Source organism: Eublepharis macularius, chromosome 4 (genome assembly GCF_028583425.1).
Source record: "Eublepharis macularius isolate TG4126 chromosome 4, MPM_Emac_v1.0, whole genome shotgun sequence".
Classification (NCBI taxonomy): domain Eukaryota; kingdom Metazoa; phylum Chordata; class Lepidosauria; order Squamata; family Eublepharidae; genus Eublepharis; species Eublepharis macularius.
Genome location: NC_072793.1, coordinates 80137865 through 80270546, shown reverse-complemented (window position 1 = coordinate 80270546; position 132682 = coordinate 80137865). Strand labels below are relative to the sequence as shown.

General features: G+C 42.2%; 4 protein-coding genes across 12 annotated transcripts; 2 read left to right on the top strand and 2 right to left on the bottom strand.

The window, feature by feature from the left end:
* Nucleotides 1-23608: 23608 nt before the first annotated feature.
* On the top strand, nucleotides 23609-24088 carry CBY3 (chibby family member 3). The gene has a single exon (XM_054976360.1). It carries the CDS (start codon nucleotides 23609-23611, stop codon nucleotides 24086-24088), a length of 480 nt encoding a protein of 159 aa, XP_054832335.1.
* A 2936-nt stretch (nucleotides 24089-27024) lies between these two features.
* HNRNPH1 (heterogeneous nuclear ribonucleoprotein H1) lies at nucleotides 27025-42828 on the top strand. Of its 6 annotated transcripts, none has more exons than XM_054978405.1 (14): nucleotides 27025-27114; nucleotides 27252-27384; nucleotides 35744-35872; nucleotides 36624-36779; nucleotides 36945-37088; nucleotides 38305-38443; nucleotides 39309-39487; nucleotides 39581-39652; nucleotides 39710-39843; nucleotides 39979-40114; nucleotides 40302-40385; nucleotides 40497-40547; nucleotides 41430-41522; nucleotides 42085-42828. In XM_054978405.1, the coding sequence occupies exons 2-14, from the start codon at nucleotides 27336-27338 to the stop codon at nucleotides 42201-42203; spliced, it is 1485 nt and encodes a 494-aa protein (XP_054834380.1). In that variant the 5' UTR covers nucleotides 27025-27114; nucleotides 27252-27335; the 3' UTR covers nucleotides 42204-42828. The 6 variants fall into 6 exon arrangements, with proteins under 6 accessions (XP_054834380.1, XP_054834381.1, XP_054834379.1 ...); XM_054978406.1 differs by having other exon boundaries at nucleotides 35738-35872; nucleotides 39731-39843; XM_054978404.1 differs by having other exon boundaries at nucleotides 35738-35872.
* LOC129329020 (deoxycytidine kinase 2-like) lies at nucleotides 28818-34304 on the bottom strand. The gene is made up of 7 exons (XM_054978410.1): nucleotides 34202-34304; nucleotides 33386-33501; nucleotides 32870-33063; nucleotides 32151-32298; nucleotides 31348-31463; nucleotides 29683-29782; nucleotides 28818-29164 (listed from the first exon to the last, which is right to left on the bottom strand). Exons 1-7 carry the CDS (start codon nucleotides 34299-34301, stop codon nucleotides 29141-29143), a joined length of 798 nt encoding a protein of 265 aa, XP_054834385.1. The 5' UTR covers nucleotides 34302-34304; the 3' UTR covers nucleotides 28818-29140.
* A 3063-nt stretch (nucleotides 42829-45891) lies between the features above and the next one.
* RUFY1 (RUN and FYVE domain containing 1) lies at nucleotides 45892-76576 on the bottom strand. Of its 4 annotated transcripts, none has more exons than XM_054976111.1 (18): nucleotides 76127-76576; nucleotides 66556-66729; nucleotides 65800-65917; nucleotides 63588-63689; nucleotides 63325-63448; nucleotides 62587-62648; nucleotides 61493-61558; nucleotides 58414-58483; nucleotides 57610-57711; nucleotides 56413-56529; nucleotides 54360-54527; nucleotides 53014-53111; nucleotides 52132-52251; nucleotides 50055-50184; nucleotides 48824-48918; nucleotides 48122-48170; nucleotides 47160-47237; nucleotides 45892-46651 (listed from the first exon to the last, which is right to left on the bottom strand). In XM_054976111.1, the coding sequence occupies exons 1-18, from the start codon at nucleotides 76395-76397 to the stop codon at nucleotides 46508-46510; spliced, it is 2088 nt and encodes a 695-aa protein (XP_054832086.1). In that variant the 5' UTR covers nucleotides 76398-76576; the 3' UTR covers nucleotides 45892-46507. The 4 variants fall into 4 exon arrangements, with proteins under 4 accessions (XP_054832086.1, XP_054832089.1, XP_054832087.1 ...); XM_054976114.1 differs by having other exon boundaries at nucleotides 76176-76301; XM_054976112.1 differs by lacking the exon at nucleotides 76127-76576 and adding an exon at nucleotides 68352-68526.
* Between the last annotated feature and the right edge of the window lie 56106 nt (nucleotides 76577-132682).

Below are 132682 nucleotides of genomic sequence, written 5' to 3'. Positions count from 1 at the left end.
TTTATTCCACGAATTTCATCATCTTGACGTATTTGTATCATCAGAATCTCCAATACTAAAATGAACAACAATGGAGATAACGGGCAACCTTGTCTTGTTCCTTTACTTATCGTCAATTTCTTGGTCAATTCATCATTCACCACAATTGCTGCAGTCTGGTCTCTATAAATTTCCTTAATTGCTCTGATGAATCTTTCTCCCAATTGTAGCTTTTCCATAGTGGCAAACATAAAGTCCCAGTTTAAATTGTCAAACGCTTTTTCAGCGTCAACAAAGAAGAAACCAACCTCTTTGTCACAACGCTTGTCATAATATTCAATAGCATTGATCACTGTCCTTAAGTTGTCTCTTATTTGTCTGTCTGGCAAAAAGCCTGCTTGTTCCTCCTCTATGACTTCCGAGAGCCACCCCTTCAATCTCTCCGCCAATATCTTCGCAAAAATTTTGTAGTCATTGTTGAGTAGCGATATAGGTCTATAATTTTTCACATTAGTCAGGTCTTGGCCCTCTTTTGGGATCAATGATATATTCGCTTCACTCCAAGTTTCTGGAATCCTTTGATCCCTTAAAACCCCATTCATCACCTCTTTTAGGAATGGTGCCAGTTCATTAGCCATTGTCTTATAGAATTTAGCCGTAAGTCCATCTGGCCCTGGCGCCTTTCCTAGATTTGCAGATTGTATTGCCTTACTTATTTCCTCGTCAGTTACTTCACTATTCAACTTATTTCTCCAAGCTTCCGAGATTTCTGGAAGTTTGGTTTTCTCCAAATATGACGCTATTGATTCTTTGTTTACTTCTTTTTTATTATACAGCTTAGCGTAAAATTTATAAAAGGCTCTACTAATGGTAGCCTGCTCCAAATACGTTTTGTTATCTTCGCAAATTTTATTTATTATCTTCTTTTCCCTTTTCTTCTTCAATTGCCATGCCAGGTACTTCCCAGGTTTATTAGCACCCTCAAACGCTTTTTGATTCAGTCTTTTGAGATTCCACTCCAATTCTTTATTGCTCATTGCTGTTAGCTGTTCTTGAAGTATTTTAATTTCCTGGTATACCTTCTTTTTCCCTGGTCTCTTTTTTAGCTGTGTTTCTTTGGCTTTTATTTTCTCCTCAATCTCTTGTCTTTTCTCCTCTTTCTTCTTTCTTGCTCTACCATTTAAGTCCATTAGTATGCCCCTTACAACCGCCTTGTAAGCATCCCAAACTTTATTGGTTGGTACTTCTTTATTCACGTTGTATTGTATAAAAAACTTTGTCTCTCTTCTCAGTATTTCCATATTCTCTCTTTCCTGTAACAAGTCCTCATTTATTCTCCATGCTTTCCTTTTTCTCTTTTTTCCAAATTTCCACATAATTGGGTTGTGATCTGAGCCTACCATAGGCATTATTTCTACCTCCTTAGTCCATAATGCTAAGTCTTTTGAGGCCCAGATCATATCAATTCTTGATAATGTAGAATGCCTTGCAGAATAAAAAGTAAACTGTCTGCTTTTAGGATATTCTCTCCTCCATACATCTTCAAGAGTCTCTTGTTGAATCAACTCAAAAAAAAGCTTTGGTAATAGTCCTCTTTTCTTTTGTGCCGTTGTAGTCTTTTTGTCTAGTTCCAAGTCTGTCACTCCATTGAAGTCTCCAGCAAGAATTATCTGGTCGTATGCAAGATCGTCTAAATGCTTCCTTAAATCCTCAAAGAAGCTTTCTTTTGCACCGTTAGGTGCATAAAGTCCGACTACCAACACTCTCTTTAAATTCCAAATACATTCCACTGCTACAAATCTAGCTTCCACATCTCTCATAACAAATTTTGGCTGTAGCTCCTCTTTTATGTACAACACCACTCCTCTTTTTTTCTTGTTGGAGGCCGCTACATATTCTTTGCCCAATTTTCCAGATTTTAAATATTTTACATCCTGCTTTCTGATATGGGTCTCTTGCAAACAAACAATGTCACATTTTTGTTTTAGTAGCCAGTGAAAAGTATTTTTCCTCTTATTCGGTGAGTTTAGTCCATTTACATTCCAAGATAATACTTTACACTCCATACTCATGATCTTGTTGGTAAGTCTTTTTCATTGTCCTTAATAAATCGCTCCATCTCTCGCTCAGATCTGATGCGTTTTTTGGCCCCTCCAAACTCAAAGGACACTCCTTCCGGTAACTCCCATCTGTACCTGATTTTCATGTCCTTCAAAATCTGAATTAGCACTTTATATTTTTTCCGGTCCAGTAACACTGATCTGGGCAGTTCCTTCATTATAATAATCGTCTTGCCATCAATCTCCAATGGATCTTGAAACTGTTTTGTCACAATCCTCTCTTTCATATTTCGTGTTGTAAACTGCACAATCACATCTCTTGGTAGTTTCCTCTGGGTTGCTATTCTCGAATTCACACGGTATGCCACATCTAGGATAGCCACAACTTCCTCCTCCTCCTTCCCCAGGTACTCAGCCAACACCTCAGTCATCTGTTCTTGCGCTGACTTTCCTTCCACTTCTGGCAAGCCACGAAAACGTAGCTGCTTCTCCATATGTTTAGTTTCTGCAACTGACATTCTCCCCTTCACCAATCTCATCTCTGTTTGTTGCGTGTCTGCTAAATTCTCCATCGCGTCTTCTACTGTTTTAACTCTCTGCTGCGTTCCTTGTAATTCACTTCGTATTGTTTCCATACCTTTTTTCACTTCTGACAGCTCCGATTTTACTGTCTGTGTAACCTCTTTAACCTCTTTTATCAGCTCCAATTTCGTGTCCTTAAGTTCTTTAATCATATCTAAAAGTTTTTTGTCCAGGTTTTTATCCAGGTTTTCTATTGCCGATTGCCACTCTTTTTTTGACATCGTGGGGCTTGCTTTAGCTCGCTCCCACGAATCCGCTCTCTTCCTTAACTCCGTGGCGTAAAATTTAACGTTTTTCTATTTTAAATGTCCCGGTCTTCTTATAGAAATTAAGTTTTAAAGAGTCCAAAATGTCGGGCGTCTTTTCTCTATGGTTTCTCTATGATTTTGTAATCCAAGATGGCCTACTTCCTCTTCCGCTGAAGCCGCGACCCTTCCCCTTTCAAAAATGGCGATTCCCTACTTCCTGCCCTCCAGCAAGGGCCGCTTCTCTCCAGCCACTCTATTGTTATTACGCACTTCCTGTCTCCCGTCTTCCCACAGCAGATCTCGCGATGGTGTCTTTTTCTCACAGCTCCAAAGCCACAGGTATTCAAAACAATAGTCCCATTTCTTTAATAACTTCTTTAAACTTAGTCTCTTTTTAAATTCGATTCCTGCCGAGTCTTCCCCTCCTTTTCACTAGTCTGTTGCAGTTTAAAAATCTACTTTTTTTCCTCTCTGTTTTTATCAATCTGTCCCGTCTCAGAAGATAATGATCTTTACCTTCTCTTCACTTTTCTCGGGTTGTAATCGCTGTTTCGATTTTAAGTTCTCCTCTCAGCTTCTTCCCCCAATCGATGCTTGGGTATGTAGGTCTTATGCCAGCCGAATTGGCCCCAAAACTGCCGCAGAGATTATAGCCGACCCGTCGCAAGGTGGGACCTCAAGGATCGGGGGGAGACTCGCTGTGTAGAGCCCCCCCTCGTCCGAGATCTAGCTCACCCTAGGGTCTTGAGCGTTCTTTGCCTGCTCCCCGCCTGAGAGCAGTCGGCCGCGGGCTATTTTCACCCCGCCGGCCGGTTAAAACGGCAGTCCGGTCAGCTCCGCAAGTGGAGCTGCGTTAGACCTCCATGGATCCCAAACAGGAAGTCAGAATTTTTAAGCAGTTCTTAGAGAAATATTTAGTCCGGAAAAAGAAGACAGCCTGAGCTTGAGTATGTTGTCTAAGAGAAATATAACCTGTGTGGTAGCCTGAACTGTGTGTTTGTGAAAGAACATTCAGTAAGGAAAAGCAGGCAAACTGTGTGTGTGCCTGAGAAAAGGTCTTACTTGTAACTGAAAATTAATATCAAAAGCAGGCAAACTGTATGTGAAGCCTGAGAGAAGATCTATGTGACTGGGTTTAAGTAAAGTAATTTTAAGAATTGAGAACTACTCTTTTGAAACCATCAAGTTTTAGAAATAATATGAAACTGATATGCTTCTTATAAAAATAAAAGTTTACTTTGGTTTTTTATATCCCAGAGTATCTGTCATTCCTATATCCCATTCCTTTCCTCAGGGCCACATAGTACCACGTAAAAGCCTGACCCTTGGGCACGTTACTGAAAGGAAGAAATGTAAATTATTCTGGAATTTAATTCCTGGTGGCAGCAATCTACCAAGAGGGGCAAGAGTAAAAGGCTTAAAGACCACATCTACTCAAGAGAAAGAAGGGGTTGTAACAGGGCCCTTAATGGGTTTTCCATTCTGTGTGTGGTTTTGGGTTGCCAGGTCCCTCTATCCTCTCAGCAGGAGGATAGAGGTCTGGAACTTACCCTTGTGTGTGTGTCAGCACGCACGCGCTCTGGTGGCAGCATGATGACGTCACTTCTGTAAGTGATGTTGTTGCGCCAGCTGCGTGAGTGCTCCCGTGCTCCAATTTGCCGGTTTGGGGCAAAATCAGAGTATGGGGATGCTCCCACTGCCAGCACAAGAGGCAGGAGCGTGCGCACGGTGCGTGCCAGTGGCAGGCACGCTCTGGGAATTTGCCCCCGATCGGCAGATAAGGGGGCAAATCCCCGGGAGTTTGCCTACCACTGGTGGGCACCTGGTATGGTTAGAAGGTTGCCAACTCCAAGATGGGAAATTACTGAAGATTTTGATGGAATAGAAGCCAACTCAGCATGCCTGGACACTGAGAGGCCCATTTTACCCTTACTTTAGAAGCAGACTATATGTTTGTGCGATGCCACTCTTTGTCTGATCTGAAAGCTTCTGATTCCTCTTTCTGTACCCTTTGTTCTCTCTCTCCTCCTGGTCTTGGAAGAAGTAAGACCCTTTCAGCAGAACTCTCTTGTGCAAGCATGTCAAGAAGCATGCCCATACTCCCACTGATGTGCAGCCAGATTAACTGGCCACTTGAAACAGGGAATAGTGTTATTTAGATTAGGTTTCTTATTTTTCTTCTTCTCTTACTACAAAAATGCAAGTGAATGTGAATCAGCTTCAGTAAAAGTAACTTTTATCTATTTTAACGTAACTTAGTATAACTAACTTAACCAGTTTCTCTCCTCTAGACTATTCTGTCGTAGGAACCTATGTTAGGTGGGGTTGCCAAGTCCCGTGGAACCCAACCCAGGGGATGGGGGGGCATGTGGGGGGGGGACTCACCTTACACGTGGGCACTCTGAAGCTCATGTCAAATCAGCCTCACATGGGGGCCTTCCCTTCCTTGTCACACCAGGGAATGGGCCCAGGAGCTCCAGAGTGTGCTCCGGAGCTCTTCCTTATTGTGCTGGGAATGACATCATTCCCTGTGCAACAAGGAAGAGAAGGACCTTACAGGGACCTCCCCAGCACAACAAGAAAGATGTCATTCCCAGTGCAAAAAGGAAGAGCTCCAGAACTCCTGGGCACATTCCCCGCACTCCCCGTCCCTGCTGGCCAGGTGAGTGGTGGTGGGGAGCAAAGTCTGGGAGCAGGGAATTTCCCACTCCCACCAGGGGACTTGTAATTAGGAGAGTGGTTGAACAGTCATATGGCAACAATGCCTTTGTGTTTGGATAGAGTAGGGTTAAGTCCTTAAGGTATTGTGTTTGTTGCTATGTGTGAATTGGTGCCCTCCCTGCATGGTATAACTTTTGGAAGTGATTGACTGTTGTTGTGGCATTCGCTTTTGTTTCTAAAGCTACAGTTTTGCTGTAGACCTTGCTCCTGTGAGTGTTTGTACTGTGGTGCAGACATTATGGGGATGTTAATCCTGGTGTGACAGCTTCCCAATGTAGTAGAACCCTAGGGCTGGTCTGCCAATTTAGTTTGCGTAAGTCACAACTCCTTTTTTTCTTTGTCTGATATAACTCCCATGGCTTCAGGATAATTCCTTCTGCTTACAAGTGGGAAGAAAATCATATTTCCTTCTTTCCTAGGGATAGCAGAAGCCAATTTGATAAACTGCTGTGAGGAAAATAATCTGCAGCATTTGAAAATCAGATTAACAGCAGTGAGAAAATATGCCTTATTAAATTATATGAAGAAAAGACCTGTTCCCAATGTTGCTCTCTTGTGGTAGGGCAGCGTTAGAGTATGAATACATTAAATATTTGACTATTCTAGATACTAATATCAGTAATCCTGCATTTCTGTTCATACCTTTTTAAAATGAAAGGTGAAATTATTGTGAGGAGAATATTGGGTGGCTATTCATCCTGCTTTATTCAGGACTGTCCTATTTTTAGTTTATTTTTCCTCTCTCCAGTACCAATACAGCACATATTCCATACATTCAGTCATATGGGGAGACAGCAAACATAGAAACAAAACTGCTGAACTGCTCAAGGCTGCAATCCTAGGCAAATAGTGGGATTTACTGCTTAGCAGACATGTGTAAAGTATGCAGGAAGACAGTGAGTTCAACCTTGAAGCTTTCAGCAGCAAGTGGGGCCATCCTTAGTGATGCCGAATACAGTCTTGATCTCGGACAGCTTCCTGTCAACATTGGTCCATGCCCATATGTCAGTACTCGAGACCCATAGACCTAATAGGAAGTGCAACTTGATATAGTCCACTGGAGAAGGCCTTCCTTTTTACCCTAATCTCTTCCAAAATTCAGAGTGATTAAAAATATATACATTGTACATGTTTAATTTTTAGAATAATTTCCTTTTATGTTTTTAAAGCCTCTCTTCTCTTTCCACTCATTATTAAAGATTATTTCCTCTTCTTCCCCCATTCTCCTTCTTACTTAACATTCCTATACAATATAATCCTGCCCTTCCAAGGTTATGGCCTCTAATGTGCCTTCCCTCACCAGTTTTCCCTCAGTTCTATTAGTAGCTACCCTAGAGAAACAGCAGTATGGATAAAGGAGCTCCCACATCTATAAGCATTTCTCGAAAAACGGAGAAAATTTCCGCTATCTGTATCCACCATTTTGTTTGTTCCCCACATTATAAAGGCATTTTAATTATCAGTAAACAATAATAGACCTGAGTTCAAGTAGAAATTTAGAATAAATCTGCTTCTGAAAAATTCTTCAGAATTCAAAAAGACAAAAAATGCTTTTGTTCAATAAACCTTAATAGAAGGATATTTATCTGTTTGAATTATACATTTTCCCAATGAGCTATTTTACTTTTCCATATAGTACCATTTTTATTCCTTTTCAGAGTTAATGCAAAATAGATGTCCAAAGATTTAAACAAATTTCCACGTTTTGGTTTCTTTTGGAGGAGGAAAGAAAAAAGCGTTACAAAAAATAAAAAAGTATATCTCAATATTAGTTTTGCAACTATATTGAATGGATTGTTCAGATAACGAGAGGTGAGATCTTTCCTTTTGCCACCTCCTGCACCTTTAACAATTGAATGACAGGCAAAAATTCAATTAAGAGATTCTTTCTTCATTGTTACTCCTCTTTGCAGCTAAGAAATACTTCACAGGCACAATTTCTGCTTGTTATACAGTTGTTAAAGGTGCAGGATTCATCCTGCCTGAAAAAAACAGTGGCAAAGAAAATATGAGGACACATGTAGGGTTTGTGCATATGCAGGTGCTAGATCACAGTTAAAGATTCCAGGCTCTTTCAAAGTTCCCAGTATGTGTGGAACGCATTCTACAAAATAGATTTCTTCCCTGACGGACTACTTTCCGAAATAATTGTTTGTAGCTTACATGTTTTCTCATTGGCCTGCCCTTTAATGAATTGCAAATCTTTAGTTTTTAGATTTCTTTTGGGTCAGGGTGGTCACCTTTTTTCTGGCTGGACTCCTGCTGCACTAACAACTGTACAAGCGGAATTTAAATAGGTGAAGATTATGTCAACAGAAGGGAGTGCTTCATTTGTTGAATATCTGCCAGATACTTAAAAGGCTGTCAATAAAAAGGAAGCAACCCTAAACAATCATAACAGGCATTCAGGAGAAAGCCTTATGGCGGGGGAGAGACCTCAAGAGCTTTCTAAACTGTTGTACTGTAGCTTGGAAATGCTGCTTTCTTTTTAAAAAATGACAAATGATACATTTGCATCACAAGGAGATTGATTTAATTCATTGACTTCCTCAGTCCTAGGAGTTCTTTTTTTTGAAAGACAGCAACCCTAAAAAATTCCTGAGAATAACCATGTAAGTCTGTTGCAACCAAAACAATACTTTGTGCAATCCTAAACAGTTACACCTTTCTAAATTAATTTAAGCCACTGTTCTCTGAGAAGGGTGTAACTCTGCTTAGGAATGCATTGTAATCCATTTCTTGTAGCATAAGCTTTTGTGAACCAAAGTCCTTGGCCACAGGACTCTTTGTTGAGGACTCATTGTTGACAGATGAACCCTGAATAAATAACTGTAGCTCTGTGCTAAAATTGAGAGTTATAATACCTCCTCTTCCACACAGATAGCTTGTTCTTGAAGACATGCCCATGAAAAATTCCTCTGCATGCATTATTCCCAAATACATGACTGATACAGCTTTTTCGGTTTTCCATTTGATATACGTACAGATCTACTAAAGTTGGTACAGCTGATTATTTGGAGGGAAGATTACGAAGAGTTTGGGGGCACCTTAAAAACTAATGACTTTATTGTGACATAAGCTTTTGTGAGCTGGGGCCATTTTGCCTGATGCATATCCAGTTAGCAAAGAAATCTACATCCAAAGCTATAACAACAGAAGGCGAAGTTATTACAAAGGGAAGTCAGAAGGCCCGTTTCCCCAGGACATAGAAGTATTATGTTACGTAGCAGGACACACATCGATGAAAATAAGATCAGTTCAAAAGAATAAATTATCCACTCAGAATAGGTGTGGACCACTGCCAGTTGCTGATAAATTAATAAATAATGGTGATTCCGAACAGGATACATAAACCTGAATGAAGGGCAATTCCTTTCAATAGTGAGTCCACCATGATAGCATTAAATTGGCATAAGAATTCCAACTCAGCCAATCCTCCCTAGAACTCTTTGAAACTCTTCAGCTGAAACACTACAATCATCAAGTTATTGAATGTTCTGATAGATTGAACTGCTACCATAGTGGTCTCTCTCTATGTTATAGTCTACCTTTCCCACTGAATCCGCTCAAGGTGGATTACACAGTGTAGGTCAGTATTATAAAACATTCAAAAGCAATGCAATAGGGGATATATTGCAGAAATTTTAATACAAGCAGAACTGAAAAACAATGCTGAAACAAAAAACAAGCAATTTAACATGACCTATGCAGAAAGGCCAAAAAGCATAAACATTTTAACATAACGTATTAAACAATGCAGAACTACTTAGTAGGTACACAGTAGAATAGTCTGATGTCTATTTTATTCTCCTATGTAAGGGACTGTTCAGTTTGCCTGATGCAAATCACAGATGAACATTGTTGGCACATGATAGCAGATGTCACATTACAGAATGTGTAAGTTATAAGAGGACAGATGTTCATTAGTGTGGACTCTGCAATCTCACTTGAGGGAACTATACATGTGTGTGCCAGCAATTACACAATACCCACGTGTGACTGCATATATGATCATTGATAAAAGGTAGATGCAATCTTGTTCTGTTGAATCCTCTGATAGCCTCACAAGTTGATATCGTCATAGAAGAGGGAGCAGGGTTTGTTGCAGGAGATAGTTCTTAGATTTGTATCTTGATCTGGTGGCCCATCATTGCCGGTAAGTACTTACTTAAAGTTGAGAGGTTTCTGTAAATTCGAACAAACCTTACCACCATCACCAAGCCTGTGAAAGAGAAGGAATGCTTTCCGAGAGATGTTATAGATCCCAGATGGTGTTCTGGAGATGTTTTAGCTGACAATCAGTTGTGTCTCTGGGCCTGTCTTGTAAAAGGTGACTTGTATGTACCTCTTTAGTTTTGTCCATATATTTACTTCTTCAGGTTTAGTTTTAGAAATGCTTGGTTAAATGAGAGCCAGTGTAGGGTAGTGGTTCAGATCTCACTGGATGACCTTGGGTCAGTCAATTGCTCTCAGCCTAACCTACCTCACATAGTTGTTGTGAAGATAAAATGGAGGCAAGGTAAATGATGTTGTAAACCACTTTGGGTTGGGTTTCTATTTGGAGAAATATAAGAAACAAATATCCAAATAAATAAATAAACCCTTCAGGTGTTTGTCCCTGTTCAAAGGACTGGTGCAGATGTGGTTGAGTCTCAGGTCTTGGCTATATACAATTTTTCATGTAGAGCGTTCTTGATAGTTGCTAGAAGCATGTAGATATGTGCAGCAACCAGCAGGTTTCTGGTATAAAATCATGCTTATATATGTCTGTTATGGAGTTGTATAGTAGTATCCAGATTCCAGAAGCAGTTCTACTGCATCGACTGTTCTAGGCTCAGATTTATGGTGGGGTAAGAAGAGTCTTTGTGGAATATCTTGAGGTTCTCCTTTGCATGGATTAGAGTTTTTTAAGTCACAAATTAATCTCAAATAGAAGAGAGACACGGGGGAAAAGTGCAGAGGCAGCATTGTTCTAAATTTGCTATAAATGTGTGGGGATAGTGTATGGCTACACATTCCTGTTAGTTTGTAGTTCATCTTTGTGTGGAATGTTGGTAGATAGGGATTCCACATCACCAGAATGGAGTCTTCAGAAAGATTACCAATGGACTGTAATTTTCTCAAAATGTCTGTGGTATCCAGCAAATAACTAGGAGTGCTGGTGGCATATGGTCTGACAATGAAGTCTTTATAGCCAGACACTCATATTGGAAGAATGCCCAATTCCCAATATAAAATGAATGGTGAATTGGGGCAGGGCGTGCGATGGTGAGCAGAATATGTTTCTGCTCCACATTTAAATTACTATGTTTCTTTCTTAATTTTAAGAATAACAGAGAAACAGGTAGGAATTCTTTTGGGGCTACCAGACTATCCCACTTTCTCACCAGATGGCAGTATTCACAAAGGCTGTTGTTGAACACTCTATGAAGCGTGAACAAAAAATCCTGATGAAAAGCCTTTTGTAATTAAGGTGTGCCCAAGACCTGTTTTTTTCCTGCTGAGATCTGCTGATAATCAGGTACAGTATGCACCACACCAGTGGTTCTTGTTTAGTGCTCCACAGCTTGCAGTAAAAACATACTGTGATTGGTCCAGCAAGAGGTCTCACACTGTTCCTCTTCTGCCATTGTACCCCACCTCCTCCAGTTATTCTCTCTCTCTCTCTCTCTCTCTCTCTCTCTGCATGTAGCTATGCACCCAGTCAAAATGTATGTATAAACATTTCAATTAAATTTGCAATGTATATTGTATAGAGAGTATACATTTTGCTGTCATTCTGCAATCAGGATTTCAAGCAAAGTCACATGTTCTCATCTACAGAATACCAGGTTATTTGGGGCCTTTTTGGGATGAGGTGGGTACTTCTGCCTGTCTCCAACTCCACACTGGAAAACTCTTGGAGATTTGGAGAACAGACAGTGCCTGAATGGGGTGGGGTTTAAGTAAGGCAAGAGCTTGGTGGGCATGTGATGTCATAGAGGTTGCCATCAAAAGCTATCATTTTCTTTGGGTAACTGATCTCTGTAGTCCGGACAGTCAGTTGTAATTCCAGTAGACTTCATACCCCATCCCACCCACCCTCAGGATGGTAAGCCACTGATGTATTTTCCTGCCAATGTAAATCTCTGACAGATGTCTTTCCTAATTAGGGTCAATAGTGTGAAGGAGAGGAACAAACAGAAGAGGAACCATTTCAACTAAATAAGTAAAACCAGGGCTTTTTTCCAGCTGGAGCGCAGTGGAACGGAGTTCTGGCACCTCTTGAAAATGGTCACATGGCTGGTGGCCCCGCCCCCTGATCTCCAGACAGAGGGGAGTTTAGATTGCCCTCCACACTGCTGGAGCGGCGTGGAGGGCAATCTAAATTCCCCTGTCTGGAGATCAGGGGGCGGGGCCACCAGCCATGTCATCATTTTCGCCAAGGGTGGTTTAAACTTTTTAAAACTCCCCCCTTGTTTCAGCTGACCCAAACTGACATCATTGGTCTTGGGAACATGCATACACACATGTGGTACCGGGGCACCACCTCCCGCCAAGAGTTGCCCCCTGTGCTGGCAACCCACTGAGTTCCACCACCTCTTTTTCCAGAAAAAAAGCCCTGAGTAAAACTCAAGAGGAGTGCATTTTAACAGTAAAAAGGATATGCTCCCCAGTTCTGACCTTATGGGGGGGAGTTAATATTATAACACCCCACCCTGCCCAACATTTCCCTCCACTTTTGCCTTCCTGAGTATGCATGTGTATAACATTTATACATGCTGGCCATCCAGCCGCATCCCCAGGGGCAACCCCATAGTGTCCCTCCTGCCACTCCTGCAGGCTGTGGATGGGAGGAAGCTGCAAGCTTCCCAAGCACCCTGTCAATGCATGCTTGGCCCTTGTGTGTGACAGCCAGCAGACCAAAGCAGACTGTGGCAGCTGCCACCAATGCAGCAATGCCAGCCATGCACTTCTGGCCTCAGGGCACAGCCTCCCTCCATTCAAGGAGCATATCCAGCTGCTCCCTCTCAATTTCTACCCACATGGCAGAGAAAGTAGGTGGGATGCAGTGTACAGAGCCTGGACCCCCAGCTCAGGCCACATGTCTCCCACGTCCCACTGCGGGCCAGAGCCTGTGGCACCCACTCCCAGGTCTGCCCACCCTGACAGCCACAATCCTCCTCCAGTGTTGCTCTGCCCTCCTTGGAGGATATAGTCCACCCATGGCACAGGGTCTCCTGTGATGCTCCATGATACCCCCTGCCCCCATCATCAGCCATGTCCACTCCTCCAGCACTGGAATCGTCTGGCATATCAGCTAGCTCCATCTTCTCCTGGCTCCCTCCTCGACCTGGGGGGGCTAAGCCTGGGGCCTGTGGTGGGGTGGACCCCCCCCCCCAGTCTCCTCCCCAGTGGCACCTGACGACTCTGGAGTGGCCTCCATGCTGAGTAGTTTACCTGCATGAGGAAAGTGAGAGTGCAAGCAGCTTGTGAGGGCGGCTGGGCCACATCATCAGGCTCCCTATCTGCCCTGGCATGCGCCACTCCCCTGATCATGAGCTCACCGGTCAGGACCTCGATGCTGAGGCTGACAGGAGGGATCACTGCATGAATGACCATCCCAGGCAGACCCTCCTTCACTGCCCACCTGTATAGGGTGCCTCTGGCCATGAAAATGCACACACGATTCCAAGCTTGCCCAAAGGAGTCATTCCAGTATTTCATGGCAGACAGTTCTAGCCACATGGTGTGCCTCTGGGCTAGCACTCGCTCTGCTGCCATGCACCAAAAAGCCTGACAGTGACTGGTGGATGAGGTGGCTCTGGCCATGGTGAGGGCAATGCTGGTGTGCTCTAGCACTAGGCCATACAGGAGCACCTTCTCAGCCTTGGTACAGTTCGGCTACCGCTGGCTGCTGCTCCCTCTGGGGCAGAAGGGCTGCTTGTCACAACACTAAAGCCCACATGGAGATAGTGGGCAGGGAAGTCACAAGCTGGTGGCTCATCTGGTTTGGGTGGCCTTCAGGCTATCTGGGCCAGTCTGATTGAGACTTTTAACCCTGGAAGTACTACTAGGGAGCTGGCACATGCCTGCAGCACTACATGCATGCTTCCACCTCCTTGGACCAGTATTTCCCATGGAAATACCAATCTGGGGGAGGGGCATGGCCCTCTCATCACCTTTCCCTGTTCTTTGGTACTCCATGGGTTAATACTCCTAGTCAGAATGGAGGAATAACAAGCATCCACCTGTCCAGCGCCCCCCCCCCCCACTTTCACTGGTAAAGAAAAGAACCCCTTGGGGGGTGAGGAGTTCCCCCCGCGGGCATATGCCCATGGTGTGTGGACTGGCCTGCACCCCCTCCTGCAAATCATCCCTGTCCCCCAAGCCACTGTGGCCATCTGTGTCACACCTCGTTTGCCTCCCCATCATGTGAGGGTGGGCCAGGGGCAGCATACAGTGGCAGCCCCCATGGGAACAATGCTCCCCTATTCTGTACAGGGGCTGAGCCACCCAATGGGGTGGAGGCATCCGATGGATCCTTGAGGCTGCTGCTTCCCTGGCAGCCAAGGGTTGAGGAGGACCATTCCTGGGGATGTGTTGTGGAGCTGCCCCAGGAGGACTTGGTAGTGGAGACAGGGCTGCTGCCAGACACGGACTAGCAAAGAGGATGTCCAGCCATGTGTTTCCAACTCCCCTTGGCTGGGACGGGAGCTATGCCTCTTTGCACAGTGGTTGGAGCCACGAGGATCATTTCTCATGCTGCCTTCTCAGGAATGGGGTCGAGTCGTGGGCTGCCTGGGGAACGGCTCCATGGGTAGCTCAGATGGCAACTGGAAAGGATCATTGGGGGCTGGAACAGGCATGCTCCCAGGCCTCCCTGATGTGTCATGACCAACCTGAAAGGGAAACAGACTCATATGTGGCAAAGGGCCAGACCTTGCGCAGGTCACAGACAGATCTGCCATGTCCTGGGAGGGTGTTTATGGCTGGGGGAAGTTCTGTTGTCACAGGTGCTCCTGGCAAACAGACGAGGGATGTCCCTCTGGCAAGAAAGTGCTTCTTGTCCACATCTAGCTGTTCTGCTCCTGTGGCTACTCCTGGGAGGGACACAATCATGGAGTCACACACCTGCCTTTGCAGGGGAGTTATAAGAGCAAGCACCTAGTAACCCCAGCTAAGTCTCCAAGGCAGTGGGTTCTCAGGCAGAACCTCCAGCCACCTCCTTACTTACCTGGGGTCATGGACATTCTGGACGGAGGTTATGTAGGGCTCCAGGGGAGCTGATTGCATGTGAGGGGGGCGGGATTGGCCGCTGCGGGGACACAAGCAGATTGGTCCCTGTGGTAGTCTGCATTCTATGCTCCATCAGGCTGCTTGGGAGGAGCTGGGCGTGGGAAGCAGCGATCTACTTTCCTGTACAATGGGTGCCTGTTATGCCATTGTTTTTACATTGTGTAATTTTCCACCACTGCTGGGGACGTTCCCATGCCCAAAATGGCTTAGGGAGCCAAGTAAATCATGCCTCACCCCCCAGGTAACCCCCTGGGCCGCCAGCACAAGGACTTATGTCCCGGTTACACCCACGCTCAACCAACACAGCTGGACATCATTGGAGACCCTGACGGAGCACCACTGGGCTGCTGCACTGGCGAAGGAGGTGTTATGCTGGAGTAAGTCTGGGATACCCCAGAGTAATTCCTAGTTGACTCCCAGGGTGTTTTTGCCCCACCCCTCAGAATTGTGCTGCAATTTATGAACAACCTACGCACAATGTAATTTTTAATTTTATACTTTTTGATATGCTAAACTATTTAAATATTTAGTGGCTTAGTAACTGAATTAAAATATCTAATTGTTTGATAGCCCTGTACATATAGACCTTGAATACAATTTCTTTTCAGCTAGAATTTTTGCATTGAACAAACGATACTGTATATTCAAAAGTTTTTTGTAAAATGATTTTATAAAAATCTGCAATCAGATTTGATTTACAAATCACAGATCTTTCCTTAATATGCTTAAGCGATCATAACATAACTTTCAATGTGCAGTTTTCATGAATGTAAGGTGTGTTTATTTCTAAAGCCTTGATATTTTACAAGCACAATGTACCTCATATCTGCCTGAATTAGCAAGCATCCTGTTTTGCAAACAGGAGCTAAAGGTCATTCTCTAATTAATGCTGGTAACACTAAAATCCCAATAAAATAGTCTGGATTCTAGAGTTGTAATTCGAGAAGAAAACATCTTAGCGTCCTTGGTGCAGTGGAACAGACGGAACATAAATTTCTTTCCCAGTGTGTGAATGAGTAGTCTGGCACAGACACGAAGGGGGTGGGGGGAGCCTGCAGTGAAAACCAAAGGCAGCAGTGGAGCTAAGTCTATGAAGCTTCTCTTTGTGATGTATATGTGTTACACAGGTTGCCATAGTAGCTGCATCCATAACAAAAGGGGGCCAGCTGCAGGGCACAAGTAGGTCAAAGGAGTCTAAATAATGCCCAGTTTGAAAAGTATCCAGATCAGAGAAGGAGGAAGAGAAGGGAAAATGGGATGGATAGAGATAAGAGTTAAAGATGTAAAACTATTGTATACAAAGGTTTGGAAAGTATCTTTTCCCCTCAAGCCAAGTTACATTCAGGGTGTCCTTTTAATGTTCCAATTGCGTTATTATTCATGATTGTCAGTTCAAACCACCCAAAATTGCTTTCTGGAATCACTTTTTTCCTGGGAAGGGCTTTCTGTGAGCCCAGTGTGTGTGTATGTGTGAGCACTTCTTTACTCATTTTCCTCATGACATTACTCCCACCTATTTTATATCTGTTTAGCAGCAACATACGTTCTAAAACATGGGTATGCTACTATCACATCAAGTTAAGACTCTTGTCATTTTAAAAAACCTGCCTGCAGTAACCTCCTCAGGGTTTCCCCTCATATGTTAGGTACTACTACATTTTCATGTGTTTGTTTCAAGTAGGTCACCAAGTTCTGCAGTAGAACAGTAGGATTTGAATCCAGTTATATTTCAGAGACCAACAATATTTTCAGGGTATAAGCTTTTGAAAACTAAAGCTTCCCTCTTCTGTACAGAGACTCCACTTTCCACTTCTCTCTGTATCCAAAGTAGAGATGGGCACGATCCAAAAATTTTTAACGATCCAGCGGATTGTGGATTGGCGCCAACGACGATCCCGAAATAACGATCCGCGCCAATCATCTCCCGTTCCCGAGCCGTTGATCGTGGATCGTGGACCGTGGGGGCCAAAGTGGGGCGCGCTGCTATTTGCACCATCCACATATATCCTACTGCTTTTCCCCACATCCATTGTGTTAACAAGTGGATAATCTACATGCTGGAGATCTGGTGGGGGGGCAGCAGGGTGAACACACAGAAAATCAGTTTAGTAACAATAGTAGTAACATAGTGACAATCACTGAGAAAGGTACACTCAGTATCTAGACCCACTTTGCTTAGTCACTGTTTTCAATCTTGCACAACATTCTCTGTTTCATGTCCAACAGTTGTACAGAAAACAAAAACTAAAACAAGTTTTAGACTTGCCATCATCTTCTTAATAGCTCCTCCCACAAAAAAGTATTAAAATAGCCATAAAACAAGAAATCTTCCTTTAGCAAAGTGTATTCTTGGTGCAGACAGAAGGGGCCTTTATGTAATCAGGAGGAGTACATGACCTTTGTGGCAGTGAAAATAAAGCCTACGTATGAAGACTATGTTGACATGCCAGCAAACTGCGGGAGGCTGTAGCTATGTCTCTTGCCTTCTCCCATGGTGTTTCAGTCCCAGTGGCACTGCCAGCACCTAGGGCAGATGGATAATTGGCTTTGTTTGCTGAATACAATGATCTGGTATGCTGCTGTTCAGTGAAAAAGGCAAACTCTAGGTCAAGTAAATAAAAAGGCATCCTAGAAGCTGCTTGGCATAGACTCTTGGCATTTAGGTGAAAGCAATCCTTGGTGGTACCTTTGGAACACAGTGTCATTGCAAAACAGCAATTAACTTATGATGATCAGGATTCAAAGAGACATTAGATGTGTCTACGGGCTTGGGCATGTTCCACGGAGTGTTACTTTTTCTTTGGAATGGCTAACCCTCATCCATATCACAAATTTGCTTTTGAAATACATTGCTTTTGAAACTTCCCAAAATTTGCTACCTAAGAGGGGGACAAGTCCAAAGCTCCATGGGGCATGCAGAATTAGTTGCAGTGAGAGGTAGGGGAGAAAGTAGCGGGACAGCGAGCACCCGTAGCATATCCCCATTGGTGGGGAATTGGGGTCAGGAGTGGTTGGCTGTCTCACAGCACAGTGGCAAGGACAGACACCCATGTGGGGAAACCCTTGGACAAGCCAGTCCTCTCCCAGGTTTGCGGCGGGGGGAGGGAGCTTTAAAGGGATGAACCATGTTGCCTGGCCAAGCCAGGGCATAGTCATATGATGGATGGCTTATACCCGGGGCAGAGGGTAGCTCACCCAGACAGGTCAAGGTGGAGGTCCAAGAACAACCCCAGGGCCTGACCATTGTTGTGGTTGCAAGTTATGTCGTTGTTATTTAATAAACAGCCCTTTATATCTCAACTCTGGTGTCTGCCTCTTCATTCCGACTGGGGGAGGGGGATTACTTTTTCTTTGGAATGGCTAACCCCCATCCATATCACAAATTTGCTTTTGAAACTTCCTAAAGTTTCCTATGTGAGAGGGGGATGAGTCCAAAGCTCCATGGGGCATGCAGAATTAGTTGCAGTTTCTTTGGCTGCAGGTCTATGTCCCAGTTTCCCCTCCTCCCCCACCCCCTACTGATACTTCTTTGGAATATCTGAATATCTAAAGGAACTGCAAAAGAGAAGTAAGGTACAATTCAAGAGAAGGGCTGATAGTTGGTTGGGTTTTTTTAAAATGAGTAATATTGAGTAATTTGGGACTTCATCTAATTTGGGACTTCATTTACTGTTTCTGCACAGTGCTTGAAATAAGTTAACAATGTGTCTTTTCACTTCCTTATTTCTTACTATCTTTGGCTAGCACCCCTTCCTTGTTTGTGTGTTTCTCATACCAGTACTGTTGCATAGGGGTAACAAAACAAAGCAAGCTGAAAGGATATCAAAGGCATTACTGAGCTCCAGCATGTCCACTATAGACAAGACGCAATGATCAGCCAAGATTCACTTAGGTTTTCATCTCACAAAACGGAATCTTTGCATTATTTGTACCTTACAAAGTCAGGCCTCTGCATTATTCCATGCATTTCCTAATAAGCACATTTTAGTTATAAAGGAAAGCATCTTGGGAGCAGTTCCATTAAAGACTCTATAAAGTCTCTATACATGATTTTGGCACAGTATAAGCATCAAAGATAGAACAAAAGTAAATAACAAAAGGGGGAAGAAATCTCTTCGCCATGCATGCATCTGTGCATGTGACAGGGAGTTCTTCTAATATCTGCAGAAAGTGACATTGTAAAACAGCATCTCATTTAGATACTTGCACATTGCTCCAACAATGCAGTTCTAGGCAGTAATTCAGCTCATGAAAACAGCAAAACAGAAGAGCAAAGGCTTAAACGCAGCCTTGCATTGTAGTTCCGGTCCCAATCTTTTCCCTGCCACATAACCCCACTGGGATCTCCAATAATGAACTCAAAGCATTCCATCTTGTTTGCCTCTTTATTGCATATATTTAGGCAAAAATCTCATGTATTGTAAAGCACAGGAAGGTTGAAATGCAGCTGTTACTCAACCAGGGGCAGACTGGTGCTTGAACCCTTTGGGAATATTCCTAATGGGCTGCTACTCTGGAGGGGCACTGACAAGCAAAGCCAAGCAGCCCCTGCAAGAGCCAGCAGTACTGCAAGGTTCACTCAGCCTTGGACCGAGGCAGTGGCAGTGAAAACAGTAGGTGTAGGCTCACCTATAGAGTAATTTGGAACTGCTTGCTCCAGAACTTTTCTAATGTTCCAATCTGCTCTTGACATCAACATGTCCTACACAGCCATCAATCAGAGCCTGGTAGGAATACATTTAAAATGGGCTACTCTGTTTTCCATACCAGAAACCTGATCATCATACTTTGGTACTGGTATCAAGATAAAGGCTGTAAAACACAGTAAGTGGCCTGCATGAATTCAGTCTTAGAGTTTTTTCTTCTAATGAAGATGGGCCAGCAATCTACATCAATTGTGATGTCACCTTAAATTATGTTAAAGTATTTTGAGTCATATTATTTATTTGTTACTTTGTTTATATTTCACCTTTCTCCCCAGTGTGAATCCAGATTACCCTCTGTCGTCCTCCTCCTCTCCATTTAATATCCCTGTGAGGTAGATTAGGCTGAGTGTGTGGAACTGGCCCAAGGTCACCCAGCATAATTCCATGGTAGAGTGGGGATTCGAATTTGGTTCTCCCAGATCCTAGTCCCACAGTCTAGCCCATATGCTATACTGCCACAGGTTGAATTGATTGTAGCCAGACGAGGGAAAAAATTACCTACATTATAATAAAGCAATGCTAATAAAGCAATGTACTTCTTCTGAAGTTAGTGAACACCGGATGGTCATTCATGAAAAGCTCATGTACTGTGTCATAGGACTTATCAAAGGCAGAAGCTTATTTAGCAGGGCAACTGTGTTACTATATTCAATAGTAAGGTGGCAGGTCCCCATGCCAAATCACAAAAGTGACAAAACCAGGCCACCTACAGGTAAGGTGTTGGAGCCAGCAATCTGTGTGCTCAAGGTCAGGACTGTGGAACTTTCCCTTTTCCCTCTCCTGCCAGCAGTCCATTCCAACCCCAGGAAAGTTGATTCCCAGGTTCACAGGACCCACATGGACTAACAGTGCAATTATGCCAGCCTAAACCCACTGAAATCAATGGATTTAGGCTGGAGTAACTTTGTCTAGAATAGTTTCAGATGGGTAGTCGTGTTGGTGTATAGTAGAAGAGCAAGATTCAGGTTCACTAGCAGGTCCAAATCTAGTTGGTGTTTAAGATACTGTTAGACCCAAACCTTGCTCTTCTGTCTAGGATTGCGCTGTAATAATAACCACTGTGGCAGTGGGTGAAATCAGTGTTTGGTCTGTGCAGCTTTGCTAAATCCCTGAACCGGTGAGAGTCTACAAGTAGGGAGCCATGGTACACCTGCTCAGTCATTTCATTTGATGGTATTCCCCTCTAGGCTTGGAACTCTTGATCAGGACATTTGCAGCCCAATCCTATGCAGAGTTATTCCAATCTAAGCCCATTAAATTTGATAGAGGTTTTAAAAATAAAGTTATTAAAGCATCCAGAAAAGAGTTTGAAGACATTAAAATAAGCATAATCCTGCCTAATTTAGGTTCTATATATTTCAAAATCCCATAATATAATCTACATAATACCTTTCATTAGGACAAAATTTCAAGTTATTCAGAAAACTTTTGCAGTTTTCCCAGTATGACTGACAACATCTTTTTATATATTTCAGACATTCTCCTCTACTTTGTATGCTGTGCTGAGATCTGCTGTGATGAGAGATCACTGCAACCTCTTGTTAACATTCTCTGTGCATCTGGTATTAGCTGAGGGTGGATACAATAATGTTCTCACTATAACTTGTCTATATCTATTTATGAATATTTACAATAATTTGAACATCTTCCAGTAACATTGTGGTCTCTATTTTTATTTAGGCAACATTTTGCAATTTCAGTCCTGACATTTCCATATTACTTCATTCCCAAAACGTTAAATAGATGGACAAGGAAATAAGTACATATGTGCAAGATATTGGGCAAGATACAAGCAAATTAATCACTTTTAAGAACCTTTAATTTCATTTTGAAATCTAGTCACGATTGAAAATTTTCTTTTAAAACAGTAGAATTTCAAAGAGGGAAATTTTGGCTGAACTGTACCATCAGTTTTTTCTATGTATTTAAAACAATGTGATCTAGTGGCTATCTAACTGGATTGTTTCAAATTCCAATTTACTGTTGATTCATTGGTTTGTTTTGACCAAATCATATCTGAATTTTCTAACTTGTAAAATGGCAAATGCGTAAATTAATCCACAGGCCGCTGTATGTATCAGAGATATTGAGGATATATACTTTACACACAATACAAATGGCCTGTGAATAGCAAATTAAGTTACCTCTAATCAAGATAAACACTGAACTGTCTGCTAACAATCATAATAATTTAAAAATAATATTTACTTTATTTATACCTTACTGTTCTCCTCAATGGTACCCCAAAGCGGCTTACAACATTCTCCTTTCCATCATTTTTTCTCACAGAAACCCTGTTAGGTAGGTTAAGATGAGAATTTATGACAATCCAGAGATCACCCAGCAAGCTTCCATGGATGGCAGAGCAGGGAACTGAATCTGGGTCGCCCAGTTCCTAGTCACTCTACCCATTACACCATGCTAGCTTTCATATATGCCCATTTAAATTTCATTGCACCCAAAAATTTGGTTGGCCAAGTCAGGGAAAGTAATTGTGAGTCATTGCAAATCACATGATAATGACATGTGACAACATGACGACAGGCATAATTTTAAGGGGTTGTGAACTCAGAAATGGCAAGTAGTTCAGCTCCTAAGCCAAACCGGTGGATATCTCTGGTTTTGGCTGAAGCAAGGGCATTGCCAGGTGGATACTACAAAGTGCTGTTTGGTGAGCAGAATATGTAGAGAACTGGAAGAAAATGTTTTATGGCTGGTGGGTCATCTGCCTGTATAAACTTTGCTAGAAAGCCCTCTTCACAAGTGTGGGAATGTGGCCAGAGGCCACAAATTAGATTGTAGATACCTGAACAGAAACAATGTATCCTTGTTCAACTGTGAGTTTATGCAGCTAAAATGTAATCCTCTTCATTGTAGTCAGACCAGAACCTCTCCCACTATTCGCTTAATCTTGGCTAGGACACATTTGTGCAACCCACAGCAACACTTGTGGCCCACATTGGGTAGGAGGGGTGCCTACTCTTCCACATCCACTAGAGAATGACATATTGGTCCCTAAACAAAAACCATGCAATGCCTTTAATTAAGACCAACCAAAATAACACAAATCGGTGTGCAAGCTTTCAAATTCTTCAGAGCTCTTCAGCAGACTAGGTGTTAAACAACAAAATAGGGAGTGGAGTACAAAAAGATGTTTCAGGCTATGAACTACACCCTGTGTTGACTGGTCAGTAGGTCAGACTAATTGCACTGGAGCTGGTATTAAGTTGCATCTTTGGCTGTCTGAGAAGGTGAGAATAATGGCAGTTTGCAATTACAAATATAAAAGCCAGTTGTTATTTAAATGTATTTCTAACACAAGACAGAAATAGAAAGAAATACCGCTCTGACAGCAGAGGGAAAATGTAGACATAATATCAGTACTGGAGATGAGTTTGAGTTAATACACTATATAACAAGTCCAATCTAATGAAGAGTTCCAGAGAAATTTTGTTTTTGGATTTTGCTTTGGACCAAGCAGCGCCTACAATTTCAGGACTTGAGGGAAATCGGTGATGCACAACATCAGGACAGTTAAGTATAAAATTAATTCAAGTTTATATACCTCATGAACATGGTAGGGACAGGCAGTAGTTTAGTAATCTAATGCTTTTTTGAGGGGAGGGGAGGCAGATCCCACAGCCTGATGTGGTTATTCAAGTAATGTGTTCAAAATTGAATAGGCATAGTTTCAAGGAATGTATTATCTCTTCATGCAGTTGCTGAAGAACTGGAGTTATCGGCTGCCCTTATTTCTAATTTAGAGCATAGTTTCCATAACAACATGACTTCTATTTATTCTAAAATAATTGCATATTTCCTACATGATGGCCAGCACCAAATCACTGTGACAAGGGAAAAGAACGATAGCTGCTTATGTTGTTCAATACAATTGTCTTGATTAAGTGACTGAATGATTCCTTTGTCACACCATGTATCATCATTCTTCTCTGTGATACTGCACATATCAGCTTTTTGTTCCATAACTTTCTCCTGCAGGTTTCTTATTGGCATCCTCCATCACTAGTTCCCCATGGAAACCATTACTCACATACTTCAAGAAGTGCGTGATTACTGGGCTGATCATTTCTCTCGCAGATTTTACCCCAGAAGGCCACCACTTCGCCAAGCAACCTCTTTATCTACTTTCTACCTCTTGGACTATAAGACAAGGCAAGCGGAATTGGGAATGGATTATAGCCTTCCATGTACTCAACTGAGCAAAGCAAAGTTTGTCTTCCATGATGGTGAGTGGCAGAGCGATAGTGTTCCCCAGCAAATGCCCTTACTGCACTTACTTCCTTCTAACAAGGAATCCTCTTACAAGGGACTGAAGAAAGAAAACAAAGCCCTGTTGGAAGAGAATAATTACTTGAAGCTACAGCTTGAGCTGCTGATGGACATGTTGACAGAGACCACAGCCCGACTGCATACAGTAGAGAAAAAGCTGGACACAACTCCATGGCACCCTAAGATAAAAAAGACAAATAAGGTGCTGATGCTTCGGTCTTAATAAATACTTGGGACATAAGATCTGAGAGTTCTGCGTTTCTGAAGTAATTTGTCTTCTTGTGTCCAAACTCACAATAAACCCTGAAGATTTACAGTGGTTTAGTGTTTGTTTGTTATCCACTCCATTTCATACAGGGTACGTTATCTTTACATTTTCATCTGGTGACCCCCTCCCCCAATTGAAAGTAAGAGGGTTAATCTAATAATTGCCTTGATTTATAGATTACTTGATTGAATAACTGCCCTAGTTAACAACCTTCTTGAGACAGACAAGAGTGTGACTCTCTTATTTTTCTGGGCCTCTCAGCAGCTTTTGATGCTATTAACCATGGTAGCACTGGGGATGGGGTCTGTGATTATGAATTGTGCAACAATGCCTTGTGGTTTCTGACTATGGTATGTTACAAGCAAACAGAGATAGCTAATGAACTGGCTTAGGAGAGTAGAGGGAGGCTGCAGGAGGAGCTCTCAGAAATATATAAACCCACCTAAGATTTAATTGAAAAACAGAAATCTACACCTCAACCTACAATTTACACAAAGCTCTCCCACCCAATTTTTTGTGACCGTTGCTTCTGCTTGCGCTTACTTTTTGAGATTATGCAACATTTTGTCGGAAATGTGCTAACTTAGAAGAAAATGCTTTGCTTCTTATCTTTGGCTAACACTGCCCTAAGTAGTGGCTTCTGTTTCTTCTCCACTTCAGATAAGCAATAGTTATTATTGGATCATCTGCATGTAATTAGGGATGGTCGTAGAAGTTTTCTCTATGTCTGTCTCTAACCTGTTCTTGCTACTAAAATATGTCTCAGTGCTCAGTAAATGTTCATGCTCATTCTTTCACACAAAGTGTGTGTTTAATTTGATTACAGTTAAAATAATTTGTATCTACTGTTCTTGACGTTAAGCTGATTAATGCTTAATTAAAACTTCCCACAAACAAAATGTTTGGATATAGAAAACTTAACTCTGAATCAACATCCAAAATCTCACAAAGAATTAAAACTCTCCCCTTCCCTTACATATAATTTATCCCAGATTTACTTTCCATTTGGGGATACAAAGAAGCAAAAGGTACAGATAATGAAGCATTCATTTTAGACCTGTTCTTTGAATCCATTATTTTTCTTGTTTTCTGCAACCGTTATGTTATTGCAAAGTAAAATTTTATTATAAGAATTATTGACCTGTAGTCCTATGGGAATCTACAGAGAAAGAATATTTTTGGGAAAACATCAAATGTTTTTTTTAAGAGCTGTGACGTTCCAAAATTAGAGACAGTCTTTTAAAATAAGGGGCATGTGAAGATGTTATAAAATATCAGTAAAGAAACAAGTATCTTCTCTAAGGCCTTTTTACACTGATGATTGTGAGTAGGTTAATCTGCAAACATTTAAAACTAAAGATACTACAAATATAGAAACCAAGGTCAACAACAGGAACATTAATTTATTATCAATAATTATTACTTTATTAATAATTTAAAATAAAATATTCCTTATTTATAAAGTATTGTCTCTGACCCAAAAATGTTTAGGTAGATATTCTGTCTGGAATTATTCTCATTAGGATAGCAAATTATATAGTGTAAAATGATTCCCCCCCCCCCTGGGTTTTTAGCATGCCACACTTTTCTCCTGAGAGATAATGGTGCTATATGAATTAGCCCACAATTCCATACACAATTGCACTACATGGCTATTGATGTATATTATGCACCAGAATATCTAAGCATCCTTTTAAAAAGACAACTGATAAATGCTAATTTAAACATAAATATTGTTTCTTTGTTCTCTAAACCGAGTCAACAAGGCTAAATTTAAGGACTTTAGCCAGAATTATCCTACTATGGGGGTCTCTAGGTTGCTAAAGTTTGTGATCTGCTGCATTCGCTGGTTCTTTTGCCAAGTTTCTACTTTCAGCAGAACCCAGCAGAAAGATTTTCCTGGATTGTACCATTTCTAGATGCAAGGTGAGAGTCAGATTTGAATGACTACCCCCATGTGAAAATTTCCTGGAAAGCAGGAAAACAACATGTCAGGGAGAAGGCTAGAATGAATCCTTCTACGTAAGCATGGATTTTTTAAAACGAGGGAGAATTCAAACATGCAATCCACAGGTAGCTTGAAATAAGTATAGAAACATCGATCAGGTAAATTATACAAATGATTGAGGGTATCTAATGAAGTGAGCGTGGCTCACAAAAGTTCATACCCTACCACAAATTTTGTTAAGTCTTATAGGTGCTACTGGACTCTTGCTCTTTTCTACTGCTACAGACAGACAAACACGGCTACCCATCTTGATCTATACAAATGACTAAAAGCAGAAAGTTAAAAAGAGAACGAAGCATTCTTCATGCGTACATCTAGGCCGAGGGAGGGAAGCCTTACCGGTGATTGCCATAAACACGGTATACTTGAATACTGCACTTCACCCCAAAGCATTCATTTTTTAAGGTTTACAAAATAGTATGGGGCCCAGGGGGCGAGAACTATCCACCAGTGATATCACATGCTAATAAGGGTAATAATGCAAACTTAGTGCTGTCTGCAGGGTAACCATCTGGATTCATCAGGCATTGTCAAGTTACTTCATTTTTTGCCTTTAATCTGGCAAGTCTTTCAAGCCTTTCTAGCATCTTATCCTCTTTGGGAGAGGAGGGTGTTCTGTCTTCTGATGAGAATTTAAGTTTCTGCAATGAGGCAACTCGAATAGGATTTACTTCCCAGGAGAAAGGTGGAGGATGGCAGCTGTACTGGTCATAAATACTGGGCCCTTTTCTCCCAGCTCCATTTTCCCGGATTCTATCTTCAAAATAGAACCATCCTGGTACTTTAAAGGGGAGGGGGAGCGGCGGGCGGGCGTACGCGGCGGGGCTGCGGCCTCCTCTGTGACTTTGTAACGAGGCGATTGGCTGATTCCACTGGCCGAGGACGGGGAGGGGTTACTTAATCTGATGTCACAAGCCTACAAGTGGGGAAGGAGTTATTTATAGAGGCGGAGAGCTCAAGCAAGGAACCTTTGGTAAGGGGGCAACGAAAGGTGCGGGGGAGGGGGCGCACTTTATTTCCGGGGGGGGGGGCGGCCACGGCGCCAACGCAAGCCTTGGATCCGGGCCGGGAGGCGCTGCGCTAATTGGCCCGCGCTCTTTTCTCGTTTAGCCTCCCGCTTGATTGACTGATTCGCCGCCGCGCGACGAAGGAGAGGAAGGGAGTCTTTAAAAGCCCGCTAGGAGAGCAGAGGCAATGGATCCCTGTCACACTGAGGAGACCGGCCCCGAGATCCCCGGCCTCGGTGAGTGGGCTTTGCCGATTGGCGGCGGAGAGGAGGAAGGAATCTGCGGCCTAGCGACCGTTGGGGCCGTTGCTGCGGCTTTCGGAGCGCTGGCGCAGGTCGGGGGAGGGGCCTTCGTTCCGCCGCCTCCACCCGTCGCTCGAGTCGGGCTACGTAAGTCTCCCCTTAGCCGGCTGTCTCTCTCTGGGGGAGGGAAAGATCTGAATTCGCCCCCTGCCCCGCTCGATCTCTCTCGCCGGCGGTGGGGAGCGTGATACCAGCGCCGCCCCTTCCCTCGGCCCTTTCTTTCACCACGTCTTGCGTCCGCCATTGTGGTGGGTGTTGCCCAATCCTGCGCGCTGGGCTTGTGGCGGCCATTCCGAGGCCTAGCGGGGAGCAGTGGCCCGGCCTAGGCCGCGGGGAAGGGAAATGCCCTCGTTAGCCCGCTCGTGGCTCGCCAGAGACGGCAAAGGAGCCTTTCGGAGAACGGGCCGCTCTTGAGCATGGGGCGGGGAAGAGACCTATTTATTTGGGCTTAGGCGAAAGTGGAAGTCTCTGAAATGGAGGGGAGCGGGACACGTGACCGATGGTGAGCCTAGCGGCTGGTTGGAGACCGGCGGAGCCCCCCCCCCCCAAATTTGCACAAAGCCTTTCGCGGTGCTGTCCCAAACATGGAAAGGGTAGCGTTGGTGCCAAATTCTTGTAATAAGCTTGCTGTACTTTCTCATTTTGTGATTCGAGCGATGACTGTGGCACGTCTCTTTACAAGGCCCGGCTTTTAGAAAGCGCGTCTAGTTTTCGTCGAGCGAAGCTGTCTTCAAACACAGTACTCAGTCTTAACACTTATCGGTTTCACACCCCTCAGCAAACTAGGCCCAGTAATTTGCGAGTGGTGGTGGGGAAAATCGCCTTTATTTAAAAAAACCAGAGGAATTTTTGGAGCGAGAAGTCATTGGTTCTTTTGACCTATGATTATTTCGTCCCTCTTAAAAACCTTAGACTTGAAATCCTATGTATGCTTGAATCCTTATCAACTTGGTGGAACTTGGTTCTACCTAAGTGTACCTGGAATCAGGCTGTAATTAAAGGATGCACTTTGAACAGTTTAATTTTGCTCTGTAATTCTAAAGCTTAAAAAAATCTTTAAGCTGTCCGTGTTCTTTTCCCATGAATCTGTTGGATGTGCATCCTCTAAATGTTATGCTATTAGATTCAGTGGTGTATAACATACTTTTAATCACTTCTAATGCTTTGGGGTTGGTCATGCTTTAAGTTTTCACTTTCAAGCACGTGGTTTACATTGGCATACTTAATACCTGAATCTGGCAATTGTAGTTTGGCAACAAAAACAGTGCTTATGAATGTAGTGACTTTAGTCTACTTGTGAAACCATTTCTTATATAAGTGATGTAGCTACAGGAGTAAATTTACAAAATGTTTATTATAGCTGAATATTTAAAGTATACCAAGTACACACAGCTGATCACAATTAACCTGTTAAGGTGATGCATTCCTATTTAGGTAATGTAATAAATTTATTTTCACAAGGTTTTCTCCTAAAAGTGAGTTACCACACTCACTTGAGAAGAACTCCAATCATAAAGAGTGCCTCTGGCACAGTCAGTGTCTCTTTGCTCTTGTATAAAAGCTCCTTAATTCTCAGACACATCATGGTCTTACAAATTCAGATAGAAGAAAAATAGCATTAAGAAAGATTTGCCATGCACGTATTATATTCCCATTCCAGATAGTTTATAAAATGGAAGCATCTTCGTTCCTAAGCAGTCAGAAAAGCCTTGACCTGTGAAAATAAGATGTGGACAAGGTATTAAGGAATGTCTATTCAGAATCCTAATAGTCATATTTCAGTTCCACAGAAAACAAAACTGAAAACTAACTTCAATCTGACAAGCAGACAGGCTCCGTAAGACCTCTTGAACTAAATCTGGAAAAGGCCTTCTGGGTTACATAGTCCAACTTTTAGTACATAGTATGATAGCATTATTCATGCTATGTTCATATATGATTGAGAATTGCCAGTGTATATGACAGCGTTCTTTTAGTCGTGGAAAGAGCTAATAAAAGAGCTAATAACTTTCCAAGTTAGAAGTGCACAGAATTCTTTGGCTGCTTTCAGTGCAATAGTAAACAGTTGCATTTTTCTAATCTATTTAACTGTGTTTAGGATTGCACTATTGGTGTGCTAATTTTCTAAATACATGAATTCAGTTCTGGTTATATGTAAGAGGCAAGCAAACTCAAGTTAGCTTTTCAGAAATCTCAATAAGGGAAGGATGGAAGAGACACTGTAATACTTACTTTATCCAATAAATTCTGCTGTTTTATTTCATCATTTTTGAAATCTTCATTAATATCCAAAACCAAAATGGGTATGTCTCTAAGATTGTCAAAATCCACCCTGCAAAGTAGTTTATACTGTAAATAAATGTTATAATCTGTACAGCCCTTCAGTACTCCAATATGGGTATTCATTTGCTTTGTGCCCAAAGCAAACAGCCACTCCTGGCCTTCTTTCAACTCAGTGGGGCAGTTAGTGCTTCAGAAGAATCCAGGAGGCATCTCTGTTGTGGTTGCTGAGAGTGCCAATTCATAAATTGCTGCCTCTGCTGTAGAAGGATGCTTGGCTTGCAACCTCTTGACATTGTGATTGGTTTATTATTCCATAGCAGCCATTTTGTGATCATGTCTAGTCCCCAGTCTCAATTCCAAAAGTGATCACAGGCAGTGATGTGGGGTTTTTTGGAATTTTTTCATCAGAAAACTTTTTGAACTGTTTTCATATTTAAATATTTTATGTTAGCAAAAGGGAAACACACCATGTACAATCCTGGGCCATGTACAAGTGCTGAGTTTTTAAAAATGTCCCATATCCCACATTTAGCCCCTGTAACATGATTGATTTGCAATTCTTAACTCCCTGACAACTACAGACAAGACTTGTGTTTCTGGAAAAGATAGCACCAAAAAATTTTGTTTTGGAAAACTTTTTGTTGAAAATGTTCTGCCTTACATCAGTGCCTACAGGCTCAGTGAGATTGGGGGACCCTGTTCTACCTTATTTTTACAGTAGCAATTTAGATATTTATATAGTGCTTTTCTCTCTGCTGGGGACCCAAAGCAATTTACAGCACAGTTCTCTCCATTATATCCTTACAACAACCCAGTGTGGTAGTTTAAACTGAAACCATGACTAGCCTGTGACCCACTAGTAAGCTTCCATGGTCAAGCTGGGATTTGAATCAGGGTCGTCCAACAGTTACCCACAGTGGTCCTGCTGTCACAAATGAACAGCTTATTAATGAAATATGCTGCCCTAAGCAGGGATTCAGTTGAACATCCTAATATATTGTATTTACTTGAAAGTTTACTTGCATTACGAATTTGCTTAAGTCACACCAACACAGAGACTTGAATTCAAATTCTCCCTTAAGTTTAGTTGGTAGCCTTAGGATAGTTGCACACACTGGCCTAACCTTCCTGACAGGGTGGTTTTGAATGTAAGATGGAGGGGAGAACAAGGTAGGCTACTTTGAGCTCTCTGGAAGTAGAACTAAACTTGTTTCCACTTGTGTTCTCTCCACCCTGTTTAAGTCAATAGGAAACCTGTTTTACGTCTACTCACATCTTAGAACTGTTGTTTATCACATTTTTCTACCTCTGCAGAGTAGGCTAACAGATGCAGAGTAGAATGGGTCTGTAGGCAGGTAGAAACATCTAAGATAGTAGTCACTGTGCTAGAAGACAACACTCTCTCACTATTCAGGTATAAATCTATAGATGCACCACTTTAGAAAATATGGCAGTAATGTGATCAAAACTAAACCCACAAAATGGTGATAATAGAGCATTTGTGAATTTTATATAAACCAGAGTAATCTCCTAGAAGCTCTGATTTCAGATTTTTCTAGCATAGCAAACAAAAGCGCCAGACGAGGAACCAGTTATTTCACTATAACTGCTTACTTCATTGTCCTTTCTTGAAGCCAGGATTCATGTTTGTAGTGAAGACTCTCCAGATACTGCAGTTTAATTCCTTGTTCTTCTTCTCTGCCTCTATACTGCAGCCGTTCCATGCATTTCTAGGTTTTTAAAATTTAGAAATACTCTAGCAGAAATAAAATTCTTCAACATCCATTCTCAAAATGCAAGATAATTTGCAAGAACGGAGGCCTTTACCCACATAAGTTATTTGCCCCAGGATCAATACACAGCAAAACTTTGGGGGAGGGGGTAGTTTCCCTGGTCCTGTTCACATGGCAGTCATTTTCCCTGCACCCATACACTTGAGAAATGTAGCTTTTACAGTTGATGTGGAAAAATAATTAAGATCAAACCTTGCACTGAAATGGCTTGTTTTTCATGATTCTTATTTAAAGTAAATATCCCCTACAAGTATGAGTCTGTTGAAGCACCCGAGTCTCCTTCCGCTGTATGTCTCTTAGCAACAGCGGGTACTGACTACAATGTGGAATCTCTAGAGGTAATCTGACATCAGAATGGTCTGGAGGTCTAGATTTAGATTCATTCCTGAGTCTACAGTTGGTCTAAGTAGGATAGAGACACATGTGGTGAACCTAAACTAGCTTTTAAAGTTAAGCCAAAGTACTGCAGTTGTGTGTGCCACCTCACAGTGAGTTCTTCATGCATTGGTAATCGTAACTGTTAAGACATCCTTAACCTTCAGAAGTACCTGGGCTGAGGAGGTGAGTCTAAAGTGTGGTCTGTACAAAGGGCTTGGTTAAATAAATTGGACTGAGAAAGCATACCTGGGGGCTTGTCCGGAGATAGATAATACCATCTAACTCTATGGCTGATTCAAACTGTTTCAGAAGCCATGTATGCCAGTCCTTATAAATTGCCCACTCTGTTTCATTGATGTCTCCCGATTCAAATAAGTTAGAGGCAAAAACATACCTATAAAAAAGACAATAGAACAGTTTTATTACATGAATTGAATTTGAGAGTGCTAATCGGCTAGGGTTGCAATACAAATCATACTTGGAAGCAAGATCCAGTTGAGTCTTAAGGTACATTTCTGCAACCCCCCCCCCCCGCATTAAATTAAAATCCTTTTCTGAACTCCACTTCTGTCTATCAAGTCAGAAATCCTACTGAAACTGTTGACTATTGGGTCATAATTGAAAACGAGAATTTGAAGCAGGGTACCCATATTAGAATATGAAGAAACAATTGTATCCAACATCTAAATATAATATTAATCCACTGAATTCACTTTTGAGAACTCCAGAAAATTTAATTTTGGTCCGTTTCAGCTCATTTATGGGTGCTTTCTCATTTAAGTTCCTTTTTTACATGCTGAATTCTTGAACATAACTAGAACATTCTAGAACATAAAATTCTAAAAATTTAAGATTATGACTATTTCTAATGCATTCTTGGTAGGTTTGTTCCATAGCATTTTAGAAAGATGCTTCTTAATCCACTCCATTATTAGTCTGTGTAGGAAAAAAATGAATGCTCTTACCTATCACTGTAGACTGATCTTTCAAAAAACTGCACAGGATGGTCTGCTTCATGTAGTTTGGCAGAGATGGGTTTTAATTGTGCTTTAACTCTACTCAAACAAGCATATGTTTGGAAGGTGGAAGCCCACCTTGTAGGCTTGCTGTACAACATCTGAAGCAGGTTTCCTCCATTCTTTTGAGATGTTGAAAGCTCCTGATAATAGAAATGGAATTGTAAAGTGACTTGATAGTTGTTTTGTCTATTGACATTCTCTTGTTTTAGGAAGTAAAATTGCTATTCAGTATGTGTTATTTATATAAAATATTCTGAATCAGAATACTTAGTTTTTAAAGTTTTATTAGTCTGTATGAAGTATGACATACTTGAGTCAGTTTAAGCCCAGTATACTTTTCTCTAGTTTATTTGGCTGCTGTTCTAACAGCAGGATATTTTAAGAGTATTCTTTTAAGCATCAAAAGAAGCACCAATCAGTTATGTCCACTTATCACCCCAGAACAGAAGCTAGTATACTTACTTCATACTGGTTCTCAGATGTCTGAATATTGCACCACTTAGCTATTGGTTCAGGAATTATTTCCCATTCATCATTATATTTCTCTAGCATATGGACAAATGTAGATTTCCCTGCAGCTATGGAAGAAATCAGTGGACATTGTAATAAAACATTAAGAAATATATAGTATAGAGTACTATGCTCTCTTGTACACTGCCATCTTGCAAAATAAATTGGGTTCTGCAAGTTACTAAAACGCTTCTGTGCATTTTAAAGTGCATCCTAGTTAACGTTAATACGTCTTTCTCAACTCCTGATTTGGAATAGTGTTTTGTCATCTCTGTGATGTGAGTTTTAATTTCCAGAGGATCCAATACTAAATAGCATAGGAATGAAAGAAAATGGAACTCTAGGCATTGAAGATCTAAACTAGTGAATGTTGACTGCTACAATATGAGAAGTTCCATCCCTTTGAAAGTGTAGTCCTGCGTACTTAATAATTTGGGGCATTCGTTGTAAGAAAACTAGAAAAAAATCCCCACAATTATCTTTACTGGAGTGCATGCGAGTAAGATTCTGGCCACACACAAATATCTCCCTGAAATTTGGCGCCAGTTTTTTATTTGCAGCGGGAGGCTGTGCTACTTCTTGGGGGAAACTAGAGGATAGCATTAATTCTTCAAGGCAAGGACACAAGCGTAGGTTTTATAGCTGTAGTCACCCTTAAACCAATTTTTTTTTTAGCTCCTATCCCTTGAAGAACCCTAAGAAAGTAGCTTGAAAAAGTACCAGAATATGAGCTAGTATACATAGGCGGAGGACCAGATGAGCACTTACCAATATTCCCTTCAATTGAAACTTTCATGAGGCGCTTCTGGAAGCTCCGGTCCAGGGAATTGGCTGGGCTGGGGCAGAGGCGCTTAGCTGGAGGATGCATGGCAAGCTCTTTCGCGCTTCTCAAAAAACCGAAGCAAGCTGCTCCCGCGCTTTTCGCTTCCACTCAAGACTCCCGCTTCCGGCAGGCCAATCCCCTCTCGCGGGGCCCCTCCTTCTTCAGAATCGGGCGCGGCTTGTCGGGGAACGCGGAGGGACCCGGGTTTGTTTCGGAAAGAGAGTTTTACGTTGCCGGAGCAGCAGTTTCCCCCGTCGGGTGAATGCCTGCGGACACTGCGCGGTTGGGTGTTGTCTTATGAAACTAGCGGGCTTAAATTTCTCTTTAACTGCGTAGGTGCGGGCTGCTAATTTGGAAGGGAGCTGTAGGGAAACCAGTTGCGGCTTAATCCTTGATGGGAGCAAGACGTTCTTAAGGGTTTAGTGCCATTGGCTTTCGGGGTTATGGAAATTTATGCTGACCCGTGCTATTTCTAGAGTCTTGAATCTATTCAGGAAACGATCCAAACGCGTTAGAAAGCACTGGATCTTAATTTTCGTGATAATCTAGCTGTCCAATACCAATCAAACTTGTCCGAAAATGCTGCTTTGCGTGTTAAAAGCATAACGTATAATATGAGCCAGTCCTAATTATACACTCAAAGTTGCAAATTGCCTTGAAAGCTGAGTGAGTACGAATAAAAAGCACTAACGGGGAACTAAAGCTTTGTTCTTGGACGCATGCGCACGACACGGGGGGGGCGTTCAAGTCGAAAGTAGCGAGGATTCCAGAACAAAGCGAGAGAGGAAGAAGAATCGTGCTGCACGATTTCATGGATTATGACTCGCTCTTCTTTTTAGTTCCATGCGAATTACTTCCATTGTAGGCGCATAAGAGTCCTAGGCTTAGATTCGCGTGAGGAGGAGGTTAGTAGAGAGCATGCGTTTCTAGCGCTTGATGGAGTGGGGGGAGGGGCGAGCGCGGTAAGACGCGTGCGCGGTGTGGGTTGGGTGTGCGCATGCCCCTTATGCGTTATTCTCGGCCACGCCGCGCCAGACTTTAGAAGCAGGTGAGGGGGGGGGCGCGGCGGTGGGTGTTCTCTCTCTGTTTAGCGGCCGTTGGACTCCGCTTGCTTTTCTGGAGCCTCCTCATCTGCCCCACTCCACTCTTTTTTAAGCTGCCAGCGGCGGCGGCGGCCTATTCTTTGTGAGGCGGAGGCGGCGCCAGAGCTCGGCCGAGCGGAAGCGCAAACAAGCGCTCGGCGCCATTTCCTAGCCTTCGCTGCCGATCGGCCGTCTAGGATAGAGGTGAAGAAACCCGTAAAACTGCCTGCGCTGCGCTGGACGAGGATTTCAGTTGCCGATGTGTACGTGGGAGAGAGATGATTTGTGTGTGCGTGGCAGAAAAGGGGGGAAGGGTCAAGCGAAAAGTTTGCGGGTGCAGGGTGTGGTGGGTTGCCGATCTGCCCGCTCAGTGTGGCGACTTCTTTGTCTGCCCCGTAGCAACAGAAGGCGAAACTGAGACCACGCTCACTTCCAGTATGATGCTGAACACCGAAGGCGGAGAGGGGTATGTCGTGAAAGTGCGCGGGTTGCCCTGGTCCTGCTCAGCGGATGAGGTGCAGAGATTTTTTTCGGGTAAGTACTGTGTCTCATGGCTCTTTTCGCCCCCCCCCCCCCCCTCGAAGGGCCACATTGCATTCTTGGTATACTTCCTCGGGACTTTAAAGTACACCTCCATCGTCCCCTCCATCGTGTTTCCTTTTTAGGTTACAGGATGGATTCACTTCAGTCTGTTGCCCTCTAATGGGGTGGTACTAAAGTGCAAACTTCCTTGCGGTAAGAAGGGAAGCTACTTAACTGTTGCAGTTTAAAGTATGAATTTTGTTTATTAAACACTTTATTTCCTGCCTTTCCCCATGGTTCCAGGTGGGTTACATCAACAATTTAAAAAAGACATAGTTTTTGGAGGTGCAAATTTAAGTGTCAAGATGACCGCATTAAAATAGCTAGTTTCAATAAATGTAATTTTTAAAATAGTAAATAAAATGTGAAGCACAGTAAACAATGGTGAGAAAGTTGGATTCTTAAACGATTATGTGTTTTGGATTTATTTTTTGTCTCCTTTTTCTCATCTTTCCTGTTGCATCCATCTTAAGATAATTTCATGGCAGGACCTGTTTAATTTGGTGTTGCTCTGTATTATTCATATATGCTTTTATCTCTGTTTTTCATATTCGAGCTAGGCTCTTCTTACTTCAGAGAAAGGTACTTTCTTCCAATAAGTTTTAAATATATCTAACTAAGATTGCAAACTTGGCCTTACTGAACTTGGGATTCACTTCCAACCGTGGTCTGTGGGTTAAAATTGTTGTCTGCTCTCTCTTAGAATGCAAAATACTAAATGGATCTTCAGGGGTCCGTTTTATCTACACAAGGGAAGGAAGACCAAGTGGAGAAGCATTTGTAGAACTGGAAACTGAGGAAGATGTGAAGCTGGCTCTGAAAAAAGACAGAGAAACCATGGGACACAGATATGTTGAAGGTTTGGATTGAATTGACATAGTAACCGACTAGCTTTTGATTTGGGTGGAGTTTAGATGCATGACTTTTTTGTGAATGTAATGTGAATCTGTTCTCCAAATGATTGTTGTGCTTTGACCTTTTATGCCAAATTCCAAAATTCATTAATTCTGAGTGCCTCTTCCAGTCTTCAAGTCAAACAACGTTGAAATGGATTGGGTTCTGAAGCATACTGGTCCTAACAGCCCTGATACTGCTAATGATGGTTTTGTACGTCTTAGAGGACTTCCATTTGGTTGTAGCAAGGAAGAAATTGTTCAGTTCTTCTCAGGTATGTGGGGTATAAGTAAAAGCTATAGCTGCATTGGTGAAGTTTAGAATTTTAGAGGTGCTGAACCAGTGCCTAGTTATGTTAATAATAAAACCAAGCCTCAACTGCAAATTTTATACCAGGCTCATGTATAGCTTAGTTAAACCAAAGCCTGACTTATTTTATGATTTGGGAACTGCTTTCAAAATTTTAGGTATCAACTAAGTTGGTTTTAATGTTGCAAACTTTGTGTTTGGATAATAAGTTAAATAAATACAGATAGATTGCAGGAAAGGCACTTTAAGAAATCCAGGCTGTTCACATAAGCATTTAGAATGTGTAACTTAAAAATTTTACGAGTGTCTAGAATATGGTTGAGTAATTGTGATAACACTGCTTAGCTTGGTGGAAAACTGTGGGATGAAATACTGTAAAATAAACAAGTGGCAGAGCCACTTGTGTTACAAACAACTTTTGCAGTCAAGATACAGAAGAGACCTTTTTGTGTTTGATCATATTGAATAGTTCTACAATTTGTCATGTGTTAAAGTTGCTTGTATAATAATAATTGACTTGGCATTGAAATGTTAGTCTTATGAGAAACGAGGATGAGCCTAAATGTAGATGTAAACCGTACACCAAAATCTCCAGAATGTGTTACAATAGGTCTAATAAACTTGGAATGTGTTTGTTAAATTGTGGTGATGAGATCAGCTTGCACAAGTTTAGATTTTTTTCATTGAAAACAAGTTTTTCTGCTTCACAGATACTACTTTATTGTGTGCATATATAATTGCTTGAAATAAATACGATGATGCAAATCATTAATTTTGTTATTCTGAATATTGCATGTAGTGTCTTAAGTACATTTAAATAGATGCTTGTTACGATTTTATAATTGATCTTATTGTATTAAAGGAATTTTAATTGATTGCAGAGAATTAATATTTATAGTAAAAGTATAGTTTATTTTAAATGTTTTCTTAACACAACCTGCATTAGAGAAAATATTGATTTAAGTTTGCAGAAATGTATTCTTTTCGCAAGCAGGATGAGTTAAGAATGTCAAATAGTATGTGATAAGTTTATGTTTTTTTGTTACTGTTAATAGAATGGTATTCTGATTCTGAAATTAAAGTATAACATCTGGTGTATTTTAAAGCTATAAGAAAATTATGATTGGGCTTGTGATGTTAATATTACCCCCCTACTGGGGTTATTTGTCCTTGGGTTGAAGGGTTGGAAATCGTGCCAAATGGGATAACATTGCCGGTGGACTTCCAGGGGAGGAGTACGGGGGAGGCCTTCGTGCAGTTTGCTTCACAGGAAATAGCTGAAAAGGCTCTAAAGAAACACAAGGAAAGAATAGGGCACAGGTGGGGATGGATGGTTGGTTGGATATGTCGCTCTTCTTATGGTAAACTGTAATTAAATCCATATTCTCTCTTTTCAAGTGCTCACTTCACAATATGTAATAAAACCTGCTAACACCTCCAATTTCAATTGTAAATGTTAATTTTTCTTTCACACACATGCAGACTAGCTGAGAAATTCTAGTTCTGCTATTTCCTTGTAGATAACTTCAAAGCTTATTAAATATGTTTAATTTTCAGAATTAAGTTGAGAGACTATGGCTTTAAATTTTTCTAATAGCACCAATTATGCCTATAGTTCTAAAGAACACGTAGCATCTTATTACCATAAGAAAATGTAATTTCTATACATGTTCAATACGTTGATGTAACATTTTCTTGTAATTTTTCACAAACAATTTCCAAAATGTCACAAAGGTTTTTATTTTGTGACGTAATTAAAGCATGCACTGTTTTTCTATGCTAACCTGCCATGCAAAAGCATAGAATGGGTTAGTGAGCACACAATGCTTTGGAGTGTGCATAAGGGTTAAAATTCTGGTGGAGGCCAGCTTTTTAACCCTTTCTCATCATATTGCCCTATGAGCAAAACATGGGTTCTGTTGAGTGGACATTTCCCTCCAGGGTGCATTCTGATTGTTCCAAAGACCAAACCAGTTTGCTCTCCCTAACCCTTAAGGCTGGGATATCTGAGCTTACAAACCTTCTATAACTGAATTATTAGCCTTGGATTTAAGATCTATGATTGTAAAAACAATTCTGGCTTAAAATTGCCATTTCCAAGGCTATGGTTTAAAATGTATTGCTTTGTATAAATTGGTGTACAAGACGAGGAAAACTTAGCTACTTTTGTATGTAAATTTTCTAGGTACATTGAAATCTTCAAGAGCAGCAGAGCAGAAGTCCGCACTCATTATGATCCTCCCCGCAAATTAATGGCCATGCAGAGGCCAGGTCCTTATGACCGGCCAGGTGTGGGAAGGGGCTATAACAGCCTTGGCCGAGGAAGTGGATTTGAAAGAATGAGACGTGGAGCTTATGGTGGAGGTACGTATGCCTGGCTTTTGAAATACAACTTCTCTGTAATGAATATACTATTGATGATCTGCTTGAATGTTTATTTTAAATTCTGGGTTGCAGGCTATGGTGGCTATGATGACTACAATGGGTATAATGATGGCTATGGCTTTGGATCTGATAGATTTGGAAGAGGTAAGGATTCGTGATTAGGGCAAATGAGGCGGCTTTTTCTACATACACAAGATTTAGAATGGACTCTTCTCTCCACAGGAATGTCAGATCACAGGTATGGCGATGGATCCTCCACTTTCCAAAGCACAACTGGTCACTGTGTACACATGAGAGGATTACCATACAGAGCTACGGAGAATGACATTTACAATGTGAGTAGGCTATTTTGCTAGATTGTACTTTTGAAGTATACATTATCCTTATGCTGTCCAGTTCTTTTTGGGTAACAGCATGTGAACATTTTCAAGTAGATTAATAATTGCTTCTATTCGACATTCTTTGTCTAGTTCTTCTCGCCTCTGAATCCTGTAAGAGTCCACATTGAGATTGGTCCTGATGGTCGAGTAACAGGGGAGGCAGATGTTGAGTTTGCTACTCATGAGGATGCTGTGGCTGCAATGTCCAAAGACAAAGCAAATATGCGTAAGTTAAGCTGTATTTTCTCTTCTGTATGGTGTGTTGCCTCTGTTTCTTTAGGGTAGGATTCCACTGAATATACTTGTAGGTGTTGTTTACCTCAGTAAATACTTTTCAGTGATGAGGAGACTTGTTTGTTCATTAAGGCATGTGGGTACTTATGAGTCAACTTGTTATCTGTTTGTTTCCTCAGAACATAGATATGTCGAACTCTTCTTGAATTCTACAGCTGGAGGAAGTGGTGGTGCATATGGTAGTCAGATGATGGGAGCAATGGGTATGTGTACAAGCAGTTCATTTCATGGTAATTGCCAAAAATTTTTAAAAACTGGATAATCTTATATAGCTGTTTATCAGAGTGACTATAACAAATATTTTTCAATCACAGTCAAGGAAACAGAAGGTGTCGTTCAAGACTGGAACACTAACACACTGGCAGGTATATAAACCTTTTTTAGATATTCCACCATTTAGGCTTTTAAAATATTTATTTGAATGCTGATATGAAACCACTTACAGCGATTACAGGAAGCTGAGAGAGGGTGGTTGATAGTTGCTGTCAATAGTCATGGTATTCTATAGCCTTGTTTTAGTCAAGGCTTTATTTTAGTTTGGGAAGGGTGGAATTTTATTGGTAATAGTTAGCACAGTGCTTTCTCTTTAATTTGATTGTTTGAGCAACTGCCCTAAAACTTGGTTAAACCTGAAGAATTCTCCTGAAGCCTGGCTTCCTGGTTTTCAAAATACTGCATTACGAAAAGTGGTGGCTTGTTTTATCTGTAGCTTGGGATGCGTACTTCCTTTATAGCACATATAGAATGAGAGATTAAGTTTAAAAAGCACAGCTGCAAAATTTGGTTTTGTTCTCAACACATTAGCTGTCTTAGAAATATGGAGAATTCTTCTGCATGAAATCTGTAGAATAGAATTACTAGGCATTGAAATGGAAGTTCTCTGGCCACAAGTTGGCATTCTGCTTAATACAGTTTAAGTAAGACGCAGACATATATGAAAGCTAAGAAAGCACCAATACATACTGCATCTGAAATGCATTCTTGCTGCAAGGAATAAAAATGGCATGAAGAGAGAAAACAAAGTTCCTCATTTATGCTTGGAACTGTTCATATATAACTTAGTTATTAGAAGAATAGTTGTCTGCAAATTCTTCTGTTAGCAATGAAAGGAATAAATAGGAAGAATCTTTCAAATTAGAGGCCAGGTAACAGTGAAAAACAAGAGCAGAATTTGGCTGTTTTTTAGGTAGCATGTTTTCTATAGATTCTTTATCAAGGTTTTAACATACCTGTCCTTAACTTGAAAGGAAGCCAATCCAGTTACGGTGGTCCAGCTAACCAACAGTTGAGTGGGGGTTATGGAGGAGGCTATGGTGGTCAAAGCAGCATGAGCGGATATGGTAAGACGATTTATTAGTCTTAGATGGCGTGTGTAAGAGTTGGCTAGTATATCTTATGTAAGGATTGATTTCTTTGGCAGACTAACATCAAATATACTGAAATTGTCTCAAGTATTTTCTTTTTAGCTGCTTTTTAAGAATTAGGAAATCAAAAATCCAGAGGAGCAAGGAAAGGGTTTCCTTGTAGCCACTGATAAAACAGATTTTTGTCTGAAATGAGATTGTTCAGTGGTGCAGTATGAGGACTTCTGGGTCAGTATCTATGAAACTAGCTCATCTGTCATCTCGTGGTGTTAGAAGTGCTATGTGTACCACTCTGCAATAGAGAGGGGAGGACATGAAGGTGTTTTAGGACCTCCTTTGCACAAGCTTAAAGTCTGGGAAGCTGCTTTGCAGTTGGCTTTTTAGAATTTAAAATTAAATGGAAGTTTGTCTTAATAGTACAGGAGTATGCAAAGTGACAGATGAATAATTTGGTAGGAGGAAGGGAGGAGAGTATGTTCCTCTGGCTGTTAATGAGCATTCTTGGATTAAATTGTCTAATCTATGTTATCTGTTGTAGGTAACCAGAGTGCAATGAACAGCAGCTACTACAGTAGTGGCAATCGGGCATCCATGGGAGTGAATGGCATGGCTGGAATGTCTAACATGTCGAACATGAGTGGTGGCTGGGGAATGTAAACAGTCATCCGACTTTTTGACAACTTTTTTTAAAAAACAAAAAACTAAGTTTAGCAGTTTTGCAATACAAGCTTGTGATTTATGCTTTACTTGTAAGTGAATCAGGATCATTTTAAAACATTCAGGTTCAGTATTTTTGAATCTACTGAAACATTCATCTAGAGAGTGTAACAGTCAAGTAAAGAATTTCCTGTTAAACAATTTTCAAATTTTTTTCCAGTTTTTGTTGTAGGAGTGTATTTGAGCAGTAAGCGTATTTAGGTTAAAGCTGTTTCAATTATGTTAAGTGTTGCTCTTATACCATATAACACCAGACTGTTTTCAGTGCATGTTCAGGAACATGCTTTTTGTACAAACAAGATATAGGAGCAGTGTTGGCAACTCAAAAGTGAACATTTGGCATGTTAGTTCTAGTTTTTCTTTTAATACCTTGTAAGGCACGTTTAAGCTTTTTAAGTTAATGGGGAAATGAGACGCAATACAACTACCTTTAGGATTTTGGTCTTGGTGTTCGTATGAAATCTGAGGCCTTGGTTTAATCTTTCATTGTTATTGTGATTTACTTTTAGGTGTATTGCGCTAAGTGAAACTTGTTAAAATAAAACATCCTTTTTAAAACTGGAAATTCTCTTGATTTCGAGTGGATATTTGTGATAAACTCTTAACCTGGAGGAAGGCGAATTCATTTGAACCTACACTTGCAGCCTTGGTTAAAGTTGTGCTTCATTTCTTGGCTGTATAAGTGGTAGGGAGCACACATTGCAGTGAAAGAAATGAAGCCAAGCTTGTTTCATTATATAAGGCCCAAAAGAAAAAGATCTGCCATGATGGCACTACTCTGCTCATACTCTGTAAATTTCCTTGCCCTGAAGAGCTTAATTATGTAAAATGTCATATGATGGAGAAAGGGTTAAGTGGGAAGAACATGCCATCATTTCAGTTAGACATGCTTAAGCGTGGAGAAGAGAGTTAGCCTGGGATAGACACAACTAGCTTTAGCTAAAAACAATTATATGGCAGTTGTAGGACTGGCCTTCGTATAAGGCAAGCTTACACTGGTGAAAACCCCATTTCAGGGTGGATGCTGATGTTCTCTTAAAGCTTTGTCAGTCTTCAATTTTAGTCCAGGCTCAAGTCTTTTTTTGATATTAGTGTTTACCACTAATAATCTGCCTACTCTGTATGTCTCAGTAGGAAGACAATTATGTAAAGTCTTTGTTGGGGAAAAAAAACAACGAAACAGGCCAGTGATTCCTGCTGTGGTGCTCCTGGATGGGTTTCCTGGTGCCTGGTTGCTTCTGTGCCTTCCCACCATCTACTGTGATAGGTGTGAAGTGTAGTGCAATGATTAGGCAGTGGAATGCACATTGCTGGGCCCCACTTTAGAGGCTGTGTCAGGCGAAGCTTTTCGGGGAGGGAGACAGGGGTGGTAGGAGACAGAAGGTAGTTTTCCTTGATACTCCATTTTGGGAACTTGGCACCATTTGATTGCTACCTGGTGTGTATCTCCCACCTACTCATGCTTTATCTTCCACTTTCTGCTGCCTACTCTTTGTCTGCCTTAAGACCACTTGCAGCTGCTTTCCCACTCACTCTGCTGCTGTGTCAAAGTGGGCTTTCTTTTCTCGTCCCCATCTCTAGGAAGGGAAGGTAACATTGCTTCATTAACACTTCAGTTTCCTTTGAGGTGAGATCTCACCACCCCAGGAAATTCAAATGACTTGTAGAATGCTGCTGACTTGCCAATTAATGCTCTCCTGCATCAGGCATGAATGAAACTGCAATGGGCCCCAGTTCTCGGAAATGTTCGGCCGTTAGGTGAAGGGAATGCTTGTTGCAGTGTTTTTTTGCCAGGGTTATGTATCTGGCTTCCATTTCATGACTTGCCGATTTCTCCCCTGGAAGGCATTTTGCGGTAGCACTGGCTATCCTTCAAGTGGGCCCATATAGAACAAGGTTGGATTCTTGAACTAGGTCTTTAAAAATGAGGGTCAGGGATGTTAATGTCTCACCCAGGGTCAAAAACACAGTTAAAGGGATGAGAGGGGCTCCTAGAAAGTAAAGCTACGAGAGGATAAAATAAAGATGAATTGACTTACCAGGTTGCAGATAGCATTGGTCAGAAGTGAAATGCAAAAGCCAAGCAATACTTTCTAAGAGGACCAACCCAAAAATATGCAAGACATCGCCTAGCAAGCACTCCCATCTGTGACACTACAGGTTTGTTGTCAGGTTTCACCCTTGATCTTGGGAAGAAGTCATGAAAAAGTAAAAGCAACCTATTGAAACATGAAACTCGGCAATGGATCTAATGTTTGTAATGGGGGGTGGGGGACACACATCTGAAATGCTGAGAGCAGAGGAAGAATGTGGTAGTCCGTACGATCAATGCTGGACATTTTATTTGGTGCACAAGGTAAAACAAGCCAAAGTGTGCAGTATAATCTTGTTTCTGCTAACAATAGCTGAATATTCTCAAAGTCTTGAGTTGCTGGTAGCTACTTTGGCCCAAAACACTAGCTGCGTGGTACTCTTTATGAAGGCCAACCAGAATGAGACATAATGCAAGGTTCTGATTTCTTTTTTAATTTGGGGGGGGGGGGAGGGATTTCAGAACCCACAATCGCCCCCCCCCCCCATTCATCCTAATGAAGAGGTCTGGAGAACTTGACAGTTTGTCCTTTTGTTGGTCCTAATGAAAGTATTTCATGGGGTTTATTTTCTGACTTTTAAGCATGTTTATCAAGTTTAATTTGACTCAATTTTAATGGAAGCTTACAATTACCTTTGAAAACAGATTCTCTGCCATCTTCATGTGAAACCAGCTGGCCAGTAGCAGATTTTGCTCAACACATGATGATTGACAATGTTTCTCTGCCCAAAAAATAGGGAATGATTTCCATTGTATTAAAGATTAGTGTCCAGATTGAGGCCTCTTAATGTGATCAGAACAAGGGTGATTGCTCCATGCCAGTTATTCCGTTGTTTATGAATTGCTGGGGCAGCATAAAAATCTTGGGAACTATTTCAGAAATGGTGCATGAAAAAGACTATTATTTATGCTGTCTCCCCCCCCCCCCTCTTTCAATTGAACCCTGGCATTTTGTGAAATTATTTACTGCCTCAAATACTGGTCAGCATGTAGGATCGTTTTATGCAGACAAGTTCACATTGTTGAACATTCAGCCCTTACTCATGATAAGCACCAAGTCTTTCTTTGCTAGAGTAAAGTAAAGTAGAAAGAAAGTCTTTCTTACTTTCTTTGCTAGACCTGCTGTCTAGTCTCTTCATTTACATACATCATTATCTTGACTGAGTTGGGGACTTGACTTGATCTTTCCCTTCCCCATGTCCCTATTTTCATCTAACCTTGTGTTACACGAATCTACAGAGCAGCAGCATGCTTCAGGTATATTAGTACTAGACAATACACTGGAGCAACAGTTGCCCACTGCTCCCTCCCACCCCCGCAAACAAGTTGGTTCACATCTCTATAAATATTGTATATGTTGCTTTAAAGAGAACACAACTTACATTGTTTGATTCCATGGCAGACTCCTTGCTGCCATACTTTAAAACAGTATTGGACTTGCTTTAGTGTTAGTGTTTAGGACAAGAGGTGCAGGGTTCACCAATGGGTTTTTCTTTTAGACAATTATTTTCAAGAAACAACTTAAGAAAGCGCAGATCAGCTTAACCATCTTTATTTTGTAATTACTATCTGTATTTTATAGGTGCTTTAGAAACCCAAGAATCTATACATTATTTTACTCTTAAGTATAGCGAAGGCACATTCATTTATACATAGCTTTAAAAATGTCATTCATAGGGACAAACATGAAGATGACATTTTCACCTTTAACTACATACAAATTTAAAGGAATATTCAAATGGAACTGTTACAACAGACCCATGAGAAGATTAAAGTTTTCAGAAAAGTAATTTGTTTTAGTGATCAAGTGTACAAATGTAAGTATAAAGTTAAATTGAAACAAAATAGTTCTTTCATACTGAACAAAGCTAGAAGTGTAACTGCACCTCAAACTTTCAGCACATTGAGCACATTTTATAACATTTTTTTCTGGCACTTGGTCTATCCAAAATAGTTAACTTTCATTAATTTCTGTAAGCTCAATTTTTATAAATTAAACGTTCCTTGTCCCATTCTACTGTAGCAAACACTAGTCCCATAAGAAATCTGTATGATGCATAAAGAATGGTGAAATTCAGATTCCCCCCAAAACCTATTAAACATTTGGCTCTTCCTCCAGAATTGTATGGTTTTCTTGAAACAAATGGATGTCTTAGGATGCATTTGATGAGCATCTCTGAAGCAATAAAGTGTGACAAGTGTCACAAACTCGTACAGGCTTTGGATACGATGGAAGTGCAAGTTCATTGCTGGAACAAGTATTACAAAAGATATCGCCACAGTTCCGACAATGGTGCTGTAAGGAAGTTACAAACAGGATTAGGTGGGTATAAATAGGCAGCAACTGACATAGACAATTCCACACTATAGGACTGATCTACACAGCAAGCCCAGCATAAATGTTATGCCCCATTTTGGTCAGTGATAACATGTAGAAAGAGTTTTGAAGGCCTCCACAGGGGGCCAAAATGCTGACTCTACTATGCTGTTGATAGCTGAGAGAAAAGGAAATACTGAAAAGAGAATTGGACTCAGTTTACAGGGCAACAGGTTTCAACCAATGTTACGCTTAGTTTAAAATGATTCAACAAAAGGAAGAAAATGCCTTAATAAACATTTCCTGCTTTCCATGCATTCGCTAAGATGATTGTAAAAATACTTAGATTTTGGACCGAAGTCAATTTTCATGCAGTTCATCAACCCTAGTACTCCTTTCTGAAATTTCATAATGGGAATGACAGCTTGCAGATTGCCCTATCATACTGTTTTACTTAATACAGGTGGCTCTGATCCATTAATATTACCTTTCTCCTTGAAATTGAGAACTCTTTCTCGCATTGTTTGCAGTGGGTTGCTTCATCATCTTTTAGCCAGGTGTGGCCCTATTTTTTAAACAGAATACAGGGTTTTTTCCCCTAGTATGCAACTTTAAATATACAGTATCACAGCAGTAAGAGGCTAAAAGGCAATCTCTCTCAACCCCCTTCCAGAGCTAACCCCAAAGCCAGCCACTGGCAGGATCATTTAGCTCTCTTAAGAAGGTGATGCCATCAAGTTGCAACCAATTCATGGCGACCCCATCCATGGGACATGTCAGGCAAGAGACAAGCGGAGAGGTTTGCCATTGCCTTCCTCATGGTAACCTCAGACTTCCTTGGCGGTCTCCCATCCAAATACTGACTGATCATGGCTTAGCTCACCAGCTCTGATGAACCTGAGCTCATCTGGGATCTTTGGGGGCTGACAGCTTTCTTAAGATACAGTGTCAAACTAGGGGAGGGAAAGGGGCGGTTCCTATTGGTAACAGAGCACAAAACTTGCAACAATGGCTTTAAACTACAGGAGGGACCAACTGGGTATTAGGAAAAACTTCACATTAAGAGTAATTCAAAAGTGGAATTGACTGCCTATGAATGTTGTGGGTTCCCCTTCATTGGCAGTCTTCAAGAAGCAACTGGACGAATACTTGTCAAGGATGCTTTAGGCTGTTCCTGCATTGGACAGGAGGTTTCGGCTAGACGGTCTGTAAGACCCCTCTCAACTCTATGATTCAAACATAGGTATCAACATTCTGTGGTCATTCAATGATAGTTAGAGCACACCACATTTGGAGGATAGAAGAATCAAGCCGTACCAAAGCCTGCTTCCAGGGCAAACTTGATAATATCATACCTCCAGTATCTCAAACCACCATGTGCTATAGGGGGAGATGTAAATAAAATAGCAACTGTCAGCTGAGCCTTTCAGCTGTTTAAATTTGGAATACCTTTAATGCTTTATTCACTTCTTTAATATCTTCCATCTTAAGCTTGGATCTGAAAAGTAAGACATTTGTATTACTATTAAGTGAGTGTTCAAAGCATTTCTGTTGGCAGCAGGAGTCCTCCTTCCAGACAAAGGAAGTCGTCTTCTGATGGAAGATTCTTCACTTAGCAGAAGGAGACTGTTTAACCAACACATTTATTTTGTAATAATTAAAAATCCTTCAAAGCAGGTCATACTAATATTATTTTCGTACTGCAGGTAAGAGACTGAAAAACTTGTTTAAGGCTATCCAGGCTTAAGGATACTAGAATATCTAGATATTTCTAGAATGAAACACATTCCAAACTTAAGGGGCCAAAAGGTACTTCAAAAACAACCCATGTTTTTGTTACAGCAGTAATTTCTGAAATCTCTTGTTCACCTTGCAGCACTGTCACTAACTAGAAAAAGTTCTACTGGATGTGGCAGTCCTCCATGTCATCCACAATGTGTTTAGGGCTGCACATTTTCTCATCACACTTTACCCATTTATTGCAAACACTGGAGTAACTGCAGTAGACACAATTGGCCCGGCCTAAATGGAATCCTTAAAGTTTACCAAAATTTATAGATTTCTTGGTCCATTTCTTTACTGTTATATAAATTAGTCAGTAATGCAACCTCTTTAGTAATGAGAGATTTTCCTATATTAGAACACAATTACTGGCTAAGGTGAAGTCCCATTTCTTGAAGGGCCTGTTCCTGTTCTTCGCAGATCTTTTCAAACTGCTCCTTCTCTTCTTGCAGTTTTCGCAACTCCTATAAAGATGACACACAAAAAGAAAGCTATATATATTTGCATTAGGCAGCTGTATTTCTCCTTCCTCTCCTGTTTTGAATGGACCTTATACAATATGAACTGATTGTGATAGAGGAAATAAATTATCTACGTTATATTAAAGCAATGCACTTGTGCTAAACCAGTGAATGATGGATGACCATACATTGAAAGCTCCTGTAGCATTTCAGCAGTGGATAATTTAACAGGGGAGCTGCATCACCATATGCAATAGTGAAGTGGCCAGTGCTGGTGCCTGTGCGAAAGAACAAAAGGCACAAAACCAGGCCACCTACAGACTAAAGGAGGCATCCAAAGTAATTTTTCTGCTAATGGAAGGCACTTTCACCACTGGAACAGAACTTTCCTGCCTCTTCCCTTCCCACTACAGCCCAGTGATCTTCCTGAAATGATAGTCATGGGGGACAGTGGACCCACAGGAATGGCATGAATAGCAAATTTGGAGTCTGCAGCAGGAAGGGGGAATTGGTAAAAATTACACCGTCTTTTCCATCAGTAAACAAATTTAGCCTGGATCCAAGCCAAAGGTTTGGAGTGAGCAATTTATGGGCTCAAGGTCCATGGATCTTTCTCTTTCTCCTCTGCCATCTAATCACAGGAAAGTTGATTCTTGAGGTTATGGTATTCACATAGACAAATAACCCCAGGGACTAGGGGTGAAATTGCCTTGTCTTGTCAGAACAACTTTGCTGTAGCGCACCCATGAAAATCCACAAGGCAGGGAACCCTGATACACCTGCTCAGTCACTTCATTTGCGGATATTCACTTCTAGGCTTGGCATTTAATATTTGAATTTGATAGAGCCTTTTAATTTTTTATAATAAAGTTATTTAAATGTCCAGAAAACAGTCTGAAGACCTTAAAATAAGCATGCTCATTAGATTATTTGTTGCTTCAAGTTAATAGCTTAATAGTGAAAGAAAATGTTATTAATGCTAGCAACTGAGTTTTCCTGAACCAGTAAGTTATTATAAACCCATTAGCCTAGAAAGACAGCCAACTGCTAGTGACCTGCTGAAAGGAACATGTAAGAACACACCCGAGTTATTCTCCACTGCTATTCACCAAATAAAATTTGGTTTCCAAGCCACATACCTTTTTCAGTCCTTTCACTTGCTGCAGTTCTGTTTTGAGCAAGGCAGTAGTGTCTTTCTCTTGATGCAACTCTTGTTGCAAAGTCTGTCTTTGCTCTTTCTCAGATTTTAACTCTCTTTCAAGAGTAGAACTGTTAAATAACAACAAAGGAGCTTATAATAATAGTTAGAAACAAAGTTTGTTTTCTATCAGTACTGATGCCTTATTAGAATTTTTTTTTAAGCCAGTGAACTACAAGGATATGAATAGTATACTTTTTCCTTGTGTCACCAAAAGAGCATTTTTCATGTATGTGTAAATAACAGCCGAGGACCAGAAATCTACTTGTGGCAAACCCCACCCTCCTTTCTCATCAGTGTCTGTCATGCACTGGACAGGCCGCTTTCAAAATGCATGGCAACCCATACAAGCTCCATGGAGGTCCCCATCTTTTAGCATCCTTAAATCAATACAGCAAGAATCGCATCAGTTATGCTTCAAAAGCACGTTTAAGTAAAATGCTTGTACCGTCTGTATGTGGCCTATAGAGTCAACTCTCAGGGAAACTGATTTTACAGAGCTACAACTAAGAAGGCCCTGGCCCAAGTTCTAGTCACTCTCACTCCACAATTGCAAGGGGCCTTTCACTGGAGACAGCAAGAAACTCTCTTATTGGTTAATAACTCCTAGCCAAGGATGGGAAAGGGGCTGGGAAAGAAGCTGGGAAAATTCCAATTTCACAAAACCAGCAAGAGACCAAAGTCTCAGGAAATCTGAATTTTCAGTATTCAACTGGTTATTATATTCTATGGACACAGACTGCTATCTGTTTTTATGGTGAAATAGAGAATAGAGTAAAAACTGGTTAAGTTTTAAACTAGATGTAACTTCAGTATATTCAGTAACTTCAGTACAGACAAGTTCAATAACTGTTAGGACTGTATCTCTTTGGTGCCACTCAGCCATTTAGAGCTTGTAAGGGCCAAACCACTAGATCTTGGCAATCAACTAATGCATTTTCTGCTTAGTGCTCTAAGATGATCTGAAAATTAGGTGACTATCATGGTGGCAGATCCTATTCCCTTTCCCTGAACCCCACCACCATGCCTAAAAAGCTGAGAGCACTTGGTTTTTGTGTTGGCTGAATGGGTGTGAGAGGACTGGCCCTCTGACATTATGAAGGACTTGTGAACCTTCACAGACCCCTGAGGTGTCCAGGCCCTAGCTTGAGAAACACTAGCTAATTCAATTATTAGGGAAGGGACTGAAAATATAGGAAGAAGTATAACAATACAATTGTACAAGTTCACCATACAGGTACATTTTATATACTTTACTATGTTCTTGTTCTGTCTGATTAAAAATTATACCATAGAACTAGATAAATGTTTGAGTGCCTCTAGTATTTTCTTACAGGAATGGTTAAGTGTTTAGTTTAAGGGGAAGCATGGTAGTAGTTTACAAAATGATAAGCTGTATGGAGAGTTTCTGTAGGGAGAGTTTCTGATCACTTTGCAATTCCTGGAACACCCTTCCTCCTGCTGTAGTCAGCGATGAAGTTACTAGCATGTTGATACACTCACTAATAACTGCTTCCATATTTGTGGTAAGAAAGTTCAACTACACTACAAGCCTCTATTCTTCAACCCCACTTTCTCCACAAACTGCATACTTTCTCCATACTACTAGTCAAAGTATGGCTAAATGGATTAATAATCAGAAATTATAGGATTGGTTCAAACCAGCTTTTCTGCTGGTGAAAAAAGGAAGGAAGAGTCCCCTTTAACAACTTAAAAAAGGCTATGCTGAGAACTATGGGAGCTGTGCTGACAAAAGCTATATGGGATGGGGATTGTAGTAATGGAGGAAAGTTGGGCAAGCTTGGATGAAAAAGCTGGCTGGATTCAACCCCTAAATTACAAATAATTACAGCACACACGCCAGCACTTGTTTGTTTGGTACACAGGCCATACAGCAAAGTGGGTTATAGTTTTTGTAACATTCAAGTTAAGTGGTATTGTTCCTGTTAATACTAAACACACACGTCAAGGTAGGATCAACATATCAATTCTTTCAATACTACAGAACATAAGAGTACCATTTGCTATCCAGATGGGTTAGTTGTTGTTTCAGGAACTCAATTTTGCCACCCATCTCTTGTTTTAACTTGACATTTTTCTCTTCTGCAACCTGCCTGGCTTTTTCTGCTTGCTGCAATCTAAAGCAAAAGAGAGATACATACAAGATCACTGCATAGGCATATCCTAGATTTTGATTGTCACCAAAAGTACTTCCTTCCTCTACAGTCACAGAGCATGACAAAGATATATTTTAAGATAAGTTGCTGCAGAGTTGGTCAACTGTCTCAATATTCTGCCCCAGAGATGCTTGTTTTGTTTGTTCCATAAGTTGTTTTTCAGCAGTAGAAAGGAGATGTCAATTCCTCCCTTTCACTGCAGACTCCCTCTTCCACTCAGTTCTTGAGGGTCCACTGTCCCATTGGAGCAACATTTGGGGAAGATGAGTGGGCTGCATCAAAAAGGTGAATGGGTGAAAATTTTCCCCTTCTCTTTTGTTGGTGAAAGTGACTTATGCTGGTAGATTTGGATCACCCACTGTCTGATCTAGTGAGGTGCACCAGTCACTAGTATAAGCAGACTCCAACTATACATAAGCCACTTTATTAATGACCCACTCAAATGTACAGTCTCTCTTGTCCTCGTTCAGAGCACCCCCAGCTTCACGATTCCCCTCACTTCTTCATTTCATCAATCTTCTCCTACACTTAGAGCCCAACTAGCTCTGATCCCACCTCTTCAGTGCCCATGTGACCAGGAAAGAAGAAAGCAGGCAGGCCAGCCTGATGGAAAGATGTAGACATAGACTAGTTCAAAGGCTGCCAACTGATCACCCTGAGCACTGCAGGGCATTTCTTTATTCTGAGTTTATCTTATAGAGTTGTAGACTGGAAGTGATATACCTGTCTTCCATTTGCTTCACAGAAGACATCATTTGATGTGTTTTGCCTTCAAATGAAGATATTGCTTCTTTTTTCTGTTGCAATGAACTTTCTGCATTCTGAAGGAAAAGCATTCAAGCAACTCACTTCAATTCATCATTTTTTTAGACTTCAAAACCAAACCATTTATGGAACAAATTTTATTAATGCATTTGCAAAACAGATCAGAGATTTGTTAATCTTACTGCACCAACAAATTCTTCAATGCCAGAGTGTAAGTGTAGAGTAGAGCAGAGCAGGTAAACTGGTGGTGAGAGTTAAGGAAATGGCTTGGGGCTTCTGAGTCCCAAAGAGGTGGATGAGAAGCTCAGAGAATTTACCAGAGAAAACACTGAATTACTAGATAAAGCCTAAGCGTTGGAGCCAAATTCTGTCAGGAAAACTTGATGGAACAGACTCCATCCCCCATTGCATCCCACAGAACTCCTTGAAATGTGGCTCTTGTGTGACAGGGACCCCTCAGGATGGGGGTAAGCAGTGGAAGGGGGAAATCAGAGAGAATTCTCCCTTTCCACTGACAAAAGTGCTTTCTGTCAGTACTCTAACATGCATTAAGGAGCATCAAAGGGAAACAAGTGGAACATTAATAATGAGGTTTCCTTACTGTCGCTCAGTACTATCTATCATCTCAACAAGAAGCAGAAAGGCAAGCATACATGTTATGTCAACTACTCCCCCCCCCCCAATTAAAAAAAAACATGCTAGGAAAGGTGACAGAAAGATGTCATACTTTCCATAGAAATGGCTTGCATCCCCTGTACAACTAAATAACTTTTAGTTGAGCATTCAACTGCCTTGGCCACACTATAGAATGCAGCCTTTAGAATCTTGGTAATAAGCAGAAAGTTTTATCTCTCCTTCCTCTAGTCACCAAGAGCAAGAGTGAATGTCCTCATACTCATAACGAATTGTTGTGTGTACAAGTACATGACAAGCACATAAGACCACTTTGTGCAGATATACTTCTGGGTGCACATAAAGAGGTAAGAAAGTCTACAAGGTGCCCAACAGGATGATAAATCACCTAAGTAAAAAACAAAAGGGTAGGGAACCTCTGAACAAGATGGAAAGATGAAACGGAAAGATTGCTGGACTTAGACTGCAGTGACTGGGTTTCAAATCCCTTTTCAGTCACAAAACCAGCAGGTAGCCTCCAGCAAGCTCTTCTCAGCTTCAGTTCTTTACCTAGGAAACAGGCATGGGGTAATCTTATTTCACAGAGCTACTGAGAAGATCAAAAGGAATAATATACTGCTCATGTTCAAAATGCTTTCAACATTATTAATGAATTTACTGCCTGCATTTACCTGAGATTTGTGAAACATCTGCAAATTGATAGCTTTAACTTCCTCCAGCTGTTGACGAAGGGCAACCAAAGTATCCTGTTTTTCATGAGTATCTTTTTCTAGAAGTTTCATGGCAATTTCCATTTCTATTTTCATTCCAATTTGAAGCTCCAGCTCTTTTTCCAGTTCCTAAAAAATTACAGAGCAAATCACAAAAATAAAACATTTCTGCTCTGCTAGACTTGAGCCATATTTTAGATCACACAAACAAGTTGTTTTATGCATTATATAACAAATTTTGTAAAGTAAAGTACAATGGAAAGGATCAGAAAAATCATGAGATTACTGCTTCACACACACTGCATTTTCCAGACTGCCCAGTTCCATTATAACCCTATAAAAGTAATTCTTGAGGGTCAGAAATCTACTGGTCCAAAAATGCAAAAAAGTAGCCAAGTCCTGGGCATGCAGGCACAGACACTCAGTGCTCTTTGGATCCTGGTCAAGAGACACAGGCTAGCAACATACATTCCCCCATCCTACTATGCGATCATTCTTATTACGTTTACAGGCCTGCTAAGGAAGCTAAGATAGACCTACATATTCAGTCCAAAGAGTTCCTGTTTCAGTCACTATCATATACTAATGATACAAGCTTGGATCCTACAACATTGCTGCACTTCTTTCTAGCTGCTGCAGAGGCTTTTCTCTTCTGTGGCATTTGCTTCCTCTGCTGCTAGCACTTCCATGTGTGCAAAATTCAAGCAGCCACTTTGCAAGCGGAAATGCTAGAGGGAGAGGAAGTGAGGGTGCAGCAGCTGGAAAAAACACAAGTGGAACAATGTCATAGGATTCAAGTCAGGTTGTCCATGCATAAACAGCAGCTATATATGCAAAGCTCCCCACCCCTCCCCTGTTCACCTCCCCTTCCTAGTAGATCTCTTTTACAAGCTGCAGGGGACTTAGAATACTCAGAGTGATACAGGTTGAGATACAGGGAAAGAAACGAAGCCACCTTCTTGGTGGTCACCTTTCACTGGCTGCAGGGCTGGATCTAGGGTTACTGGCGCCCAGGGCAACCCAAGACCAGGTCCTCGCGCACGTGCGCTCCCAGAGTTGGTATGCTGCGGAGTTGGTAGAGGCAGCACGGGTGGCTGGGAAGCCACCCGCGCCATTCGCCTGCCCCACAGGACAGGGGGCGGACGGCTGCTCCCTGTCCTGTGGGGCAGGCAAATGGCGTGGTTGGCTTCCCAGTCACCCGCACTGCCTTTCGCCTACCCTGCAGGACAGGGTGCGTGCGGCAAGCTGGCCACCCCGTCCTGTGGGGCAGACGAATGGCACAGGTGGCCTCCCAGCCCCCCCCCCCGCGCTGCCACCTGTGCGCTCCCAGCGGCTGGCAGCTGCGCTCGGCACCCCCTCTTTGGCAGTGCCGGGGGCAGACTACCCCTCCCTGCCCCCCCCCCCGGTCGATCCATTCCTGACTGGCTGGGCTGGGTTCAGAGTGCTCTGTCCAATGCTTAGTGTTCATTTGGGGTGGGAGAGAAAGGGAAAAGAGAAACACATATTTCCAGTTCTTAGAAAAGCTTTTGCTTGTACTGATGCTATTTGCAAGTGCAATTTAAAGTTTCTTATCACTCACTAAGTCATAAATTGAGTATCTAGCTACCAGCACTGTGTGCCCCTGGCTAAGTAAATGCTGTACATGTGGGAAGGTTGCATGCATGGCAAGGAGCTTTTGAATTTTATGTCCCTATGTGCAGAGTTGGCATTCTTAAGGGCTTGCTCTGTGAGGAAGGTTAGTTTGCAGCTGGGCTGAGAGAGGCTAGCCGAAAGGTACCAAGTGAACTCAACGGCTGTTCAGATCTTCATGGCTGATCCCTTGTATACTATACCATGCTGGCTAATGTTCAAACCTGTACTTGGTATTTTGTAATTAAGCTTTATGCCATATTGTCATATATCCCGTTTCCTTCTCCACCTCTGAACAAAGCAACTCTTGGCACACATTTCATAAGATTTCAGACCGAACAGATCAGCTACTGTTCACACCAGTCAAGAAAATATGGTATCTCACCATTCGAATTCTTTTCTCTTCTTTCAGTTGTTTCCAGACATCACTGTACATTTCATCCAGGCCCTGACGTGTCTGCTTGTATGTTTCCAGCTCAACTTTGGTGTCCTGCTTAGTTACCTAGAACAAAATGTGGTTTGAAATCTGCTAAGTCAGTCAACCAGGGTAAAGATGCTTCCACATTAAGGGGCTGGAATTCCATGCATTGTTTCTGTGGACAGATTTCTGGTCATTTTCTTACCTTCCTCCTCCTGCAGTGGCATAAAATGCCCCCCAACAAATAGCAGGGAACATCCACAGTCCTTGTGCGAGTGGATCAATGCATCCAACTCATGCTTTCTAAGAGAACACTCAGCTTTATGAATCATTAAGAATAGTTTGATACACAGAAAGCATTATTTGGGATAAGAAAATAACATGCTTCAAAATGCATGACAAAACAGGAATTCCAACCTCTGAAATTGTTGTAGTTAATTTCTTCTTTTAAGAAATTCAATAACCCTGATCTGTTCGTTTAGTAGAAAAAGCTCAGCTTGGTGCACGAGGAATTAACTTTTCCACTTAAGTGAGTGGAGAGATCCTCTCCTGCAGGAGCTCCACACGTGCAAATGGTATACTTATGGCAACATCTGCAACCATGGACAATACTGCCGTGTACTGTATACTGGAACCAACTGTCCTTTAAAAAAAGAAAGGTCTGATTATGGTGAAGAGGAAAAGCGCTCTAAAAATGTTTTAAGTGATGCACAAAGCACTGCACTAATGCCACCTCATACCAAGAAATACCACATTATTAGATTACTTTTCCAATGCTTTTTAAAAATAAATGTCTTGTAATATTTTAAATGGATATTCTGCTAGCAGCCTCAGGCCTCCTGTTTAAGGAAGAGCAAGTTAGCGGATTTTTTTTTAATAAAAAAAAGACAGCTGAGATTCCTAAATATAGACTTATTTCATTTATACTTTGCCTTTCTCCTCAATGGGGACCCAAAGTGGCTTACGTGGTTCCTCCTCACCTCCATTTTATTTTCACAACAACCCTGTGAGGTAGTTTAGGCTCAGAGTCTATGACTGTCCCAAAGTTATCAGCAAGCTTCTGGGCAAAGTGGGAATTTGAACCTGGGTGTCCCAGACTCTAGTCCAACACTCTGCCCACTACTCCACATTCCCCACGCATGTCAGCAACACACTATATCTGACCTCAACATGTTTTTCACTTCGTTCACGGATTACTTCATTTTCCTGCTTCAGCTCCTGCTGTTCTTCCTGAAGTGCCTTGATTCGGTCTGTTGCTGCGGCCAGCTGGTCAGAGAGGGAGCGGAAGATTGTAATGATGAAAGGAAACAGCATTGTACTGTCTGGATGAACTTAAAACCTACTATTTAATTGTGACAATTCCTGGCAATATCATACTTCACAATTTAAAACAGACATACTTGCTTATGCTGTTATTTCCAATATTGACACTTTCTACTGTGTTATGCTTTTACAGCAAACATACTGCCATGTATCCAACCATACATTTCTGAAGGCTTAATAACACGTAAGAATTCAGAAGACTGGTCAGCAAGTCCCACCAAATCTCCTCTTCCACTTCAGGTCCCCACTATGGCCCCAATACTGTTCCTCAGAGTCTGCTGATCCCCAGGAACAAAAGGGAGGGGGCTCAGTGGACTGCGGTATGAGAGGGAAGCAGGAAAGTTCCACTCCATGGATGGCCAAATACTATTTCAGTCAGAAAGAAAGCAGAAGAAACATAACCTCTCACTTTTTTTAACCTGGTGAAAACTCTATTCCCATATATAATGTGTAGGTTGTATGCTAGAGCAAGGAATTGTTTGGCTTTCCCCCACTTTACATTTTTAGAGCACAGTCATTCATAAGAATTTTGTTCTGCTCAGATTCTTGTCAGAACTATTTGATTAGACTAATGACTTCACCAATGAGATTGAAAATGAACAGAGGAAATAGCTGAGGAAGAAAGAAACTTAGATCACCACACACCTCCTCTTGGAGCTTTGAATTAGTTTTCTCTAAGCATTCTATCTTGGTCTGAAGGTCTCCAACAGTGCAACTGCAGCAAAAGATAATCAATCATTAACTCTAACCACTCAAACTGAAAATCTACACAGTCATCATGTCCCCCGCCCCCCAAGTGCCCACAATTTCTGAGCTGATACACAGCTGCACACACATCCCAGCCCTTGGGAATATTTATATACATCAGATTGCTGTGGGGAATATATCAAGATTATTCCTGGATAATTTACAATTTTTGTTTGCACATGTGCATTTTTGCAAGTGGTCTGCAGAAAACCAATTTATCTTCACAAACCTAGCCTCAAGCAATTTGCATTTTAAAGTCCAGAGTAACATAAGCAGATAATGCTTTTGTGGTTTTATACGTACGTTGCTTATAGACCTTGGAACATGGCTCTAAGGATTTTCCATGTATGGACCAAGGATTAAAAGGACCTTCTGTGACATCAGAACAGCTAAGCCAGTCTATCCACAATCAGTCATCAAGAGAAAATGGGAGAGGGGGACAAGATGAGTGCAGGGGACACCCACAGAAATAGGCCCGTAAGCTAGTGATTATATATATCTTGATTCTTCTCTTTTAGAAAAGACTCAATTCCATTATTTTATCTCAATATAGTTGGATTGCAAGGTGACAGTCTAGAAATCTTATTTTGGACATCACTTATAGCTTGGTCATATGAACCTGAATGGACCAGAGGTCACATGAGCAGATTTAAGGTTGCCAGAACCACTGCAATTCCCAGCTTTGTGCCAGAAAATGACACCTGACTCTACCATTTGCAGTTCAGTTCTCACAAGAGAGGGAAGTAACCAGTGGGATCTGCATTTTAACCGTTTTTTAAAAATTGATCATCCAGTATATCAATGCAGTAAAGCAGCAAGTTTGTAAATGGCACCAAATTATTGAACGTGATAGGTTGGATCTACTAGAAAAGCTTGCAGAATGAGTTCGCAAAGTGGATCTTCACCACTTTCCCTATGCAGACTGCTCTTTGTTCCGAAGTTCTTTCTAAGAGATGTGAGAGACACGTAAACAAGATGCACCACAGTATTTATTTATTTACATTATTTATAGTCTGCCTTTCTTACCAAGATTCAAAGCGGATTACATAGCCAATATACTCTACGGCTAGGACATCCAGTAAGCAGTGCACTAAGGTTTGGAAAGCATGACATTTGATACTGAGCTAAAATAAGGATGAACAAGAATAAGCAATTAAATATGGCATTAAACAATGCACAAATTGCCTAGAACGGGCATACTTACAGCAACAGACAATGCAGTAGTATAGTCAACAATTCATCTACTAAAGCATCTTTCTGAACCATTTCTTTAAACTACAGACCTCTTACCTGTGTGAAATAGCCCTCTTGAATAAATTCAGTTTTGCATAATTCACAGAATGTCAGGAGAGCAGGAGCCCTCCTGACCTCATCAGGCATGCCATTCCACAAAGTGGGGGCCACCACAAAGGATGCATGTGTATGGGTGGTACAGGACGCTGTGGTGATGAGGGAGAATAAAGATAACATTGCTTCCTTCTCCCTCTTCTGTTAACTCATTCCATTCGCTTTTCCACTGAATCCAACCAGGTGAACACCAAAGCAGATTGCGAGGAACTCTCAGAGGGTCTCATCAGACTAGGTAAATGGGCAACAATGTAGCAAATATAGTTCCAAGTTTAAAACAATGCACTTGGGGGCAAAAAGCCTAACTTGTCACTGTGAACTCAATGAAAATGTTGACTTTGTATGACAGAGGTGAAAAGGGCAAAATCTATGGTAGGTTGGTATCATAATGTCCCTGGACTAGATCCTGCAGAAGATTCCTGCTGGCGGACAAGCGGGGCAATTTTAACCGATCCTTCCTTGCTACAGACCTCCCACTCCTTTCTCATGTTGTTCCTGGAGGTTCTCAGTCCCCCCAGAACAGTATTTAGTGTAGCATTTTGAGCAGGCTACATGGGTGAGTGGCAAAGAAATCACACTTTGCTGTCAGGAATTCTACCAGTAACAGAAACCATGCCCCTATGGTAGGTTAACCATGCACCTATGGAGATGGGATAACACAGCCAGCGGTAGTTATCCCATCTAAAAATGATATGGTAGACCTAGAAAAGGTGAAGAAAAGGTTAGCCAGAATTATCAAGAGGGTGAAACACCTTCCTTATAAAGAAAGGTTTGGGACCTTTATAGTTTCAATAAAAGGTGACCAAGAGATTGAGATTTATAAATGACATATGTTGTAATTTACATAAAGTGGATAGACAGAACTTCTCCTTCTTCCAAAAATGAAAATTTGGATATAACAAATGAAGCTGATGGGCTGTAGATTCAGGACAGACAAAAATAAAGCACTTCTTCATGCAGTGCATAATTAACTTGTGGAATTCAAATGCTTCACAATGTAGCTGCTAGGAAAGCTATCAAACACATTCATGGAAGGAAGGTCTGTCAATAGTTATTAGCCATGATGGATGTTGAGCTTTCATGTTAGGAGGAAGAACTCCTTCGAATGCTAGCTTATGGGCTGGCAGGAGGGAGTGCTTTGGCTTATATGTCTCTTCTAGGATATCAGGTAAGGCACTGTGGATTCTTGACAAAATAGACCCTTGGTCTGGTCCACCAGGGCTTTTCTTATGTGCTTTTTCTGGTCTCTGCTTGATATAAAGCAGATTAGATTTTTTGCCTGTCACAAAAATTGCATCTGTTACAAAGTCATGCTTATGGTATTTTGCATGAAATTAACTTTAAATATATTAAAAAGTTATCAGAATAAAGTTTGTACGTTTTCACAAGTGAAATAAAAAAGTTTAAACTACATTTCTGAACAATGTGACCGGATGCAAAGAAACACTACATTAGAAGCAGAAGAACAGTCACAGGGTTGAGAGAAAGGTCCCAGAAGGCAAGGCTTAGACTGCAGAAGGAAAACTGGCAGTTCCCTCACAGCATTCTTTATACTGATCGAGCTGCTAAAGCTGAATTGTGGTCCTTAGACAGTATATAAATAATATAACCTTTACTGAACAAATCCTACCTTAGATGACGGTTAAGTTCTTCCACATAATGTTTCTGATCAAGTACAGCAGTAATCCCTCCATCTCTGATTTAAAAAATAAACATGATTTTTTTTCATAAGTACTGATCCTTTGAAGTTCTGCATTTATATTATCAAAGGTTTTCAACAAATAAACTACATAGACATCATGAGGATGCAAATGCCATTCCCTTATATGGAAAAAGTGTGGTCCCAACAAGATGGGAACCAGATACATAAAACAAGGAATGATTCACTGCAAGCCAACAAAACTAATTCAACACCATGAAAAGTTAAACGTTATTTTGCTAGTGCATTTCAAATAACTACCTTTGAAAGAATAATTATATTGATAAAAGAATTAGAGACTGACATTGGCATGAAAAGAAGCAAAACACCTGTATGTCATGAGACAGTTTCCTTGGGGCCTTAAGTGGGCTTTTTTAAAAAAAGAAAGGAGGACAACAAAGTCATATAAAACACAAATTAATGTTGCTATAAGGAATGGAATCACAGTTATAAGAACTTATTTAACCCATTACACTGGTGGAAGTGAGGAAAATAAATGAGGAAAAAGTTTTCTTGGATTAAACTAAAGGCAAACTGTATGTTAAGAGGCATGGAGTTCCCAACAGTTTAAAACGGCATGGGTGATATTTGCAGGGGAGTGTCAGTAGGTGGTGGTGAAAGTATCTCTTATATAAGTAGCCTAATGACACACACAAACTGAAACTGAACAGTTCCAAATGAATTAATACCAATGGTCTACAAATCTAAAATGTACAATTTTTCTATATGCCTAGATTGGGTTCCTCTCAGGAGTACCTGCTGCTTAATGAAGGAAATGCAGGAGTGACTGAGGAAGCCTGATTCATGAAGAGCTAAGGACATGGTGGAAATCTGGCATTCCTAATTGGCACACACAATTGCTTGACATTTGTCTTCATATCTCTTTACCAAGATCCATTTTCAATTTCATTTTTCTCCCTTGCCAAAGGAGACAGAGAAGGCTCTAAAACTACCAGTGCTCGTTCCTACAATTCAAAGGTTTTCTACTGAGCAGTAATTAAAAACGCAAGATCAACTATACATACTGTTTGCCATCATCAATGTTTTGTGTATCCTTAAGGTACAGAGAGAAATCAATCACTGCAACCTGAAAAGGTAAAATGAAATTTACTACCACTTCCTTAATCCAATGAAGCTAATAATATTGTAGGCAGAACCCTGACTTGATTAGCTGTGGGTTACTTTCTTACATCTTTTCCACATTAAGAAAAGGTTTGTAGAGCGTGCATGGAATAACACAATTAAAAACCCAACAGTACGTATCAGATTAGATTGCCAAACAGAATTCTTTAGTTTGAGAGTCTAGATGGATCACACCCAAAGCTATTCACGGATTTGCACAATCCATAGCAACTGTTAATGAAGATAGTTAAGCCAATGAGGTAGGACAGACAGAACAAAGAAAGCAATTCTTCACATACTCAGTGACTACCTAAAGGATAGTCAGGAAACCCAGTGACTGAATTTAACCAAAGGCCATAAAAATCAACTGCTCATAGAAAGGAACTGGACAACAGCATCTGCCTGGAAAGTTGGGCTGGTGTGACAACCTGCCCATATATCTGGGCAGATATTACTCCAGTTTTTTCAACACAGAAAGCCTGTCATATGATAGCAGCCTTAAACAAATACCATCATGGAGCTTTCTCTGTGAGACAAATTGTTCCACCAATTGCCATCAGTCCTTGTAGCAGCAGGAGCTTCCTTGTTCTGGACTGAAATGTGCATTAGCAGCATCATTTAATATAAGGAATAGTTTTCACCTGGGAATCCAGATCTTCTCCTTTTAAGCAGAGGTTCGCATCAATGACATTTAGCCCCACCAGGAGACCTACAATCACTGCTCCTTCTTCTTCCATCATCAAGGCGTCAGACTCATAGAATTCGCTAAGAAAAACCAAAACAAAACAAGAATAAGAAGTAATTCTTGTGTGCTTTGACACCCACCACAGCAGAAAACTCATGCAAGGATGACTGATTAAAGGCTACCCACTATGCCATTCTGAAGTAAAAACATTAAAAATACCTCAACAGATTCTTGTGATCCAAGAGAACTTTCAGGTAGTCTGCTAGTTTCTTTTGCATGACAGCAAGATAAAGCCAAGCTCTGCCTCTTCCTAGTGGGGTCCTACAGGAACACCAGCCAACGTCAATCACACATGTCATGCAGCATATTACATTTCTGGCAGTTTAGCGTTCAGTGCACTTTCTCAAAGCAGGAATTAATCAGAAGAACAAGAAAAAACAGTTATGTATTTAGGCCCACATTTTACAAAAAAACATGCCTTTGTATTTAACTGAAACATTGTTTAATTACCAATTAATATAGTATTGTAGTTTTGCCTTGCCAGGTTGCCCACTGCCCTGATGGCAATCCCCTGCTCTGCCCGCTCTTGCAGCAGGAGAAAAAAGGGGAGGAGGTGATGTGGACACAGCTATGTCATTTCCAGTTACCGTGTCTGTAACACTCTAAGAATTCCCCCAATTTCTATGGCCTTTGCCATGGAAATTGGGAGAATTCCTAGAACGCCAAGCTTGAGCCTGGCAACCCTAATTGTAGTATAGTATTACAAATGAGAGGTATTTTGTAAAGGATATGTTAGTTTCTTGCAGGGAAAGCATATGTTCAAGAGGGAGAGAGTTCATTTCTAAACAGGTGGAAAATTGCTGCCTGACCCCAAGGTGGCGACTGGCATTATCCTGGGCCTTATTCAGCCTCATTTTAGCTCTGTATCAAATGTTACGCTTTCCAAACCTTAGTGCACAGGCCAGTTTGGCTAGGGATACTGGAGGTGTTTTGCCATCTTCTAGGCATAGAGCAGAGGGTCACTGGGGCAGTTGTGGGGGGATAGTTGTGGATTTTCTGCATTGCGCAGGAGGTTGGACTAGATGACCCTAGAGATCCCTTTCAACCCTATGATTCTATGTAAACAATGTAAGTCCTTCTGAGTTCAGTGGGACTTTCATCCTAGTTACCCAGCTTCAGAAACACAGTCTGAAAGAGCAGAATTGCTTGCTATCTTTTATATCATTTCAGATGAAAATTTTACATTTCTAGCCCCACCCTTCTGTATGTTTCCTAGCAGTGCAATCCTATGCAGTTACTCCAGTCTAAATCCACTGAAGCCAGTGAACTTACTTGGGCCTAATTCAGAAACAGCTGCTCCATCATAGAATGCTTGGGCTCAGAACTTCCAAATATTTTATACTTAGCTCTTTTGTAATTGTTCTTTCCTCCCATAGCAGCCATTTTGTGGTGGCATAAGTATTCCTCAAAATTCTAAAAGTACCCATAGACTCATCATAGTTGAGGACCACTGCCTGTTATGTACTTCCAGAGTTTTTCTGAAATTGTACTTCCAGAAAATGTCTCTGAAACTGACTGTACTGACTCACATTGAGTAATTGGCCTTGAGGTCTCAGTGAGAATGGTGGACTATAAATAACAATTAAAATCAACAACAAAAATTGTTCACATTGTAGAGAGTATGCCACAATTTATACACAACTTATGGCAATGCCACAATGAACTCATTTTTGGAAACAAGCTGTGGATTTTATTAGGGTTATTTTATTAAAACAATGAATTCACATGTAAGGAAGTAGTTTTAAGAGAGTTTTCAGCATGGGTTCTAAGATGAGCCAGCAGAAAACCGCTGTGTAAGCTTCACTGATTTGCAAAGATAGTGGTACAACAGGTAGGGCAGGATATTAGATTGTGTGGGGCTTATTCAGCTTGTTGCAGAGCTGATAATAAGAGAATAAACATAATTACACTGAAATATGGTGCGCGCCTGTGTTATGACCTATAAAAAATAAGGATTTTGCACTTGAATACTGAGATTGTAGTGCAACTTAGAAACCTTATAATTGGAGTTTTATGAAATTGTGTCTACTATATAAGAGTTCAAATATTCTTATTTTTTAAACCCCAAAAGTCTGAAGTCTTATTCTGTTTCATGTTACAGACATTGTTTGGAAGTCACTTAGTGCTAAATAAGTGGAGAATGTTTTTTTTAAAATTAGATATGACATTGAGGAATAGAACCTTCACGTATCACTCGTTACCAGATCTTAGGTAAACAGGGCATATCAAGCTTAAATACTTTTCTCTGTTATTTGACTGTTCCGTTAATTAAATTATTTTGTTAATCCAACCAGTAATATTATGCAGGTATGGACATAGTGTAAGGTCTTACAGCCCAGTTCCTTTCAACAATCTATTGCCTCCAACTTACTTTAACTCTGGCAGATTTCTGACACTTGTTGTTAAATCTGATGCTTCTGGACAAAGTTTCTCCACCAGTTCTAAAGGTCCAAAAAATGATTTGTGTTGCCCGATAAAACTTTTCTTAGCTAAGTTTAAAAGGAGGTGGGGAGGTGGGATGGAAAATATAAAAGAGAATAATATTGCTAAGTTTTAGTTCACTGAACAAAATAAAATAACTCCATTTATTTAGTTTGAGCACAAAGCATTTTCACAACTCTTACACAAAAAAATCCTGCAATATTACTGTAAAACATGGAATGATCATACAGTTTAGAAACATGTTGCTTTTAATATCTGTTCAGTATTACCTACATTTAGCAGTGTTACATGTAGCAAAAGCGGCATCACATATAATATCACCATGATGCTATTAAACTTTGCTCTATCTCCTTTCTGCAGCATTTCAGAACTAGCTCCACACAAATAGATGCTCCAGTGAACAAAGATAATTAACAAGCTTTTGTTTCTTTGGTAAGAAGAAGGAAAATATGTCAAACTATTTAATACATAATCCATCTCTTTAGCTTTGCTGTCTCTTACGAATGCTCTCATGGAAAAGTTACAGAAATGAAATACTGACTTGTGAATAGACATACTTAAGTATTCCCCTCATACTCCCTTCAGTGGGAGACAAAAACTACTGTGAACCATTTAATAGCTGAAGTTACACTCAGGAAAAACCAATATTTGTTTTACAAGTAGGAGAAGAAACTCAAGGACTCACCTTTAAGTCCATGCTTGAGGCAGTGCTCCATCACCACAAAAAACTGTTGCAGAGGAGGGAAGTCAGAATCCAAAGTCCTACCCAAACTTAGAGCTGACTGGATTAAGACTTTAATGCTCAGCTTCATCATGTTCATGAGATTTGACCGTTCTTCCATTGTGTGGTATTTGGTTGCTAAACAGATATAAAGACACACACCAGAAAGAAAAAAGAAAAGTAGATACGTAACTTTTATCCTTAGGTTAACGATAGGTAATTCCCCCCTCCCAACCTATCAAACTCCATAGCTAACACACACTTAAAAAAAAGCATTTGAACAATGTCTGTTCATCACAGAAAAACCAAAACAACTCAAAATTTGCTTAAAGTCTTGTATTAATGCTACTATTCATATATTGCTATCTTGTTCATACAGCAAGTGCACACAAAACAGATACAGTAAAGAACATGTGTGTCTGTATGTGAGAGATTTGTTGTGATTTGGTGCACTGAATGTGTTTATAAACAGCACATCCACGGAACTAAGCAACTTGCTATTGGAGCTTCAGTTTCTAAAATGCCCTTCAAAAATGCACAGTAAATTCCATCCAAATGACAAAAGAGACAAAACCCTTTCAATACAACACTTTAACCCCATTTCAGTTCCTAACTCTTCACACATATATATGCAGAACAGTTTAGGAGGATGAGAAAAAAAATCTCCCATTCAGACTTCAAGGGAAACATTCAAGACCTCACAAGGGGAAGAGGGAGCATGATCCACAGTTTGCAAAGGAAAGGCACGGGAGCCAGGTTGAGATCCAAGGAAAGAATCCTAGAGGGGAGAGGCACCCTAGGAAAGGGGAGATCGATTAAAAACTCTTGATTGGAAGAGGTAATCAAAGTAATTGGCTTCCTTGGGGGTATGTTTTTCCTGCTGGCAGCCTTCTGTTCTGTATGGTACTACACACTGTCTCTCCTACAAACACACACATATACTTTACTTGCTCAACACTTCCCCATGAGGGGTCCCCAGGGAGGATCATCTTTCCTTCCCGCCCTATACTAAAGCGACCCGAGTCCTGTACATCCCCCTCCTCCTTTATTCCCCATTGGTTTCTCACCTTCACCTGAGTTACCAGAGCAACACTTCCCTCCCCCCCTGCTTCCAAAGAGAGCCCTCTCATTGGACAGAGGCACTCCGCTTGCTGACGTGCCGCGCACAACCCAATCAAATTGCCAGCTGCCCAGGCTCCAAGCCCTTCGGATTGGTCACACTCACGAATCTGTCCTCTCGTTCTTTGATGCAAAAGAAAAGCCTTAAAGTTCCACCCCTAGCTCGATTCTAATTAGCTTGAGAGAGAAAGAGGCCGCGCAAAAAGCTGTAAACAGGGGTGGTGTAAACAGGGATGGTGGCGCCATTTTCCTTGGCTGCTGCTTGTCGTGGGCGGGATTTTCTCATCTGTCTTTTCTCGTGGAAATAAGGACCTCGCTTCCCCCCCTCCCTTTTTCACAGCAGCAGTCCCGAGTATTGTTATCAGGGTATTACTTCTGCGTAAACTATTAAGGATTGTATTGTATATCGGCAACGGTATTTTGCTGCTTTATATCACGGACTTTGAGATGCACTCTCCCCCGAATTGCCTTCACTGCCTGTCCCGTTGCTCAACCGCGAACACATTTTCGAGTTCGCTCATTGTGCGCCAAAACAGAATAATAATCGCCGACGCAAGGTCCGTTTACGTGGTTTGCTGGTCGGCTAACCCCTCCCGAACGATGCGTCTGAGCCATTTCCTCTCGTTCTCAAAGAGACCCACCTCACATGGTTGTTGGGAGGATTACAGGATACTCTGGAATTATGAACCCGTATGTTAAGCGCAAAGGCTCTACCCATTTGTTCTGCTACTGCTACAAAACGAAGCATGGGGGGTGGGGGTGCCTTATTGGATCATTCAACCCCACCCGCTCTCGTTCGCGTGCCTTTAATTGCTGTATCAGACGCTGTACCGGCAGCGACTTCCTCTTACGTTCTCGGGGCGTAGGGGGTGGGTGGGTGGACCAATAACTACGTCAGACAGAGGCACGTGAGGCCTGCCAGAAAAAAAGAGGGGCGGCGGCAAATGCATCCGGGTTGGGGGGGGGCACACCTAATTTTGACTCGCAATCTCAAGTATATCCGCCCTACTTCCCCCAAAATGGTCACTCTCTGACAGAGCTGAAGGTGCATTTTTACCATTTTCTAAAGTGTATTATGGCAAGAGAAACTGACCTGTATTCTCATGATCACACAATTTTCGCTTTTTCTTATCTTTCTATCCTACCATACAAGTTACCATCCTATCCTACCATTCAAGCTTTAAGAGATAACTCATTTCTTCTTAGTTTCCTGATTGCCAGTAGTATCCTGTCCTGATAAAGTCAGTATAGTATGCCAGGTTGACAAATTATGGTTGCTCACAGACTATATAGCCATTTTATTAATAAAATTACTTGAAAAACAGAATATAAAATTTCTTAGTGGAAACTGAAGTGAGATTGCTGCATTTTATATTGAGTGAAAAAGAGCATGGAGCTACTTTGCAAGTGGGTCCCAAAAAGTTACTGTAGTTTGTAGTAGTTCCCACTTATTTTTGCCAGCTGCCTGGAGAAAAAAAATCCCCTTTAATACAGATCTAACTGAATGTTGTTTACCTCTGTGCCACTGAAAATCTTCAGATGCGTATTTCCATACATTAAGTCTTCTGTTAAAGGGACAGAACATTTTTCTCCAGGGCTGTTGGCAATCCTAGTTCCACTTCAAAAAGTCTAAGAATCATTGGTTTAGCCACATTCTTGTTTCTATATAAACATTATATTGACTCCTCATTTTGCTGCAGTAATTGGCTCTGTCAAGTAGGGGTTGCCAGATCTGGCTAGGGAAATTCCAGAAGATTTGGGGGAGAAGCTGGGAAAGGCAGAGTTTGGGGAGGGGAGGGAGCTCAACAGGGATGCAATTCCATGTTTTCCACATAAATTCTCTCTTTCAAGTGCAATGCTTTTGGGAAGCACGTTTCTTCCTTGCTTCCTCACAGCATTGCGGTGCTACTGGGGTTTTCCTGGCTTTTCTCTGATCCTTCTCACACTAACTTTGCTCTAAAGTCTTGGGAAAGATTAAAGTCTGGATTGTTGCTGTGTGGGTGGATAAATTCAGATTTTTTGGCTCATCATTATACTGTTGTAATAATAGGTGTAGCAGGTTCTCTGAATTCTCAGCTTTCACTTATTTTTTAAAGTGTCTAGACCCTTGCCTTGCAGAGAGACAAGGAAAAAGGTGTATCTTCGTAAGGGAAAGGCCTAGATACTTACTTTTTGTTAAAATGAAAGCTGGGAATTCAGGAACATGCTACACTATTGTTACAATGGTGTATAACAATATTTTTGTGCTGATTTTTTTTAATTGCAAAAGCCCTGGAGGCCCAGGGGAGGGAAGGTGGCCACTTCCAGGGGATTGGGGCAGGGAAATCTGCCCTGTGGAAGCCCCATTGCTACTTTATCTGCAGCCTCACCAGCAATGGGGAAACCACAAAATTCCACCCCTGTGTGGAAGTAGGGTTGCCAGGTCCAGGTTGGGAAATTCTGAAGATTTGGGGGGTGGAGCCTGAAGAGTGTGGGTTTTGGGGAGAGGAGAGGCACCAGTGGGGTATAATGCCATAGAGTCCACCCTTCAGAGCAGCCATTTCCTCCGGGGGAACAAGTCTCTGTTGCCTGGAGATCAGTTGTAATTCCAGGAGATCTCCAGCTACCTGGAAGCTAGCAACCCTATGAAGCCACCAGAGCCTACCCTCCAACGCTGCCATTTCCTCCATCCAGTGTATCCCTGATCCAAATATATCATATAATCCTTAACTAGCAAGTTACTTCATGTGAAATTGGAAGAACTCTCACTGAATTTGTTGCATGCAAGGTTACGCACAACACACGCTGGTCCCAAAGCATACAGGAATTTTGCCACTAATATATACTGGGTAACAAACAAAAATAAAGATTGCAGACACCACTCAGTTTTATGATGTTTTTGTAGCAAGACCTTTGAAAAATATCGTTTTTGCACGTTTGAACAGCTAGACTCCATAGTGGCCATGTACTAATCTTTTTTGAGGTGGGGGAAGTTTAGATAAGAAGAAAAGCAGAAGTAAAATGGAGGAAAATATTGAGGCTTGGTTTGCAGACAGTGCAGTAAAATTAGTAAATGTGATACTTGACAGGTTGGCAGTCATATTTCAGATGCATAACCATGTTAGTCTGTACCAGCAAAATAAAAGAGGCATCAGCTGGCACTTTAGATACCAATAATGTATTCCAGCATAAGCTTCTTAAAGGGAGACACATGCATTTGATGAAGTGGGGTCCAGCTCACAAATAAATGGAATAAATTGTTAGTCTTTACAGTACCTGTGGACTCCTGTTTTAGATATGCAGTGCAAGCCTATGCATGTCTACTCAGAAGTAAGTCTCACTAAGTTCAAGTTTACTCCCATGAAATGGCTAAAAATGAACAAATTGAAATTGAACCCAGACAAGATGGAAGTGATGCTTGTTCGGAAGGCAGAGATCTTTAAGGATATTGTACTGCCCACTTTCGATAGAGTTTGTCTGACCTTTGCAGACACAGTTAAGAGCCTAGGGGTTATATTGGATCCGGTGCTATTACTAGAAAAACAAGTTAAGGCAGCTGCAAAAAACACCTTTTACGACCTCACTCTACCCTAGAAAATGGCTTCTTACCTCGACATGGCTGATCTGGCCACCTGTATCCATGCTATGGTAACATCAGGATTTGACTATTGTAATGTAATAGGTCTCCCAACCAAATTAACCAGGATACTCCAATTGGTGCAAAACACTGCAGCATGACTGCTATCAGGAGACAGCAGGAGCATGAACATCACCCCCATTCTGCAGTCACTCCACTGGCTACCTATCAGCTACTATGCTCAGTTCAAGATACTGGTTATACCTACAGGATTGACTCCCTCCCTATGTTATTCCACGGCAGCTTCACTCATCTGAGCAGCGTCTCCTGCTAGTACCACCCTACACATGAGCGAAATCAAGAGCAGCCTGTACACTGTGGTGGCCCCTACCCTGTGGAATGGCCTGCCTGAGGAGGTCAGGAGAGCCCCCACTCTCCTAGCTTTCCACAAAAGATGAAAAACCGAATTATTCAAAAAGGCTTTTGTATTATAGGGAGGGGCTCTCAGATGCTTCACTAATGAGTTAAGGACCATAGACTTCACCACTATGTTGCCTTACCTACTACCTGTTGTCTTAAATATGTGCTCCTATGAGTTACTTGTGCTTTATGTTGTCTAATGTCAGCCCTAGAATTGCTTATGTTCTGTTTCAGTATTTCTTCAACTCTGTATTGGATACTTACTAATGCTATGTCTTTGTAAAATTGTATTTATTTACACTATGGCATTGTTTATGAAATCGTTCTTGATACTGACTGTACTAATCTCACACTGTGTAATCCGCCTTGAATCTCAGTGAGAAAGGTGGACTATAAATAAATAAATAAATAAATAAATAAATAAATAAATAAATGTGAGTGTGCACAGGATTGCATCTTAAGGCTATACCCAAGCACAGTCCTTGGAAATAAGTGCCCTACAATTAATGCATTTCCAAATAAATAGTTTCTCCAAACATCCTGACCCTAGCAGATCAACTGGATTGTTCTAGAAAATTAGTAATTTCAGTTTTATCTAGGCTTGCCATGTACCTGCTGGAGGCAGGAGATCGCCTGCTCCCAGTGGGCCTTGCCTGCCAGCATTACAGTGTTTGACAGGAAAAAGAAAAATATCACCATCATAGACAGTGTGACATCAGTTCCTGTTTGTCAGAAGAGACATCATGCTGTCGATGACAACAACCGCCCCCCCCAACCTTGCCCCCCCCATCCTGGTCCTCCACTGGCTATAGGTTTGCTAGGTCCCCAGGGGCCAAACTGAGGGGCAGGTGGCCAGTGGAAACCTACCTCCCATGCATGCACAAACCATGTGCTTCTGCACTCACTCATCACACTGGAAAATGATGTCATTTTTCCACACAATGTGGAAGCTACAGGTCATTCTGGAGAGCAAGTCACTAAAAATCACCCCCAAACTTAGTGTTTGGTGGCAATTTGTGTCTGTGCGCACGTGTGTGTGTGTGTGGGTAGCCTGCTTGGCAACACTAGTGTTATCACAAATCAGAACCTACTTTATTTGTGACTACACATAATTAGGTTACATCTACAATGGGCAATTCTTAAGTTTAAAAAACTTGTAACATTGAAAAAGTCAAACCAATGTGTATTTATTCAGACATAAAATACTGAAGTCAGTGGAGTCTGCTCTGAAGTATGTGAGAGTAGGACTAGAGCAAGCACAGAGGTTTCTGGAGCTGATTTCTGAGTGTGCACAGGAGACCAGCACAAAAGTAACAGTAAAATATTTTAAGCTTTAGTTTATATCCTGTTTGATTCTGGAGAAAATGCTTCAAATTACAGTTGAGTTCATCCTCACCCAACAGCCTCAACACAAACCACATTCCATATGGGACTTGTTTCTAGATACCAGAAACACAAGATGCTAATATCAAAGTATGAATATATTTTAGAACATATGAAAAATATGCTTCTTCAATTGGTATGTTTAATGGTATGAGCCAACTCTTTCCTTGACATGTTCAATCCCCCTCTGATTCTCACAAGTTTCAGATTCTGTGGTATGTTTGGCTCTTTGGTACATAAACATTCATCTTAAAGCGTTTTATTACTATACTAAAGATCTATGCTCAGCCCCATACAGAATCACTGAAATCACATGGCCCCTGCCCAGAAGAGATGGGCAAGTTGGCTTTAGGGAAGCATTCCACTAGGAGAAAAGAAAGGGGGCAAAACAGGTAAGCTCATCAGAATACCCCATATTTTGAGGCACTGTACAGATACCCGATTCTGCTCCCAGGGTCTGTTCAATTTCATGTCTACAAATGTCATAAATGCTACCACTCACCAACTGCCAGGACTGTACAAGGCTGAACCCGTTGGCTCAGACAGGATGACTTTTAAGATTAACACATTGTTTAAAAATAATTTATTCTACATACACAGCTTACCTTCAGTCACACTGTGAAGATCCATGTGCTGTGGTGGCAGCTGCTGCCAAAGCAATTTTTAAAAATATTGTACAGCCAATCAGATCTCCAATGGCCAATCAGAAGCCCTGCTGGCAAAGTCCCAGTGGCCTCACTCACTTTCTAAACACATTTGGCAGGCTCCAGGAAGATGTCAGCAGGTTCCAGGGTGCCCACATGCACCATGTCTGCGATCCCTATGCTAAAGAAATGGCACACTAACCTATTTACTTTTTGTCAATGAAATCTACAATAATTACAGAAACAGGATTTGATATGATTATATTCAGTTTTGCCAATTTCTCTGTGTCATTAATGCTTTCTGTTTTGCCAGTTTATTAATTATATCACTTTTTACCATGCTAATTCTGTATTAAAGAGTGCCGTGGCACAGAGTGGTAAGCTGCAAGTACTGCAGTCCAATCTCTGCTCATGACCTGAGTTTGATCCTGGCGGAAGCCTAGTTCAAATAGCCAGCTCAAGGTTCACTCAGCCTTCCATCCTTCCGAAGTCGCTAACATGAGTATCCAGTTTCCTGGCGGTAAAGTGTAGATGATTGGGGAAGGCAATGGCAAACCACCCCGTAAAAAGTCTGCCAAGAAAATGTCATGATGCGACATCCCCCATGGGTCAGTAATGACTCGGTGCTTGCACAGGGGACTACCTTTACCTAATTCTGTATTGAAACATTTTTTTTCCAAATCTCTAGCTGTAGCATCATTCTTTACCAGTCTTTTGCAAGGAGAGAGAAAATGCTAAACATTTATAACCTCTCATCTGACGAAGAGACCTGTGGTTCTTAAAAGCTTATGCTACAACAGAGTTGGTTAGTCTTAAAGGTGCTACTGGACTCTTTATTATTTATAATATAGTTTTGTTATGTTCATGAAGCAAGTCTCAGTTTCATTGGCACTTACTCCCAACTAAATCTACAGTTTTATGCACACTTACTTAGGAGCAAGTCCTATTGGACTCAATGGGATTTACTTCAGAATAAACATGCATATGATTATCATACCAACATACTGCCCTATCTGTACCAGTGACACATTTTTAGGAGCTTGACTACCATATTCTCCAATCTGCAGGTGTAGATACTTCGGTGGTAAAACAGAAATGTGTGAAGTAGTACACACAAAAATATAGTTTTGCATACGATTTCTCCATAGGGAGTGTGCTGGCCACATTAATTCCAGAATACTCCTGATCTGGTGTTTCTCTTGCAAAACTGCTTGCTGAAAGTAGGACAGACCAAGTCCTGACCATGTACTGACATGTCCAAGACATGCTTTTCAACAGACATACATGAACAGAACTTAATTAGGCTGTGCTTGCAGATGGAATTCTACACCAGATTGATTTTGGTCTTAACAAAGAGAAATACTTGACTCATGACATTCCTAGGTCTGGAAAAAGAAGCAGCTTTCAAGCAATATTAAGCTAAATGCACCTCCCCCTTTTATCGAAAAGGCATGGAGAAGTATTGCATTCCACCTGTCTCCATCTGTCTCTCATATAGCTTATAACAAGTTCATTTGTTTAAATATGAGAAAACACCAAGTTTTGTTTGCCTTCTTGTTCCTGCTAGAAAATTATAATACTGGTTATAGTAACACAATACCAAGTAAACTACTGACAACCACCAGCCTTATTCAGAATTTCAAAATGTTTTCTTAAAAGATATTTGGGGAGAAATCATAGGCAGGTCTCCCCACACTTGGATAGCCAGGGTGAGCCTGATCTCATCAGATCTCATGAAGCAGAGTTGGCCTTAGTTAGTAATTGAATGGGAGCCCTCCAACAAAGACCAAGGTTGCAGAAGCAGGCAATGGCAAACCACCTCCATTAGTCTCTTGCCATGAAAACCCCGCCAGGGGTTGCCATAAATCAACTATGACTTGAGGGCATTCTTGCCCACCACCTAGGTGGATCTACTCAGAAGTAAGCCTAATTTTATTTAATAGGACTTAATACAAGGGAATTGCTCTTGAGATTGCAGTCTTGGTTGCCCAGATTCAGATTTTTCAACATTATGCCAAATATCTACAAAGTATTTTCATATGTTAATGTCACTGATGTGAACTTGGGTTCACCACACTTTAACTCCTGAATATATTTTCAAGGCCAACACTCAGGTCTAGAACATGTGAAGAACATGTGCAGAAAGCCTTTTTGATACCACTGCATACCCTTACCCCCCCCCCCCCCCCAGTGTGGAATTTACTAGCTGGGCTTCCAAGTCAAGCAACCCCATCCAGGTAAGGTTGAGCCCACGAGACTCACGAAATTAAGCATATGATATGAAGAATATCCATTTAAGAACCTTCTTTTCAGCACTGCCAAGTAACCAATGTCTCTTTGGCTACAAGAAAAGCCACTTGCTCGTTATAGCCCAAATCATAATTACACAGTACAAGCAAAAACATAACCATACTTAGTTTTGCTGTGCTGTCATTGCTGACTGGTTTGGGTATGAGTCCTACCAAGGCTGCAGACTTCAGAGCATTTCCATAGCTCACTGCCAAGTTTTCCGATGCCTTCTTGGCAAATGAGAAGATAGGAGCAGACCAGGGGGAGTCTTCGGCCGCTCTCTCCTTGCCATCGCTTTTCAATTCAGACGTGTTAGGGATCTGGGTCCTATCGATGATCTCAAAGTCCTCCTTGTGCTCCGCGGCAGATACTTTGCAACTCTCTCCTTCAGCCATCTTTAACGTGTCATATGACACCAGTCATGAGCAATCGCGTTAAGACACCAACTTCCTCTTCTACTGTCCTGTTCCGAAACTTATAGCTCCAGAGAGTTGCCTTTAAATAGATTTCGTTTTTAAATCGTGTCTTTCCTTTTTAAAAAACACTTACAACGTGTTTACAGTATTCTTATAGAGTGTTCCTTGATTTAACTTGCAGCAAACCTCATTGAAATGTATCGACTTTATTTTCGGATCAAGTAAGTGAATCTACGTCCAGTGACGCATTGAAAACCAACAATTGTGTCTTGAAGGGCGGGGCGGGGGATAGAAGACTTAACAGTGAAGTCTCAAACTAGTTGGACTAAACATTCAGGCAGAAGCTTAAAGGAAGGCTGACCCAGAAACACGGGCTTTTCCTGCCATCTAGTGGGATGATTCGGAACATAACACTGTTCGTGCAAATACAGTGTTTACGAAAACGAGAATAAAAAAGGGTGGATTTTGCAATAAAATATTGAAAAGACTTTCTATAGCAGGAGTCCCCAGTGTTTTCTAGATTGCAGACTCCTTTCAAATTTTGACACGAGGTGGTGGGCACAAACACAAAATTGCTGCTGCAGGAGGTGGAGCCAACCACAAAATGACAAGGAATGAAATTATGCAGAACTTTCACAGTAACTCTTCAACAGAGCAGATGCTCTTTTTAACAGGATGCCTTTAAAATGAACATGCTGTTTTAAAATACTTTCTTGCATTCACAGTGCCTGTCAGAAATCCTGCTGGACAAAAGCCCGCCCACTTTTTAAAGTGGGCACCAAGAAAGGTGTCATTATCATAGTTGCCACCTAGGGTTGCTAGGGCCCTAGGGGGGGGGGAACCGGGGGATGGGGGGCATGGGGAGGTACTTACATCTTTCTCTCATGCTCCAGAATGACCAGTGAGCCCCAGGAATGATGTAATTCTTGGCGCAACACAGAAATAATGGGTCACGCTGGGGGCCGATTGAGTGAAAATCTGCCCCAAATGCTAAACCTTTTACTCAATCAGCCCTCAGCGTGACTCATTACTTCCACATTGCGCCAGGAATGACATCATTCCAGGTGCAGTGTGTGCGTGTGTGAGGGCACTTTCCCCCAGCACAGCATTCTCGTACTTTTCTTCCCCCTGCAGGCCAGGTAAGAGGCAGTGGAGGGAAGAGGCTGGGGATGGAGGATCCCCTGCCCCACTGGGGGAATGGCAAGCCACCATATTGGAGGTCCCTGCTATGGGATAAGATTTGAATCCAGAAGCACCTTAAAGACCAGCAAGATTTCTAGAGCACAAGCTTTCACAATCAGAACTCTGATGCATACAATATCTGATGAAGGAGCTTTGACTCTTGAAAACTTATACCTTGGAAACCTTGTACTTGAATGTTGCCCTTTTACTGCAGATAAACACAGCTACTTACCTGAAACCATCTCTGTATGGGGAGGCTATTGGCATGCATGATGCCAATCTAGAACCAACCAGTACAGCTGTGAACTATGAGAGTCAATGTCCTTCAACTGTAGTGTCTTCTATGGAAACCAAAACAAAGGACAGTAGTTTCAGTGTAACACACTATCAGTGGGTGTCCAAAGATAAGCATTTTATTTTATTTATTTACATCATTTATGCATGCCGCTGCACTGATCTCATTAAACTGGATGGGGAATCTTTCCACATACCAGTCTTCAGAAATGCAATGCATTTCCATTTGGATTCTTTATTGATATCATTTGCTTGTGAACCTTTCTCCTGACTAACTCAGGACCCAAGGCTGAGTGATAAATAACAGTATAAAACATAAAACATTCCAACTGAGTGAAGTGGGGGGTGGCATTGCCGCATGCTTTGCCCCAGATCCTACCAGTATAGAAGCAACAATATTACCCGCGTAGTATTAATGCCTTCAGATTTATTTTACTATATTTAACACATAAAATCACCTTAAGTATATAATTAATTATTGAACCACATGTAAACAATAATACCCCTGTTGTTTGGTCAAAAAACATATCTATACCGGTGTCTTAAGGCTCCTCTTCACAGTTAATAAAGTGCTGTGTGCTCAAAGTGCTTCCATAATTATTATTGCACCTGATAATAAAGTGCAAATGCCAAATTGAGGATAGATTTTTTCTACAGGTAAGGAGCGTCGCCATGGGCTGCTCTGCGGCTCCGAGCATCGTGAACCTATTTATGGGCAGATTAGAACGTGACTACTTTTGTAACCCTGATAACAATCCTTATTGGAATGGCATCCTCATCTTTGTTTGTTTTATTGACGATTTATTTTTGGTGGTGAATGAAACTATAAATATTGCTGAACTGGGGGACTGGATGAATGGTATTCATCCAAATATAAAATTCACCTGGCGATCAAGTGGACAAATGGTGAACTACTTAGATGTAACAGTTTACCGAGCAGATGATAGCACGTTAGGAGTGCGTCCCTACAAGAAAAAAACTGACAAAAATTCTGTTTTGCACTATAGATCATTCCATCCCGGACATTTAAGAACTAATTTACCGTTTGGTCAATTTCTTCGGGTTAAAAGAAACTCAGCCAATGTAGCTGATTTTGACACTGAGAGCAATAGAATGCTGGAGGACTTTAAGGAACGGGGTTATCCAGGTAGAGTTTATGTCTGTAAGGCTAACTGAAAGAGGTCACTGCAATATGTGTGATCTTTCAGTTAGCCTTACAGACATAATCAATCCCTCTCCGGGCAAGAATCTTTACAGCAGAGGTTTTTCAACATGTGCCACTTCACATGTTGTATATGTTATACGTTGTTCATGTGGTTTACTTTATGTTGGGAGTACCACCAGACAGCTAAAGTTACACATTCAAGAACATATATCCAGGATCAGAACCAAATCTTTGGAAGCACCCCTGAGCCAGCATTTTGATCAATACCATACCCATACCCATGAACGTGAATTTGTTTTTTCTGTGCTCCAGACAGTGGACCCTAAACAATCCGTTGACTCACACAGGATGTTGTTACGTTTAGAAGCTCAGTGGATTGTACGCTTAAACAGCCTTGCACCTCATGGGCTTAATCTTGAGGTAGATTTTTCTTCATTTCTGGGCTGATATCATTGTTAATTGGCATCATGCAGCTGTTCTTTTGGCAACACTACATTGTAGCCTTGCCCCTTTAAGTTTAAGGAACTGGGTTGTTATCTTAATTAGTAACAACAATTTTAAATAGTGGATGTAGTCAGTGTTTTTCCACCCCAGGAAATGAACTATTCGGGATTAAAAGTTTCAAAGAGAAAAGTAGTGATAGTAGATCACAATTGGTGAGTCTTTTCTCCTTCTAAGAATTTCTTTTCATCTTTGTAAAAGTTTTGCTCTTTGTAAAGGTTTCTTGCAATGGTTGCATTTACTGGTGAAGACAGCCTAAATGTAACACGTAAATGATGTGATGGATGTTTTTGTTTTAGTAATACTGTACTTTGTAACTATGTAGGCTGCTTAAAGGAAACTTGTAAATGATGTTATGGGAATTTTTTGTTTTGGTGGGACAACATTTTGCAATTATATATTACTGTTTGGCACATCGGCTATTTCAAATGATGCATTTATATTTATTCTAGATTTACACGTGGCTTGTGAGAAAGCACATTGTGAGAAACGGGATTTAATTTTCATGCTGGCAAACCCATTGCCACCTCCTGCCGGGAGTTTGGAAATTCTTACAACTCTCTGGTTGATCTTGTTTTACTGTCGTGCCTTATATTTGAGTTTTGAAGAAGAGAACATTAAAACCTTATTTATCACTGCATTGCTTCAGGTGGTCCTATTCATCGCCTTGTCTCATTCTGCTTGGGACCACCCCCTCTTGGAAGAGTTTTGAGTAGGGCAAAACAACGTGCAAATGATACGAATAGATTGGATCTGTTAACATCTAGGGAATGTGCAAAAACGGAATGTTTGGTAGGAGTTTTTGATTATAGCAATAGGGCTAATTCCATCAGACGAGCTATTCTAAAATATTGGCCAATTGTTAATGATATTCCTGGCTGCCGGGCACCTCCGTTAATAGCTTTTAGAAGAACCCGCAATATTAGGGATGTTATCATTCACTCAGATTTACACCACAATAATAAGAATGATGATACAGGTCTCCCCACAGGCTTACATAGATGTGGAAGATGCAAACAGTGTTCCCTAATCATGACAAAGAATGAAGTGGAACAGCTTGACGTTTGGACCACACGTGATTTTGTTAATTGCAGTACGGAAGGTGTAGTATATCTCTTAAGGTGTCCGTGTGGGTTATTATATGTGGGCAGTACCATTTATTCAATTAGGACTAGGTTAAATGAACATCAGTCTCATATAAAAAACTGTGTACTAGAAGCTCCGCTAGTACATTATTTAGAAAAGAAGCACGGAGAAATGGACATGCGATTTACTGTATTAATTAGGGCGAATACAAGGGCCCCGGCAATTGCCATGAGGGAACTCTGTAAGAAGGAGACCTTTTGGATTTACAAATTGAACAGTCTGATACCCAAAGGCTTAAATATGACCAATGATTTCTCGTGCTTCTTGGGGTAATTTAGCAATTTTCCAGCGATCACTTTAAATGGAGACTCTCCACAGCAGGAAGTCGTGGTTGGGTGTTTTCGTATATAACAGTTAAGTGAAAAGGATAATTATAGTAATGACATAGGAAATGGATGTATTATTGGGTACTCAAGAGATATGGTTGAATGTGCTTCAAGTAAGTGTCCTTATGTTTGTTACTATTGCATTATTGTATACATTGTACACAGAGTAATTTATTAAGACCACATGTGAGGTATTATTACTGATTTGCTGTATTTCTCCCCAGTGACTGTATTCTTTGAAAAAAAAATTTCTTGAAATGGGCTTGATAAGGATCTAGACCACCCGTTAGAGGAATTGTTATCACAGAAAAAGTGGTTTGTATTACAAGAAATATAAAAGGACTATTCATGTTCTGTGATCTCTACGGTCAACTGGAATGATTTTCTGAAACTGCATTGACCCCGTGGTCAGAATACAAGGCGTTTTGGACCTTGGATATCGTCACAAGGACTGGTGTTCGTATGGTGCTAATTTGGCATTTGCACTTTATTATCAGGTGCAATAATAATTATGGATGGTTGTTGTGGGTTTTCCGGGCTGTATTGCCGTGGTCTTGGCATTGTAGTTCCTGACGTTTCGCCAGCAGCTGTGGCTGGCATCTTCAGAGGTGTAGCACCAAAAGACAGAGATCTCTCAGTGTCACAGTGTGGAAAAGATGTAGGTCATTGTATCTACTCAGGAGGGGTGGGGTTGAGCTGAGTCATCCTGTAAGAGTTTCCCAGGGTGTGGAATGCTAATGGCGGGAGGCTTCACTGTATCCTGAGGAGGTTCTTTTGCATATGGATTGGTACTTGATGTGCTAATCTTCTCTGCAGGGCTATTGTCAAGGATAGAATGTTTTGTTAGCCTGGTGTTTTTCAGAACTGGCAACCATGCTCGGTTCATTCTTAAGGTTTCTTCTTTCCTGTTGAAGTTTTGCTTATGCTTGTGAATTTCAATGGCTTCCCTGTGCAGTCTGACAAAGTAGTTGGAAGTGTTGTCCAGTATTTTGGTGTCCTGGAATAAGATACTGTGCCCTGTTTGAGTTAGGCTATGTTCAGCCACTGCTGATTTTTCAGGTTGTCCAAGTCTGCAGTGTCTTTCGTGTTCTTTTATTCTTGTCTGGATGCTACGCTTTGTGGTCCCGATGTAAACTTGTCCACAGCTGCAGGGTATACGGTATACTCCTGCAGAGGTTAGGGGGTCTCTACTGTCTTTTGCTGATCGTAGCATCTGTTGTATTTTTCGGGTGGGTCTGAATACTGCTTGAAGGTTATGCTTTTTCATAAGCTTTCCCATCTGATCAGTAATTCCTTTGATATATGGCAAAAACACTTTTCCTGTGGGAGACTGTTTTTCTTTGGTTGTTTGCTTCATCCTGGGTTTGATTGCTCTTCGGATTTCATTTCTGGAGTAGCCATTTGCCTGAAGTGCGTGGTTTAGATGATTAATTTCCTCATTTAGCAAGTGCGGCTCACATATCCGTCTTGCACGATCCACTAATGTTTTCATTATGCCTCTTTTCTGTCGGGGATGGTGATTGGAGTTTTTGTGTAGGTACCGATCAGTGTGAGTTGGTTTCCTGTAGACCTTGTGACCTAACTGAAAGTTTGCTTTGCGGATGACCCAGGTATCCAGGAATGGGAGTTTTCCCTCGATTTCTTTCTCCATGGTGAATTGTATGTTCAGGTGGATGTTGTTGAGATGATTCAAAAACCCCATCAATTCTTCCTCCCCATGGCTCCAAATGATAAATGTATCATCCACAAACCGGAACCATACACTAGGTTTGTGGGGTGCTGATTCTAGAGCTGTTTTTTCAAAATGTTCCATGTAGAAGTTTGCTATAACTGGGCTGAGTGGGCTCCCCATGGCCACCCCATCCATCTGTTCATAGAATTCGTTGTCCCATTGGAAGTAACTGGTTGTCAGGCAATGGTGGAATAAGGCTGTTACATCCTCTGGGAAAATCTGATTAATAAGTGCAATAGTGTCTTTTACTGGAACCTTGGTAAACAGGGATACAACATCAAAACTGACAAGTATGTCTTGTGGATTGAGTTTCAGAGAACTGATTTTGTTGATGAAATCTGCTGAATCTTTGATGTAAGACGAGGTTTTCCCGATGTGGTCCTGCAGGAGATCTGCCAGATGTCTAGCTAATTCATATGTCGGTGAACCAATGGCACTCACAATGGGTCGGAGTGGGACTGAATCCTTATGTATTTTGGGGAGTCCATATAGTCTAGGTGGCTGTGCTTCAGTCTTGCATAGTTTTCTGTGCGTGTCGGGATGTAGTGAGGAATTCTTGATCAGCGCATTTGTTAGCCTGGTGATTTTGCAAGTGGGATCTCGTTTTAGTTTTTTGTAGGTGGAGGGGTCCAGGAGTTCCTTAATCTTCTTTTTGTATTCCTCTGTTTTCATGATCACTGTAGCATTGCCTTTATCAGCTGGTAGAATGATGATGTCTGGATCTGCATTGAGGGTCTTGATGGCATTTTTCTCTTTGCGTGTTATATTGCTGGTGGGAAGCTTTGCCTTTCGTAGAATCCTGGCTGTCTCTCCTCTTATTTCCTCAGCTTCCTCTTCAGGTAGATGACGAATGGCAGCTTCTACATTTGCAATGATGTCTTCCACAGGAATTCTGGTGGGGGTGACTGCAAAGTTTCCTCCCTTTGCCAAGATGGAGGTTTCTTCTGGTGAGAGTTGACGGTCTGTCAGATTGATGACAATGCGTGCATTGTCGAGCATGGGGCTTGTCTGTCTTTTTTCCTGTAGTTTGTTAAACTTCTGCTTCTGTCTGGATGTGTGGTTGGTAAAAACTTGTTCCATCTTCCTGTAGGTGAGATTATCAACCTTGTCCCAATCCTGACTTCTCATTTTATGGCTGGTGTTGATATGCAAGCAAAATAGCTCCTTGTCTGTGGCAGCAAGTTCTCTGCGGGTAGTGTGGATTCTCTCACGTAAGAGAGAGAATCCACACTCTTTTCCACACTGTGACACTGAGAGATCTCTGTCTTTTGGTGCTACACCTCTGAAGATGCCAGCCACAGCTGCTGGCGAAACGTCAGGAACTACAATGCCAAGACCACGGCAATACAGCCCGGAAAACCCACAACAACCATCGTTCTCCGGCCGTGAAAGCCTTCGACAATACAATAATTATGGAAGCACTTTGAGCACACAGCACTTTATTAACTGTGAAAAGGAGCCTTAAGACGCCTGTATAGATGTGTTTTTTGACCAGACAACAGGGGTATTATTGTTTACATGTGGTTCAATAATTAATTATATACTTGAGGTGATTTTACGTGTTAAGTATAGTAAAATAAATTTGAAGGCATTAATACTATGCGGGTAATATTGTTGCTTCTATACTGATACTTGTTTACCGCGTTGCTCTCTGTTGTAGTTAACTTTTGTTCCAGATCCTGGCTGGGTGAAGGAGGTGGGCATTGTCACCTCCTCGCCTGATCCCAGCTGGGTGAATGGGAGTGGGCATTGCCACTTGCTCCACTCCTAATCCCTGCCGGGTGAAGTTGGGGGGTGGGTTACCTCCTGCTCTGTGCCTGATCCAGACTGGGTGAAGGGGGATGGGCATTGCCTCATGCTCCACTCCTGATCCCAGCCAGGTGAAGGGGTGGGTGGGCATTACCACCTTCTCCGCTTCTGATCCTGGCTGGGTGAAGGGGGAGTGGGCATTTCCTCCTGCTCCGCGGTTGATTTCAGCTGGGTAAGGTGGGGACGGGCATTGCCACCTGCTCTGTGCCTGATCCCAGCTGGGTGAAGATGGGGGCGGGCATTGCCACTTGCTCCATGACTGATCCCAACTGGGTGAAGGTGGGGGTGGGCATTACCACCTGCTCTGCTCCTGATCCCACCTGGGTGATGGTGGGGTGTGAGCATTGCCACCTGCTCTGCTTCTGATCTCGGCTGGATGTAGGGAGGAGCAGGCATTGCTATCTGCTTTGCTCCTAATCTGAGCTGGGTGAAGGGATGGGCATTTCCACCTTTTCTGCTTCTGATCCTAGCTGGGTGATGGCAGGGGGCAGGCATTGCCACCTACTCCAGTCCTGATCCCGGGTGAAGGCGGAGGGTGGGTATTGCCCCCTGTGCCGCACCTGATCCCAGCTGGGTAAAGGGTGGACAGGTATCGCCACCTGCTCTGCTCCTGATCCCAGTTGGGTGAAGGGGGGCTGGGCATTGCCACCTGCTCTGCTCCTGATCCTAGCTGGGTGAAGTCTGGGGGCGGGCATTGCCGCCTTCTCTGCGCCTGATCCTGGCCTGGACTTCTTGCCATGGTGCGCTCTCTGGAGGTCTGGCTGCCTCTTCTGGGCTTCTCTCCACAGCAGTGCCCTCTGGTGGCACACCAGGGTAGGAAGTGAGTTGTCTTGAATATGCTTAGCCTTTTATACAGTAGGATTTTAAATTTATTATTGGACTTATAGTCTGCTCTCCCTGCCAAGCAGGCTCAGAGTGGGTGAGTATAGGGCAAGAGGCAGTCCTGCAGGTATGCTGGTCCCAGTCTGTTAAGGGCTTTAAAGGTCAAAACCAAAACCTTGAACCTGATCCAGAATTCCACTGAGAGTCAATGCAGCTGGAGCAGAACAGGTGTCACGTGAGTAGAACAGAGCCCCAGTCAAAATACGCATCACTGCATTCTGGACCAGTTGTAACTTCCAGAGCAGGCCCAAGGGCAGCCCAGCGTAAAGCAAATTACAGTAGTCTGACCTGGAGGTGACCATTGCCTGGATCATTGTCACCGGGTCATGGGATGAAAGATAGGGGGCAAGCTGCCTAATCTGACAAAGATAGTAAAACACCAATCTGGCAACTGCCACTATCTGGGCCTCCACCGATAAGGAGGCATCCAAGACCACACACAGACTTGTTACCATTGAAGCAGGTGCAAGTGGCGGCCCATCGAGGGACAGGAGCTAGATCCCCAAACCTGACAGTTCATGATCTAGATACAGGACCAGCGTTTTCATTGGATTCAACTTCACTCTGCTCTGCTTCAGCCGTCCAGTCATGACTAGAGATGGGCATGATCAGCATTATGATAGAAAAATACCCACGATAATGGCGTTCGTGCAATTGGGACCCAGCGGATTGGTGCCGTCCATGGTGACCGATCCAGCGTTCGGGGGGAGGGCTTCATCGGGGCTTGATTTGGGCCATCGGGATCTGATTGGGGATGCAGACAATCAGGTGCCAGTAATCTATTCCCGGGGCAACGGAGCCAGGGGAATGCCTGAGCTGTGTTTGCCCTCCTTCTGTCGCCCTGGAAACCCGAATGGAAGCCCAGCTTTCCTTGTTCAGCAGGGCTTCCTTCCAACCACGGAGCAGCAACACACTCACCACCAGTTGGGAGAAGAGACCCAGGGGAGGGAGGGGGAAGGGGGTGTTCTGTAGCAGCTGCATCATAAGGAGGTGGCATCAGTATGCAGAGAGTTCCCAGCAGTCTTCGACGGGGCCCTTGGCAATTACACAAGGCCGCCTGTCTCGTTTGACCTAAACCCAGCCATGGCCCCCATCTGCCTGAAGCCTCGCAGGGTTCCATTTGTGCTCAAGCCAAAGATAGATGAGGAACTGGATTGACTGATCGAACAGGGAATCCTGGGACCAGTTTCTCACACCAAATGGGAAACTCCCATAGTAACCCCACTGAAGCCCAATGGAGCGGTCCGAATTTGTGCAGACTATACATGCACAATTAACAAAGCACTGCAGCAACATGCTTACCCAGTACCGGTCGTGAGCCATCTCCTGGCATCGCTCCAAGGGGGAAAGATTTTTGCCAAGCTTGATCTGGCACAGGCTTACCAACAGCTACCCGTAGACAAGGCGATGGCCGAAGCCCAAACGATCGTGACACACCGGGAGGCTTTCAATGTTAAAAGACTACAATTCGGCATCAACGTTGCCCCAGGAATTTTCCAAGGCATCATGGAAGGACTTCTACACGGGATTCCAGGCGTCATTCCGTACTTTGATGATGTCCTAATCGCGGGAGAGTCAGAAGGCGCACTTGCAGAGAGGCTTCGCTGTGTCCTTTGCAAACTACAGGATGCCGGCTTAAAAGTAAAGAGAGAGAAATGCCAGTTCGTTGTCGAAAGTGTGGAGTTCCTGGGATGCCTCATTGACGCAGCTGGTATACATCCCACACCAGCAAAGTTACGGGCCATTAAGGGTGCGCCTCCCCCAGGATTGAAGAAGGAACTGCAGTCCTTCCTGGGCCTATTAAACTTCTACCACTCCTTCTTGCCACATAAGGCCTCAGTCGCAGAGCCCCTGCGCCGCCTCCTGGATTCCTCTGCCCCCTGGGGATGGGGCAGAAGAGAAGCCGTGGCGTTTGAAGCGGTGAAAAAACTACTGTCATCCGAGAGCGTGCTGACACACTTTGATGAGGAAAAACCGATCGTACTTGCCTGCGACGCATCCCCATATGGTATCAGAGCTGTCCTAAGCCACAGATTGCCCACCGGGCACGAGGCGCCCATCGCCTACTTTTCGAGAACATTGTTGACTGCGGAAAGGAACTATGCCCAAATAGACAAAGAGGCTCTGGCAATTGTAGCTGGAGTAAAAAAGTTTCATGATTACCTCTATGGCCGGAAGTTCCTCATCGCAACCGACCACAAACCACTCCTGGGATTACTCGCTCCAGACAAGCAAACGCCTGAAATCCCCTGGCCAACTAGGGGACCGACCCATCTCCGGCTCATCACATCATGCTGCTGGAAGACTGCCGAGTCCACCACTCAGAGCCTCCGATGTAGCGACACATGCTGCTAAAGACTGCACCCTCAGCCGTGTACTCAACTGGGTGTGGAGGGGGTGGCCATCGGGCCAGCTGGCCGAGCAGTTTCGGCCGTTTGTCATTAGACAGCATGAACTCTCAGTACACAAGGGCTGTCTGCTATGGGGAAATCGAGTTGTAATTCCCAGCAAACTGAGACAACAAGTGCTGGAGGCACTACACAGTGGACACCCGGGTATAGTGCGCATGAAGGCAATGGCATGCAGCTATGTCTGGTGGCCAGGCATGGATAGGGCTATTGAGGAATGGGTCCACACCTGTCAGCCATGCCAAGAAACACGCCCAGCTCCAGCACAAGCTCCAGTACACCCATGGGAGTCAGCAAGAGCACCCTGGTCCAGACTACACATTGATTTCGCCGGGCCATTTCAGGGACAAACCTTTCTAATAGTCGTGGACTCTTACTCAAAGTGGCTAGAGGTTGTCCCTGTCTCTACAATGACTACTGCTGTGGTCATTCAGGCCCTACGTCAGCTGTTTGCAATGCACGGTTTGGCCGACACGGTAGTATCGGATAACGGAACACAATTCACATCAGCTGAGTTCCGGCAGTTCCTGGCCAACAACGGCATCAGGCAAGTCACATCTGCTCCGTTCCACCCTTCCACCAATGGGCAGGCAGAACGGATGGTGCGGACAACAAAGGACAGCCTTCAGCAAATCAGCCAAGGAGATTGGCAGTTGCGATTGGCTGCGTTCCTGTTACAGCAACACGTCACGCCGCATTCCATGACAGGCCGTAGCCCTGCTGAACTACTGATGAACAGGAAGCTCACCATGACTCTCGACAGATTGCACCCCGACCTATTGCCCGAGGAAAGGCCCATGCCAGAAGGAGAGGTGAGGACCTTCCAGACAGGAGACCTTGTATACGCCCGCGACTACAGCAGATGTCTACCGTGGATGCCTGTGTCCGTAGACGCCGCAACGGGGCCAGTATCATACGCTGTTGTCGCGGCGGATGGCAGGAGACTACGACGACACGTGGACCAGCTGCGACGCAGATGGCCGGCAAGGACAATGGGGCCGGAGAGCGTACCAATGCCGAGTGTGCAGGAAGACACCATTGCTCAAGGAACGGACAGTGAATCCATACCATGGCATGCACCGACAGTCAGCCCACAGGCTGCAGAGACAAGTACTACCCCGGGGAACCAAGCGGACTTAAGTAATGGGCTAACATCCGCACCAACTCCGGCTCCATTGACAGACTCAAATTGTCCTTTGCCTCAAATGACCATACGGTGGTCCCAGCGGACTAGGACTCCTCCCAGTCACCTGAAGGACTATATTTGTTAGAAGGTCAGTTTTGACTTAGGGGGGAGGAGTGTAATGTATTGGTCGAACTCTAGCTTGCAAGAGATCTCAAGGCTATGTTATCATTGGTTACAAATTATGGATAGCAGCCAATCAGGGTGATAAGATAAAGACCAATCACGGAGCTGTAAATAAATTACATTGTATATGGGGTATGCAAACGATGGTATTGTAAAGTATGTGTTTTCATTGGCTATCAGTTATTCTAAGGGCGGAGCTGCTGTATATATATATTGAGGGGTTCTGTTCAGTTGTTGTTGTGAGTGTTCCTGCTAAATAAAGAGCTGTTGATTTACCTCAAGTCTGAACCCACTATTTAATAGTAGCCATGGGCTACAGAACGTTTTTTGCTTTTTTAAAAAACGGGGCTTTATAGGAGTAATGGCTGTTTTTCTGTCTGTCACTCTCTGTTTTTAACCTGCTTTTAAAACACTGTATTTTGTGGGAAAACCTCATTCACGGCTCTGTGTGTGTTTAAAATATGCTTTTGGAAGACTGGCTGCTTGCTTTTAAAATTGGGTGGGGAGGAATAGAGGATTCTGTCCCTGCTTTTTTTAAAAAAGCTGGCTGAAACATGTTGACGGGGTGTCTCTATCTATTTGGAGAGGCAGGGACGGGTTAACCCCCCCTGCTCTAAGTGTGTGTGTGTGTGTGTGTGTGTGTGTGTGTGTGTGTGTGAACGTTCCCTCCCTGAGGGGAGGCGGCTCATCGCCGGGTTAAAAACTCCCCCCCTGCTCTAAGTGTGTGTGTGTGTGTGTGTGTGTGAACGTCCCCTCCTTGTGCCCGCCAGGCCCGGCGGTCGCTGCCACCACCCACCTTCCCACTCCCTGATCCGATCCACAGATCGGAAACGGGAGACGATTGGTGTGGATCGGTGATTTGGGGTCGTCGCCGGTGTGGATCCACGATCACCTTGATCGGTAATTTTTTTTTAATTGTGCCCACCTCTAGTCATGACCTCCAAGGCCCTGGCTAGATCATCCAGAGCAGTATCCAGCTGGCCATCCATCAACAAATAAAGTTGGATGTCATCAGCATATTGATGACAACCCAAGCCAAAACTCCACACCAGCTGGGCAAGGGGACACATCTAGATGTTAAATAACATTGGGGAGTGTATTGCCCTTTGAGGGATACCACACACCAATGCGTGGCATGACAACAACTGCTCTCCCAGCACCACTCTCTGTCCCTGAACATGGAGAAAAGAGACTAGCCACTGTAAGGCGGTCCCATAAACCCCCACATCGGTGAGGCGGTGAGTCAAGAGTTTGTGATCAACCATGTCAAACACTGTGATCAGATTAAAAAAAAAACTAGCAGTGCTGACCACCTCAATCCAGATGTCTGCGGAGATCATCAGAGATCTAATAATAATTAGTGATCTAATATTATACCTTCAGTAGCTGGTCCAGTCCATTTTTTCTTACCATAATTATGGTTTCCTAAAGATCTGCTTTTCACTTTTCATTTTTATAATTCTTTCCAGATATTAAGATTCATACATGGTAGGCATTTAATCATCTAAATACATCCTGGCAGTATACGGCAGAGAGAGAAATAGAGGCATTTCCTATGGACTCGTCCTTTCATCATGAAAATCAGACATATGTGATTCTGAGTTTCAGATTAGAAGAGGAAAGATTATGTATATATAACAATCTTCTCCCAGCTTCAAAAGGAAAAGAGTTACTGCACAAAGATATCTACAATTCATAAAGAACATTTTTTGAAGTGCATTTTTGTTCTTTTTCCAGGATAGTTATCTCTGTTCTAAGAAAGAGCCACTAAGGTACTGTGTGGATGTGATAAGATATTTCTTGGGCTCACACTGACTTGTTTCAGAGCTTAACAGAAATTGCACAGACCATAGTCATGCAGAAATGTAACAGTTGGGGCATAGCTTACTTTCAAAGCCTGCAAAAGGTGCTTATGAAAAGTTTCAGTTTAACATGAAAAAAAATGAGGTTCTGATCCATTTTTTAAAGGAACATGAGGTCATAAGGCAAATTATGGGGTTCCAGTGACAGGAGAGAGTTTGCCAGCCCAAATTACATGTTGTACAGGAGACCTGTGATCAGTTTATCATTTTTATTTTTAAGGGTGTGTGGAGAAAAGCTGTCAATATACTAAGTACCAGCAGGGGGAGGTGGTGTTTATTTTTTTCTCTATGTGGCTTTCTTATATCTGAATTGCCTCTTCCCCAGCTACTGTAAGCCCTGTAAAGGGGGAAAACACAATTTAAAAAATGTGTGGGTCTGCAATCATCTACTGAAATAAGTTCCTATCCAGCTTCCAGTGAGAAGAAAAGTTCAAGAAAACCTATTTATAGGAACTGACTGAGGAAAAAAACACTCTACAGGCAGATGTGGATGGTCAAGCCACACAGGGATGGCCAAGCCACATTAGTGGAAGTTTTTACAAGTTACCATCACAGTACAGGGGCCTGTTTTGTTTGCTGATGATGCTAAGTTAAACTGTAAATTACCACTGCTTGATTCCTCTGAGAGCTGAAAGCAGAAGAAAACATTGCTTGTTAAAATTTGGCATTGGAAATTTTAGTTAATATTAGCTTAGTTTCAGCAGAATTTTTTCCTTTAAGCATCTAGAATATGTGTGTGTGGGGAGTACCCTCAAGTCAGAGTTGACTTTTGACCTGTGTTGACCTGTTGGTGGGATTTTCATGGCAAGAGACTAACAGAGGTGGTTTGCCATTGGCTGCCTCTGCAATGCTGGTCTTCGTTGGAGGTCTCCCATCCAATTACTAAGGCTGACCCTGCTTAGTTTCTGAGATCTGATGAGATCAGGCTTACCTGGGCTATCCAGGTCCGAGCAAGCATTTAGAATAAAAGTTGCTAATTCAATATATCTTTTGGGGGCCAATTTCTCATTGATGCTTTTTAGAGCAATATTGATTAGTCCAGAAAAAGTTATAGAGAACTAGGAAGTAATCTGTTAATTATAGCTACCGAAGTGTGAAATTTTACAGCAAACCAAGGAGCAAACAGATAAGAGAGTTCTCTATTAATGTTATCAAATCCCTCGCCAGTTTTCTTATAACTCTTCTGAATGTGTAATTACATCAGCTATTGAAATAACTTAGGTCTTCCCAGTAGATGTCACTGTAGCATGTCTTTATTCAGATTGGAAATCTGTGTTTATTAACACTTCAGGCCCTGAGCAAATTCACTGTATAACTGATTAAGAAAAACCATACAGTTTTCAAGGACATTTTGCCCTTCAAACTCTGTATCTATAAAAAGGGATTAAAAACTTTAATTATAGTATTTTCTTTCTTCACAATAAAAATACAGGGGGGAAAAGTACCCCATCAACCCGTCTCAGCAATATATAGACTACGCATTCTAATCTCCCTCCCAACCCACTATGGTAAACTCATAATGTTAATCAAGCTGAACAATAAAAGAGAAGAGGAGAAACAGTATCAAGAGAGATTTGGAATGCTAATTAAATCTTCATCCTCAAATGACGTTCTCCTATATGTCCAGATTTTCTCACCCCCAAAATTTCATGGGCTCTGGCAACCTACGTATTTGGTATGTGTTATCCTTTCATGTAGGACTAATATAGAACATTTACTTAATGTCTTAGAACATTTACTTAGCTGATACGAAACAAGTGGCCATTCTTTTTTTAATTTTTTTAAAAATTATTCATTTCAACAATAACAGTACAACAATATTAAAGATAATTATAAAACAGAGATTATAAATTACAGTAAGGACTATAAAATTTGTTTAAACAATTACATTATCGGGCATATGCTAAACAATCACATAACAAGATTTACAAAAAGCTAAGTAAACAGAGGGAATTACATTATCATTATATCTTATTAAATTAAAGTGAGAAATTGCAGATGTTTAGGAGGGTGTAGTTCAGTAACAATAAGATATTCAAAAAACGGAAACCATTTTGTTAAAAAATCACTTTCTTTCATATGATTTTGTGCTTGGTATAAATCATCATGGATTTTCTCTTGGATATAGTGGTCCCATATTTTGCTAATCCAACCTTCCACCGTTGGAATTTTGGTAGATTTCCAGTTATATGCTATTAGAGGTTTAGCTGCCATCAACAGGCTTCGTATTAATTCCTTTCTAATGTGAAGAATTATAACAGTATCCCATTGATCTAAAAAAACCAGTTTAGGGTCTAATGGAACAAAGTAGCCTGTAATCTCATGTATTTGTCTTAAAATTTCTTCCCAGGGCCATTCTTCTTTTGATACCTATTCAGTATTTTTTTAAAAAAATTAATAAATTTTATTGGATGGGTCAATATATAGTCAGATTAAAACACAAATACAATCCATTTCAATTCCCACAAGTATATTTCCCCCTCCCCTCCCCTCCCCTCCCCCTTTTCGATGTTGACTTCCAACAGCACTCGAACCCCCTGCTATTAATATCACATTATTTCTATATTATAGTTGTTCTTATCTTATTATTAGTAAAGATCTTAATTATATCTTATCTTACTTAGTATCATTAAAACCCTTCAAAGGACCATAATTGTCCCTTAACATCCCATTTCTTTTCCATATATTTTTTCAGCTTTTTCCAATCTTCCCAAAAAAATTTTGGTTCTTGATCCTTCAAGTTTCTTGTTAGTTTGTCCATTTCAGCCATGTACAACAATTTGTCCATTCTTCAATTTCAGGTATTTCTTCTTTCTTCCAGTATTGAGCATATAATATTCTTGCTGCTGTTATCATATAATATAGCAATGTCTTGTCATTTCTATTAACATCTTCCAAGTGCAAAGATAATAACAGCATTTCTGGATTTTTAACAACATTATACTGGAGTATCAAAGACATCTCAGCACATATTTTAGCCCAAAAGTCTCTAGCTTTACGGCAAGTCCACCACATATGAAATAGAGAACCTTCATGCTCCTTACATTTCCAACACTTATTAGATAGCTGCTTATTAGCTATGGCTAATTTTTTCGGTGTTAAATACCATCTATATAACATTTTATAGCCATTCTCTCTAATACTGGTACTGATACCTATTCAGTATTGTGCCATTCTGAGGAGCCCAAGGGAAGCCCACAGCAGAGAGATTTGATTCTGCGGTTTTTTGTAGTATTCCAGTACTATCAGCAGCATATTAGGAAACTAACACATGCTCTCTTTATCTGGGGGAGCTCTTTTGGGGCTGAATATACAGAGGGTTTTTTGTTTTTTGCAGAAACTAAATTTTACAAGTTTCTAGTGATTGTGTCTTTACATTAAGGTCTCAAACTTGATCACAGGATAAATGCAGTGATATTAGGATTTTTACTGATTTACTATGAAGAGTTCAGTCAAACATCTGCATTAAAGGACCAATTTTCATCTGGACATGAGAGGTTGTATCTAATGAACACAAAGTGGAATAACACAGTCCTACCTTCCTCTCCCACTACATCCCATCACAGTTGCCCAAAATGATTTTTGGAATAATGTTGGATTCAAGGAATCCCTAGAAACAGCAGCTGGCACAGCATGGAAGGTTTGCAGTGGGAGGGAGAAGTGGCAAAAAAATTGCCTCCTCTTGGTGAGAAACAAACATTGGATACAACCTACCATATGCATTTCTTGAAGTTTGCTACCCTCTATTGTGAAAGTGTTAGAAACTAGAAGTTTTAGTTTCTTTTTGTATTCTCACTAAAAATTCTTATATTTTATGGGAGTATTTTACTTTATGTTAAAAGAAACACTAGTCTGCTTACCTAAAGGAGCCTTTAAAGTCACGATTTGTAGAGAAATCAGCCATATTAAGAGAATCCATTTTAAGAGAATGACTCAGCAAGTTTGTATGACTTTTATAGAATTGCCAGATACATGAATATTGATTATAGGCTACCTACTGCTGCCCCCTTATATAACATTTACCACTAATCAGTGTTACAACACTTATACAAGGTGTTAGCAGAGATGCCAACTAAGCAGAGAAATGTGGGGTGTGGGAGCCTGCATTGCAGAGTCCGAGGGGGAAAGAGAAACAAACTTACATACAGAGCCTTGATAAAGTTTTTGAGTTCCTTTATTGTTAGAACTACATTCAGGATAGGAAAGATGAGAGCTAGAACTCTATCTAGTTATTTAGTCTAAAGACATCAGTGGATGGTAAGATGGCATCTCCTGCATCCACTGTGCCAAGATGGAGAAGAGAGTGGAGAGCATGATCAACAGAGGAAGATAAGGGCCATTTCCACATGTTGTAAAGGGATGGCCCACTCACAGAACTCTGGCAACGTCTCTGTTTGCAAAACATTTGTGGACCGTTTGGCTTCTGCTTTTTCAGTGCCTTTTTTGTGACCGCTGAAAGTGCATTCTCAGAAAAGGCTCCGAAAAAATGGAAGCCAAATGGCCTACAACCATTTTGCAAGCGGAGACATCTGGATTCCTGGAGAAAAGCCACCAGCATTCAGTGAGTGGGCTGTCCCTTTAAGGGCATGTGGAAATGGCTGAGGTGTCACGAAGAGGAAGTCCCTGAGAATAGCAGTCTACACATCAAAGGATAGCACTGGGCCCAGAACCAAGCCTTGTGGCACTTTACTGGACACCTCCCTCCAATCAAATGTGATGCCATTTTCCCTGTCTATCTAACCATCTCAGAGTCCACAGTCCTCCAGTTTACCCATCAGAATAACATGAAGGAACCTGGTCAAAAACTTTACTGAAATCCAGATAAACTACATTGACAGGATTCCTACAATCCAGAAAGCCTGTCACTTGGTCACAGAAGGAGATGAGGTTGGTCTAACAGGACCTGTTGGGAACAAATCTGTGCTGACTTCCCTATATCACCGTGTTGTCTGTCATATGCTTGCAGATTGACTCCTTTAATATGTACTCCAGTATCTTCCTTGGGAATGGGAGTGAAATTTTCCCTCCTTTTCCCTTCTTCCAGCATGCTACTGGTAAAACACAAAGGAGGCAGCAATTTCATGCCATTTCCTCCACTTCACTGCTGCTATCAGAATAGCTACCTTCAATTTCCATATAAAGCCTTGGGAAATATAGACATTCTTTTTCTCAATGTAAGACGTTGCATGAATCTTGGGTGCTGCCACCATGTGTGATAGGATGTTCCCAGATCTTTTAAATCAATTTGTACATGCCATGGGAAGCAACAGTTTGTTGTTGAAGACATAGGAGAAAAAAGTGTTGGTAACCTGTTTCTTAGGAGCTATATCTTTATCTGAGGATGCATGACAGTGTAACATCCGATCAAGCATGATTCTGTCTTAGAAGATTACATCTGGAATCATTTATGGATTCTTGCCATATGCACATTTCCTCTGTAAAGCAGAACCTTCTGACTGCACTTTCACGCATCTTCAAACATGAATGTCGTTCAAGGACTGCAAACACATTTTCAACAGATGCTTCCTGGCGGTTCTGTTGTACTGTTTTGTTAGACTCTCAATTGCTCATTGATTTGGCAACTATACGTTCTGATGTTCCTGGCTTAATCAATTCTTTCATAATAACTGATGCTCTGGATAAAATCAGTTAATTTTATTCTATGTTACCAGAGCATAAACTGGAACAGTAACAACTGAACAATAAGGAGGTTTTATATTTCTCATCAGAAAAACAAACCAAGCCAAAGGTTTTTATGTTTTCTGGAAAAACAAATCAAATTGCCTTTGATGTCCTGTATTAGTTTCATGGTCTTGCACTCTTTCTTTCACACTTCAGTGATACAAACCATCTTCCAATACAGTTTTGAGGCTGAAATGTGTATTATTCATATGCACTGCAAGAAAATTTTGTTACAGTGGCTATGCTTACATTTCCAGAAAGTAGCAAATGGAATGTGTAAAATGTTCTGGAATTAATAGGCTGTAGAAGAAAATGCAAAGATGACAAAACATTGAATCTTAACAGCTGGATACCAATTACTATTCTTTCTGTCAAGCAAACAGAGCAACCTGGTGGATGTGTTCTTGTTGGCCCACTTCACGCAGGCAATTTAATTAGTGATCTTCTGTCGCTTTCAAATAATTCAAACAAATTTCACCTACCTTCTCTGTCTTGGTCTCACACAGGGCATTAATTCTTTTCAGAATTTTCCTCATTGTAAAATTACACCTTTCTCACCTTTTGATAAATTCAAGAGCTTTTATCTTTTTATATGCCCTTAAGGGGAACCTCAAGCAGATCTATAAAACATAAAAAGGATAATCTTGATTTATGGAAATGACCTTAAACAACCTAGATTTGGAATGAGATGAAAATAGACATTTTTCCAACCATTTGTTCTTTGTTACTGGAAATTTGAGTTGCCTGGTTGCAATCTAGAGTCTGTGGGTTGGATCCAAGAACACGGAGTGGAATGCTACTTGCAGAATGGAGCATTCCTGTCTTTTGCAGCTGATTGCATCTCCTCAAAAAAGCATTTGCTGGGGATTCAGAGCATATGGAAAGAATAAATATTCTTTTAGAATAACACAGGCTTATCTGTTGGAAGTATGGTTGCCAACCTCCAGGTGCAGCCTGGCGTTCTCCTAGAATTACAACTGATCTTTCATCCATTTCATCCAAGTTGAGCTCTCTCCTCTCCCCAAACTCTGCCCTACCCAGGCACAACCCCCAAATTTCCAGGAATTTTCCAAGCCAGAGTTGGCAACCAAAGCTGAAATGGAGAAAACAATATCCTCAAGCTACATGGTGGCATTTTATGGTGATGGATGAGATGGGAAAATAGCAGAATCACCAGGCCAAATTTCACCATTTGGGCCAGGCTGTCAGTTTCCCTGAAAGATTGTTACCGGCCCTCTCGCCTCTTTATGTCCAGCTTTGAGTTATACGCATGATGCTTTTTGATGTTTTGCAAAACTCCTTGGAGGGAAAATTTGGCGCTGTATCTCAAATTCTGATCAGTCCAGGAAGGGAATTCTTTCAAAGGCAAAGTCCATAAATGGGGTAGGTGAGAGTAGAGCTCTGTGTCAAGATTGAGGCTGACAGCTACAACTCTGTGTCAAGAGACAGACCAGAGGCGTCGGATGTCTTGTCTCTAACAACCCCCATCTTGGACTCCCTTCAAAGGAGAGGGATGTGTACACTTCTGAAAGATTAGCCAGCAACTACTTTTATGTTCTTTAATTAGCATTGTACTTTAATTCTAACTGCTTATAAAATGTTCCCAAGTAGTTGTTCTTTTTTGCTTTTTAAAATCTCTGGGATTTTGGACTGGGACCTTAGGAAATTTCAGTCACACTTCTAGACTGCTTTTGGAATACATTTACCAGCTAATCAGTGCTGAAAGGACAGTTCTTCTAACAGAGAAAGAATGGGAGGGTAAAGCAGGACTAAGAGCCAAGCTACAAGTGACGCCTGACACAGGTTGGACAATTGTCAGCTTCCCTCAAGTTTTGATGGGAAATGTAGGCGTCCTGGTCTTGCAGCTGTAACGGAGAGCCAAGCTGTAAAACCAGGACGCCTACATTTCCCATCAAAACTTGAGGGAAGCCGACTAGTGTCCAACCTGTGTCAGGCGTCACTTGTAGCTTGGCTCTTAATCCTTTTTTGTCCCCCCCCCACCATGTGCCCATCTGGAGTTGGCTAGAGGCAGACAGAAGCGGGAAAAGGCACATCAGTCTAGGTCCTGATCCCAGGGTTCCCTCCTTTGGTGGTGGCGGAGGCATGCAACCTGACAGTATCTGTAGGAAAAGATATTGGCCAGTTTGGATTGCTGGTACAGTGCTGGGGATGGGGGTGGGAGGTTGGCAGCTGAGGGAAGTCAAGAGCAGGAGGGTCTGTGACAGAGGGAACAAGCTTCAGTGCTGGGGATTTGTGGGAAATTCACAAATATCAGAGGTTTATCCTTGTGCAAGCAGCGAGAAGGAAGCAAAAAGACACTCCTACAGGGCATCCTATCTGCTATCCTACATCAGACATGACAGACAGACAGACAGACAGACAGACAGACAGACGATAGATAGATGATAGATAGATAGATAGATAGATAGATAGATAGATAGATGATAGATAGATAGATAGATAGATAGATAGAGACTTCAGTGTCAAGATGCTTCAGCCATCTTAGAAGAGAAGCCTGTACAGAGACAGCAGGTGTGAGGCTGCTGGCTCTGCCTTTGCACAATTGCCAAGTTCTCTGCGTGGTGTGAACATGCAGAGGAAGTGTTTCCACAATCCTCCCTCCTTGTGACCAGCAGGCCTGCTTTCCAGATGTTGCTGACCACAGGGAAGGAGAGCATGTATGGATACTCGCTCCATGCATTTGCCCCTTACAGGTGACTCTGCAGTTATGTGCCAATACGCTCATGCCCACTCTCACCCTCTTTGTGGTCAATCATTGTGCAGATTGGTCACCTGTCTGATTCAAAATCAAAATGTCTGTTTCTTCATTCTCTCACACACACCTCCACTGGGGTGGGGTTCATTTCCTCCAAGATCTGATAGTTGCTTGAACAAAGCAATTGGGGGCCACAATGGTAAAACATTAGTGGACTGTTCTGAGTTGTAGTCTACAAAGGAAGGGACAGCCAACAGCTACAGAAGTATTTATTTCATTAACAGATCTGCAGCTGGATGCAGCTACACCTTCACCTTAACAAACTCCTCCACCAGTCCAGTCACCTTTCTCTTATCTACAATAAACAGGAGGACTCTTGTTCTATCCCGTCCCAAGCATGAGACAAGATGGATAGTACAATTTGTAAAGAATAAAAATCTGCACCTTTTATGCCACACTCATATTTGCCTATTTTCAATATTTGAGCATGTATTTATTAGTTTATTAGGTAGTTTGTATCATTTATTCGTTTCTGCCTTTAAAAGATGGAAAGAAGTCTTCCAAGAGATGCCATGACTTCTAGTCCTCAAAGCACCTAAAGGTAGCCTTGCCTCGAGATCCCATTTCTATCCCTCTGTTCAGCTCTGTGCTTCAGGTACAGAGAAAGCCTTTCAACAAGTTCCAACTTGTGAGACATAGCACTACCATGAGTAGGAGCAACCATTTTCTTCTTGCCCAAAAGGCATGGGAAGTGCTCAGAAGGGCTCTTGAAGAACGGCTGCTTTGGTGACCATTGACCATTACAGTTGCTGGAAGCCTTTTCCCCTAAATGATGCCCCCTTAAGAATCAAAGTATGAATCGAGCTAAGCAGATTCAAGTTTAAATTTTGAGTTATCGTGATATTCATTGTTCCTTTACTTAGTTCTTGATTTAGCTCCTTACGTAAAAGGTTTAGCTCAAAAGCAACTCAACCAGCTGGGAAACTCTACAAAAGCATGTAAGAGGCAACGCCAGAGGGAGGAAAAAATAAATGAAAAGAGCATGGGGTGAGAATACTGAAGGGCTTAGATAACATTGTAGAAGTCCAACTTTTAATATTTTCTTTGGAATAACACAACCATTAGAGGGAAGAAGGAGTTCAGAACAAAGAACTTGGTTTCAATGGTTTGGTTTATATGAATCCTCTGATTTTAGGCTGTTAATTTGCTGTAAAGAATCTTTATCAAAGAATTAATGCAGAGAGAGTGATTGTTAAAAGGCTGTGTGTCCACTGGCCAGAAAGTTAAACGCTGATCTTTTGAATTTCTAAGAATTTATGTTTAAAGAAGTGTAACAGATTTGTCAATTGTACTTTAGTTCTGAAGAGATTGTGTCATTTTATACTCTGACAGAGACAATTTCTGTGCTGCTGTTTAGGAGGAAGGCTGTCTTTTTCTGGCAGATCTCTTGTGTCCTTAATGATGGTACAGCAGGTAGACATTCTTGTGCAGTTTCCCTCACTTCTGTGATTCTCTGATAGAAAAAGAAATCTGCACCAATTATATTTTTGTCTGATCATGCAGCTGTTAAAGGTACAACAGCCCTTCCAGGAGAAAGGTTAGCAAGTCTACTATTTAATCATTTGACATGAATAATATACTGAAAAGCATATTATATGCATCATGTACCATATCAGAGTTTCTATATTTGTAATTCATGACAGTTACTGGGACAGTAAGGCTGAAATCACCTGTGCATTTTCAACCCTGTCAGTCTGTCCCCACTTCAACAGATGCATATTACTGCAATTCACATTTTACTTTTCTGATTTAATTGTCAAGATACCCATTCTAGCTACTGTGCTTACCTCAAATGCAATTCCACTATGACATGGTTGTTGATAGTCAGCTATTGTATAAATCTCCTTTCTGCATTACTGGCCTCACCACACCATTGCTATTCAGTTTACCATATATGTTGCTGGCTTGGTGAGTGCCAAGGGTGACTTCTTGGTTCCTCTTGGAGCTGGGAGTTATAAAAACAACAACATTCAATTTATATACTGCCCTTCAGTATGACTTAACACCCACTCAGAGCGGTTTACAAAGTATGTCATTATTATCCCCACAACAAAACACCCTGTGAAGTGAGTGGGGCTGAGAGAGCTCCGGAGAGCTGTGACTGACCCAAGGTCACCCAGCTGGCTTCAAGTGTAAGAGTGAGGGATCAAACCTGGTTCTCCAGATTAGAGTCCTGCCGCTCTTAACCACTACACCAAACTGGCTCTCGGGTTGCTTGGGTCTCTAACTCAAACCTTGCTAGTTTTTCACCATAGATAAGGAATGGGGTAATAGAAGTGAAGGAAATGCAGCTTTCAGATATAGCATATGGACACAGTTTAACTTTATTGAAATGTAGGAAAGTATTACCAAAAGATAACACCCAGTTAAAACACAGAAATTTTATCAATTTATCTATTGATTTGGGAAAATAGCTATCACATTGTTGTACATATTTACCATGACTTTGACCTTTAATATTGGTGTGACTCACTTAAAAGTGATTTCAAGTGGGTAGCTGTGTTGGTTTGTAATCGAAGAGCCAGGTCCAATATCAATTTAAAGACCAACTAGATTTCTAAAGTATGAGCTTTCAAGAGTCAAAGCTCCCTTGACCCAGATACGGCTCTTAACAGTGGTTATAACTTTCAGGTTATGTGCTTATCCAGGGCTCATTTCGAGGGGGTATGCACAGGAACGCAGTTCCGGCAGTTCCCCAAAGAGGTCACATGTCAGGTGGCCCCACCACCTGACTCTTGGCCATTTTGGGCCCATTTTGGCTGGGATTGGGGCTGAAATGGCCTGGATCGGGCCTCTGGTGGATCACTCTCCCGCTCATTAGTGGCCTGATCCTGACCATTTTGGACCCCTTTTCAGCCATTTTCAGCCCCCTGAATGGCCAGGATTGGGTCCAAAACAGCCTAAATAGGTGATATCAGGGGGTGTGGCATATGCAAATCAGTTATACTGACGACACACTTCTGCTGATGGCAAGAGGTGTGGCATATGCTAATAAGTTATGCTAATGAGTTATGCTAATGAGTTCCTCCAGCTCTTTTTCTACGAAATGACCCCTGCGCTTATCAATCAACAGTTGATTGAAGGATGAAGCCTCATTAAAGTTATCCCCTCCCCCCACAAACAGGTCTATAGCAAATTCTAGTTGTGCATCTAGATCTTTAACAAATAGCTGGCTTTGTGCGCACAGAGAGATGCATGTAATTCCCCATGTACCCCCCCCCCCCAATACTTTATTGCTTAAACAAAAAAACAAAGTTTTCATCTGATCTGTTTCTCTCTTTTTTGTGTTTATGTGTATGAGAAACTGTATTCACCATTTGGGAATTTACAATGCACATCTTTGTGACATGGTCCTCGCAATTTGTGATATGTGTTTTTTGGCAGGATTATTTATAATTAGCTCTTTCAGTTCTGAATCTTATGGCTGCTTTACCTCAGAAGAAATTTCTAAAGCAAAATGACTTCTAGGAGATGTATAGGAGATGTAAGAATCCAGTGTACAGTTCATAATGTGCAACAAAGACATACATGACTCACACTTGTTTTAGCATGTCTGTTTTGTATATATGGCCAGATGACACAAGAGTAGCATTTTTCATGGCTTGTACAGATGGTGAAATACCTGTATGTGTGTGAGTGAAAGAGAAAGACAAAGAGATGTAGGTTTGTTTTAGGTGGTTTATTTTTGTTCTTGTTTTCAAGCAAGCTCTGTGAAACCTGGTTTATAGGGAAGAAAGAAACACCATTTTGCCCTTTTGACTGCATTGGGACTAGGATACTGTGAATTTTGCCCCTGTAGTAAAATTCACTTATTCAATTTTTTTCTTTTTGAGTTAAAACATTTTGGGTTAGGCTTTTGAGACTTTTTTCTTTTTGGGAGTTGGTCGGCACTGTCTATTCTGGCTAGATAAGAGGCCTTGAGCCACAGGTGGAAATCTGAAACAGTTCTCAAGGACAAAGGTTGTTGAAGGCTGGTACTGCCTCTTGGCTTGTTAGCATAGAACCTTATGGGGGTGGGGTGATGACGAGTTCCCATCTTACCTGTTAGGACAGGCTACAGTTGAGCCTGTCATCAGAAGTTTGATGGCTTAGATGGCTGATTGGCTTAGAGTTTAGGCCAGCTGCAGGTGGCTGGTCTTGAATGCTATGCAATGGTCAGGGAAGAGGACTTGTTCCTGCTTTTGCGCATGTTCTTGAATGCTATGCAACTGGAGGATTCCTGTGCTAGCAACCTTTGTGCTTTTGTCTTTGGGACCTCTGAACTTAAGAGCTAAAACTCCTTTTTGGACTCTCAAACTTGCTGAAGGTAACATCTGGAACAAGTTCAGGGATTTCTAGTGAATCTAGCTTAGCTTAAATAGTCTGTTGTTGTTTTGTGCTTCTTCACATACTTCTATATTCATTTTGTTTGCTCATGGAGTTTTCTTTAATAAATCCCTGTTCTTAATTTGGTGTGGAGTTATTAAGAGTTGCGGCTTCAGTACTAAGCCAAGTCTTTGGCCATTTTGCCACATGCTACTTTGTTAGTTTCTGGACTCAACTTGCTGAGTGCTTCCCTTGCAGGGCTGATTTCCTGATTAAAACCTGGTAAGGCTGGGAACTTGCCTCTCAGTTCCACAGCTGAAGTTTTAGTTAAGAGAGGCTGGTGGCAGCTTTCTACCCTGGCAGTGAGGTTTCTCTTGCCAGTCCTTTTGGAATTTTGCTTTTTGACATTAACAGATGACCAGGAGCCCCCCCTGGGGAGCCAGGCAGCTTCCCAGAAACTATTACAGCCGCAAATGTGTTTGACAGCTGAACTTACCATGTTCAAAACTGTTGATCAGATATAAATTGATCACTTGATCTGTTTGATTTGTGCCAAACAGCTGACAACCATGACTGGGCTGTGTAAGAATGCAAATTTGTGAAAACCCATTTGTGCTGAACTGCATGGTAAGGAAGGAATACAGTGAAACAACCTGTCAAAACTCTGATAAACAGATTGATGAACTATTTATCTGACTGTTGAAAAATTAGGTCCACATTTACAACCTATGAACAGGATATTAGCTGAACCAATAGATGTTCATGCATCCTTAATTTGAAAATCAGGGAAAATTAGAGAAATTGAAGGCTTTCCGCTTCAAGAAGCCTGCAGTCCACATCCATTTACAACCACCTGGAAAAAATATGCTGTCCCTATAATAGAGGCTTAATGTATGGAAATTGACAGGTGAAACTTTTCATGCCATGGAGTTCAATAACACCACTTGGTTAAACAACCTCTTATTAAGGGGGCAGGGCATTTTTTCTTCAGGTTGTTAGCAACCCTATGTACAATGTGAGGTAGGAGGGAGAATGTGACCACAGCAGAAAGCTGTATTTGTGCCTATCCCAGTCAAACCTCCATTTGTCATGATATCTGTGTAAGAAAATCTCAAGCCATAAAAATCATGAAAAAAATTGTTTTTGAGCCTTACCTGTGACTCTCCAGAACAGAATTGCTGGTCCAGGGTGCTTGGTTGTCAAGGAAACTCCTGTCTGGACAGTCTGTGTTATTTTTTGATTTTGTGTGCCTTTGACTCTGCTATTTCATCACAGCAACATGCAGGCACTTCTTGGTTATTGCAGGGGAGGGGTGGGGAGTCTTAATTTTTTTCTCCAGGCAACCAACCACATTTATTCCTTCCAATGTGATAATAGAGCACAGAGCTGTCCCAGCCAATCAACAAAGCCTCAAGGAGGGCACATGGAAGACAACTTGTTTTTATACGATGTTTTTTCTGGGCAACCAGCTGCATTTATTCCTTCTAGTCTGACAAATCAGCACAGAAGCTGTGCCAGCCAATCACCACAGCCTTGGGTGGGCATGGAAGACAATGCACACTCCCCCCCCCACACGATTTTCCAGGCCACTGACCATATTTCTCCCTTCCAATGAATCTGATAAGCACAGAGCTGTGCCAGCCAATCCCCACAACTCTGGGGAAGCAACATGGAGGGCAGGCAGGTACCTTGTTTTTCTGTTCTGAACTGCAATGACTCGAGAGGAAGTCTTTGTAATGGTTGCTCTTGCTTGCAAACTTGTAACCTGACACTGAGGGAGGGGGCAGAAAAGGGGATTTCACACAACTGAATGCATGGAGCGCATAGCATAATTCTCCCCCCACCCCAGGCATGTATTTCCTAAAACAATAGCACACACATAGTTCAAGGGAAGCAGCAGTGCATTTCTGTGAGATGCAGGGAAAACGGGGGGTAGGAGTGGGGTAGTCGTATGCACCTACACTGTCTTGACTTGCCTGCAAGTGGATGGGGGGTAGGGGTGGGTCAGGCTGGTAAAGGCTATGAAAATAAAACTATTTTTAAAGAAAGAAAATGTCTAGGGCTGACAGGGAAACCTGGGGTTTATGCCTCTGTGACCTGGTCCATACAACATGCCCTTCAGGTAAACTTAATTGGAACCACCCCAACTGATGAGGTGTTATCTGGAGATGACTGCTGCAGTGAAGCAGCTCCTTGACTGCAGCTGTTCTCTGTTTGAGACCAATATCACACTGAAACAGGCTGGTGTTCCACGTGGAGTATTGATCATGGTCTCGTACAGCATGGTCAATTCAGTGTGTACCTTTTCAGTGGTTCAACACAGGATTAACATTTTTAATGAAGGAGGCCAGATTTCACTGACCTCCCAACAACTCTTGGTAAAAAATCACTCAGAAAAAAGGTCTTCTCTCTCCTCCTCCTCCTTCTCACTGCCTCCCTCCATTTTTTAATCAAACATGTACAGTGCCTGACAATTTCCCAACAACAAGACATTGCTCTTAGGCTGGTGGATTCAGCCAATTATCCTCCCCAACTGCAGGTGCAAACAGACTGCACTGCATCGTAGGACAAAAGACAAGTCAATGCAGAGTGAGGGACCCTATCCCCAAACCAGTGCATTCTGTCAGTCTTTTAGATAGAAGTCAGAGGCACTCCACATGGTGGAACAGGTGGATATTATTGGACATGAACAACTTGACTTGGATCTGTTCCCTAAATTGTATTGTAGGACAGTTTCTTCATGCTACATGTGGCTTTGCAGCATGATTAACACATAGAGGAGGGAGCATTGTTTCTCTGCTGCTTTGCATTGTGGGGAGGAACACCAAGCAAAGACTGGTATGAACCTAGCCCAAGAGAGTACAAAGAAAGTAAACTCATAAGGGAATTAATGATTCCATCCCTACTGTCTTTGCAAGACAATGGGCAGGAAACCTGTCAACCATAACAGTAGGAGGAGTGCTTCTCTGAAGAGGCTGGTGCACAGGAAAAAATCAGGCAAGGAAGAGAGTGAAAAGAAGGATGAGAAAAGTGTGGGGAAAAGGGAGAGAAATTAAGAAGAGAACAAAGGTTGTGTTATTTTGCTACAACACATCAAGGCTAACCCTTCACAAGATCTGGTTAAGCTAGGGTTGCCGGGTCTCCCAGGGCTGAAAGCGAGGGAGGTGAGGTCATTGAGGGGGCATACCAATGGGGGCTTATTCATTCCAGAAGACTTCCATGTCATACTGGGAATGATGTCATTCCTGGAGTGATGCAGAAGTGAGTTATGATGGGGGTAGGGTTCCCAGATGCCCACCAGTGGTGAGAAAACTCCCAGGGGTTTGCTCCCTTGTCTGCCAATATTCCAGTGATTGGCGGAAGGTGGCAAGCTTCTGGAGGTTGCCCAGCACTGTCAGGTACCTGAGGAACATGTGTGGCATGCGCATTCCCAGGGGGCACAATGATATCACTCCCAGGAGTGTCATCATTGTGCCAGCCATGGGAGAGTTCCTGTGCTTCATTTGGGACTGGTTTTGGCCCCGAATGGGCCAAATCAGTCTGGCACGAAGCACGGGAGGACTTCAGTGGCTGGTGCAATAATGTCACTTCTGGGAGTGATGTCATCATGCAGGCACCGGAGCATGCCTGCAAAAAAAAACAAACACTGCCGGCACAAGTTAAATGCCAGGGTCCTCCCCCAACTTCTGCTAGGAGGGTATAGGGACCTGACAACCGTAGATAGGGGCCAATTCAATAAAAATCAGCCCCAAATTTCATATTTGTGCTTTTGTGCTATGCCAGGAATGACATAATTCCCAGCATGATGTGGGAGCATTCCAGCCTTGCCTCCACCAGGGGGCTGGTAACCCGGGGCTGAGCAGACAAAACCAAGGAGTTGGGTGGAAGGAAACAAAGAGGGAAACAGACTACTGGAAACAGACTCCTTTGTTTGGAGGCTGTATCCTGGCAATTACTGTAAAAGCCATCAGCTATGCTTGATGGTCTTGCCTTGCTCCCTCCAAACTGGACACTTAGGCTGGCCCCTCCCCCTCCCCTGTCAGTTGCCCACCCGGTTGCCCAGCCTTCTGCAGCAGTGTGCCGCCACCCAGGAGCAGCCAGCCAACCCGGGCATGCATGAAGCCTCCTGAGGCAGTGCGGTGCCACTCAGGAGTGGTGCCTAGAAGTGAGGGAGGATTTGCGTGATGGCGTCACTTCATACCTGGGGCATTCATGCGCATAGCTTATGCATGAAATATAAGTCCCCCCATCTCTCTCTGAGGTCTGGTATTCTGCCAGACCCCATCTGGCAACCCTGAGCATAGACTCTCCAGCTGAACTGGGCAACCTGAATTTTGTAAAACCCACCCCCCATTCCGTCCTGTCAGTGGCCCTGACAGTGTAATCCTAAAATCTGTATGTTGTTCTCTCTGGTAACAGGAGTCTTATTGCTCCTTCTGCCCTCTTTTAAAAACATGTTTACCCAATACTGACTTGGATCCAACCAGCTTTTGCCCCCTTAGTTCGGAATGAAGAGGCAGACATAAGTGTTGGGAATTAAAGGGCCACTTTATTAAAATTATAACAACATATCTGTCAACACGGCAAGGGCCTAACTAGTGGTACAGGTCAGGCCCTGGGGTCACTCCAGGACCTCCGCCCTGACCTGTTTGGGTGATCCACCATCTGCCCCGGGGGCAAGCCATTCATCATATGGCTGTGACCCAGTCCAGCATGGCAAGGTGGTTTACCCCCTTAAAGCTCCCCCAACTGGCCATAAAGCTGCAGGGGGAGACCGTCTCTTCCTTCTTCCTCTTCCCGTGGCAGTGGTGTCTACCTGTCATATCCCTCCCCCTCCTTTCTCCCAAGGAGGTTGTCAGGCTTCTCCTATCCTGCTTGCCTGTTTGTGGTCTCAGTTTCAAAAGGGTGAGCATGGAAGGAATGAGGCTGGTCTTGATGTTGTTCCAGGTTATTCTCACTTGCCTCAGGGCTCAGGAAGCCATATATGATGGCTAGAGCTCCCTTCCCCAAACCCCATATTCATATTCCTCTGCAGCTAGTTCCCAGCATCCACCTCTTATTCCCATCACAAGGTAATGGGCAGCCCAATACTGAGGGCCGGAGCGGTGGCCAGCTGCCAGTATAATAGTGGTGGTGATGGTCTGATCCCTACGGACATTCCCACACGCAACCATCCCTGCTCTCCCACATCCCCTGAAAAAAGGAGACAAATGCCAGGCTCAAACCCACATCCCTCACACCCAAGACCAGCATCCTAACCACTGGGCCAGGAAGGCAGGTTCAAAGGAGGCATGCCATCAGGCACTAGGCACTCCAATGACGCCCAGATGTCACCACCAGTCATATGAGGCTGGGCAAAGAAAATTGCCAAGAGAGGCATGGCTTAGGGGAAAGGCACTGGCATAGTATGGCTGCCTCCCCTGCATACCCACACACATGGCTAGCCTTGGCTCTAGGACTCTGCATGGTCAAGGTGGCACCCAGAGTGTGTACAAGGGGAAATGGGGGCAGATGTCTGGGCCAAGCCTGCTTGATCCCCACCTCTGCTCACCTGTCAGTGCATGGTTGCTCTTTCAGTGTGAATCTTCAGAGATGGAGTACCTGTAGTGGCTCTGAAATGAGACATGTCATGTATTTATTTAAAACATTTATCAGCCTCCTTTCCTCCTTTCTTTTCCTCTAAAGGTGTAAAAATATTAGTCTCACTGCAAGAAGAGATTTGCTCTCCCTCTTGGGAGTAAGTGCTAAATGCCCCTTCTATGCTTTTCCCACCATGAGACCAAAATACACTCTAAATGCACAAGTCAGAGATCTCAGAGACCGAGACATGTGCTGCCCACCCTGTCATCTGAGCTATGGGGCTTCTTGGCTCAGGTTCATGTAATGCTGGGGAGGGGGACACTGTGATTAGGTGCAGGGAAGGGGATTTGGCCACAACTGGGGACAGGTGTGATTGGCTGTGGCCATAGTTGGCATTCTGTGCTACACTGGGTTTGTGGGTGGGACCATGCCTGTGTGGGGCATTCTGCCATTCTGTAGGCACCTATGGGCTGTGCTGCCATTTTTAATGGTGTAACTTTTTACCAACTCTGAGGGTTTCCCAGGCTAGGGCAGCTCATGGAACTAACTCCTGCCACACTCCTGGGCCCACTCGTCCCCTGCCGGTGCAGATGGCTGTGCTGGTCATGCTCCAGTGGGGGTCTGTGGCATTGCTGCGCCAGCATCTGGCCATGGTGCAGCAGCAGGATGTTCTGACTGTGTATCTCTGAGATATACCAGCATAGCAGCTGGTTGGCTTTCTGAGCTCTTTTGTGTCCCTCCACCCCCATGATTGTGCTGCAAGACACAGAATCAAGGATCAGCCATACATAAATATAAAGAGATAATTCAGGTCATAAGATGAGCAAGGTTCAAGTCTGATAGCACCTTAAAGACCAACAAGAGTTTCCAGGGTATAAGCTTTCAAAAATCAAGCTTGGGAGCTTGACTTTCAAAACCTTTAAGATGTTATTGAACTTGAACCGTGCTCATCTACTGCAGACCAACATGGCTACACACCTGAAAGTATCATCAGATCATAAGAATTACTTGTTTTCCTTTGTAATTAAATATTGCACATTGATTAAAGCTTGTTGCAGATACCTCAAAATAAAATCAAGAACTTGGTTGCTAAATGATACAGATTTAACACTTGGTTACTGGTAGTGGGATTTGTTTATCTAAGGTTACCAGCTGAAGGGCTTCAAATAAGGAAAATGACCATTAGATGTACTGAAACATTGGTGGTACTAGAAAGTGCCTCAAACTTATGGCAAACCCTGCTGGGGTTTTCAGAGCAAGAGGCTAACAAAAGTGGTTTGCTGTTGCATGCCTCTGCATCGTTGTGATGTGAGTCCCTGCTTGGCTTTGGAGGTCTCCCCTCCAATTACTAACCAAGGCCTACTCTACTCTGCTTAGATTCCAAGATCTGATGAGATCAGGCTAGCCTGGGCTATTCAAGTCAGAGTGTTGAAACACTGGCTTTATTAAAATATACCATCCTTTAATGTGTTAATTTAAAGTTGCATTTTGTATCTCTTATTTTTCATCAGTATATTTTATTTATGCTTCTCATCAGTATATTTATTTATGCTTCTCTTCCATAATGTAGTTCAGGGCAACACAAATAGAATTCCCAGAAGGTTTCCCATTTAGTCTCTGACCATACCTAGAACTGCTTAAACTTTGACAAGACGTCTGGATTAAATACTTTCAGACCATACCATGAGTATTTTGTGTTGTTCCTGTCTCAAAACAGACATCCTTGCTATACTTCTGAACCTTTTAATACCTTTGTATTCTGCCTGTTGCATCTCTGTTTGAACTATGTCTTTAATATTTAACAATTTTTCTTTGTGAGATTATGTTTGCATCAAAGTCTCTTCATACATTTTGTGTCAGTAAATGTTTGTGGCTGATGCACTTGCTGCAACCAGTCCTGATCTTCTAGCATATATAATGCCACATGTGGACATTTGATGCACTTTAAGCTCTAAGGCTTTCTCTGCTTATACAAGATGGGCAGTTTCACTAATTTCTCTTCCTTGCTTGAAGCATAGCTGTACCATGGGTAGGGTGAATTAGGGCAACTGCCTCTGGGCCCCATATCTGGAGGAGGGGGCCCTGCATTTTGACCTCACAGTGTCAGATGCCATTGGGAAGGCACACATCCAATTATCTTTAGATGTCTGAGTGACTTTGGTCACAGCCCTTGCTGTTGCAGCTGCTGGCATTGGGAGAGAGTGGACATTAGAGGTGGCCACAAACCGAATTACGAAACAAAATTCAGCATGGACCAGGCCTGTTTGATGTTCGCAAACCAGTGGTTCATGGGACCCCTTTTCACAAACCACCACGACTTTTTAGGCCAGTTCATTCAGTTTGTAATCGGTTCATGAAGCCAGACAGCCTGGCACCAAGCCATTAATTTCCTAGGCAATGGAGGGGGTGAATGTCTGCGGACCTTCTGCAGCCGTGGAAATACTAATCTTAGCCCTCAAAACCTTGATAGGTAGCTGTCCCTGCCAACCAGAGAGCTCCCATTCTTCACTATGAGCGGAACCACAAGTGACAAAAGGCACAGATCGGACACTTGTCTGCTTCCCTCAAGTTTTGATGGGAAATGCAGGCAGCTTGGCAGAATGTTGGACAAGTGACAGTTGAAAAGTCCATTGGACAGCAGTCAGAGAGCCAAGCTGCGAGACCAGGATGCCTACATTTCCCATCAAAACTTGAGAGAAGCTGACAAGTGTCCAATCTGTGCCTTTTGTCACTTGTGGTTCTGCTCTATGTGATCAAGGAGCAAGATTTAATTCCCTGGGCAACAGAGGGGGTGGACATTCTGCAGCACTTGGAACACCAATCTTAGCCCTGAAAACTTTGATAGGCAGCTCTGCCTGCCAACCAGAGAGCTCCTATTCTGCTCTATGGAGAGCAAGGAGTATAATAACCAGCTCTCAGTCTCTTGGTTCCATTTTCCTACAGGCAGAGAGACAGGGAAGAGCTGCTACTGGGAGTTGCAGAGAGAGAGGGAGGATTTTGGAGTGTTTGGGTGGAGTTGCTAGCTTGCTGCTTAAAAAGAGACTGCTTAGTGGCTTCCTTAGCTGAGGGCTCAGAGGACTCTTTTTATTTTATTTCTTATTAATTTTTCTTACTTTGAGCACCTTTCCTGGCTGGGAAGGTGTTTTGTGTGGTGGGTGAGGGCCCTTTTCCCTGACCCCAGCCCCAGGACTACTGCTAGGCTCTGAGTCCAAGCTTAGTGGCTTCCTTGGTTGAGGGCTCTTCTTATTAGCTCCATGAGGGTTAGAGTGAGAGGCAAGGGTGGGCATGGGAGGGGGGGGCGGGGGAAGAAGTCCCAAGCTCATCCCACTGGCCCACCAGTGCCCAGCAAAGAGCCTCTTTTTCAAGATCTGCTTGTGGGGATGGACGAAGAGGGCTTCTGAGCAGGGAGAAGGGGGAAGGGAACAGGAGTCCACCCCAAGGAGTCCACCACCAAGGGTGCTGTGGGTGGAAGTGGAACTTCCAGACAGGTTCCCCTTCAGGAGGTTGTTCCTCCTGTTCCTGCCAAGAAAAGGAAACGGGGAGGGCTCAGGAGCTGCTCACTTGTGTGGTGGCAGGGATGATTGCCCTGGATGGACTACCTTTGTCCGTTGTGGAGGGTATGGGCTTTCAGCAGGTGCTGCGTCATGTATCCCCTTGGTATACCATGCCTTCACAGTGAACTTTTGGCTGGCGAGTCTTGCCATCCATCTACTGCTCTGTGGTAGAGCTGGTCTGTGATGAGATGTCCAGAGCACAAGGGCAAACAATGCACTTCACAGCGGAGCTGTGGAGCATTCGTCAGCATGGCTACCTCGCCCTCATTGCCAACTGGTGGCAACTGGAGGACCTCCAGACCCCCAGGGTAAAATCAAAGGCCCTGGGAGGAGGGGACGGCTCTGCTGCCAAGCTACAGAGGGAAGAGGGCATGGAAGAGGGATTGATGGCAGCAGTGTTGGAGGAGGAGGCTGATCAGCTCAGTGCCCCAGGCTGTGAGAATCCACCCAATAATTCCCCCTACTGGTCCTTGGTGGTGAGCTGGGTGGTTGGCGGCATTGAGGAGCCCACGTATGCTCTTGTGGAGGACTGAAGATTCTCTGACTCCATCCCATAACTTTTTGGTACTGCCTGCAATGTATTCCAAGGGAGCCTATGTAAGTCAATTGTCATTCGTGGCTCCCATTATATCTAATGGGACTTTCCTGGGGGCACTTGATTTGGGGGTCTGTAACTTGAAGATATTGCATGATATTGCATTTTCTGAGTCAATGGAGAAAGACAAACAGGAGGGAGGGAGGACTGAGGAAACTGCTCTCCAGACTGTACCACTTTCTGCCGCTTCTACTTCATCTCTTATTTTTGGAGGGACAGACCTTTTCTACAAAGGTTATTTGCCCTGTGTGTGATGCTGTTCGGAAATGGGATCCCCTTATTTCCCCTCAGTATCATGCTGCATTCCTGTACCTTCCAGCTTTTCCCTAGCTTTTCTCTGATCTTCCCAAACCTGTTTTGCTGCAAAGTTTTGGGAAAAATTGCAGCAAAGTCTAAATGGCTGCCATGTGGGCAGGAAAGTTCAGATTTTCTTGGTCCAACCAGCACAGCAACTTTTATTCCTGCCCTCACTGTGGACGTCCCCCTTCTTGCCACCAAGGAGCATTTTGAAGGATTTTTTCCCCTGGTAAATGACATACCAAATAAACTGGTAGAGTGGTATGTCACTGTTAATTACTGAAGAAAAGATAATCAAAAAAGGCCCCTGGTGGTGTAGGGGGACTGGGGAAGGAAACATGGGGGGGAATTGAGCTATCTGGAACCCAGATGTTACTGTGCTGCATAAGTAGAAGGGTTGCCAACACTGGGTTGGGCTATTCCTGAAGATTTGGGGTCAGAGGTAGGGGTGTACAATATGGATTCCGGTTTCAGGGAAAAAGCCACATTTTTACCAATCCAGCTAAATCCAGCTTTCCCAAATCAAATCAGAGAATCCAGGATCTGGTCCAGACCCCCAGATACATCTGGGCAAATCTGAGAGACATGGGTCCAGTCTCTTCTGGCTCCTTCCTGGACTTCTGCTTTTTTCTGAGAGGGAAGGGAGAGGAGAGAAGGAGGAGTGAAGCAGAGACAGGACGGAGGGGGAGTGAGGCGGGGAAGGGGGGATGAGTGGCCAATCTGTGTAGGAGCCCTCCTTGTCTTCCTGGATTTTGTGAGTGACAGTGGCTCAGTTGGGCTAAGTTGCAACAGCTCCCCTTGTTTCCGTTTGGTTTGGGTGGAATACTGTATTTTGACATGATTCTCTGTTTTGATGTTGGTCCCCTTGATACACTTTGGTTCTGAGGGGATTCCATCCATTCTCTTGCTTCTGTTTGGTTCTGTTCAGCTTCCTTTTGCATTTGAGAGTGTGCCTTTGGTCACTGGCAACCTTAATGCTGTGTGTTTCTCCCTGAGAGCCTGCTTGGAAATGTTTCCCCCATAGGAAACACTGGAGAGTGGCTGGGCAGCTAGTCCAGGGGACTCTTGGGTTTGGGGGGGGGGGAAGAATTTGGTTCTGTAGGGCTTTCTCTGGGTTGAGGTTGCATTTGAGAGTGTGTCTTGGCCACTGGCAGCCTTTTCCCTATGTGGTTTGATAAATGAGAAATCGTTTGATAACCTCCAATACAGAGGTAAAAGGAAAAAACTACACTACTCAGCACAGGCTGTGAAAATGGTGACTGAGATCACTGTGGATGAAGGACAACGTTAATGTTGGCTTAAGAGCCCTAGTGAAGTATGTGATATTATCTTTCAATTGCTGAATTATAACCATCATTCACATCTAAGCATTTAAAATCTGAACAAACATAAGAAGAATGAAGTGTGTAAGAGTAAATTTTAGAGAGCTGAGAGCAAAGAAAAGATCAGATATTTTAAGGGTCCTTAGAGGAGGTAAAGCAAGACCCTCAAAATGACTTTTCAGAAGCTTTGTTAATTGTGTACCAGTTGAATTAATTTTAGTTGGAGGTCATGTTCTCAAAGAAGAGAGGCCTCACAATTCATTGAACATTTTAACTATTATCTCTGCCAAGTGAATGAAACACTAGTGGGAGAGTCAAGGTGGCTCCTTCTCCAAGATCCAGCATTATCATAATTGCCTCTTATGCTACTCTGTCTCATTGTATATAATGCCAAACAAGGACAACACAACAATAGTTGTTCTATAGAAACATCTAAATCTTTTAAAACTTAAAGCAATAAAAAATAAACAACTACTCGAATCTGAACTGAGCTTAAAAACCATGATTAAGAGAGGAACTAGCCATTGAAGGACTTGTGCAATGCCCTACTCTTTGTTGGGAATAGGAGGAGCAGATACAAAGTTTGATTTGGCTCCTGTCAGCATGATTTTGTCTTCTTATACTTGGCTGATGAGAAGCCTGGTGAAATGTTATTTTATTCACAGAAAATGTGTTGTCAATTTGTTGGGTGGTGACAGAAGCTGAGTCTGCACAGGCCAGTTTCATTGGGTCAGTTCCCATACTGCAGCATTTTTTCCGTGACTGTCTGCACCAGGGCTATTTCCACACAGCTTACCTTGTTCTGTAAAATAGAGAAATCTCGCATGAAATCTCGTGAGAAGACGCTGTTATCACGCGAGAAGACGCTGTTATCGCACAAGAAGACGTGATAACAGCGTCTTCTTGTGTAATTTTGCGTGAGATTTCACTATTTTCCACAACAAGGTAAGCTGTGTGGAAACGGCCCAGATTTGCAGCCATGAGTAGTCACTCCAGCCACTATGCAGCTTTTCCACAGTTTTCCTGGGAGTGGTTATACCCACCTGCTTTGCAGTAGGCTGTTCCCTTTGCATACTCTTTATTCCATTTTTGGTCCTCCACTCTCTTCCTGCCTCCCACCCCCTGCCAGCCCACTGCATTGTGATTGGCTATTCTCATCTAGCCAGCTACTTTCCCTCTCCTCCTTTCCATTCTTCCCTGCTCCCCTCTTTCCTCTTAATTTTTTTTTTTTAAAAAGTCCAGCACAGGATTGATGAATCACTGGTTTGAAGGCAGGCAGGAGGAAAGTTCGCTTTTTATTATTTTTGCTTTGGCATGGGTGGAAATATTTATAGGGGGCTAAATATTTGGGTATCAAAAATAAAGATTTTAATATTGAGTTTTAGAGAAGTACGAATGGCCACATACAAACCGATTCTTTTGGCTTGACTGCAGGGAAAGTGAGGAGTTATGTCCCCAGTGCAGAAGGGACTAGAGTTGTCGCCAATGCTGGCTGTGTAGTTGTTGTTGCTACATCAGCTTGTTTCCAATTAGCAAAGTACTAAGTATAGCCAAAATTAAAAATAGCGCTGTTAATTAAAATTGTTTTTATAAAATACCCATTACAGGAGTGTGAACTTACTTGCAGCTCTTCTCTGTATTAATGACTAAACTTTAAATGGTATGTATCTTAAGAGTAGACTAGAAAAAAGAGATATGTGATACTTTGATATCTAATATCATTTGTGCTTTCCTTTTCTCCCCTTATCTTGGGTATTCAACAAGGCCACTCTGACTGACAAAACTCGGGCTAATTCCAGAGGGGTTGTCATGCTAATTTTCTATAGCAAAAATAAAAAGGGGACACCTTCAGACTAACAACATTTTATTCTAACATAAGATTTTGTGGACTAAAGATTACTTCAGATGCTAAGAGTGAATCTTCACTATGTAGTCATTGTATATAAGAGATTTTTAAAAGCAAGCAAGCAAGCAGATAGCAGGGACAAGGAACCATGGAGAGGTTTCAAAATACCTCCCCCTGTGGTTGAACTGGAATTAGGCACAGCCACTACAAGTGACGCCTTACACAGGTTGGACACTTGTCAGCTTCCCTCAAGTTTTGATGGGAAATGTAGGCGCCCTGGTTTTACAGCTTGGCTCTCCATTACAGCTGCAAGACCAGGATGCCTACATTTCCCATCAAAACTTGAGGGAAGCCGACTAGTGTCCAACCTGTGTAAGACGTCACTTGTAGTTTGGCTCTAAGATAAAACCCTATTTTTACAAAATCTGTGTCTCCCCCTCCAGTACGGGTGTTAATTAGCTTAGCACAATTAGTGAATGATGGCATCTCTCTATTTTTCCTGATTAGATACTGCCTTTATTTCATGACTCCTTCACCCTACTGTTCTTTTTTCAAATCTCCTACATAAAATGATTGCATAGTGAAAATCCACTTATAGTCTCTAAACTAGGGCTGCACATCTTTGGGCAGCCTTTACTCCAATACCATGTATTAGTTCAGAACTGGGTCTATGGCAGTGCAATATCACTATTAAGATATCTGAACATCCTGTAACCAAGAATGGTTGAGAAGGTATATACTAGACACTTGTCTATGTCAATAAGGCCTATTGCTTAATTGGGCCTAAATTCACTCTGGGGAAGCTGACTGGAGTGGGGTGGTGTTCTAGGCAAGATAAACTTCCTAGGCCATTTGGAATAAAGCAAGATAACCTGGGCTATTGAAAGAAAGAGTTGATTTGAGTAGGATATAAAAATATCTTCATGCTGAGTATACACTATCCTACTATATAAAAGGCTAAGCATATTCAAGACAACCTACCCTGGTGTGCCACCAGAGGGTGCTGCTGCGAAGGGAAGCTCAGATGAGGCAGCCAGACCTCCAAGGAGCGCACCACGGTGGGAAGCCCAGGCCAGGATCAGGTGCGGAGCAGGCGGCAATACTCACCCCCCACCTTCACCCAGCTGGGAACAGGAGGGAAGCAGATGGCAATGCCTGCCCCCACCTTCACCCAGCTGGGATCAGGAGCAGAGCAGGTGGCAATATCCACTCGCTGTCCTCACTCAGCTGGGATCAGGCACAGAGCAGGTGGAAATGCCTGTCCACCCTTTACCCACCTGAGATCAGGCACTGCGTAGGGGGCAATACACGCCTTCCACCTTCACCCAGCTGGGATCAGGACTGGAGTAGGTGACAATGCCCGCTCTCTGCCATCACCCAGCTGGGATCAGGAGCGGAACAGGAGGAAATGCCCACCCACCCCTTCACCCAGACTATAAGTACTAGACATTGCTAGTACTTATAGTCGGGTAGTAGAAGAGTACTCCTCGGTTGCATGATCTGTTTTGTAACTTACTAATTGTTGAATGTACCTATTATTGGATGTGAACTGCGTATATTATTCTCTTGTACTTATTTAATTGTTATTTATTGAAATTGCGCACCTTGCACTTTACATTGAAATATAAATTATTGAATAGTATACTGTTCTTGCACGGTGCACTTTAATGTTACCAAATTAGTGAGTCTCCACTGCAGGAGATATTTTGATCTCTTTTTCTTGTGTGTGTTTCTGTGGTGTCCCCTCTTTTCTTTTACTGGTTCTTGTAGTGGGACAATAAGTTCACTGCAAGGAATTTTTGCCTATTCGGCAGAGGATATTGACAAAATATTTGCTGATGAACTATCTGCCTATTCCTAGGGATTCTACTGTACACATAGAGAAGATTATCAAAGTGACTGTGGATGAGGCCTTGGTAGTGGGGGATATTACACCAGCTGTTCATGGTTTCTTAATAAATAAATACTCTAGAGCCCCCATGTTCTACCTCCTTCCAAAAATTCATAAGACAGGATTTCCTCCACAAGGGAGACCTATTTTATCGGGTTCGAGTTCCATCCTGGAACCATTAGCTCAATATCTTGAGCATTTTTCACAACCCCCTGGCCAAGAAAACAACATCTTTCATTTTGGATACTAGAGAATTTATTCAAGCTATTGAAGATGTCCCAGTCCCTCCGAATGCAGCCTTGGTCACCATGGATGTCACTGCACTGTAACAACAACAACATTTGATTTATATACCGCCCTTCAGGACAACTTAAGGCCCACTCAGAGCAGTTTACAAAGTATGTCATTATTATCCACACATCAAAACACCCTGTGAGGTGGGTGGGGCTGAGAGAGCTCCAGAGAGCCGTGACTAGCCCAAGGTCACCCAGCTGGCTTCAAGTGGAGGAGCAGGGAATCAAACCCGGCTCTCCAGATTAGAGTCCCGCACTCTTAACCACTACACCAAACTGTATACCTCCATACCACATGAAGAAGCTTATGCGGTGGTGGAGAAGGCGCTTATTGATAATCATGTCCCTTCTATTCCATTTTGATGAATCTCTTAGATATTATTTTAGAAAAGAACTACTTCTGCTTTGATGAACAGTTCTTTTTTTAGACAAAAGGAGTGGCGATGGGCTGCACAGCAGCTCCAAGCGTTCTAACCTATATATGATCAGACAGGAGACACTTTTCATTATGAATGAAGATCTTAATCCTTTTTTTCATAACATCCTCTTCTTTAGAAGATACATTGACGACCTGTATTTCCTGTATAAAGATACTGATACAGTAGAAGCAATGGGGAATTGGCTCTGCTCTATGAACTCCTATTTACAATATACTTGGCTGTACAGTAGAACTAGTGTTAACTATTTGGATGTGGTGACCTTTAGAAATAATCATAATGTTATCAAAATAAGACCTTCGTAAAAAAAACTGACAGGAACTCATACTTGCAGTATGACTCCTTTCATCCTCCACATTTTAACTGCAACTGACCTTAAGGGCAGTTCCTCTGGCCCTCCAGAAGTGCTTCTAGGGAGTATGATTATGTGAGTGAGAGGGATAGACTTAGCAAGGATCTATGCAATAGGGGCTATCCCATGGATGTTTTGGAAACAGCAGCTTTGGAAGCATCATGTACACCTTGAGATGTCCTTTTTAGAACCAGGAAGAGGAAGAGAGATTCTCGGCTATGCTGATCAATTGAATATACTCCTCTGACCAAAGATATTATTAGTATTATTAGGAATCACTGGTACTTTGTGAATGACATCTCCAGTTATGAATCTGCACCTTCCACTGGGCTGAGACGTACCAGAAACCTTAAAGATTCTCTGGTGCAGTCTGATTTTAGTTCAGAAACAGTCCAGAGGTGGCAAAGCATGGGCCATTTTAGATGTGGCAAATGTAACATTTGTGATCTTGTGGCAAGTGGCAAAGAGCTCACTATTAGTCTGACTGGACAGTCTATCCCTTTAAAGGGCTTTTCAACTTGTAACATGGCAGGAGTTATATATGTTATCGAGTGTACGTGCCTTCTCCTGTACATTTGCAACCACAAGAAAGGGAATCCCTTACCAGGAAAAACTATACTTATAAATATTCAATTTTTATATAAATATAGAAAACTTCTTTTCCAAAATTTAAAGTGATCAAGTGTTAAAGTATTCAATTCCATTATTAAATACAACCATGCAATAATTATTACAAGAATACAAAAATATCATTCACAAATTACAAATGAACATTAAGGGTTGTGAAATCCAACCCACCATTGGATACCGGAAGACTAGAAGTATCAAAGATCTCCTGGTCCATTCTGACCATTAGTGAGTCTCAACCATGGGAGATCTTTCAATCTCTCTTTCTTGTGTGTGTTTCTGTGGTGTCCCCTTTTTTACAGGATCAGGAACAGAGCAGGTGGCAATGCCCCCCCCTTTACCTAGCCAGGATCAGCTGTCGAGCAGGAGGAAATGCCCGCCTCCCCTTCACCCGGCCGGGATCAGGAGTGGAGCATGAGGCAATGCCCATCCCCCTTCACCCAGCCTGGATCAAGTGCAGAGCAGGATGTAATTCCCCCCCCCACTTTACCCAGCAGGGATCAGGAGTTGAGCAGGTGGCAACACCTGCCCCCATTCACCCAGCTGGGGTCAGGCAAGGAGAAGGTGACAATGCCCACCCCCTTCACTTGGCTGGGGTCAGGAGCAGAGCATACTGCAATGCCCGCCCCCCTTCACCAGGCCTGGATCAGGCACGGAGCAGGAGGCAATGCCTGCCCCCTGTTCAACCTGTCAGAATCAGGTGCGGAGCAGGTGGCAATGCCCCCACCTTCACCTGGCTGGGGTCAGGAGTGGAGCAAGTGGCAATGCCCACCCCCCCTTCACCCAGCCGGGATCAGGCACAGAGCAGGTGGAAGTGCCTGCCCCTCTTCATTTGGTGAGGATCAGGTGCAGAAGAGGTGGCCGTGCCCGCCTCCCTGCCATCATCTGGCTGGGATCAGTGACGGAGGATGAGGGAATGCCTGCCTGCCCCCCTCTGCTTTCTAGAACCCGTTGTATTTTTTCTCACAACTGGCTTTGTTGTTAGTTAAACATATGGTACCAAGCACTAGAATGGACAACTGGTTGCCTGCTATGTGAGAAAGCAGCTAGAAGGATGAGAAGGACCACTGGTCTGATCCAGCAAGGCCAGCATGGCATAGTGGTTAATGTGTTGGACTAGGATCTGGGAGACCCAGGTTCAGATCCTCACTCTGCCATGAAAGCTTGCTGGGGCACCTTGGGGCAGTCACATATGCTCAGTTGAACCTACTTTATAGGGTTGTGAAGATAAAATGGAGGAGTAGAGAATAATACTGGGGTCTCCATTGGTGAGAAAGGCAGGTCAGGTTAGACTCTGTAAGAAGGCACACAAGTTTTCTGGAGGTTTGCATCCTAAAGTTGCCATAAGGTGGCTATGACCTGATGATACTTTCCACCATCATACAGTATTATGATTTTACATATCACAGTGAGTTGAGTGGACCGTAATACATCTATGATATGTCTATCATAATATGTTTCTCCATGAATCAGATCAATTGTGCATAGACGGAGTAACTTAATGTAATTACTCAGTGAAATAAACTGACAATAAGTATTAGTAGGACACAATAATACAACAATTATATAATTACAAGTTGGGATCCTCAAGGGCTTGCAGGGGGCATCTCATTTTCCACTCCCCACCATGTCCCTGTGAGTGATTAAAATGGGGAATTTATTGCCAGAGGATGCAGTGACAGCCGCCAGCATAAACTAGACAGATACATAGAGGACGGGTCTATCAATGGCTACTAGCCATGGGGACTAAAGGGAACCTCCACATTCAGAGACAGTAAACCTCTGGATACCTCAAGGGAAGGCCTTGGTGGTGGGGAGGGAGAGGAAAGGAGAGAGAGAGAGAGAACAAACAGCAAGGAACTCAGAGGGTTATTATGTTACCTATCCTGAACAGGGAAGCTATGTGAGGAGAATGTCAAATGTGCAGGCAGCTGATTGCCTTCAACCTTGTACAGTCTGGGAGATTTTGAGTTCTTTGATAACAACCTGCATGGGCGACATGGACATGAGCAAGATTTCCAGTAAAACCCAAAGGGAAAAGATCCAAGTAGGAATTTAGAGAAAAGCGTGTGGAAGTTGCCATGTGGAGAGGGCAGAGCACAACAAAAGAACTAAGACTCAGGGTTCACAGGAAGGCAGGATCCAAAACCTGTACCCATTTCTGCAGATCCGGGGCAGCTCTGATAAAGGAGCAGAGAAATAATGGGAACAATGCATTTGTTTGTGACAAGGTTGGAGAGAATTGGGGGATTCAGGTGATACTGTTCTTCTGCTTAGATACACGCTGATGAAGTGAAGCTTTTATACCATTGTTGAACATCACTATTATCACACTTATGCAGTGACATGACATTTTATACCACAAGGTTTGATGTTCAGACCCAGTTGGTGTTGTAGATAGAGTGTTGGATTATGATCTGGGAGAACCAGGTTCGTATCTGCACTCTGCCATAGAAAATTGCTCCGTGACCTGTGGCCAGTCACACATTCTCAGCCTAACCTACCTCACAGGGTTGTTGTGAGGATAAAAATAGAGGAGAGGAGAATTATGTAAGCTACCTTTGATGCCCCTTGGGGATAAAGGTGGGGTATAAGTAAAGTAAACAAATAAAATTCAGGTGAAGTCAGGGGACAGCAACCTAACCAGTTGAAGGTATGGTGAGGAAGTTTCCATGATGTAGGGAGACTGCCAGATAAGGAAATGGGGTTAGGCTTGGGCTAAAAGGTGGTATGTAGGAGGCTATCTTCTTAACTGCACAACCAGGAAGTTAAGCAGCAGTAGATTATACAAATAAAACAGCACTTTATCCGTTCAAGGCTAACGTCAGTAGGACATCTTTCATTAGAAAGAAATGTAGCAAGACAACACAGTACTGTGTATAAAAGCACCTTGAAAGGTAGTCTAAGAGCCTTTAGTGTGTGATTGAGTCAGTTTCTACTAGAAACTTCCAATATCCCAAGGAACTTCTTGCTGTTCCTGTGGCACGCCTTGATGCCCCTGCATTCAGGCTGGGTGTTCCTGCTCCTGGTCCTACCTCCTCTTCTGTCTATTTTTATTTATATTCTGCTTTCCTGTTCAGAAGAACACCCAAGGGCTACGAAATGTGAAATCCTATCACAATACAAACATAAAATCATATAATAATACAAACATGAAATCCCATAACAATACATGGAATAAACAACTACCAACAGCCAAAACTCTCCCAAGCAAAAGGCAGCAACTTAATATCGCAATTCCTTTTAAAGGCATCAGCAATCAAAGGGTGGTGCTGAGCAGGTGGAAAAGATTAGCCTGGATGCAAAGTCCCCCCAGGCAAAAGGCAGCTGTTTAACCTCCTTTTTTCCCTCCTAGTATTCTGCAAAATTGCCCCAAATAGGGCAAAACAAAGTAAAATCTTAAGGAAACAAACTGCAATATCTTTTTTCCTTCTGAGACTTTGCTTAGAATTTACTCCATAGGGTAAAAAAATACCATTGTTCATTTATATTATCTCATTTGAATACAAGAACCTTCTAAATTGCATCTGACCATTGTGACATCACAGCCAGTTTGGTGTAGTGGTTAAGACTACAGGACTCTAATCTGGAGAACCAGGTTTGATTCCTCACTCCTCCACTTGAAGCCAGCTGGGTGACCTTGGGTCAATTACAGCTTCTAGCTCTCTCAGCCCCACCCACCTCACAGGGTGTTTTGTTGTGGGGATAATAATGGCATTCTTTGTAAATCGCTCTGAGTGGGTATTAAATCATCCTGAAGGGCGGTATATAAATTGAATGTTATTATTATTATAGATTAACAAATTGATGGACAGACTCCTTGCCTCCTTAGTCAATCTAATTTTAAACTAGTCAAGAAGAAACATGATTTTTGTTTCTTTGAATTTTAGGAACAATGAAATGTTATATTTTGTAGGTATTTCTCAAAAAACTATTAATCTATGAATTCATTGGGGTTGCAACTTAAATTATCCTCTGGAACTTGTAGCTAGCATGGAAAGTTCCCAAAGTGTACAATTTAGGAAGGAAATGGGTGAGGCACAAAGTATATCAGAATTTGTAATGACTTATGGAGTAGCGTTTACGTGGCAAGTGCAACATCTGGCAACAGAATAAAGATCCTGTAAAATTTGAATTGTTAGTCCAGCTTTTGCATACTTTTTTACAAGCAATGTTTTAAAAATGGTTTAGGCACTTGATAAAGATATTTGCATTAAACTTCGTAAATATATATTTTGAATTTTGTAAATCCATACAAGAACTAGTACATTTCCAAACTGGTTTTTCAAAGCCGTTTATCAACTGCATTTCTGCCTCCTTTGCATATTTATAGGCTTTCTTTGGATAGGACTTTCATCTGTTTCTTAAGCCAGATGTTGGAAACAAAGTGTACCAGATTATTGACCTTTATTCTCCTCCCTGTAAACTATTTAAATAGTTGTTTTGAGAAAAAGAAAGTGGGTTAGAAGCTGGAGGTAATTATAGAACCAGAAAACAAAACCCAACCCTGTAGTGAGTATGAGATTCTAAGATTAAAAATGGACTACTTCAAAATTTTTTAAAACGCGCTCCATGGCTAGTACAGTGTAACCATAGTTTTATCTTTTGCTGATAGCAAATAATGGTATAAGAAACATCTGCATATCTCATAAAAAAACTTACAGGGTTGGTTTGTTAGGTGGATAGCCATTTGGTCTGCAGTATAACAGCAGGATTTTAGTCCAGCAGCATCTTAGAGTCCAACAAGATTTTCAGAGTGTAAGCTTTCAAGAGTCAGAGCTCTGATATGTTGTCTGAAGAAAGGAGCTCTGACTCTCGAAAGCTTACACTCAGAAAATTTGGTTGGTCTCTAAGGTGCCACTGGACTAAAATCCCAGGGATGGTTAGGTGAGGCTTGGAAATCTCCAGAATTACAACTAGAGTTACCGGCTCCGGGGTGGAAAAGTCCTTGATAATTTGGGGGTGGTTCCTGGGGAGGGTGGGGTTTGGGAAGAGGAGGGACCTCAGCAGGGTATAAAGCCATAGAGTCCACCCTTCCAAACAGCTATTTTCTCCAGGAGAACTGATCTCTGTAGCCTGGAGATCAGTTATAATTCCAGGAAATCTCTAACCACCACCTTGAGTTTGGAAATTTTAATTACAACTGATCTCCAGACTATGCAGATGAGTTTCTTGGAGAAAATGGCTGCTTGGAAGGTTGGACTTTAAGGCATTATGCCCCACTGAAGTCCTTCTCCTCCCCAAATTCCACCCTTTCCAGACTAAAATTGTACATTCATACAGATAAGCTCATGTATACACTTTGAGATAACGCAGCAGAAAAATATTAAAATCTTTCCTTTAACTCACATTGTAAGCCATAATGTCAGTAGGCAAGCCAGCCTGTCTGCCATACCTGTGAATTTAGATCTACTGAGAGGGGGATGGGGAGTAGTATAGTTGCTTTCTTGCTTCACTGTATCTCTGCTATGCTTTGTTTGGGTTATCAGTACAAATGGGACTGAGTGTCTGGGAACCGACCTTGAGAAACTTGGCTCTGTATCTTTTCCAGGACTTTCGCGCTTCTGAGCTCTGTGCCAGCTTTAACAGACTGTCATTTGAACTGGCGGTGGGGGGGGGGATGGAGACTGGGAGTATCACCTTTCTGGGAAGATTTTGCTTTGGCATTCCAGGCAATTACTATGTACAAGTGCACTTCTAGGGAGCAATCTCTAATAAAGACCTTTAACTCATACAACGGTGTTTGATGATGTGGAGAGTCTGAGAGAATCCCCTAGCCAGGCCTGACACATAGGACTAGCAGAGGTGTCCCCTTCCAACTAAACCTTTATTAATTGGGCACTGTTTTTTGCCTCTTCCTTTCTCAAACAATAACAATAGGTGAAACTGTGGTTCTAAAATCTACAGGCCTTGAAATATTTTTGAATTGTAGTGTTCTGCTTGCTGATTGGTTGAATTTAAAGGGTGCCCATGTTGCTTACTACTACTACTACTACTACTACTACTCGATTTATATACTGTCCTTCAGGACAACTTAACACCTATTCAGAACAGTTTACAAAGTATGTTATTATTATCCCCACAACAATCACCCTGTGAGGTGGGTGGGGCTGAGAGAGCTCTAGAAGCTGTGACTGACCCAGCTGGCTTCAAGCGAAGGAGCAGGGGAATCAAACTCAGTTCTCTAGATTAGAGTCCCACTGCTCTTAATCACTACACCAAACTTCATTTTTTATGTTTTTTTCTCTATTTGAGTTCCATTTGATGCTTTTGTGTAAAATTATGGTGATTTTCGGAGGGAGGATTAACGTGGAAGCCACCAAAATATCAAGGTCCTTCCTAGATTTTACTCCTCTTCTTCAGAAAAATGAACTACGGTGCAGACTTCCGAATTGGAGTGGGGTGGTGGTGGAATTGTATTGTTTACGAAGAATAAGCTTCATGAAATCTACATCCACCATTACGGGAGTTCATGCTCAAGCCCCATGCTCCTTTAATTAGACAATTGAAGTAAACAGACTGTTGTCAAAGCTTCTAATGATGTGTGCTCTGTCAGTGGTATTTTGCAGAACTAATTGTTTTGTTTTCAGATTTTGGCTTTCTGGTTATTGTTGACTGCAAGTTTACTCCAATATGTGGCCTCTTTTCTTTTTAATTACCCTTCTCTTATAATAGTTCAAATGTTTTTGATTCCAATATCTTTGTTTTTACATAGATAGAATTTACACAATAAAGACTATGAGAAAAAAAAGGACTTTTTTCCAAGGTCTGTGTGCATGAGATGGAATATGAGTTGCTAGCACTTTACTTGTAGTAGCTACTCCAGTAAATCAAAGCCTGCATTAATTATTCTGTAAATTTCTATCCTGAACCTCAGTCCAAAGGCCTTCAGGACACCTTAACACCTAATCCATCCAAACTGCAAAACCAAAACAAATTATGCAGGCAATTCTAAAGAGATCTGTTCAGAAGGAAGTCTCATGTTATTCACTGAAACTTACTCCCAGGAAAGTGCCTTTAGGATTTTAGCCTATATTAATTGAAACCCACTACAACTAAAACAATAAATCAGTAGTATCAAAATTAAGACTGCTAACATCAAAAATTTCATCAAAGCAGCATTATAGGAAAAAGAAAGGCAGAAAAAAACCCAGTGAAACAAACTTCGCTTTCCATGGCAGAGCAGAGATCAAAAGGATTAAACAATTAAACAGAGAACAGAAGATTAAATAATTAAAATATAAGAATTATTAAAAGAGGAAAATGACAAAATGAAACAGAACAAAAACTAATCATCAAAGGCCTGAACAAATTTTCACCTGGTGCCAAAAACTCAGTAAGACTGCTGCCAGGTAAGTTGTTGAGGGCAGGGGCATGCCACATCTGGGGTGCACATCTGAAAAGGTCCTTCTGCTTATACTGACTCACCTGACGTGTTACTCGAAGCAGGGCCTGAGAGCCGAACTAGATGAGACCAATTGCATGAGTCTATGCAAGTGGCCAGATTCGTTATTTTTCCTTACCTTCCTGTGTCTCTTTTACCCCCAGTCAACTCGTGTCTGTAGCTCTGCTCTATGCACGTGTCGGCAAAAAAGCAGTTTACATGTAGTTGCATTGGTGAGTGTCCATGGACCATATCATCAAGTTGCCGTTGCAGAGTGGCGATTCTGTTTGCTTCCACTTCCCTCTTCCCACACAGAAAGGCAATAGGAGACAGGGGACAGTTACAGGGGACGGTTTAAGCATGCGTAAACTGGTGGTGCATGATGGGATACCATTCCTGCGTCTTGGAGGATGGTAGAAGAAACCTGTGCTAGCACGGACATGGGATCAAGTGCAGTCTGGCCACGCTGGCGAGTGTTCAGGAAAGCAACAGGGAGACACGTGTAAGGCTGTTCGTGTGTCGTTCACATGCCATTTGTCTCGAGTAATTCGGCTATGAGACATTGATCACAGCTGTTGGGCAGGAAAGTAGGAGAAGGCAGTCCTTGTTACGATCCTCAGCCCCTTGTTCCCCACCTCTTCCTGCCTTCTAGGCTGCGAACAACTGAAAAGTTTGGGAGTCTTGTTAATGTCTGAACGCTCTTTGTCCTTCAAAACTCTTGGTCCTTTCTGTTGTTCAAACAGTTATTGCTACCAGTCAGATGACTAATCAACAACCAATTCAGCTGTTTTAAGATTGGTGAGATAAGTTCTCTGAAAGATATTTCATCAACGGTTTGGTTGCTGCATTTTGTTATTTCTGAACTGTCTTCAAAAGCAGTATCCCTTTTCTTTTGACTGTGTTTTGCTTGTACATTTGTAAATAAAGCAAATACTAACCCTCCCCAAACAAACAACCCACACATCCCCAGTGCTTTTTTCTCTGAAGCAGATCATACAAGGTATGTGCTATCTGTGGAATTTTTCATTATTCCAAGAGAGGTTTGCCTAACAAATATACCTTAATCCTGCCAGGTTGTGGTGCCAAATGGAAGACCAGGAAATGGCATTGTTACTCCACTTAATTCTTCCACAGGCACGTGCTCAAGCACACAGGCATAGTTTCTTATCAGGTTGCCAACCTCCAAGCAGGCCATGGAGATCTGGAATGACAACTGATCTCCTGACAACAGAGATCAGTTTCTCTGGAGAAAATGGCTACTTCAGAGTGTGGACTCTATGGCATTATACTCTGCTGAGGCCCCTCCCCAAACCCCACCTTCCCTAGGATCCACCCCCCAAATCTTCAGGTATTTGTGAACCTGGTGTTGGCAACCCTAGCTCCCCTTCGACCTCTCTTTTTCCCTGCTGAAAGTCATGTGCCTCACTTTAGGAAGCTCAGCTCCTATGACATAAATACAAATCAGTATTTTTTAATTTTTAAAAAGAGGTTCTTTCCCTGCTAGTTGATCTCTGAATGAAGACTAGACAAATAGATAAGGTAGAGTTAATATTTTGATCTGAATAATTTATATGCAAAATACATAAAAATGAGAGAATCCAAACTGGTAGTCAGTTTGGTTAACTGACATGAGGATTAGAATTAAAGTGAAAAAACAGCTTTTAAGATAAAGGTATATGATATGTATAAATAAAAATAATAGCAATAAAATGATTAGGCTTTAGAATTTATTAAAAGTCACATACACTACGAGGAACCAGAAGTCACTCACAGACTAAAGTTTTCCCAAGAAAAATACTAAGTAAACACCAGAGATGAAAAGAAAACAGTGAAAATCTGTAATGTATACTAGATAACTACTTTTTAGCTTTTTGTAGTGGTAAAGAGAGATATGTATTCATTTTCTTCTTAAGATTTTATGAAAGTGCTTCTCAAGCTATCTGCCCATGCAAGTAATGAAAATTGTAGCAGCAAGGTTCAAGGAGGACCTTTCCCTGGGAGCAGGTTTTTCTCTGTCTGTTAAAGCAGCTTCTTGATCTTTTGTTTGTAGCAGGTGATGACAGCCCTTACAGGTCAGGATTTTATAAATATAACCCACATGGCAATTCTCAGATTATCTTTCAGAGCAATTGTGCTCCTCATATGAAGCTGCCTTAAACTGAAACAGATTGTTCTAGAGAATACTAGAATCCTACAGCAGCATCCAATCTAAGGGTCAGAGTGAAGGCTACCAAGTCCATAGCATCAGCTTTGAGACTCTGGAATGGCACATGACAAGGTCACATTGAAGAGCAGCTCTAACAGTAGTACTTCTACACAGCACATACCACACTACCATATGGTCTCTGTGATGTATGTAATCACAATTAGGTGGCTTTGGAGAAATGGACTATTCACCACAAACTAAGAGCTCAGAGATGAACTATAAATATAAAATGTAGTTGAGCTGTTAGTGCTGAGTTATTGCCTCCCATCTCCAGTTTACAGGTACAGTGGGTACCACGAGAAGGCATACATAAAAGTCTTATAAGCAGCCATTAAGTGACTCGCTGACATCCTGGAAATTTCAATCTGCTGTCTTAAGGCTGTGAGAATGAGCCCCAAAATCTCAAAGGGGCCAAAGTGTGGGGTTTGGTGCACATTGTTACAGCTCTGAAGGAGGGAGGCAAAGTATGGGCCAGGTCAGAGTTGCTCTTTGTAATAATTCAAGATTCTACATCCTAGAGAATCCTTTTCCCACTGATGCTGTTTTGTGCTCTATACATGATGGCACTTGTTGAGTATTCTTTACAGAGCTGCCTTCAGCTCAAAAACAAACATGAGGACAAAACTCCCTTCTCCATTAATCAGCGGCTATTTTCAAACCATTACTCATGATGGGCCGCAAAAAAGGCTAACACAATTTTAGGCATCACTGATAGAAGCATAATGTCATATGAAGTAATAGTTCCACTCTGTTCTGAGACTCTGAAACCTCATTGGAAATAGTGTAGGTTCTGGGTACCTCACTTTAAGAGAGAGACAAACTGGAACAGGTTCAGAGGTAGGCAGTGAACATGGTTAGAAGCCAGAAAGCTTTGAGGAAAGGCTGAGGGAACTGTGTATATTTGGCGTGGAGACACAGAAAACCAAGGCATGATTATTTTCTCCAAATACCTGAAGGGTTTTTACATAAAAGATGGTTGGTAACAATTTGTTCCCTGTTCCTGCAGAGGTTAAGAGTCTAGTGTGCTTGTTAAAGGAGGATAGATTTCAGCTGATCTTAGGAGAAACTTCCTAATGACGAAGGTAATTTGACAGTGGAGTAAATTTCTTGGGAGGTGGGCTATCCTGTGGTGGAGGACTTCTGGCCAACTCTTTCTTGGGGATGCTGCACCTGTGGAATTTCTGTCCTGAGAGGGAGGGTGGACTATATGGTTTGGACTCAGCAACTTTTCCTATAGTGACATTTTAAGTTTGTAAATAGGGAACTTTTTCTGCTGTAGCTGCTTAGCTATATTCCATTACTGATTTAGTCAGTAAGATGTTTGTTATTCAAGCCTGAAAATCCTCCAGGGGACAAAACTGGAACACGGTGGAAGTAGAACAACCTGCTCTGAATTAAATCAATGCTAGATCAATTTGACACGTGATATCTTCTCTTCCAACTACTAAACCAGGAATGGGTTATCATCATTTTGCAATTGCTACTGCATTAGGAAAAGCAAATAGTAACTTCTGCTGTCAGTATTTGCATTGCTGTGGCAGAATTATGCCTAGATTAAAATCTCTGAATAAGCATAGATGTAAAGGCCTGCCTGTCTACTAGCAGGTGCTCTCCTTTCTAAAAGTTGAGATGGCTTAAAAAGAGGCAATCTTATTTCATAGTTACAGCAAAACCCTTTTTTGTTTAATTGTGGTGTTTGCAACATGTTGGTAGGATTACAGATGGACAAATTTTCATTGCATTTGCCTTATTGCATGTTATTCAAAGGAAAAAAAGAGTTTTATGTCTCATTGTTTTATACCCTAGTATTTTTGAAGTATTTTCTGTTTTATGCCAGCATGGTGTAGTGGTTAGACTGTTGGACTGGGATATGAAAGGCCCAGGTTTGATTCCCCATTCTGCCAAGGAAGCTTTCTGAGTGACCTGAGGCCAATCACAGACTCGCAGCCTGGCCTACCTCACAGGGTTGTTGTGAGAATAAAATAGAGGAGAGGAGGAGGATGTAAGTTGCTTTGGGTCCCATTATAGAGAAAGGTACTGTGTAAATAAAATAAAATAAAATAAAATAATAAAATACTGTCCTTGTTCTGAACTGATTGAAACCTGAGTGTGTGTGACTGCAGTTTGCTCCCTTTTATCTTTTGTTACCCTGGCCTTTCCAGCTTCTCTGCTGTCTCAGATGGTTATCATTCTTGGTTCCTTGATTCCCCTTCCTATAATTTCTCCCTTAGTTTCAAAATGTAGATTGTACACTCATTAATGCAGGGACTTGTCCCTCTTTATGAAATTTTGTAAGTCACCATATATATTGCATTAATGATAATAAAAGACCGAAGTTCCTTACAGATCAGTCCTATGGTTCTGCCACAGTGCTGGCTCCTGCACTGGGCCGATGCTATGTGACGGGTCTCTCTACACGAGACATCTTACACGAGGACACTCAAGTGCAGGGAGACGGAATGTTAGCTGGGAAGGCACACAACATACCAGCAGTGACAGGC

Coding starts and splice junctions, on each gene's coding strand:
- CBY3 (XM_054976360.1), top strand. CDS start 23,609: ATGGAAACCATTACTCACATACTTCAAGAAGTGCGTGATTACTGGGCT.
- HNRNPH1 (XM_054978404.1), top strand. CDS start 27,336: ATGGATCCCTGTCACACTGAGGAGACCGGCCCCGAGATCCCCGGCCTC. Junction 35,873..36,623: donor GGTGCAGAGATTTTTTTCGG/GTAAGTACTGTG, acceptor GCTCTCTCTTAG/AATGCAAAATACTAAATGGA. Junction 40,386..40,496: donor TCAGATGATGGGAGCAATGG/GTATGTGTACAA, acceptor TTTCAATCACAG/TCAAGGAAACAGAAGGTGTC.
- LOC129329020 (XM_054978410.1), bottom strand. CDS start 34,301: ATGCATCCTCCAGCTAAGCGCCTCTGCCCCAGCCCAGCCAATTCCCTG. Junction 33,502..34,201: donor TTCAATTGAAGGGAATATTG/GTAAGTGCTCAT, acceptor TTTCTTCCATAG/CTGCAGGGAAATCTACATTT. Junction 31,464..32,150: donor ATCTCCGGACAAGCCCCCAG/GTATGCTTTCTC, acceptor TTAAAAACCTAG/AAATGCATGGAACGGCTGCA.
- RUFY1 (XM_054976111.1), bottom strand. CDS start 76,397: ATGGCTGAAGGAGAGAGTTGCAAAGTATCTGCCGCGGAGCACAAGGAG. Junction 66,730..76,126: donor TGACAGCACAGCAAAACTAA/GTATGGTTATGT, acceptor ATATCTGTTTAG/CAACCAAATACCACACAATG. Junction 65,918..66,555: donor CCTCAAGCATGGACTTAAAG/GTGAGTCCTTGA, acceptor TTTTAAACTTAG/CTAAGAAAAGTTTTATCGGG.